Genomic DNA, 144,179 nt, shown 5'->3' with positions numbered 1-144,179 from the left:
TTGGCACCTTCATCATCATCATCATCATCATCAACCAATAGACGTCCACTGCTGGACATAGGTCTCTTGTAGGGACTTCCCCACGCCACGGTCTTGCGCCGCCTGGATCCAGCGGCTCCCTGCGACTCGTCTGATGTTGTCCGTCCACCTAGTGGGAGGTCTTCCAACGCTGCGTCTTCCGGTGCGAGGTCGCCATTCCAGCACCTTGGGACCCCAACGTCTATCGGTTGTACGAACTATGTGCCGTGCCCATTGCCACTTCAGCTTCGCAACCCGTTGAGCTATATGTCGGTTACTCTAGTTCTCCTACGGATCTCCTCATTGGCACCTTACGGGTACGGAAGTGCGGAACCCAAAAAAGCAGATCCTACATACCTCGAACACAATCGTCCCGGGATCCCTCAAGTAGTCGTAATTGGTTTACGAGCGCACTTCAAAACCGAGTGTTAATTCCGCCTCCCCCTCAGTAACTATCCAAACGGGAATTTGAATGACAGGGACGGATTTGCCATACAATTAATACACCCACATTCATTTTATCTGTTTACTAGCTGATGCCCGCAACTTCGTTCGCGTGGAATTAAGTTTTTAAAAATCCCGTGGGATCTCTTTAATTTTCCGGGATAAAAAGTAGCCTACGTCACTCTCCAGGTCTTTAACTATACCCATGCAAAAAACCACGTCAATCGGTTGCTCTGTTGCGATGTGATTGAAGGACAAACCAACAAACAATCACACTTTCGCACTTTCGTACTGATTTTTCGTAATATAAAACAACAATTATTTCTTAGAGTAGGTACCTACTAATAGGTATTTAAGGTATTAATAGGTAATTAAAGTCATTGGTTTTTCGGTAACACCTGCGATAAATATAATAGATCGGTCACATATTTTGGCATCAGAGCATTGAATTATTATTGTACTGACAGAGAGTTGCCCTTTATCCTGTGAATGTGAACCCAGTGTGAACCCCTCACCATCCATATCTGTGATCATTACCGAAGTTATGACACCCTAATCTGCAATTTTGAGTAACAACTAACAATTTTATTGTACTCAGTTCCATACGTACTTAATATTTAATTTGTTGAACAAATATGAAAACAATGGATGCACCGCTTGCAGGGAACTAGGCTACATAGTAATATAATATGTTATAAAGCAAATAAAACCAACCTAAATAAAATATAACTTCAATAATTTGTATGTCCTACTTATTTCATTTTATTTGACGTACCTTAAAAACGTGTTTTTACTAACCTAACATTTATAAAAAGTTTATTTTACTATCACAACAGCTGTTTTAACAATACAATAAAAATTAACATAAAAATTTTAATGAAGAACGACAAGTGTTTAACAAGTATTTGCGACTTTCACCACGAACTCGGCAATTTCACAAATCGTGTGAAAAGCGGTTGAAAACACAATAAGCAAGTGCATTTTTAAAGTAAAAACTTTAGAATAGAAAGTTGGGATAATTTTTATTACACCTCAATCAATCCATGGCACGTCAAAGCATCGGCCCTTTTTTGTTGAATATCTATGTTATTCCATAATATACAATAGGGTAACCTCATTCCCAGTCAGTTACTGGAGTAAAAACTCTTCTATCCTTTTGTGCATTAAAATGTTTTTACTGTTGATAATAAAGTTCCGTTGCGAAAAAACACTTTTTACAACAACAATTGCATAAGAGATACCTAAGTAACACTTTTTAGAAAAGTTGAAATAACTTTTATGCGTTTAATAATATTGTCGCAAAATAGTCCATTTTAATAAAGATTTAAATTTTTTAGGATCTTAAACACACTGATTAATTTAAAATGCAAAGTGTGCGAAAACCAGCGTAGTTAAAACAGAATGAGTCGCCTGGTGCCACCCGGCTGACTCTACCCTAGTGAACACTTGCAGGCAATTTATAATAAGACATACTCGCGACTTCGTCCGCGTGGACTTCATAAATTTCAAACTCCTATTTCACCCCCTTAGGGGTTGAATTTTCAAAAATCCTTTCTAAGCGGATGCCTAGTCTACATCATAATAGCTATCTGCATGCCAAATTTCAGACCGATCGGTCCAGTAGTTTGAACTGTGCGTTCATAGATCAGTCAGCTTTTCCTTTTATATATATAGATTACTTAAAAAAAAATGATTTTTGAATGCAGACTCCGACCCTGCACCCTCACGCATGTGTATGTAAATGCTCTGATAGAGTTTGTGCAGCTGTTCCGTACAAGTGGCTAAGGTGCATTCGATTACTGGTTCCTATTTGACGGTGCATCTTTTGTTCAGTCTTCTATATCTATAGTGGGTAAATTATCATTTTAATGAAAGTATAGGTACTTTAGTATACTTAGGTCAGATCCGTGATTTTAGGGGGTGATTATTAAATTATACTTTGCGCCGTTCTGGGTCCCGTACATTTAATTGTGCAATAGGGATGATGACTACTAGTCAAATCAGTGACTTTTCATGAAACGTCAAATCAGCGACTTTTATTAAACGTCAAATCGCTCGCTTAGGGAGCTTGTATGAAATACATAGATACGTGACGTCATAAACATTTGACGTACTTTTTAGCTAACATCGATAATTTAAAATGGTTACCAAAGTTAAAATTAACAGCGGACCACAGTGGACGTGGATTTTACGAATTTTGGAAAAACCTTCATTATTTAATAATTAGCTTATGTCTACGTCATAATAGCAATCTGCAATCTGCATGCCAAATAGCCCGATTCGTCCAGTAGTTTGAGCTGTGCGTCAGATCAGTCGGTCGGTCAGTCAGCTTTACATTCCTAGCAGCCGTACTCAGAGTAGCTTAATCGTTACTTAAGTTTAGTTAAAACGAGACAGAGCTATATCCCTCACATAAATCTGTCGCGTTTTGACTAAACTTAGTAACGATTAAGCGACTCTGAGTACGGCTGTTAGACTTCTTCCAACACACAAGTTACTTACCCTAATTGAGGTACTTATATTATTACCTTGCTATTTTCATTGAAAATTACTGTTCATGTTGGATTGTAAATTACTATTTTCATGTTGGATTGCATTATGATAGAATCGCTTTCAAACAACTGCGTAAACCCGAGCTAAAATAACTTTAACTAAGTAAATAACAAGTGAAAGCACCATTTAAATAATTCCAAGTGGTAGTTTATAACTCAATTTCCCGTCTCAATTAGCAACAAACTATAAACTAACTGAAATGTTTACGTTTGCAAATAAATACATTACGATTTACGACGCAGTAAGTTGGTACTTAGCACTTACTTACTAGGAATGTTATGTACCTAAGTTATCTATCATTATCAACCAATAGACGTCCACAGCTGGACATAGGTCTCTTGTAGGGGCTTCCACACGCCACGGCCTTGCGCGCGCCGCCTGCTCCCTGTGACTCGTCTGATGTCGTCCGTCCACCTAGGGGGAGGTCTTCCAACGCTGCGTCTTCCGGTGCGAGGTCGCCATTCCAGCACCTTGGGACCCCAACGTCTATTGATTGTACGAACTATGTGCCCGGCCCATTGCCACTTCAGCTTCACAACCCGTTGAGCTATGTCGGTTACTCTAGTTCTTCTACGGATCTCTTCATTTCTGATTTGATGATTGATCACGTAGAGAAACTAAGTTGTTCATACTAATATTATAAACTAGCTTATGCTCGCGACTTCGTCCGCGTGGACTACACAAATTTCAAACCCATATTTCACGCCCTTAGGGGTCGAATTTTCAAAAATCCTTTCTTAGCGGATGGCTACGCGATAATAGCTTTCTGCGTGCCTTTCAGCCCGATCCGTCCAGTAGCTTCACCTGTGCGTTGATAGATCAGTCAGTAAGTCACCTTTTCCTTTATATATTTACAGTAGCTTATTGCTCGCGACTTCATTCGCGTGGACTACACAAATTTCAAACCCCTATTTCACGCCCAGGGGTCGAATTTTCAAAAATCCTTTCTTAGCGGATGCCTACGCCATAATAGCTTTCTGCATGCCTTTCAGCCCGATCCGTCCTGTAGCTTCACCTGTGCGTTGATAGATCAGTCAGTAAGTCAGTAAGTCACCTTTTCCTTTATATATTTACACTAGCTTATTGCTCGCGACTTCGTTCGCGTGGACTACACAAATTTCAAACCCCTATTTCACGCGCTTAGGGGTTGAATTTTCAAAAATTATTTTTTAGCGGATGCCTACGTCATAATCGCTTTCTGCATGCCAAAGGCTAGTCTTTAGTCTTACCTAGCCCTTATACCAAAGTTATGGGGGAACATCAAAGCGCTGCCGCTCTTTTCAAGAACTAAAATTGCAGCTAATCTTCTGTTAAAAGGCCCCTATACTGCAATCAAGCCCTTAAGTTTTAAATGTTGTGTACTTTTTGACTCTTGAGTCCTATTTTTCCGATGTTTAAGAGCACCCCTACAGATTACTGGATAAGGTTAAAATCCCTTTGATGTTTAGAAGGACTATAGAGACTTGAAAGTCACAAATTAAGAGCAAGTTCTCGATATGTGATGATCGGAGCTTTATGAGTATTTAAAGAGGGTGGAAAGAGGTTAAGAATCCCCTTTGATGTTTAGAGGGGTTATAGTGGTACGCCGTAAATGTACGTCAGACGTCAGGCACTAGATTCAAGGGCCCTAGTAGAAGGATGGTAAGGGATCACTACTGATACTGATAGAGATCTCTTATTATGTGTTTTCGCATTGCAAGGCGCGGTGGAAGAGAGAAAATGGCCGCTGCATGTGTTGCAAGCTTAGCGTTGGGGATACCAGCGGGGCGATTGTCTAAAACCTGCATCAATCATTATTACAATCTCAATTGTTCTGATTGGCTGAATTTGTGCGATTCTTGTTGCAACAATGCATTGTGGCCAATAGTGAGCGAGCATTAACCAATCAGAGATGATTGCGATCGTGACATTGTAGCTGTCAAACAACCGCGGTAGGGCCACAGCTGCCCGATTGCGGGAGAATGACAGCTACAATGTCATGATCGCAATCATCTCTGATTGGTCACTATTGGCTACAATGCATTGTTGTAACAAGAATCGCACAAATTCAGCCAATCAGAACAATTGAGATTGTAATAATGATTGATGCAGGTTTTAGACAATTGCCCTACAGGGTACCTACAATATTTGTTTATGTTTTATGAACAGAATAAAATGTTATCTGTCCGTGTCCATGGATAAATAAAGATTCTATTACAGGTTCTGTACTTGAAGTCTGAACATATAATTAATACCTAATTAGTAATTCCCTATGTACAAAGAAGAATTAGCTAATATGCTAATAGCGCAACATTCATTTTAAGTTAGGTACATTTTTAGCTTTTATACCTACCTATTTTTCATTGTAACTAAGTAGGTCTTTTTATAAATATTTATGGCTAGCGACCCGCCCCAGCTTCGCACGGGTAGCTTATTACAATTTTCGTAGTGATCTCTAATTTTTTTAAATAATACATAGCCTATATCACTCAGGATTCAGGAATAATGTAGCTTTCTACTGGTGAAAGAATTTTCAAAATAGGTTAAGTACTTCCTACAAACAAACTTACAAACCTCTTTATAATATTAGTACCTATAGAAGTACATATAGATTGATTAATTCCCTGTTGAATAATTCACAATTTACTGAAAATTTCTTCACTAGCATAGCAGTAATTGGATACATGCATTTTCAAAACACAGTGCAAGAAACTTAGTTGGCGCCACGCGGCGTCTTTCTGCATTTACCAACTGATCCACTCATTCAAAACCTTCTCTATTCCATTCGAAATAGAGTATAAAATCCTTCAAACTAAATGCATTTCTAATGTTGTTATTCATGCATCGCTTACAGATTTAAATATGCAGTTTAAATATCTCTTAATGCATTTAAAATAAGACATAAAATTGCATATATCAATTGCTGCACTCGAATGGCCTAGCACACATTGCTCGTAGTAACGACCGAGCAGTAAAGTTTAGTACGCGTTGCTATGGCAACGGAGTTTATGGTCGAAGGCCCATGCATGTTCGTTTTTTAATTGGCTGCTATAAATTACCTACTGGCGATTTAGTGGTGGCGTATAAAAATGTACTGTGTGATACTATCGTTTTGTTTAACTTTTAACAACTCGTCTTTGTGAACTCCAAGAAATTGCTTTTTTATCGAACAAAACGGTGTAATTGCGTCGATATAAATGATAAGATATGGTCAAGCGAACAAAATTTTTCACGGTTTAGGAACCAAATAAATCAGCGCCACCTCTTAGGTACTAATGAACGACCCGTTTGAAATCCAGACGTCACTGAGGTTGCATTGGTGCATGCATCAATGAGTCGGTGCCATTTTGTTTCAAGTCAGTCAATGTGTAATTGTGATTAAAATACTTTTTTTCTTTTTAATCCGGACATGCTACGATCTATAGAGCATACTTTGACTTTGCTCAGAGTTGACTTAAGTTTCAGTTAAAACGAGACATTTATTCCAACAATTATGGTGCTGTCTCGTTTTAACATATTTTTTTTAAAGAATATTAGCCATGTCAAATGACTAATATTCCCAAGAATATTCCCCTTTCCTCTCCAACTAAGCGTCAGACTTGTGCTAGGAGTAGGTACGACAATAGTGCAACGGGCGGGGTTTGAACCGTCGACCTTTCGGTTTTCAGTCCACTCCTTTACCGGTTGAGCTATTGAGGCTTTAATAACAACAACAGTCTTAAATCTGAGCAAAGCTAAATTTTATTAACAAATTATCTCTGATCTGAGCAAAGTCATAGTGCGCTCTGTAGATCCCCAGCACATTCTCAAGTCTCAAAATTAATAACCTAGTGAGGCCAGACTCCAGAGTGAACTGAACTAACTAGGCTGTCATCTAGTAGGCTATAAATTATATAAAGCGGAAGAAATTGGGGATAAAAGCTAGTAACAAATCAAACAGAACAATGTTACCTTCATTAGTAAACTATAGATAAACACAAAACAACTAATTTAAGGTACAAATCACCACCTTGACTCGAATACCAAATACCAATGGAATTGAACCTGCCTACGCGGTAATGTGGTTTTGAATAGCCACGATCTGCCTCTACGGTTCAAGGAGAATGCACTGCATTAACTATCCCTTTTTCTTGCTTACCAATCGTTTTTAGGGTTCTGTACCTCAAAACGAAAAACGGAACCCTTATAGGATCACTTTGTTGTCTGTCTGTCTGTCTGTCAAGAAACCTACAAGGTACTTCCCGTTGACCTAGAATCATGAAATTTGGCAGGTAGGTAGATCTTATAGCTGACATTTGGGGAAAAATCTTAAAACCGTGAATTTAGGGTTAGATCACACAAAAAAATTAAATTGTGGTCATGAACTAATAATTAGTATTTTCTATTTTCGAAGTAGGTATTTTTTTTTTAATTTAAATGGAGTAAGTAGTACTTAATTTAACAAGTAATATAATGATTTTACTTAGAACAATTTAGTAATTAATTTTCGAAGTGAGTGACTATATCAAGTGGGGTATCATATGAAAGGTCATCACATATACATTCTAAAACCGATTTATTTATTTTTATGCATCATAGTTTTTGAATTATCGTGCAAAATGTCGAAAAAATACGACTGTAGTACGGAACCCTCATTGCGCGAGCCTGACTCGCACTTGGCCGGTTTTTTTTTTAAAGCATTTGACGCCTCCCAGTGTAGGCGAACCCGTGACGTTTTGTCACAAATCCTAACTGTCTTGAACTGTGTCCTAGTAACATTTAATGTCTTACAGACATGCCATCAAAGTGTGTGCAATTGCAGTCATAAAGTAATAACTAATAACAGTAATAACTAATAACATCGTACAGGTATGTGCGGTGCGCATTCATAGAATTCAGTTCGTCTTAATTATTATAATCGCCACGCCCTCGTTCGCGCTAATGCGTCCATGCATCGTTTGTAAAACTCCACACATGTGCGCCGACCTTTTTTTTACTTTTTAATAGATCTTTATTTATGATCTATAATTATCTTCTTCTTTGTGCTTTGTGTTGGTACAAAGCTTCTATAATACCCACTTACAACATAATAATATGAATCTTATCTTTACCTTGCCCTTCTTTTAGCTAGATGAAGCTTTTATCTATATTTATAAAATTCAAAGTCCTGACTGACTGACTGACATAGATATCAACGCACAGCCTAAACCGCTGGTCCTAAAGACATGAAATTTGGAGGGTCTATTCTTTGTAAAGAGTAAGTATCCTCTAAGAAAGGATTTTTCGAAATTCCTCCCCTAAGTGGGTTAAATGGGGGATGGAAGTTTGTATGAAAGTCCGTCATTTGTCAAGTTATTTGCATGAAAATTGGTATTTGGGTTTTCGGTCACAAATGAAGAAAAACGTGTTTCAGGATTTTTGGAAAATTCGCCCATAAGGGTGGTAAAATAGGGGATGTAAGTTTGTATGGGAAAGTTTTAATTATTGATATTATAATTGACTTAAAATTTGGAAAGTAGGTTTTTTCTTGAGGTTAGGTGTCAGCTAAGAAACGACTATGAGAAAATCCCCCCCCTAAAGGAGTGAAATGGGGGTTGGAAGGTTATATGTGTTATTCGGTGCTGTTCAGAGTGCGTGTCCTGATGTTATAATGTTTGTTTCTGAAAAAAAAATGCCATTTGTTTGCTGTAGGCCACGCGGGCGAAGCCGCGGGCAGAAGCTAGTATTCATATATAAAAGGTGAATCTTTTAATCACGAAATAACTTATAGGTATAAATAAAACTTTTTTAAAGTACATAAACTACTGCAGGAACATATAAAAACGGCACTCATCAGTTTTACGTTGTTTGACTTAAAAAATCAGCTATTGTAACTTCTTTAAATTTCTTATAATAATCTTATATTCTATATCTAAATATATAAAAGGAAAAGGTGACTGACTGACTGATCTGTCAACGCACAGCTCAAAGTACCTACTGGAAGGATCGGGCTGAAAATTGGCATGCAGCTGATAGCTATTATGACGATCCGCTAAGAAAGGATTTTTGAAAATTCGTCCCCTAAGGGGGTGAAATAGGGGTTTGAAATTTGTGTGGTCCACGCGGATGAAGTTGCGGGCATAATCATATTTTATTTACTATAATTAAATTATTTCTGAAAAATGAAAATGTAATAATATTATGATATCTAGTAGGTACCTAGTACGGTATTTCACTGTCTTACCTACGTCATGTTAAACAAAAGTTAATACTCAGAATTAGTACCGTTACCAGTAGGTACCAATGAATGGGTCTAAATCAGCTCCACTCCTCATTCCCTATCTACACCTGTCCTTGCATTATAGATTCAGTATAAACAACCTAAATAGTTACAATCTAAACGAGTTAGGCAAATCGGTTTCAGCAATAACTTGTAGAGGCTGCGACCTGCGTTTCCTTGATCTGTTATTTAGGCCCTTCGTAGACTAGTCAACACAATTATTAGTATACCCTATCCAAGTAAAGAACTTAGTTTAGCGCTCTCCCTATTACGGAATCCCATACAAATGTGTAATAGGTGTACTTGGAGGATTCTTGTAGCCAGTAAAACTTCAGCCTTCTATATTAAAGACACTTTAATTTCTGTTTCTATTAATAATTAGAACACACGACAAAAAACATGGTTGCACGTAGTGCAGACCACAGACAACGACTGACTGAGAAATTCTGAGTTGCCATAATACAGTTCAACACTCCTCAACTCTGTCTTAAGTCTAAGCAAAGTTTCGCTGAACACAAAATGCCCTTTCCCAAGATAAATGTACAATCAGCAAACATCAAATTGAAATCTTAATCTTACTGTGACTGTAAGTGCGTCTGGATAGTGTTATCGTCAAGGAAGTAATGCAATCGAACTTGCTTTGTCGGAGTCGGTTAAATCAGACTTTCGAGTTAAGATTGTACGACCCAATAGTGCTTAGATATGGCTTCGACTAGATTGATAAATTAAATAGACCTTTATATCGAGCTAGCTGATACCCGCGAGTTCGTTCGCGTAGATTTAGGTTTTTAAAATCCCGTGGGAACTCTTTAATTTTCCGGGATAAAAAGTTGCCTATGTCGCTCTCCTGGTCTTTGATTATACCCATGCAAAAAATCACGTCAATCCGTTGCTGCGTTGCGACGTAATTGAAGGACAAACCAGCAAACAAACACACTTTCATATATGTGTGATAAGTAAGTCAGATAAGCTGTACAATAGCGCTTAGGCACAGCGTGATATGGAGCGAGCTATGTAGGGTTGTCCCGTATTCATCCTATTAGGGTATACTCAAATTAATATTCCTTTTTTTTCCGTGGGGAAATCCTCATGGATGCCACCGCACCCGGGGAGGTACGGAGGTTATCTCGGACTCTTACCGACTAAAACCCCTATCTCAACCAATCAAAATAATTATCTTTATTTTCTTAACTCAACCGATATATTATATTATTCCTTACTCATCCTAGAGCAAAAACTGCGAGCATGAAGATGTACTTTTATACAGATAGCATAAACATTTGTATTTGAAATATTAAAAAAAAAACATTTTTTGCTCCTTATTAAATGAAACAATATTCATCAACAATTATTTCTAATGAGGAGATTTGCAGAAGAACAAAATTGACCGACCGAGATGAGAAAGTGGAGGACCGTGTTTTGTGGCGCGCTCCTGAAAAGGACAAAAAACTATGCAGTGTCTTACGAAATTGAAAATAAACATTTCATCAGTAGGCTATTAGGTGAGCTCGGGGAAATAAACAAGGGAAAAGAGGAACCGGGGGTAAAAATACACATCCGGCGCATTGTGTTGACACATACAATATTATGGCCTCCTCTCCGCATAACAAATTACGTGACAAACATTTTATTTCCTGAATCCACTCTTTTTAGGGTTCCGTACCTCAAAAGGAAAAACCGAACCCTTATAGGATCACTTTGTTGTCTGTCCGTCTGTCGGTCTGTCAAGAAACCTACAGGGTACTTCCCGTTGACCTAGAATCATGACATTTGGCAGGTAGGTAGATCTTATAGCTGACATTTGGGGAAAAATCTGAAAACCGTGAATTTAGGGTCACACAAAAAAATTAAATTGTGGCCATGAACTAATAATTAGTATTTTCAATTTTCTAAGTAAGATAACTATATCAAGTGGGGTATCATATGAAAGGTCTTCACCTGTGCATTCTAAAACAGATTTTTATTTATTTTTATGTATCATAATTTTTTGAATTATCCTGCAAAACGACGAAAAAATACGACTGTAGTACGGAACCCTCATTGCGCGAGCCTGACTCGCACTTTGCCGGTTTTATTATGATTGATAAACTATAAAATATTTCCTATTGCATATAAGGCTGCAGTAGTTAAGGTCGGTATAACTATAAAATGGTTTTCTAGTCTATCTTTTTAGGTCATTAAAAGCTTTTTATTACCGTAAAATGCTGCAACTTTGCCTGGATTTTGCCGTTTTTGGTTTGTGTCTCTGAACCTATTTATTTTTATTGCTATTAATGAGTTTTAGAAGAAAAATAGATCTTATACCTTGCCAGATAAGACCCAAATCTTTTTAAATTATGCAGTTTTTACAAATTACAAGCACTCAAAGTCATAGGCAAAGATGTAGGTTAAAGACTCAACTTTGCCTAGTAGGATATCTCAATAAATAAAATGTTGATCTTTTCAATACTTTTTTCCCATATGTATGAGATACCGCGCTTGTCCCCGGCAGTCAAATTATTGCTATTAAAGTGATATTTTTTTATTCACAGCGAATAGGCAAAGTTGTAGGTGGTACCATAAGCATTCCATACAAAAATATGGTTAACACCAGGGCTGGGCCAAAAAAAATACAGATTAAACAAATAAACTTTTATTGACTTTTCAAATAATGTTGTGTTCGAAAAATGTTTTAAGTACCTAGGTACTTGTTTCGAAGACAAAACAAAAATATCGTTAATTATAAAGGTAATATGTAATTCAACAACACAACATAGTAACTTAAAAAAACTTACAACTTGTAACGTCAAGAACTGTAGGAACAAAATACAAAATTTTGGTATTAAAAACATCAATATAAAAATAAATTATGTAACAAAAAATACTAATACTCGTTTATCCTAAATCATGTCCTCCGTTTCTAGAGACAATGTAAAAAAAAAGAAATACGTTTAAAACTACACATTTTTTTGTTACAAAAAATATGATTTGGTAGGTAGGTATACCTATTCATCCTGTTAGGTTTCATATAATTATGGCTTTAATCTACTGACCGACTGACTGATCTATCAACGCACGTTTTCTCCTGCTTCGTTTTTTAGTGTTTCCCATATTTTCAAATAGCTGCAATAGAATTAAGATTGCTTAAATACATTGACAAAATTACTAAGTTGGCTATGAAAATGCTTATGAACTGTCCTAACGTCTGGGAGGCAAATTAAATAAGAAGAAAACAGGCTCTATTCTATTAAATAATATTATTATATAGGTAATATAATATTAATATAATGTTTTGAATCTGGTCAAGTTCGCATTAGACTCGCGTATCAAGGTGCTGGAATGGCGACCTCGGACCAGAAGACGCTGTGTTGGAAGACCCCCACTAGGTGGACGGACGACATCAGACGAGTCGCAGGGAGCCACTGGATTCAGGCAGCGCAAGACCGTGGCGTGTGGAAGTCCCTACAAGAGACCTATGTCCAGCAGTGGTCGTCTATCGGTTGATGATGATGATGATGATGATTAAGGGTTTCACCACCAAAGCTGTTAGTTTATCTTCTTGAGCTGTTAAAGTTGATAGTTTGTGACCGACAGACAGGCAGCTAGACAGCATGTTGGAGACGTCTTTATTTAACCCTTTTTTAAATTAATAAAAATGCGACTAGTGACAACCCTAGACCCAGGCAAAGTTGTGTCACTCAAGTTTCCATAACACTGTGCAACATTGCCTACTAATTTATTTTAACGAAGTCGGCTCCTTTTCATAAAAATATCAAACCGTGCGGAAAATAAACAGTATTTTCTTACCCTGGGACGTTATCACTGCACGAAAACACCTTTTTTCTGGATAAAAATGTAAAAGTTGTAGGACACTAAAAATTAACGCACGCTCGCGCCGACTGTGTTTGCTCTACTGACGGAGCCACCATAGAGCTACCATTTTAAAAAATAAAAAATATGTTGCTATAATAATGTAAAATACTACCAAAGGGTAGAAAATAAGACAAAAACTAAACAAATGGGAGATATCGTAATTGAAAAGAAATAGGCAAACTTGAGCTTAGTTTGCAAAGTTGCAGCAGTTTACGGTACTTTGAAAAACTTGAAATTGAGAAGCTGGCAAGCAAAACGGCGTAACTACACGAAATAAAACTTTGAATTTTGCAGGAGGAGCAAAAAACAGAATGAGCTATTGAAACTTTACTGTAATTATACAGTTTTGATCAAAATCCCTATTTTAGAGATTCCATATTAGCACAGTTTTAGGCCGTTTTGCTTGGAAATGAGTTCAAGTTTGTTTCAGTGATCAAAATCATGAATTCTCATTTGGACTCGATTTCAGTAGCTTTAGGCCGTTTTGCTATGAAAGTAACTAAGATTTATAGTGGGGCCAAAAACGTCGTGTTGAAGAAATAAAGTATTTTGGTCAGAAGTGTAATTACACCGTTTTGTCCGTCAGCTCCGGCCGTCCATAGATATTAGATTTGACATACCTAACTATTTATTTTTAGCGAATTTTCCTAATCTTGTTTTGACGCCTCGTTAAAAACTATAGTATTTTAAATGTCCGTTTTTATTATATTTTTAAAATACATTAAAATATTATCACAGACAACGTTTTAAGGTTGACAGTTTAAATGGGGCATCCACAATCTATGGCGGCTTCTTAACACTTTATGATGTTTATTTATTGTAACAAATACTATAGTTTTAGTTTTGATTAAATTAACTCAGAATGAAATAAATAAATAAGAATAAAGTGGTCATAATTTTTGAAAGTTAAAAGTTTTGTAGTTTCTTTGTCTTACATTTTCCGGTATTTAATAATGTTAAGTTATTTCGTAAGCCACTTTTGAAGCCGAATTAAGAAATGAAATCTCAGGTATGTTATTGTAAGCAAATGGCAAAATGTAAAAGAATCGTCAAAATGAAAGGAAGAATTTAACAGTACCCTACAGTTACCTTCTTCATGACTTATTCAAGAGAATAAGCTTTTTATCTTATTGAGCATGGACAAAACACGTTTACCTACTTTCCAAAGAAAATACATATTGGTTATAGATATTTTTATTTTTACTTTGAGAGCCCGGGTTGCCTTTTTCGGTTGCAGATTGGATGAAGAATGTAATTTGGAAGTATACTTGTATACTTATTACTATTACTTCTACTAATAGGTACTTAAGTTTTTTTATTTTAGTTGACTTTCATTTTATTTTAACATTTGGTTTTTATGTTTTGTTTTTTTTGTTTTGTGAGCTGAATAAATTTTAAATTGATTACTTTATTATATTTTTAGACAATATGTCTTTCCTGGAAATCAAAAGAAATACTGGAAACAGTTGATGCTATTCACAGATTTCTTTAATTTAATTGGGTTTTAAATATTTTTGGTACTATATGACTGTCATTATCATTAGTAGGTATAGATTTCACAATAACTTTAAATAACTCGACACCAAGCTTGCATGCTGTTTATTTTACTTTGCGTTAATCCATTCATTTTTCCTTTGACCCAATTTACACATTGACAGGTTGCGCATATAGCCCTAGAGCTGGTGGTGGGAATATTTTAGGAGATCATAAAATATTAAATGTCTTTAAGAAGGAGATAAGTACTTTGTAAGCTGTAAATTGAAAGTTTTATAACTATAGCAGCTGTACAATATCTGAACCTAGGTTCCGATATTAATCCGAGGAAACGAATATTAATAAAAAAAAGAATGTCTGTCTCTAGAGAGTAGAGACAGACATTCTTTTTTTTATTAATATTCGGAAATCTCCCGATTTGTGTCAGAGTTCTTTTCTGTTATTTTTTTATTAATGTCTTTATTTATTTATTCACAATTAACCCTCTTCTTTTATCAAGTACCTACTAGATGATGCTCACAACTTGATTCGCGTGGGTTTAGGTTCTAAAAATCCCGTGAGAACTCTTTGGTTTTTCGGGATAAAAAGTAGCGTATGTCACTCTCAAGTTCTTTAATCCAACATTTGCAAAAAATCCAGGTCGATTACTTGATTGAAGGACAAACCAAGAAAAAACACACTTTCTCATTTACAATACTAGCTGATGCCCGTGACGGTTCTAAAAATCCTGTAGGTACTCTTTGATTTTCCGATATAAGAAGTAGTCTATGTCACTCTCCAGGTCTATCACTATACCCATTCAAAAAATCACGTCGATCCGTTGCTCCGGTGCGATGTGATTAAAGGACAAACCAACAAACAAACACACTTTCGCATTTATAATCTTTGTAGTGATAGTTAGGGCTCCATAAAATTTCCACCATCTCTTGGACCAATATTAGCTAAAGAGATTAGTAGCTTACACAAGCTACTGAAAATTTTGTACTATGTTTATGTTGAAATGTGTAGAACATTTTTATCCCACGGGAATCAGTTCGGTATTCGTTTCGGGTAACTTTTATAGCGTAGTCTGTGGTAGAGGATAAATTTTAAGCGTCGCAATAGGCGTTTTTATGAGGTCATTAGTACCTATTCTACTTTTATGTGACGCAAGTAGGGTTTACGGAACCGGTCCTTTTTTGAGAACCGGGAATTTCGGTACTTTTACCCAAAGGAACCGGGATTTCCCGGTTCTTTCGGGAATTTCGGTTTCTTCATAGTTTTTTTTATATAAAACAAGTTTTACGCTTTAGAACTCATAAAAGTAAACCGCAATACGCTTTAAAAGTATTTTTTATTGGAACTTATATTGTGTGAGTTTAAAAATAAAATAAAACTAGAATCAATCAAGTCTTTTCATATTTTGCTTCTATTTTCTATTCAGCATTTCACTCATCTTCTTTCGTCAAAGCAATGTTTTGTACTTCAAGTACTTCAGAGTCACGGTCACGGTCTCTCGTCGGTTCACCTTGTAAGGTTGGTACTGGTAAGGGTTGAGCTGGATATGCTGTGGTTGTTGAGGTTTTAGTGCGGCTTAGCAATGATACTATTCCGTTGCACATTTCATCACTGCTTGGGTGAGGAAATACTGTTAAATCTTCATCATTTTGTTGAAGGAAATAATTTTATGGATTTTGCAAGTAATTCAGCGTCGCAGCAGCAAAATTGAGACGCCTTTTTGTGTATCAACAAAGCGTTGTCCCCATGTTCCTCATGCTTATGTTCCTCATGGCACAGTCTTTCACCGCCTGAATCGAGCGGCTCCCTGTGACTCGTTTGATTCGTCTGTCCACCTAGAGGGGGTCTTCTAACGCTGCGCTTTCAGGTGCGAGGTCGCCATTCCAGTACCTTGGGAATTGGGATCGTATTTTGTAAATATATATTGGCTTTTCGAATTACGAGCGCTCATTGCCACTTGAAATGAAATGAAATTTAAATATGGATCTGACACATAGGTATAATACTTACTTAGAAAATATTACTGTCTGTCAACATAATCTATGACAACCTCACAACTAGTACGTAATACTACGATAATTTTAAAATAAATTTGAGTAGTGAGCAGGCTTCATTTTGAGATAAATAAATCCCTATTTTATTATTCAACCATTACCAGAACATATAAACACAAATTTCATTCAAAAATAATAAGTTTATAGCGTAATTTTACGAAGAAATGGCGGCGCGCAGCTCCGCCCGCCATGAAAGCCAAAAGGCTACTGGCCGCATTTAGCGCCTGCAAGAAAATGAATAATTTCCGTTCGTTTTAGATATGAATTCTATTTAAGAAATGAAAAACATTTAGTTTAAAACCAATAATTTAAAATGATAAGATAACCTAAACATATTGTTTTGTGATGGTTTGAATTTTACACGTTAAGCCGTTAAAGAAAAAAACAACAAAACAAGTTGATGATAGCAATGTTTTCAACATCAATTCTTCAAAAAACGGGATAATTTGAACAAATGTGATAGGTCATTATGATCTTCACAAATTTAAGTTTTTTATTACATGTATTTAATAGCTGTTAATGCTTTAGGAAAGAAAATCTTTTTCTTCAAATTTAAAGCATTTTCGCGATTTGACACTTGCTTTCCCCTTAAGATAAAATTCCCGAAAGTACCGAAAGAACCGGGAAATCAAATTGATTTCCCGGTTCTTTTTTACTGACAAAAGTACCGGGAATTCTCGGTACTTTCGAGACCGGGATTTCCCGGTTCTGAACCCTAGACGCAAGATATTCGTCTGCTCAAACCCCTAAGTTAAGCCTACAAAATGTAGCAACCTGATTTTGAAAGGAATAAAAAAACTCTAGCGAAAAAATTGAGCGATATTTTACACCATTTTCTTTTAGTAAAAATATTTTCCTACTTTTCACTAGCTTAATAATAAATATTTTACGACCTTGAAAGGTGATAGAGGGAAACCCTCTTAGGACCAAAGTTCGGTTAAGAAAATAAAGTGATCAAATAGTAACAAAACGGTGTAATTACAAGTATTCTGATCAAAATATGTACATACTTTTTCCGGATGTTTTTGGCTCACTGAATAAACAGCCAAAACTGTGCGAAAATTAAGTCGTGTTCGTGATTTCAATAAAAACGGCATAATTATAGCAAAGTTTCAACAGCTTTCTTTCAGTTTTCTCTTCTTGTAAACTTAAATTTCAAGTAGTTACACCGTTTTGTTCACTATTTTTTACTCTCGTACAAGTTAGCCCTTGACTGCAATCTCACCTGATGGTAAGTGATGATGCAGTCTAAGATGGAAGCGGGCTGACTTGGAAGTTGTATGGCACTTTCATTAAACCCATTATAGGTACCCATTATAGGCACCGGAAGACGCAGCGTTGGAAGACCCCCCCACTAGGGGGACGGACGACATCAGACGAGTCGCAGGGAGCCGCTGGATTCAGGCGGCGCAAGACCGTGACGTGTGGAAGTTCCTACAAGAGACCTATGTCTAGCTGTGGACGTCTATCGGTTGATGATGATGATCATGAGGTACCCATCGGTTTCTACGCGTCATTACTAGGCTCCACAATTCATTGTTTAGTACACGGAAACTCCTTATCAAATGAGCTAAAATAAAAACATTGACCTGTCCTTACATATGGTGTATGGACTAAAATAAACTGTACTAAAAATAGCCCCATATCGCACCTAATTGTATTAATAGGCCGCTGGCGCCTGCAAGGGCCAGGAAATGCCATATTAGACATTCAATCGTGGCTCTTTATAGAGTGAGACATGTGATGGCTGCCACCGTTTAGTTATAGGGTTGTCAACGAAGAAAGTTAAATAAAAAAATCTACTAAAAACACCATCACCTTCAAGGGCATAAAACCAGGGTTGCCAACATAAATTCGAAACATATTTCTAACAAATAAATGCATCATTGTCTTGTGGCTGCAGGAAATACCTAGTAGGTATTAGAGAACATACGATTGTGAGTTGTTAGTGTGAGCTCTTTTAGCGAATTTCATTATATATAGGGTTGTCAACAAAGAGGTTTGAATAAAAACTTCATAAATATCTTTATCTATTGTATACTTTATTAAAACTACTGCTGATTACTTTGCTCTACTTTGTGTATCCTTTAATGTTTTTTAAGAAAGATAAGTATTTCAACAAAAACGAAATAGGAAATATCACTACGTAGGGATTACATTATTGAACAGATTAATAATTGTTTTTTATAATTTTTACGAGACAGCCCTGAGTTAAGGCCAAGACTTTAATTAAAGGCAAGGTCAATTTCTTTCTCCATGTAAGGGACATTGTATAATGCATGTTTTCAATCATGATTATATATCTACGTATGTATATACCTATCTACCTTACATATTTCTGTGACGAAATATCTTGTGAGACAATATATGTATTTGTCAGAACGATGCCCTTTGGATTGTGTTTGATTAAGTGCTATTTCCTTCACCTCAATATAAAATTAATTTACATTAGTTTGTTTAGGTAGCTGTCGTGAGCATAGTGCCCTACGCGAAGGTATGCAACCGAGACATTGGTCAAAACAGGGCTGTCACACGTCCCGATTTTAGTGGAATGTCCCGATTTTTGAAAACAGATAAAATAAAATAAAAATTAGACAACAACAAAAGTTCTGACTATTCTTCTGATCTTTTATCAATACTAATATTGACGGATTGATAGCGTGTATCTGACAGACGGGCATAGTCGGGATATTTTACCGAAAATCTGAAGAGTTTTCACTATTTAAAAAAAACTAAATTCATTCGATTGAAGTCGCGAGCGTCAATTAGGGCCCCACTAACCAACCAAGGAAAATTAAACTTTTAAGAAATTAAAAAATGTCGCGTGTCAATATATTACTGTTTGTTTTAATTGTAAAATTATTATAGTTGTGTAAAATGATTCGACAGGCTAATAATGATTTCCAAAAATTCAAATACAAACTATTTTTCTAGATTTCCTCCTTTAGAAATATGCTTATTGTACATCACACTATATGTATATTTATTTTTATAATATTTCAAATAAAAGACGTCCCGATTTTACTGTCCCGAATTTGTTGCAGTCCCGATTTTTTAATGAAAAATCATTATTTTGTCATCGGCAAGCTGTTCATAAGCAAATAAATCGAAGGACGCCCTCATTTCACAACGGCACGTGTTGTAGGTCTGTATGTAAACCACTTTATATGAATAAAGCGTATAAATCTGATAACGTTGCTTTATGATTATGATTGTGACCCCTTTTTTAATGTCGGAAATTTATATATTGATTTCACGCACATACCGAAGCTTCGTGTTAAGTTTTAAAACGTACTCAATGCTCAAAAAACCGGCCAAGTGCGAGTCAGACTCACGCTCTGAGGGCTCCGTACCTACTACAATCGTATTTTATCGATATTTTGCACGATAAATCAAAAATTACGCCTAAAAATAAATAAAAATCTGTTTTAGAATTTACAAGTTCTTACTTTGAAATTTGAAAATAGCAATATTTGTTCATGAACACATTTTAATTTCTTCTTGTGATGTAACCGCAAATTCACGGTTTATTACTTTACCTGTGCTATAAGACCCACCTAATCTACCAAATTTCATGATTCTAGGGCAACGGGAAGTACCCTTTAGGTTTTCTTGACAGACACGACGGACAGACAGACAGAAAGACAACAAAGTGATCCTATAAGGGTTCCTTTTTTCCATTTGAGGTACGGAACCCTAAAAATAGAAAATTACTCCGACAAGGTTTACCTACTTAAAATAGCTTCATTATCATCATGATCAACTTATCGCCGGCTCACTACAGAGCAAGGGTCCCTTCTCAGAGTGAGAAGGGTTTTGGCCATAGTCCACCAGGCTGGCCATGTGCGGATTGGCAGACTTCACACACCTTTAAGAACATTATGGAAAACTCTCAGGCATGCAGGTTTCCTCACGATGTTTTCCTTCACCCTTAAACCAAGTGATATTTTATTAGGTACTTAAAAAGCACATAACTCCGAAAAGTTGCCCGGGATCGAACCCCCGACCTCGGATTAGAAGGCGAATGTCCTAACCACTAGGCTATCACAGCTTAATAGCTTAGTTTGCCAATAAATAACCTATATGTACAGACGGATCCTATATACACAGAAGTGATTAGTGTTTAGAAGTTTTCACCTCATACAGCGTGTAATAAACACTGACAAATGATGCGGCGCACAGGCACTACATCAAGGTTAATTTCCACTTTCCCATCCCATTACATGCCGTCTCAATACAGTGTAGGAACAGAATACCAACTATTACTACGTCTAGAGCAAACCTAGCGAAGTGGGGCTTCATCTCTGTGAGTCTGGACATGATATAGAGCGCATCTGCGGCCATCCGACACATACCATTGCGCACACGACTGGGTGTTCTGCGTGCACAACCTCGACAGACCTGCACGAACGAGAAGCTGCAACTGAGCTATCGCGGTTGCGGCTTTTTGGGCTGACCGTGTTTGCAGCAGCAGCAGTTTGGCAGCCCAGCGACTCGAAAAGAAGACTACGTACGTTAAGAAGCGACAGAAGCGACACTCAAATCAAATCAAATCATACATTTTATTGCCTTTAAGTTGCACACTCACACCCTCTCGCCAATTTATCGTCACCCGCAAGCGCAACGTAATAGTACGGCTATTGGCACTGCCACGCTGCTATAACACGGTTCTTACATTATAGCACTGTCCTTGTACCGCTCGATGGCTTCGCTTAGGGCTAAAGTCTACCTTTCCCTACATTTGTCAACTCGACGGTTACAGTTGGAGCCTTCCACTTCGTTTCAACGCGACATTGGCACGCGACGTCGCGTTATCACCAGAAATATCTGTTTCCATTCACGACCAACTTACTTTACGATCATACTAGCGATTCTTTCGACTTAATACTGAAACGCACGCTTAAGGTGTTGTCCTAATACAACACGATTACGCGATCATCGCAATTTCGCACGAATTTTACTTACTCGTACGAACGCGCAATCAAACATCAGTAGGGCGATTGTCTAAAACCTGCATCAATCATTATAACAATCTCAATTGTTCTGATTGGCTGAATTTGTGCGAATCTTGTTGCAACAATGCATTGTAGCCAATAGTGAGCGAGCGTCAACCAATCAGAGGTGATTACGATCGTGACTTTGTAGCTGTTATTCTCCCGTAATCGCGCAGCTGATCTCGAATAGGTGTCCTTATTGGCATTCGCACGATGATCGCGTAGGTATTCTCGTTCATTTGACGCAAGCACGCGATGGTCGCATCGCTCACTCGTGCGATGATCGCGTAATCGCGTTGTATTAGGATAACGCCTAAAGCACACTAGGCTATTGTTAAGTGTTTGTGATAATATTTGAGGTGTTGAGAGTTCTCCAAAATATTCTCAAAGGTATGTGACGTTTGCCAATCTGCACTTGGCCAGCAAGAAGCTAGAATAGCGACCTTGCGCCGGAAAGTGTAGCGTTGGAAGACTCTCCACATCTCTATACTCTATACTTACCTACATGTAGTTTTTATTACATCGCGATAGGATGCATCGTGAACGCTTTTATGCCATAAATCGGTCCATAACAACAGCTTTCCATGCCCACCTGTCAAAGCTGTATGGAGGGCATTTCTCAACTCGACGGTAACAGTTGGAGCGTTCCACTTCGTTTCAACACGACATTGGCACGCGACGTCGCGTTGTCGCCTGAGAGATTTGAGTCCATTCAAGGCAAAATTGCTATGACATTAACTAATGCGTGAAAGTGTCATTATTCTTAAGCCTTTATACTCTTATTTCACGTTACATTTTGTTGTCGGTTGCGTAATTTAGATTGAATGCATTTTAATAGGTATTTAGGTATTTAAAAATCAAAGATTTCCCACGGACTTTTTAAAAAACTAAATCCAGGCGATCGAATCCACGAAATCGATACAAAAGGAAAGGAAAGGGTGACTGACTGAATGATCTATCAACGCACAGCTCGAACTACTGGACGGATCGGGCTGAAATTTAGCATGCAGATAGCTATTATGACGTAGGCAGAGTTTTGGAAATTCAACCCCTAAGGGGGTGAAATAGGGGTTTGAAATTTGTGTAGTCCACGCGGACGATGTCGAAAGCATAAGCTAGTAAGTAGGTACATAAACATTGACTGCACCTGTAATCCATACTTCCATACTAATATTATAAATGCAAAAGTGTGTCTGTCTGTCTGTCTGTCTGCTAGCTTTTCGCGGCCCAACTGTTCAACCGATTTTGATGAAATTTTGTACATAGCTTATATCCCGGGGAAGGACATAGGCTACTTTTTATCCCGGAAAATTAAAAAGTTCCCACGGGATTTCAAAAAACCTAAATCCACGCGGACGAAGTCGCGGGCATCATCTAGTAAATTAATTAAAGGCAAATAAATTAAACCTCCCGCAATCAAAATTTGTACTGCATACCTCGAGTCCCTACGTAATGTCTATAAAGATATATTGGAGGGTCGATATTGAAAGAGTTCTTACTGTCTGTAGACTCCGTGAAAAGAAACGTATGAGCTTTATTCTACGGAAGGTAGCCATCTTTATTTTAGTTGTCAGAGTTGGACTTTGACACGCACGAATTTTGTTGTTGTTCACAATTTTCTCTCGCGTTAAATTAATTAAGTATCAGATTATAGCTTAGCTAATTATTATTCTTTGAGATAGGTAGGTAGTTTCTTAATCGTGATATTTAATTCGGTGATTGTGATATAGTTAGAACAGTAATTGTTCGATGCTAATGTACATTGTGTTAAATCGTAACATCTAGTGCCATCCGGTGACGTTGTCTGCAAAGCACTATTAATAATGTTCGCGTAGTTGTTTGACGAATATGGAATACTAATTATTGGTGAATATTAGAGTAATTCGTGAGTTAACGTTTGGCTCAGTGGATAGATTATTATAAGGACATCCGTTAAGGTTATTTCTGCAGACGCTAGTGATTTAGAGTGTAATTGGAGATATACCGGCAGTTGAGATAATGATTAGTTTGAAGTGATAGCTTAGTGTGATAGTAACTTGAAGTAAACTTTGATAGTACCCGCTTTAGAATCGTATAACCCGGTTGGTAAAGAATCATTGATGACTCTCGTGTAATGTTGAAATGGATTAGACAATGAGTTGCCCATGAGATCGAATAGCTTACATTCTACCTGGTTTCTGTTGTGATCGCTTATTTGGGTGGATAGTAGTCGTGGCGCGTGTGGCGCACGATGCTATGGTGTTCTGTATGCAGACGTGCACAGAGTGGAGAAGGTAGAGCTATTGCGATATTCTGAATTAGTAATGAGAAGTCAATTATAAGATCTGGTTTAGATCGTAAGAGAGTCAATGCAATGATCCTTTTAAGAGCGTTCATGAAGTTGTGATTGATTACCTTGAGATGATTAGATAACGGAATAGGTCGTGATTTGATTGAGAGGTTGCAATGGCAATTGCGCCCTAATCACACGATGTAGTGTTTAGCTCAGGCTAGCTAGTTTAGAGTGAGGTGAGGGGTCGCTGTGAGGGGTGGTTGGAGGCGACCATAGGTAGGGTTAGGTTAGGGTGATCTGGTTGTGTTACGTTGATGGTTTCCATGTGCGATACGTTACTGAGAACTATTTGTAAAGAACATGGATTAAAGTACCTACTTATTAATTACTACCTTCTGATGTCGGCTAAAGATGAATAATAATTATCGGCCATCCTCTTGTTCTCCGACAGATATAATAATTTACCAGACAAAATTTGTGACATAAACAATGAAAATAAATTCAACAAAATATTAAAAAACTTTTTTTTAGAAAAGGGCTACTATGCCATAAATGATTTACTAAACGACGAACTTAAAAATAAATAATAATATGGGTCTCCCTACTAAGGTCATTAGACCGTCTAAGGACCAAATTGCGACACCCAAACTGGGTATCCGCGGCCCAACTGTTCAACCGATTTTGATGAAATTTTGTACATAGCTTATATCCCGGGGAAGGACATAGGCTACTTTTTATCCCGGAAAATTAAAAAGTTCCCACGGGATTTCAAAAAACCTAAATCCACGCGGACGAAGTCGCGGGCATCATCTAGTAAATTAATTAAAGGCAAATAAATTAAACCTCCCGCAATCAAAATTTGTACTGCATACCTCGAGTCCCTACGTAATGTCTATAAAGATATAATAATTTACCAGACAAAATTTGTGACATAAACAATGAAAATAAATTCAACAAAATATTAAAAAACTTTTTTTTAGAAAAGGGCTACTATGCCATAAATGATTTACTAAACGACGAACTTAAAAATAAATAATAATATGGGTCTCCCTACTAAGGTCATTAGACCGTCTAAGGACCAAATTGCGACACCCAAACTGGGTATCCATAATACTTTGTACATAATATGATGTAGTTTATGGAAATGCAATAAATTGAAATTGAAATTGAAATTAGTATGAAATATTTATTTTGTTCATAACACGACTAAAAACTAAAAAGCTAGACAAATGGCATGTTAGAACAGCTAATAACAACAAGAGCCAAACAAATGTTATGTTAGAACTTAGAACAAGGTTTCGTCAAGGGCACATTTTCCGTGAGGGCAAGTGAGGGCAAAAATCTTTTTACAAGGCCGCTTGTTAGTAAATATATCGATGTAAGGTATAGTAAAATATAGTAACAAGTTACAGTAACATGCTCGCTTCAAGGCGGAAGGTACACTAATGAGGCGATGACTAAAATTGTAGTTTATTATCTACTAGCTGTTGCCCGCGACTTCGTACGCGTGGATTTAGATTTTTTTAAAAGAATATTAGCCATGTTAAATGACTAATATTCCCCTTTCCTCTACAACTAAGCGTCAGGCTTGTGCTAGGAGTAGGTACGACAATAGTGCAACGGGCGGGGTTTGAACCGTCGACCTTTCGGTTTTCAGTTCACTCCTTTACCGCTTGAGCTATTGAGGCTCTAAGAAGATCATTAAGAATCCCGTGGGAACTTTGATTTTCCGGGATAAAAATTAGGGATTATCATCATGATCAACCCATCGCTTGCTGACTAAAAACACGGGTCTCCTCTCAGAGTGAGAAGGGGTTTGGCCACGCCCTGGACAAGTGCGGATTGGCAGACTCCACACACCGTTGAGAACATTATGGAGAACTTTTAGGCATGCAGGTTTCCTCACGATGTTTTCGTTCAAAGCAAGTGATTATTGACAAGTGGTCGGGGGTCCGATCCCGGGCACGCACCTCTAACTTTTTTAATTAAATATCACTTGCTTTAACGGTGAAGGAAAACATCGTGAGGAAACCTGCATGCCTGATAGTTCTCCACAATGTTCTCAGAGGTGTGTGAAGTCTACCAATCCTCACATGGCCAGCGTGGTAGACTATGGCCAAAACCCTTCTCTCTGAGTTTCCCTACAAGAGACCTATGTCCAGCAGTGGACGTCTATCGGTTGATGGAGATGATGATGAAGTGATTATTTAATTACTTAAAACGCACATAACTTCGAAAATTAAAAGGTGCGTGCCCGGGATCGAACCCCCGACCTCCGATTAGGAGGTGGCCGTCCTAACACAGCCTAGTAGGGATAGATTATATTTTAGTAAGGTCAGTGTGCACCAGCCCAAACAAGAATCGTTCACCTCGTCGACCCTAATGTTATTTACGTTCGGGCCCAGATAAACGCCCTTTGAAGTCATCTGTGCGATACAATAATGTGACGGCTATTGCACATTATTGTCCAATTACTTACATTACATAAGCCATTGCGGCTTTTTACAAACGAGATTGATATTGTAACTATGTAGTATACAGCTGTTCTAATGACATTCTTGCACAATAAGTTAAAATTAGAAAAACTTTTCTAGGGCCTGTGCTAGGGCAAAAAACGGAACCCTTATAGATTCGTCATGTCTGTCTGTCCGTCTGTCCCCCCCCCCCCCCCCCCCCCCCCGTAACTTCTAAAATAAGAGAATAATAAACTAAAAAAAATATATGATGTAGGTACATTACCATACAAACTTCCACCGAAAATTGGTTTGAACGAGATCTGGTACTTAAGTAGTTTTTGATTTATCGTGCAAAATGTCGATAAAATACTATTGTACTTTGGAACCCTCAGTGCGCGAGTCTGATTCGCACTTGGCCGGTTTTTTTTGTAGGATGTCATCACCGTGCACGGATGCAACAAGGCATAAATCATCCCTGAGGTGGAAATTTTCGGAAATCCCACTCCTAAGAGATATGGGTACCTTCAAGTCAAGAGTGAATAGGCATCTTCTAGACAAGCGAGCTCCATCTTAGGCTGCATCATTACTTGCATCCCAAGTCTGATTGCAGACAAGCGCTAGTCTATAAATTAAAAAAAAAAACTTTCTTAGTGAGTACCTACTTTCGTTACAAAAGAAACCTAACTACTGCCCTTTATTAACTCGCTTTCTTGTCAGTCTGTTTATTTGTTTGTGTGTTTGGAATTAATCTCGAGTCATAGTTCACTCTAATCCATACTTAATCTACACTAATATTATAAAGAGGAAAACTTTGTTTGTTTGTTTGTACTGAATAGGCTCAAAAACTACTGGACCGATTTTAAAAATTCTTTCACCATTCGAAAGCTACATTATCCACGAGTAACATAGGCTATATTTTATTTTGGAAAAAAATAGGGTTCCGTAAGATATTTGGGTTTTTCGGACACAAGGTGTAAAAAATCAACCAGAAAAGTTACTTATTTTGCGTACGCTGCCTAAACTATAAAAGATAGAACCATAAAATGTTCTAATTAATTGTAGATCTTATAAATATCTACAAAAAAGTCCGCGACACACTATACCCATCTATGTCGAGTGAGGCACAGCAACCATTTTTTATTTAAAAATCTTGAATTTTTTTTGGACTACATTTAAACGCGTTTATTTTACTCATGGTATTAATCCTTATCAAAATAAATGATTTCATCACTAAGAACAGTTTATGGAGATAATATTTGGTCTTTGAATGATTAAAATTGGACGTTTGGTTTTGAAGTTATGGCGAAATTAAAATATTACGATTTCTGCTGCACGGCCCGTTGTATTATAAAAAGAGGTAATGTCGTTAAGTTTGTTTGTAGGGGGTAATCTTTAGAACTACTGAACCGATTTTAAAAATTCTTTCACCAGTAGAAAGCTACATTATTCCTGAGTGACATAGGCTATACGGGATCTTTAAAAACCTAAATCTACGCGGGCGAAGCCGCGGGGATCAGCTAGTAATATTATAAATGCGAAAGTGTGTCTGTTGTCTGTCTGTCTGTCTGCTAGCTTTTCACGGCCCATCCGTTCAACCGATTTTAATGAAATTTGGTACAGAGATAGCTTACATTCTGGGAAAGGACATAGGCTACATTTTATCCCGGAAAATCAAAGCATTCCCACGGGATTTTTAAAAACCTATTTCCACGCGAACGAAGTCTATATAATATTATATCTACCTATTTCAACCTTCGGGTTACAAGTATGAAATTGCTAGCTAATAGCTATCTACTACGTAACGTTAACTGATTCGAAATTTGCTTTCGTTAATAAAGAGAAAGTTATTGCATAACACAATAATAACATAAGGGCTAATAAATAATAAATGCTATATATAACTTTTGCAAAATTTAAGCTGTGGTAGCCTAGTGGTTAGGAGGTCGGCGGTTCGATCCCGGGCACGCACCTCTAACATTTCGCAGTTATGAGCGTTTTTAAGTAATTAAAATATCACTTGCTTTAACGGTGAAGGAAAACATTGTGAGGAAACCTGCATGCCGGAGAGTTCTCCATAATGTTCTCAAAGGTGTGTGAAGTCTGCCAATCCGCACTTGGCCAGCGTGGTAGACTATGGCCAAAGCTCACTCTGAGAGGAGACCCGTGCTCTGTAGTGAGCCGGTGATGGGTTGATCATGATGATGATGATGAACTTTTGCAAACCATCAAGATGATGAAAGTCGCATATTTGGGGCACGTGCTTAAGCACGAGAGGTACGAACTCCTACAACTCATCATGAGGGGAAAAGTTGCCGGTAGAAGAGGCGTCGGTCAAAGAAAAAAGTCCTGGCTGCGCAACATCCGGGAGTGGGCGGGAATCGCGAGTGCTGCAGAAATATTTCGCCTCGCGAAGAAAAGAAGTAGAATACGCTAAGCTGACTGCCAATCTTCGCTAGTCGGAGAGGCACGCAAAGAAGAAGAAAAAGATATAGGTATACCATGATAGCCTTCATAAATAGGTATGATGATCTATCAGCATACCTTGATTTTAGATTTCCGTACCTCAAAAGGAAAAAAGGACCCTTTAATAATTCACTTCGTTGTCTATCTGTCTGCATCTTTATCTGTCTGTCAAGAAACCTATAGACTACTTCCCGTAGACCTAGAATTATGAAATTTGGCAGGTAGGTAAGTCTTATAGCACACGTGAAAGGAAAAATCCACGAAAAATCTGAAAACCATGAATTTGTGGTTACATCACAAAATATAATTAAAATGTTTCCATGCGTGCACTTTAAAATCCGTAAATTTGAATTTAAATGTATGAAAATCCAGTGCAGATTTAATCCCTCAGTGCGCGCGCTTCTATGTAGGTCTATAGTTCACCGTTTTTGCGGGGAAAAAACGTACGGAAATATTCCGTGGTGCGCGCTATTTCTTAGAGCTACCTGCGTCAAATGTACTAACATTTGACGCCTGCCAGTGACGTCGAAGCCTCGACTTTCGTTTGTTGAAGTTCCCTCTGTCGTGAACTGTGGTGAAACGCTAAACCGATTGGCTAACTTATCAACAGCCGATAAGTATACCTGTCCTAATCAATCAATTTCTATAAGTCTTGCTTGACATTTCCATTGAGTGAAAGTGGAAATCTATACGGGAAATTACGTAGGTAGATCTAAAAAACGAGTAGTTTTGCTATTGCGTAGAAACGAGGGCCAAACAATCTTAATTCTTTTGGCCTGGTTGGTCTGTTGGATTTTGTAATACCTATCGCCGAAATTTGACTGCTCCTCTCACCTCTAGATATTTGACCATGGGCTTAGACAGATGCACTGCATTTGGAGTGCAAGTGCAGTTTGGATGCAGTTTATTGCAGTTGAGCTGACTGCAATCGCAATTGCCGACCGTGTTACACGCCACATTTGTAATGTCTACGGATTTCATAATTTCTAAAGCAGTTTACTCATTAGCCATGTAGCATGTAACGTATCTGATACTGTATCAACCTCCAAGTGGGTACGGCTCGGTCCACGGTGACCGCGTATCCAGCTACGAACTACGTGTTGCCACTTGCCACATGTCTACTCGTGTGGTGTTGCCGTCCACGCGCACACTGCGAGCCGCCTTTGTACTGCCAGTGATACCGCCGGGTCACTGCTAACTTCTGCGCTCGACGCGCGAGCGGCTCGCAGCGGGTACGGTTGATACAGTATCAGATACGTTACATGCTACACGGCAAGGTGAGTACCCTGCTTTATATGATCACATATAAACACTCTTATAAGCTCTCTCCATCGCTCGCTGAGCGACTCTGAACTTTCTTAGCGATCACGTTTTGGAACCGCCATATCTTGGCCCTTGTGTAATGGAATCAAAATCAACTTCACAGCTATGAATAAATGGCTGTCCGACTGCATTAAATTCAATCTCTTTATATTATAAAAGTGAGACATTCACACTTGTCCGTAAGTAATGGCATGACCAGTTTATGCGTCGGTGTCGTGTTTTTTGATAATGCTCTCATTAAGATACAATCCTAGGGCGCGTTCACAACGCACGTTCAAACGTTTAACTAAAGAACAGACATTTATCAAGATGTTTCACTTATCTTTCTTGCGAAGTATTTATTCAAGAATGTGTTGAGTTGAGTTTTGAAATTTGCCACGCGGACGAAATCGCGCAAGCATAATGCTAGTCTATTAAGTAGGCAATAAAATTAGAGAAAAACAGATTTTTTATTTGATTTTATTTGTAAATCTATGAGTGTTTATATTTTCTTAACTATCAATAATTCAATTTAAATAAACTTAGTACAAAGCGATACTGTGAACGCGCTCCTATGAATACTAATTAAATAATTTGAATAAATAGATGTAATCTCCTGTCATAAGCGTAAAATATTACGCCATTGAGTGAAGTGGTAATCAAGAATTATTTATTTTAGGTTTAAATGTAAATAAATATACAGATAGGAAGTTTTATTTAAAGTAGGTGATGTTTGTATTTATGTTATCCAACATCCTATTTAGGATTTTACATATTTTATCTCAATAATTATATTTGCTTTGTAAATAAGATAGGATTAGGTAAGTAAACTACTTTTAATGTTAGAGAACGTTTATTTTCTGGGTTAATTAGAATTATACTTAGGTAATTGTGGAAAAATTGCTCAATTATTGACGGACGTCGTAGCCCTGTGATTTTATAATGATTTTAGGCTAGTTCAACCGTTTCAGTTTTGGCTACAGCGTTTAACGGCCCATATGAAAATATTTGTGACTTTTGGAAGCTTTTCATTTGAAAACTATTTAAATACTACACAAATTTCAAACCCCTATTTTACCCCTTTCGGGGTTTAATTTTGAATAACTAATCTAAAAAAAGGTTTTGGGTCTTTTATCTAAATTATTCATTTGTGTCTAATCTAATAGAAACAAAATGTATACAATTTAGTCAAAATAAAAATCAAAAAGTGCTCCAAATATTTTCAGTTTACAACGGAAACGTCAATTAATTTTTCCTAATTTTTTCGAATGGTCGAAAGCACGCATCTCTGCCACACTGTTTGAATAGAAACACCCTAAAGGGTGCCTGTCCAATGAAGCGGAGCAGAGTGGAGATGTAGGTATGCAGTTGACCAATCAAATGGTTATCAGATAACGGATAATTTTTTTTTTGGGAAAAAAAACTGTCTTCAATAACCACAGCCACTAAAAAGTAAAAAAATAATTTATTACTTACCGAATATATTATGTATACAAGAGTTAAATGTAGTTCTATATACTATTTTTGGAGCCGGTACCAATTAGGTTATTAGTTGCGCGAATTGTCTAAATTAAAAACTAAATTTTGAACAGCCTCAATAGCTCAACCGGTAAAGGAGTGGACTGAAAACCGAAAGGTCGACGGTTCAAACCCCGCCCGTTGCACTATTGTCGTACCTACTCCTAGCACAAGCCTGACGCTTAGTTGGAGAGGAAAGGGGAATATTAGTCATTTAACATGGCTAATATCTTCTATATATATAAAAGGAAAAGGTGACTGACTGACTGACTGAATGACTGACTGACTGACTGACTGACTGATCTATCAACGCACAGCTCAAACTACTGGACGGATCGGGCTGAAATTTGGCATGCAGATAGCTATTATGACGTAGGCATCCGCTAAGAAAGGATTTTTGAAAATTCAACTCCTAAGGGGGTGAAATAGGGTTTTGAAATTTTGTAGTCCACGCGGACGAAGTCGCGAGCATAAGCTAGTTCTTTCTATAAAAATAAAAAACTGTAATCTAGAAGCGTACAAAAATGGAAATAGTTTCCAATATATAAGTTTATGTTAATTAATTAATTACCTATTATATTAATGTTTTTGTAAATATTTTCGAATTGATTTCGAAAAATTTGTGATTGGTTGGTGACTCAAAAATAATATAATAGGTACGTGTGCAAGACCACTTTTAATTATTAATTTATTAATCCGCAATCCAGCCGGCCGTGAGTCGAATTTCAAATCAATATTGCTAACGTTTTAATTTATTTACGAATGGTGGCGGACGCGCCATTTTAGGTTACTTGTCAAACTGTCATTGACTTGAAACGCCACTGGACGGACCATAGCTAATAATTACACCTACGCACTATCCATTTAATTTTACACCATTATAAAAAATAAAAATAAAATCTTTTTTATTCGAATAAACTTTTACAAGTAGCTACGAATAGTCGGATGCATCTACCACTGGTTCGGAATGCCTTTCCTACCGAGAAAAACCAGCAAGAAACTCGGCGGTTGCTCTTTTCAAATATTTGATATATCAATGCTTAATCAACTTTGGCTATAATCTACTACGCTGGCCAAGTGCGGATTGGCGGACTTCACACACCTTTAAAGGCATTATAGAGAACATGTAAGTATACTATGCGACAGGTCGAGATGGCAATCGGGAAGGGGACTGCCCCGCACACCCGCACAGCCCCCGTGCCAACCCGGTGCGGGCGAGCGCGTGTGAAGTTCGGGGTATCCCCCCGCCTCACACCCCGACTGTCATCTCGACCTGTCGCGGACTTATAGCTGTTGTCGAAAGTGAATTCTCAGTCCTTAAAAAAAAATAAAAAGTGTTACCTACTTCTTGTATGATCGTACGGAGCCCTTGTGTGCGAGTCCGGCTCGCACTTGACCGATTTTTAACAAACATTTGCGCTCATTTGGTAAGTAGGTATGAACATTATATAGGTACACTGACCTACATGTATGGATTTCAAACGTCAATAGTAATAGATTTTAAACAAATCGTCACACAAAGGCCTATCGTGTCCGCAGACATCTAGGTCATTGGCAAGACGCCTGTGTACTATCTAGCGTTTAACAGTTACTTTCGATGCCACCGCATAATAATAGAAAAATGCATCGGGCCCTTGACGTGTGCTGGAACTTGGAAGTGGGAGATGCATATACCAAAAGTTGCTCTCTGACTGGTCACACTGCCGGCGACGACTCGCTTTACTAGCTGAGCGACGAGCTTCCAGAAATAAACTCGCTCAGCGATATTCGTTCAGCGATGCTCGCTCGCTTGAACACGTGTAACGCGCGCGCAGGTTTGCACAGGTGACAGGACTGAGCGACCGCGGGCGAATGGCGCGAGTAATCGCTCGTCGCACTTGCACACTCGCTTATAGCCCGGCGACAAAACTATCGAAGCTACACACACTCGCTTTCCGATGATCGCCAACTCGTTTAAGTTTCTAGTTCTACTCGTTTCTCGTTCATCGTCGGCGGTCGGCTGCCTAAATGATGTCGATTTGCCCAGGCAATGCCAGTCCAATACATTCCACATAGATTAGGCTAATAGTATTCGATGCGGCGCTTGGTTTCTCTTATTTGCCTATCTTTTATAATGTGATAAAAGATATAGGTACCAAGCATTTGTAGGGACTGGTTTTTGTGATATCTTGAAAAGAAACGCTATATGCAGTATAGAAAATAGGATTGTAAGTATTTTGAATATAAATCTATTACTTAGTTATTATCAGTTCTCTTTACGTAGGTATATCTAATTCTTGATAAAGGTAACTAGCTTTCTTCTTTATATCTAACGTTTCGTAAATAAGACAAATTCGAGACGTTCGCGGCCATATTTTATCAATTTTTATTTTATTTTTTATACTACCTAGATACCTACTAGGGGTAGACAATGACTACATAGGAGTTTCGTGCAAAGTTTCATATTTACGTTCAACGTCTAGTACACTAATTACGAATTACGGTATTATTTTATGGTAACAGACCTTATTAGAATATCATTGTAACAGACAGTAGCGTGCAGGTCATAGAGGCATAAATGCACTGCTTACCCCAGTTGTAAGCTCAATGCATATTTTTCATTATGACCTGCCAGTAAACAGGTTCCTACCTAACGAATCCCTACCCTGGCTTCAAACCCTGTGCACGCCACTGGTAACAGAGCACATAGAATTTTAAATATAAATATTTACCTATAAAAAGCGTGCAAGAAATTTGCGCTCGGGCAGCCCAGACTTTTCCATAGATTTCACTTTTTGATCCCCTTTCTGCTGCACACAAACATTGTGCTGGCATCACCAATCAGCTATAAATTACATCGTTAAAGCGCATTTACGGCCAACTGCATAATCCTGAATAATTTGGCAGAATAAAGGCAACGTGGATGCCAGAATTGTCAGCCATTTACCTGCATTCTGAGGATTATAAATACGGTCTTAAATATTTAACAAAAATAACAATGTAACATCAAAATCAGCTTACTGTATATAAAACACAAAAAAGGTTTAGGTATAGGTGTCCGTTATAGACTTTGAAACTATGCAACTGATGTGCTCTAAACTGGTTTCATTAGAAAGGCAATAATGAGAACATGGTTTTAGGGTCTTTTATTTTAATTTTTAGCGCATGCGAATCCGCTAGTACTTTATAGATATCGTTATAGGTAGGTAGTTTGTATGTATTTTTTTTAAAAAAGAACATTAGCCAATGGTGACTATAATAATCTCGTTTCACTTCCAACTAAGCGTTAAGCTGGTGCTAGAAGCAGGTACGACAATAGTGCAACGGGTGGGGTTTGAACCGGCGACCATTCGGATTTCAGTCCACTCCTTTAACCGTTGAGCTATCGAGGCTCAAAGTTTAGGATACAAATGAAAGGAGCAATTAAAATATTGTGTAGGTAGTTACATAATATTTATTTTATGTTTGTAAATGCTGCAACTATGTAGAGTTGCAGCATTTACAAAAATATTTAATATGCTTCAAAATCATAATCATCATAATCATCATAATCATAATCATCAACGCCAACGTGGTAGGCCGAGGCGGTGTTGGCGTGATGAATTAGATAACTTTACAACTACGTGGCCTGAATAGGAAATTGTGGAAGGATCGGAGGGAGGCCCTTGCCCAGACGTGGGACAGCACAGGCTGATTTAGATTTAGATTAGACGCTTCAAAAGATGTTAGGTATAATTGTCTTCTGAATTGCCCAATTTCAACTGCATTTCCCTAAACATAAACATTCCGGTCCGAAAACTGGGAGCTATTACAACACTACACCGTATGTTGGTATCGTAGTCTAGCAACCATACAGTTCAGACACGAACGTGTATCACGAATGAGTAAGTACTACCGCCATAAAATGAGAAGCATCTTAATCACAGAATTCTATATTATAATAGTAATAACGTATCAGGTTTGCACTTTTTATAGACAGGACAGGTATGTCCATAGACAGGTTTTTAAAATTATTATCAGTACCTACATTCAGTGACGATTTTTTTTGCTGCGATAATCCATTTAAGCACCCCGGTCCCCACCCAAGATGTGGAAATCACTAACTTTGCAGAATGTCCAGTCGCCTCAGCTGCGCGATTGCGGTAGAATGACCTCTTCATTGGTTGACGGTCGCTCAGTATTGGCTACAATTCATTGTTGCAGCAAGAATACCATAAATTCAGCCAATCACAACAATTGCGATTGTAATAAAAATAATGATTGATACAGGTTTTACGGAATCGACCCGCAGTCAGCAGACCCGTCTCTAAGTTGGACTGGCGTTGGGCGTTGGGAACTTATTTTCTATGATGGTAGAATGTAAGCACAACGTCGCCTTCTTCTACCCTGTCTTTCTCTGCAGCGTCAGCGTCTAGCTCTCATTCCAGGTATTCAGCGACGCGGCGCCTTTTTTGGTGCTGAAAGTAAAAAAAATTATATCAATGTATACTAATTTTACACATATCTACTGCCGAATATTCGTACATCTGTGCCTAGTTCATGACATGAGATAGATTAACAATGTGAGGGCTGCGGCTAACGTTCCCTTACATGCGTGCACAAGTATAGCAACTGTCAGAAAAGAGTGGAGCTGGAGACGGATAGTCGTGTCACATCATTGCAATGACGACAATGACATGACCGCTCTGGCGCCTCTGCGCTCGCTTCGTGTTCTACTGTATGATAGCTAATCTGTGTATGTGTACTGGTACATCAGTAGTTTAACGATTAATGTTAACCGTGTTAACTATGAACTGACGTTAGACGTTACTGACTGTGACTAACCTTATTATCCACAGTTAGCCGTCCCTCGAATAAACTGTAGCATTCCTTGTTTTACTAACGTTTACTATAAACTAGTAGTAAGTACATAGTAGGCAAGGTTTAAGCCTCAATAGCTCAACCGGTATAGGAGTGGACTGAAAACCGAAAGGTCGACGGTTCAAATCCCGCCCGTTGCACTATTGTCGTACCTACTCCTAGCACAAGCCTGACGCTTAATTGGAGAGGAAAGGGGAATATTAGTCATTTAATATGGCTAATATTCTTTAAAAAAAAAAAGGTGTGGTAGTACAGTACGGCAGAAAGGAATTGTACATCGACCTTTAGAAGGAGATAGTGGTTTTTATAGATAGATAGAAATACTTTATTGCACAGAAACTAGATAAACATGACAAAAAACAAAGAAACTAAAAATGCTAAAAACTAAAGCGAGAAATTTTTGAAATTCTCAATCGGAAAAATTATTATAGTGTAAAAGAATATTTTAATGACAATTAACATACTAAAAATAACCAGTTAACCTAACTATTTTAATGTTACATCTATAATCTAGTAATCTATAATATTGTATAATTTGACTGCGTAATCTATAATCTATAATATTGTATAATTTGACTGAGTAATTTGAAATTGTACTGTTTGACATTATATACGAAGTTTTCGATTTCTATTATAATAAATAATAATAAATCTTTATTTTCAGATAAAAATCCAGCAATTATATTATAAATGTTAATATGTTAATATTAATTTCAAGCTAAATATTTGCACACTGTCGGTGACAGTCGATTGTGTAAGGGACTGTTGTGTTATTTTTAACTTGTTATGCCCACAATTTTGCAAATAAAACATTTATTTATTTATTATTATTTATTTATAAAAAAACCAATTAATATGCAAAAGCGGCGTAATTGCTCAGAGCAACTCTACCTCTCTCTCTCTCTCTCTACTCTACTCTCAACCCTTGGTGAAAGGAGAAACTAGGTGTGTTGGATAGTATTTACACGCAATACAGAGAAACTTATCTAGTAGTAGGTTTAAGATTTAGTGGTTGTGGTAAGGTTTGAAGTCGGTTTTAATTTTTTTTTATGTACCTACTTCAAAATTTTTAGTGGCCTCATATGTATTAAAATATGCTATGCCTGGTTAAAAGCCTACTGTTTACTGAGCTATTACACTGATCGCGAGCAATTTACTCTTATCCGTTGAGGAGTTGCATTATCTATCTTCGAAGATGTTTCATCAGATCTTTAACAAATTTATACGGGACCACTTCGGAAGTATACCCTTTAAAAAAAGACTTTTCCAAATCGGTCCAGGCGTTTTTGAGTAATCAGGGAACATTAAAAAAAAACAAAGATTCCGACGAATTTAGAACCACCTCCTTTTTTGAAGTCGGTTGAAAAGTAAGATATTGATAGGTATTTGTATTAGCTTAACGGCTTCTTATAGCTTAAGAAGACGTAGAAATGCCTCTAATGCTAGCTAAGGACATTCACTGAGCATTTAGTACTAAAGTTACCCTACAAGTTGTTAGTTGATGACACACTTTGTTACATTGTAGTACAGACTAAAGAAAGTAGGTAGAATAAAATTGCACACTGTGTCAGAAACTAACTAAGTTACTACAGTCAATATTCTGTGCTACAGTACGCCGAGATGGCGTTCGGGGAGGGAAAACCCCGCACATCCGCACAGCCCCCGCGCGAACGCGGGTGACGTGCGGGTTTGTGGACCGTCCCCCCCGCCTCTTACCCCGATTGCCAACCCCGCACACACGCACAGCCGGTGCAGGCGAACGCTGGTGACGTGCGGGTGTGCCTCACACCCCGATTGCCATCTCAACCTGTCGCACACTAAGTATTCCTACTGGCTACTTTGTTTATAAAACGCGATCGAGAGTTTTGTTTCCCATTTTATCCGTAGCCGTCAAAATCTAAGTTTTCAATCGCTAATAGAAGGAACTGTATGAGGTCTTTACTCTTGTGAGCTCGCGTAGCAGCAACTCTGATGCAGTCGCGCGTCATCGCTGTCGTACAAATCGTACAGTGTGCGGCAGAAACTAATTTACATCGGCCTTTAGAATGACATTTCGGCTTTGTAGAGCGTTGTCTCTGTCACTCAACTATATGACGTTTTGTCGGTCTCAACGACAGAGACAATACGCACTACAAATCTGTCTTAAGGGTAATGTGCATTATTTTCTGCCGCGTACTGTACACCTCTCCGGAACTTTAAACTTTCTGTAATACTTAGTCACTAAAGTTCTTTGTAATACTTATGTTCCTTTTCTTTTTCTGCAGACGGTATCGGAACAGCGTGCGCCTGCGCCAGCGGAGATGCAGGCCCGACACAGCCTCCTGTGGCATTTGCTCATCGACCTTCCCATACTGCTACTTGGTGAGTCTACAGTTTTCTGCAGACGGTACCGGAGCAGCGTGCGCCTGCGCCAGCGGAGATGCAGGCCCGACACGGCTTCCTGTGGCATTTGCTCATCGACCTTCCCATACTGCTACTTGGTGAGTCTACAGTTTTCTGCAGACGGTATCGGAGCAGCGTGCGCCTGCGCCAGCGGAGATGCAGGCCCGACACGGCTTCCTGTGGCATTTGCTCATCGACCTTCCCATACTGCTACTTGGTGAGTCTACAGTTTTCTGCAGACGGTATCGGAGCAGCGTGCGCCTGCGCCAGCGGAGATGCAGGCCCGACACAGCCTCCTGTGGCATTTGCTCATCGACCTTCCCATACTGCTACTTGGTGAGTCTACAGTTTTCTGCAGACGGTACCGGAGCAGCGTGCGCCTGCGCCAGCGGAGATGCAGGCCCGACACGGCTTCCTGTGGCATTTGCTCATCGACCTTCCCATACTGCTACTTGGTGAGTCTACAGTTTTCTGCAGACGGTATCGGAGCAGCGTGCGCCTGCGCCAGCGGAGATGCAGGCCCGACACGGCTTCCTGTGGCATTTGCTCATCGACCTTCCCATACTGCTACTTGGTGAGTCTACAGTTTTCTGCAGACGGTATCGGAGCAGCGTGCGCCTGCGCCAGCGGAGATGCAGGCCCGACACAGCCTCCTGTGGCATTTGCTCATCGACCTTCCCATACTGCTACTTGGTGAGTCTACAGTTTTCTGCAGACGGTACCGGAGCAGCGTGCGCCTGCGCCAGCGGAGATGCAGGCCCGACACGGCTTCCTGTGGCATTTGCTCATCGACCTTCCCATACTGCTACTTGGTGAGTCTACAGTTTTCTGCAGACGGTATCGGAGCAGCGTGCGCCTGCGCCAGCGGAGATGCAGGCCCGACACGGCTTCCTGTGGCATTTGCTCATCGACCTTCCCATACTGCTACTTGGTGAGTCTACAGTTTTCTGCAGACGGTATCGGAGCAGCGTGCGCCTGCGCCAGCGGAGATGCAGGCCCGACACGGCTTCCTGTGGCATTTGCTCATCGACCTTCCCATACTGCTACTTGGTGAGTCTACAGTTTTCTGCAGACGGTACCGGAGCAGCGTGCGCCTGCGCCAGCGGAGATGCAGGCCCGACACGGCTTCCTGTGGCATTTGCTCATCGACCTTCCCATACTGCTACTTGGTGAGTCTACAGTTTTCTGCAGACGGTATCGGAGCAGCGTGCGCCTGCGCCAGCGGAGATGCAGGCCCGACACGGCTTCCTGTGGCATTTGCTCATCGACCTTCCCATACTGCTACTTGGTGAGTCTACAGTTTTCTGCAGACGGTATCGGAGCAGCGTGCGCCTGCGCCAGCGGAGATGCAGGCCCGACACGGCTTCCTGTGGCATTTGCTCATCGACCTTCCCATACTGCTACTTGGTGAGTCTACAGTTTTCTGCAGACGGTACCGGAGCAGCGTGCGCCTGCGCCAGCGGAGATGCAGGCCCGACACGGCTTCCTGTGGCATTTGCTCATCGACCTTCCCATACTGCTACTTGGTGAGTCTACAGTTTTCTGCAGACGGTATCGGAGCAGCGTGCGCCTGCGCCAGCGGAGATGCAGGCCCGACACGGCTTCCTGTGGCATTTGCTCATCGACCTTCCCATACTGCTACTTGGTGAGTCTACAGTTTTCTGCAGACGGTATCGGAGCAGCGTGCGCCTGCGCCAGCGGAGATGCAGGCCCGACACAGCCTCCTGTGGCATTTGCTCATCGACCTTCCCATACTGCTACTTGGTGAGTCTACAGTTTTCTGCAGACGGTACCGGAGCAGCGTGCGCCTGCGCCAGCGGAGATGCAGGCCCGACACGGCTTCCTGTGGCATTTGCTCATCGACCTTCCCATACTGCTACTTGGTGAGTCTACAGTTTTCTGCAGACGGTATCGGAGCAGCGTGCGCCTGCGCCAGCGGAGATGCAGGCCCGACACGGCTTCCTGTGGCATTTGCTCATCGACCTTCCCATACTGCTACTTGGTGAGTCTACAGTTTTCTGCAGACGGTATCGGAGCAGCGTGCGCCTGCGCCAGCGGAGATGCAGGCCCGACACGGCTTCCTGTGGCATTTGCTCATCGACCTTCCCATACTGCTACTTGGTGAGTCTACAGTTTTCTGCAGACGGTATCGGAGCAGCGTGCGCTTGCGCCAGCGGAGATGCAGGCCCGATCTGCAGATTTCGAAATCTGAGTGAAACCTAGCATGTTCATCTGAAAATAATCTCGCTAAAGGACCTTAAGTACCGGTTTTCTCACCCGCTTTCAGGAGTTCTGCTGTGATTCCGTCATCACCTGGTGCCTTGTTGTTCTTGAGTTGTTTGAGAGCCATACTAATCTCGTATAGGCTGACGTCCGGGATATCTTCGGTATAGTGTCGGGTCAATTTGGCTCTAGGATCTCTAGCCAAATCTTCAACAGGCTTTTGTGTGGTGGTGTCCATAGAACTTCTCTAGCTCTCTCAAGATCTCGGGTTTAGACGAAAAGAGACTGCCGTTGTCAGTTTTCAGTCGCGACAACTGGCTCTGTCCAATAGACATGTCTTTTGCGAATACTTTTGAGCCTCTGTTTCGCTCGATGACATCTTTAATACGCTCGGTATTTATTTATACCACCGCGCATCGGTCAAAATTAACACTAGTAAAGCTTCGTTTTCACTAGAGCAAGGATGCGACATTGCGGCAAGCCACAGGTACACGAGTAGATATCACGATGTATTTTGTAGATCTGCCATTACGTAAGTACCTACTCGGAATATATTTTATGTCATAAATCTTTCACGAACCACACAGAAAGCATGCCGACCTGGATCGCAGATCTACACGATCCCATTTTGTTAGCACGAGTAGATAATAACAACTGTATTGCACAACAAAATAGTCGTAATAACATTAAATTACCAACGAATACACGATGTTTTAATGTTCGAATTGCTACATTGTAGCTATTTATCACTTTGAACTGTTTGTGTGTTCTACTAGTTTTACGAGATTGCGTTGACACATTGGCCCCGTGTCATATCAGGAAGACAGCATCAAGACCGGGAGCCGCAGCAGAAACAGCTGAAAACGGCAAGCGGCGCAAGTATGCCTCTCTTATAGAGAGTTACATTTTTGTGCCGTTTGCCGTGGAGACCCTGGGGCCATGGAGTCTTAGTGCTAAAAATTTTTTACGAGACATTTCACCGCGATTAATAGCCTCAACTGGTGACAGAAGGGCTGGCTCATTTTTTGCGCAGCGGATCAGCCTAGCTGTCCAGCGCGGAAATGCAGCCAGTATTCTTGGCACCATTCCACGCGGTCATGATTTATATAGTAATTAGATAAGGCTAGCTTTAAGTTTTATTGTATTAAAAAAAAAATCGTTTTACGAGTAAATTCCAATGTAATGAATCCCTACTATTCTATACTTCTATACTAAAATTATAAAGAGGTAAAATTTCTAAGTTTGTTTATAGGAAGTAATCACTGGAACTGATTTTGGAAATTCTTTCATCAGTAGAAAGTTACTATATTCCTGAGTGACATAGGCTATATATTTTTTTTTTAATTAGAAATCCCTGCGAAAATTGTAATAGGTAAGCTAACGCTAGTATCTATTATTAATGCATTAGTCTGTTAGTCTTTCAATCGCGCCACAACAGAGTAACATGTCGACGTGATTTTGTGCCTGAATATCATTATCCGTATTATAAATGCGAATGTGTGTTTGTTGGTTTGTCCTTCAATCACGTCGCAACGGATCGACGTGATTTCCTGATGGATATAGTTTAAGATCTGGAGAGTGAGATAGGCTACTTTTTTCCCGCAAAATCAAAACGTTCCCACGGGATTTTTTTTTTAATTTATTTAAAGACTAACAGAAACAAGAAATAAAAATGAAAGACGTAGAGACTTCTTCCTAAAGGGTTTTTAAAAAACTCAATCACAACGAACTCATGATTCCATTGACTTATATATTACATACTTCGTATGGACAGGGCTATTGAACAAACAAAATGGCACCGACTCAGTGGTGTTTTAGCATCGATGCAACCTCAGTAACGTCTGGATTTCAAACGGATCATTCATTGGTATCTAAGAGGTGGCGCTGCGCTGATTTATTTGGTTCCAAAAGCGTGAAAAATGGTCTTCGCTTGAATTCATCATGTCATGAGAATCATAGATCCTTTGTGCCTACGTCCATGACACTGAGTGTCAGGTGTCACTGTATACTCTAGATATCAAGCATTAGGTGGCTAAACGACCACCCAAGCAGAGGACAGCCAGACCGCGTCTCGTGGACATTTTAACACATATTTGTGGTGTAATGATGTCACGACACACCGTGACACCGCCGTGTCAGCGGTGTCAGGTGTCATGTCAAGTGGCTAATACGAATACGACCACCCAAGCAGAAAATAGGCCGTGACAACAGAGTGGCCTATCGTATTACTTTAGCTGACAGTTTTCAAAGCATTTTATGTAGTTTTTGAAACCTCCTTTTTAGTTTTACAACAATAGGGGTCCCGAGTCCCGACTCCCGAGTTATATGATCATTTCTAAGTTTCCTTGGATCGTTTAAAATTGAAATAGGGGTACCTATAAGTGGAATCATAGATTAGTAAAACCGCCATATATCTCTTTCAGTTAGTTAAGTTTAGAATGCAATCTTCTCTGAAACCATGGAACAACTAAAAACATAGTTAAATAATGTATTATCCATACTTATGGATAATATATTATTTAACTATTATCTATCTATTATAGATAAGTACTAATATGTGTCTTAAGTAAAGTGTGTCTTATGCACAGACATATATTGTACCTACGGGTACAATATTTATGTCTGTGGTCTTATGTTACCTTTTCACGGTCCAATCGTGACGAAATTTCGTACGGACATACCTACCTACTTTTTATCTCGGAATACATAGCATTCCCACGGGATATATATACATATATATACACATTACACACATACACTCACACATACACACACACATACATATGTTGTGAATCACCTACCAGGTATTTTTACTAGTTAATTGACTTTTATATTTTCATATTATTATATTATTGTAAAGCTTGTTTAAATTATCAAACATACTGTTATAAAATAATTAATATCTATTTAAGTAATCTGTAAAAAATTGTAATCCTATTTGGCCTTATTTTCAGTCTGTTATTATGTAAAATTATATTGTATATATCGCTGTTGATTGCAAAAAACGAATAAAATAAAATAAAAATATTGATATTCCAAAATCCATTCATCGTCTAGTTACTCTAGTAGCTAACTCAAAAAAAAAATAGATGCATCTTTTCAATAGCAAATTAAATAATTAAAAACTACCCAACGCGCATTCGTCTCAAGAACACTTTAGGTACATACGTATTATAGGTATAAGTCACGACCCCTAATGAAACCTAAGTTTGTTTATCGTATGGTATTAGTTTTCAATCGACGAACACGAAACCTTTCACACTACCCGCATTGTTGGCATAGCTGACACCTCCTAAACTGATGAAAGGTACAGTCAAGTACAACAGTGACTCAAAAAAAAATTGTGCATAGGAAGTATAATGTTATTAGCGACTATGCAACGGTTATTGAATTCATTGCTTTTATTAATAAGAAGCTGATGCCCGCGACTTCGTACGCGTGGATTTAGATTTTCAAAAATCCAATGGGAACTATGATTTTTCGGGATAAAAAGTAGCCTATGTCACTCTCCAGGTCTTCAACTATATGTTTGCAAAAAATCAGGTTGATCCGTTGCTCCGTTGTGGCGTGATTGAAGGACAAACCAACAAACCAATAAACAAAGAAACAAACACACTTTCGCATTTATAATATGAGTAGTGATGATTAAAATTAAGTGACAGCGATACTAGAGCGCTGCTAAATAAATCGCTATTTGATGAAGCATTGGAGAAATCTAAATTTCTATTTAAGCTACTTCTTATTGAAAAATGTTAGTTTAAATTACTTAGCAATATACAATAATTGAATGAAGGTTGAAGGAAGGGAAAACTATAATTAAGGAAAGTTTAATTAGAATTTTCTAATTAAACTTTCCTTAATTAGAGTTTTCCTTAATCAATTAATCTATTAATTAGTAAGGCGGAAAAGTCATAGTCATTATTTCATACAAAAGCAAAATTCACCAACGTCGAGTAACGTTTAACCGAGGAATAAATTGAGCGTGATAAGTTTTTTGTATTGAATACCGGGAAAAATTTCAAATTTACTCTCGGATAAAACTTGTTTTATGTTGGTGAAATCGGCCCTTATCTGTTGATTAGTAAGCAAAAAGTCATTTGCCTTAGTAATCAACAGTAATATGTTTGTTTCAATAAAAAAAATGTTTTGTGAAAGCAAAAATGTTAAAAAATATCGTGAACAGTTTCGTTCACGACATTACAACAGTTCAAGCGTTTTACATATTTTTATCTGGAACTAATCTACATACGTAATGGCTGACAGGTCCCCCCACAAGATCAATGTCAAAATGTCAAATTGATATTACTGTTAGTCGCAGACAGTCGGTTCCAATGATAAACATTCATGATTGATAAGTAGGTATAGTCATTGTTACGAGATAGGGGGGGTAGGGATTGAACTTTGAAGTAAATAGGCAGGGCGCTGATACTCATATACAGGGTGTAACCAGAACGCTGGCAAAAACGAAGACAGGTGATAGTACTAATGATTACTGATAGGATACCACGTAAAAGCGCGAAAAAAATATATAACAAATCCTATAATTTTTTAAAAGTTAAGTAAGTTATTGCAAATAAAACATTTGACTGACGCTAGAGGTCAACAAACGTTGCGTAAGTAGGCCACTCGTAGTCAATGCCGCGTCGTAGGCGGAACATTGACCCGAGTTTTGGACGCTATACATTGCGGGTTTAAAAAATATTAAATCACAAAAACTGCAAAATGAGGCAAATTAATTATTATTGGTATTGGATTGTGTTTAGGTTACTATAACAATGGGGCCGATTCTCTTGTACACAATCTCTAAACTAAACTAAATTAACAGGTCTGATTCTAGTGCTATCCTTTTCCGCAAGCAACATGATGAAAGGGATAGCAATAGATTTAGACGTGCCATTTTAGTTTAGTTTAGAGATTGTGTACAACGGAATTAGCCACAATAACGCTAAGTTTTGCTACCGTTCTGGTTACACCCTGTACAAAAGGAATAGGTGACTGACTGCCTGATCTATCAACACACAACTAAAACTACTGGATGGATCAGACTGTTAATATGATCTAAACATTGGCTAAGAAAGGATTTTTGGAAATTCAACCCCTAAAGGGCTAAAATAGTAGTTTGAAATTTGCTGCCCCGTTGGTTTGAATTAACGTGATCGAAAGACAAACTAACAAACCAATAAACCAACATACAAACACACTCACATTCATGATATGGGTAGTGATAACTTAATTATAAAACATTCTATTATAGTTTAATCTCGTCAAATCTGCCATAAAGCGAACAAGACTTGAAACTACACGATATATTCCCTATATTTACGACGTACAAGCTTATAAAGTCATAAACGCGCTATTAACGCGATTTCACGACTTTATATTATGTTGATGCTTCTAAAAGCATATGTTTATATCATGAGCAGCGTGTAAAATGATAATAAACTAATTTTGTGTACGAAAATACACTGATACCAATTTCCTTATTAGAAACGTGGACACGTGCTTTATTCTATAGCGTCCATTTTTGGCAGTAAAAATTCAGTTTTATAGACAACCTTCGTCCGCGTGGACTACACAAATTTCGAACCCCTATTTCACCCCCTTAGGGGTTGAATTTTCAAAAATCCTTTCTTAGCGGATGTCTACGTCATAATAGCTATCTGCCTGCCAACAGCCTGATCCGTCCAGTAGTTTGAGCTGTGCGTTGATAGATCAGTCAGTCAGTCACCTATAGTCAGTTTCCTTTTATATATTTAGATTTAGCTTTGGAGACAATAATATATGATTTGTATTATAATTTGTATTACTTACTTATAATATTGCGTACATTTTAGCATTTTAAAGTTATACAATGGGGCCGATTCTCTTGTACACAATCTCTAAACTAAACTAAATTAACAGGTCTAAATCAAATGCTATACTTTTTCGCAAGCAACATTATGAAAGGGATAGCATTAGAATTAGACGTGTAATTTAAGTTTAGTTTAGAGATTGTGTACAACGGAATTAGGCACAATATTGAGTTTGTTGTGGGCTCTTCTCAGACCTGGGCGCGTTCGAAACCCTCGTAGCTTTAGTTTTAAGTACGTATTAATTATCACCACTATATCATATCATCTTACAAATAAAAATTTATGACAATCAGGAAGCGTGAAATTTTACCCAATTCCGAAAAAATAATTTGAGTTTGAGTTTTTTAAAATATTTCTTGCCATTTTTTCTTATTACAAACACAATTATTATAGATTACAAACACAATTATTATAGACTAGTGTTGGTTAAAACGAACAGTTTTTAGTCCAGCGACCATATAAATAATTTGTCGAATTATAAAAATCTAAATTGGATACGAAAGATAACGAAAGAAGAGACAGAAGTAGAAGTTAAAAACATCATTAGAACTATAGATAGAAGAATATATCTATAGTTATAAAATAGTGTGCACTGTGCAAATAAAAGAGGTGGGTAAAAACCATGATTAGATTAATTTTATATTTTTTATTAGATCAAGAATATGTTAGGTCGAGGTTAAATTATATTATATGAAAAGGTGAAACAGAGGTCTAGGGACAGAATGATGGAAGGAGTTAAGCGACAGGAACTTTGCTTAAACTAAACAAAAAAACATAAAAAAGCCGCTTTTGGTTGCTAAACATTTCCCACGAACTTTTTTCGAAATCCCAAGTCAAGCTGTCTCATAAAAATAATAATTTTAGTGGAATCAATTTAATTTCATCACTATTTGTAGGTATGTAAGCTAATTCGGTATTCATCGGACATTGAATCCGATATGTTTACATTTGCGGTGTCGAAACTCCAAAACATTCATCGCAATCGGATCTTTATTGATAGAGCTGAATCGAAATGCGTCACGTATTTTTAACCGACTGCAAAATAACTAAAATATTGTTTATATTTTTATCAGTTACTAGCCATAACCCTCCCAAACTTCGGTCAGGTAGACTTTCGCAAAACTGTTTGTATTCTGCTTTATATTTGAAGTATTAGGAATCTGGCAGTCAATTGTTTTTTCTGCGGTGTTTCCACAAATCTATTAAAAATTTCATCAATATTCTCCATCTAGTTGTGCAAAATAGAAACGAGTTATTCATTTGTTTATAAAGGCAGCCTGTCACATTCTATTTTATATCTATCTAAACTATATAGTACGCGACAGGTCGAGATGGCAATCGGGGAGGTAACTCCCCGCACACCCGCATAGCCCCCACTTTAACACGGTGCAGTCGAGCGCGGGATGTTCGAGGCGTCGCGTCCCCCCGGCCTAATACCCGATTGTCTTCTCAACCTATCGCGGACTATACCTATTAGGTAGGTATATAAAAAAAACTTTATCAAAAACTAAATGCATTTTTTTACGACTGTACCAAATGTTAAGCTGACTACACACATGACACAAAGTGTAGCTGTTTATAAAACACTAGCTGATCCCCGCGGCTTCGCCCGCGTAGATTTAGGTTTTTAAAGATCCCGTATAGCCTATGTCACTCAGGAATAATGTAGCTTTCTACTGGTGAAAGAATTTTCAAAATCGGTTCAGTAGTTCCAGAGATTACCCCCTACAAACAAACTTAACGACATTACCTCGATAAACGTTTCGCTGTAATAAGAGCCTTTTGTAATCAAACGGCACCGTAAAAGGGCGACTGATTTTATTATCTTAATGTTATCACATCACACCTCACACCTGGCGTGATTAGGATAGAAAGTATACGCGGCCAAAAGTAATGTACATCGACCTTTAGAAACAGATAGATTTGTAGAGTACTGTCTCTGTCGTTGAGACAGATTAAACGGCATATAGGTATGAGTGACAGAGACGACGCTCTACAAAGCGTACAAAGCTCTACAAAGTGGTAAGTGATGATGAAATAAGTGGTAAGTGGTCTATGAAAGCGGACTAACTTGGAACAGGTAGGGTTTCATTACCCATACCCCTTCTGAATCACATTTTTTTTTCATTTTTAACCAAAAGTCCAAAAACGTACCAATTTTATAGGTACCTAACTTGAAAATGATCTACATTCATTCCCTTATTTTACCCCCTTTGGGGTAGAATTTTCAAAATTCATATCTTAGTAAAAAACCATGACAGGAACTTACTGACAAAATTCCAAGTTTCTAAGCCCAGTGGTTTAGGATGTCCGTTAATAAATCAGTCGGTTAGTCAGTGAAGCTGTCCTTTAATAGATCAGTCAGTCAGTAAGTCAGGACAAGTCTTTTTATATGTATTTTTAATAGAGATATCGAGCAAACGAGTCGACAGATCACCTGATGTTAAGTGATTACCGCCGCCCATGAACATTTGCAGCACCAGAGGAACTGCCGATGCGTTGCCGCCTGCCGGCTTTTCAGGAATTTGCTGGTCCGCCCCTTGAATAACCCCATGTTGTATTCTAGTAGGAACTGGGAACACCGCCGATGGGAGTTTATGTATTGATATAAATGTAGATCAGTGGTATACAATGAACCAAAAGCTTAATATGCTATAATCCGCTGAAACAGGTCGAATCTGTATGATGCAACATGCATCATACAGATTCGACATTGTATATCATCATTGTATATCATGGACTTGCAAAGTAACGACTGCTTCTTTACAACATGTACCTAGATCAGTGGGTTAAGCAAAGGTAATTTGAGTCAATAAAGGTTTGGTTCCAAACCTTAGCACAAAGGTGTAGGAAGAAACGCAAATCTGTCAGTGTTTGTCACAGCGTGTTTCGTGTTTATTATGAGAAACTTCACACTTTCCAACCTAACATCCGCCTGTTGGTCCAATCTCCAAACAATGTCATTATGGATTCACCTCATTACAACAACAGTATGATAACCCGTTTACATAGTAAGGTAGGGGATGCTCATGAATTGAATATACCGTATCTAGTATAGTAGGTACCTACTTCAATTAGTTTTCTAATGGACATACAGGGTGTAACCAGAACGCTAGCAAAAACTTTTAGAATTCCATAAAATTTTAGAATATAAAGTATCAAACTTGTATCAAATAAGTTTATTCCTTGATATACACAGGGATAGGTACAATACAATATTATGATCTAGGTTTTTTTTTTGCCGTCAATTCTCACTGTATAATTATATTGTCTATTATACCTAAGCCCTTTACAATTTACCGGCTTTTTAACACAATATGTTGTTCGCTAACAAAGTTGGCTGTTGGATGAAACCGTTTATGACACGAAAAAATTGTATACCTACTTAGAATGCTTCTGTAAATTATAAGTTATAACTTATACCTGCCAAGTTACCACATAGCATGTTAACAAGTTGTACCTATTATCTTTATTGTAAGGCTTATTTAAACATGCGACTTGACTTGCTCAAGTAATATACAAGGTGCTAGGTAGGCAAGCTAAGGTTAGGATTTATATGTAGATAATTATGTACCAAAAAAACCAGCCAAGTGCCAGACAGACTCGCGCAGCGAGGGTTCCGTACTTGGGTATTTTTTCGACATTTTCCATTATTTATACATTTTCCATATGATACCCCACTAGGAGTAGTTATCTAACTCTGAAAATTAAAAATACTACTTAATATTTGGTAATGAACACAATATTTTAATTTATTTCTGTGATGTAACCACAAATTCACAGTTTTCGAATTTAAATTTTCGGAAATTACTATATAGATAACTAACTCATTTTGGTATGATATGTGATATAATTTATCAAACATGCTGTATATATATATATATATAGTCAGTATATATTATAATTATATATTGAGTATTGACACAAAATTTTAACATAAATAATCAATATTGATTTCCATAACCACATAGATACATGTGTAATATCTAACGTCCCGTCTTGTATGCAACAACAGGTTTTTATTAAATTAGCGTATTGCATCCAGCGACCCCACTGACCCCATTCTACCCGACAAATATACATTTTCACACAAAATCTATTTTTATGAACCCTATTTCAATGAAAATAGAGGCGAAAATATGATTTGGTAGTAATATAAACAAGTTGGTTGGTTAGGCATTCCGTTCGAGTAATTAGCAAGAAATATGGTCATTGGTTATGAATAGGGTTATTGAATAGGAATATTGCTATGGTTTATGGTGGTTATGGTTGATTTAGAGCAGATGGACTTCGGATATTATGGTAATTTTAATGAAGTTCTGGTGTACTCATTTTTTTTAAAAATTTTGGTTAGTTTTTTCGCCAGGCTTTGCCTGTGTGTACCTATCTAAATAAGCTGTGGTAGCCTAGTGGGTAGGACGTCCGCCTTTTAATCAGAGGTCGGGGGTTCGATCCCGGGCAGTGTATCTCTAACTTTTCGGAGTTATGTGCGTTTTAATTAAATAAATATCACTTGCTTTAGCGGTGAAGGAAAACATTGTGAGGAAACCTGCATACCTGAGAGTTCTCCATAATTTTCTCAAAGGTGTGTGAAGTCTAGCAATTCGCACATGGCCAGCGTGGTAGACTATGGCCAAAACCCTTCTTACTCTGAGAGGAGATCCGTGCTCTGTAGTGAGCCGGTGATGGGTTGATCATGACGCGTTAAGCTTGTGGTAGGAATATGTACGATAACGGGTTTGAACCGCAGACCATTCATAATTCAGTCCGCTACTGTGACCGTTGAGCTATTGAGGCTTAAAGATTAGTTGATTACTCTGTAGTGCCGATAAGGTAAATTGGTAATTACGTACCTTGCAATTGCAACGGTTACAATGGCATGTAATCGAAGAGTCATTAATCAACGAGGTGCATTTCAATTGCACAATAGAGACCGAGACGGCCAACCATCAATTTCCTATCGAGGAAACATACGATTACCAATTCGGAGCGTGAACGCCGCGTTTTCAGAGCCAAACAGCGCTGCTGACTTGTGAGAAAGCTTACGTAAAGACAATTAAATAGTGCAACGGGTTGGGTTTTGGACCGGCCTTTCGTAATTCAGTCCGCTCCTCAACATTATCTTACAAATTCAACAAAATAAGATAATCAATAAGTGTACAATGGTACTTACTTTGAATGAATGCTTTGACTTTGACTTTTGTTAGTAATTCATACAATCAACGAGGTGCATTTCAATTTCACAATAGAGACCGAGACGGCCAACCATCAATTTCCTATCGAGGAAACATACAATTACCAATTTGGGGCGTCAACGCCGCGTTTCTAGAGCTAAATAGCACTGAGTGATGCTATTCAGGCTTTCGATTACGAATTAAAAAAAAAAAACTTTTGATTAAGAATAAAAAAATACGCATTTCACGATTTCGAAAATTCTACTGCCAACCCCCGTTAAACAGGGAATGAAAGTTTGTATGAAACTCCGTCATTTTTCAAGTAATTTCCATGAAAATTGATATTTGGGTTTTCGGTTACAAAAGAAAAAAATCATAGGTGCCCGTTTCAGGATTTTTGAAAATTCTACCCCCAAGCCAATTTCCTAAATTCCACCCGAGCGAATCCGGGGCGGGTAGGCTAGTACCAAATATGCACAGAAATGTAAGTAGGCTTTTAGGAATTATTGAGGCCAGTTATAAAACATTCCATAATCAATGTTAATGTCTCGTTATACTATCGAAATGTTAATAAATGCTTTTACTTTAAGTAACATCCTCAATAAAACTTTATGAAGCTAATTTAACCCTATTATGTAAAGAAGATATTTATAGCTTTACCTTTTAGTTTATTAATATGTTAATATGCCTTATCAATTATTATAATATGTCGGATTAGATATATTGGTGTAATTAAAGTTGTTAACCAGTTATTAATGTTATATAACTATATCGGTTATTTTATTATGTAAGGTTATAACCTCAAATCTTTTCTTATTGTTAACAAAATTCCACCCGATACTAGTATCATAGTGATAATGATAATATCATAAAGCAGGGAATTTTCTTCGTCGTTGTTGTCATCATCCACCGATAAACGTCCACTGCTGGACATAGGTAGTATACCTATTGTAGGGATCACGCCCCCTGTATTCAGCGGCTTTCTGAGACTTTTTTGATGTCTTGTGTCCACTGTCCAATGCTGCACTTTTCGGTGCGAGATCGCCATTCCCACAGATTTGTATTATTTATTGTATGATCCCAGCAGTTGAATAGTCGCGTTTGACCTACGATGCAAGTGCGAGCTCACGCAAGTATTGTTCCACGCGCTCGTATACTGTGTACGAGTGTAGAACTCACACTAATGCAGATGGTGGAACCGGATATCATGACAAAACTCGGCCACCGTTCATTATAAGCAACCATAACCTAAAAATGAAGCATCGAAAGAATTTTTCATTCACATAACTATCGCCATGTCATGAATGGCCCCAGCTTCTCAAAGGGCCCGTGCCGTACCGTGGTATAGTCCGCCATAAATTAGTGAATTTATCTGTCAATTGACATCTCCCACTCGGCTGTATCTTAGATGTTAATAAATATGGTAATTTATGCCTCTGTTCCGTATAATAGGGAGTTAGGTCGATGCGCCTTAGAGGATGCGAAGCTAAACAATGCTATGGATGATATTAAATTTTCATTCACGTAACTATTGCCATGTCATGAATGGCTTCAGCTTCTCAAATGGCCCGTGCCGTAGTGTAGTCCGCCATAAATTAGTGAATTTATCTGTATTTCAAAATTTAGTAGTAACTCCCACCGTCTGTTTGAAATTAATCCACATATGGCTCTCACAATATTGCGGTTTTGTTTATTCGTTCCAAAATTTACTTACTATCTAAGATGTTCTCCACTTTGGAAATTTAATTCTTTATTGGACAATTTGGATGCTTTTGTTAAAAATATTCTCACTAGTATTCTAAATTGTCCAATAAGTAATCAAGCATGGTCCCAGGCTTCTCTTCCAATCAGGTATGGAGGTCTGGGAATTCGCAAAATTTCTAGTGTTTCGCTGCCAGCATTTCTTTCCTCTGTTTACAGTACACACACTCTCTATGGCAAGATTATATCCAATTCTTTGGGTTCCATAGAGGTGTCTGGCTTAACAGAGGCAAGAAATGAATGGTCCATGCATAGTCCCAGCCAAGTGCCGGTTTCTCTTTCTTCCCAGAGACAGTGGGACGACATTATTTGCAAAACGACATTTGACACTTTACTAGCAAACGCAAATTCTAAAAAAGACCGTGCTCGTCTTCTCGCTGTCTCTGCAAAAGAGTCCGGCTACTGGCTACATGCTCTTCCCTCTGCCAACCTGGGCACTTTGTTAGACCATACGACACTTTCTGTTCTGATTGGTCTTAGGCTTGGCGCCACAATAAACCAGCCTCACCGTTGCCACTGCGGTGACTGCGTTGACCCCTTCGGCCACCATGAGCTCTCCTGTTCGAGAAGCGCTGGACGCTTCTCCCGCCATAGTACCCTTAACGACATCATCCGGAGGTCCCTTTTTTTTTTTTTTTTTTTTCCGTTTGGGGAGGAGGAAAATCCTCATGGATGCCCCCGGCATGCCCGACTCCAACACAATGGCCTACGGACTAAAAACCTCCTCCCCACCTCCGCTCTATCTTTCAGGTAAAACCTTTGCATTGCATCTGAAAGATGGCTGTCTTTACAGTTTAGGCTTTATCTTTTTTCTGCCTATCCCATTCATCCGAGATTCTTCTTTTAATAATAGCACGCAACATTTCAGTGCATGCATTCCACTGTGATTCGCTTGAGAGCACACGAGGGACAAGATTTGTAGGCGTTATTGATTCGCCTTCTCCCTGGGCTTCTTTTCTTTTGTGCTCGAACTCCACACACTGAAATATTGCGTGCTCTGGCGTGTCTTCTGCACCGCAATACGAGCATGAGTCACTGGGCGCTTTCCCAATAGCATGGAGGTAGGTATTAAACACACCATGGCCACAAAGTGCTTGAGTTATAAACTTATCCACTTCTCCGTGTTTCCTTCCTATCCAGAGCTTTACGTTGGGGATAAGTTTTCTCGTCCACTGTCCTTTTGGAGGTCCCTTGCCACCGCCCATGTGCCAGCTGTACTAGAACCTATTGGTTTGGCACGTAGCGATGGCAAGAGACCTGATGGTATGACGCTCGTACCTTGGAAGATGGGCAGGTCACTTGTTTGGGATGCAACTTGTGTAGACACTTTAGCTGCATCCCACATTCAGGCGACCTCCTCTATGGCGGGTGCAGCGGCCATCAGCGCCGAACAGGCCAAGAGGCGCAAATATGAAAACCTCGATGGAAGCTTCGTATTCGTGCCTGTTGGTGTGGAGACCTTGGGGCCGTGGGGCCCGGGGGCTCGAGCTCTTTTTGAAGAAATTGCAAAAAGAGTTATCGAGTCAACCGGGGACCCGAGAGCTGGCAGCTACCTTGGTCAAAGAATTAGTTTGGCCATCCAAAGAGGTAATGCTGCCAGCATCTTGGGTACAATGCCTCGCTGCGGTGGTCTCGACGAGGTTTTAGATTTAATTTAATTTATTTTAGTTTTAATTTAATGTTGTTTTTTTTTTTAGATTTAAGTTTATTAGTAGTTTAATTGTTAATTTTATAACTTAATAAATTCATCGATTCTTTGGGGGAATGGAATTATATCATAATAACAACACAAAATATTAATTTATCTGTCAATAGAATAGAATAGAATGTTTTTTTATTCATGTAAACTTTTTACAAGTAGGTACTTATGAATAGTCAGGTAGTTTTAATTTACCACTCCCTCAACTCAATTGACATCTCCCACTCGGCTGTATCTTAGATGTTAATAAATATGGTAATTTATGCCTCTGTTCAATATAATAGGGAGATAGATTGATGTTGCTCAGGGTCTTTTCACAATACTTACGGTGCGATGTCGCATCGTAAAGTTATACGACAACGCACAACGCAGCGAAGGAATCACATTACGGTGCGACATCGTTCTTGCGATGCGACACACGTCGCCATGACCTCGCACCGCAAGTATTACTCTACTTTGGAATCCATCGAAATGGTTTGCGGAAAATATGATTAGATAGTAGTTAGTAAAAGATAGTTATAGCTTCGCTTCCTACCAGTGGTACGACCTCTTCCAGTCGCCTACACTCCATTTTTTGTCCACCGAATGCTTTCTCTCTCCAATTTGGGTTCAGTCGGTGCCCGAGGTATCTGATTGAGTAGATTAATCCACGGTTGTATGCCGAGTTAATAACTGAACCATTATTTCCAACATGTGTCAAAATGAACGGCGACATTCAAAGATTTTTGAGAAAATTTTAATTAAGAATAAAATGGCAGTCAGTGAGTGGGGCTGCCGACAGAAGTGAAAACTTAAAATAAAATGTTAGTACATATATAATATACTACTTTTCCCATGCTCTGGAAGCTTTCCTTCGCGCGCAAGAAGAACTGAAAATTCAACTTTCGATTTTAATTTATTGATGACTAATTAAAATCTACCTAATACGTCTTTAATTGGCAACATACCACATTGCTTATCGTGTATTGATCTAAATTTATCATTAATATTCGATGATGGTCCACATATTGTAAGTATATAAAGGGTCCATTAACAGCACAGTGCTCGATTGCGGTAGAATGACAGCTACAATGTCACGATCGCAACCTCTGATTGGTTGACGCTTGCTCACTATTGGCTACAATGCATTGTTGCAATAAGAATCACACAAATTCAGCCAATCACAACAACTGAGATTGTAATAACGATTGATGCAGGTTTTACGAAATCGACCTACTGATTCCACGATCTTTTTAAAGAATGATGGGCAGACCGGCAGAACGCATGGACCTGGAAGAACCCGGAAAAAAAGCTGGTAGGTGAACCGGCGATCGTTAAGACTGAAGACAGACATCTGGCCATCAAAAAGAGTAATTTAGTACCTATTTTGAATAAATCATTTGACTTTCACTTGACTTTGACTTTGAAGATCTTATAGGACAGTAGATTGACGGATTAAAGAAAGAGCTCCATCTAAAGCCTGCATCATCCAGCCAGGTCTGATTGCAGCCAAGGGCTTGTCTATAAATTTAAAAAAGCCGGTTAAGTGAGAGTCTCCTAAGGATTCCTTACCGTCCTACAAAATATGTTAACATTTTTATGTGCCACACTGCAAGTTAATGATAACAGCGCCATCTATATGTGATTTGGTAGATTATTTTTTTATGAACACATATTTTTTATTTGTGATGTAACCACAAATTTAGGGGTTTCGGATTTATTCCTTTACTTGCGCTATAAGGCCTACCTATCAAATTTCATAATTCTAGGTCAACGGGAAGTACCCTATAGGTTTTCTTGACAGATACGACGGACAGATGGACAGACGGGCAGACAGACACCAAAGTTATCCTATAAGGGTTCCTTTTTCCTTTTGAAGTACGGCTCTAAAAATACTATTGTTCTGAAACTGCAACATATCAATTTTATTTACGGAAAAATCCGCGCTTCCAGCAATAATTCAGTCTATAGGTACGAACAGTATTGTAGGTAGATAGTAACAGATCAATGCATATTTTCATTATGACCTGCTAACTTAAACAGGTTCCTACCGAACTAATGCCTACCCTGGCTTCAAACCCTGTGCACGCCACTGCTATTGGTTATAGGCATGATGGATGCTCGTTCGTAACCAAACACATTATACTTAGTATTGTTAATTTACAATGAAAAGTTTCACGGAAAACTCTTTCCTTGTTTCGTAATTTGTTCATAGGTATCTGGTTCATAAGCGGAAAAAATTGACACTTTCGATATACTACAGAGAATTCGCGGATTTCGCGAAATGTTGGCGGGGCACAGGGGAGAATGCTTTGTTGTGATTGGTGGACTGAAAAGTCACGTAATCAAGACAATGTGCGGAATGAGGGTACTGAACGGGCGTGGGCTTTTATGCTAAGCAACTGCCTAAGCTTGGCGATCCCAACCCAATAGCTGAGTATCTAGTGGTTTACATTTTTTTAAGTTGTGTGACCTATATCGACAGGTCGAGATGGCAATCGAAAAGGGAATGCCCCGCACACCCGCACAACCCCCGCGCTAACTCGGGTGACGTGCGGGTGTGCGTGGCGTCCACCCCGCCTCATACCCCGATTGCCATCTCAATCTGTCGCGTACCTACTATAGTATGTATTTATATTTTATATGATACTTCAATGACTGTAACTTGAAGACTCTGATTGAGATTTATATTATTGTGGTCAGGAATTACCACAGACAACAAAGATTTGCTTACACTGTTATTAATTCTGCGTTATTGAAAACTATGTACCTGCAGTGTAAGTCCCGCAAATTGCTTATGCGCGTGGCCGCCATTTTAGTGACGTCAGCACTAGACTGAAGTTTCGAGCTGATGGTATATTTTTACTTAAATATACGTCAAATGACGTCAAAATGACGTCATTTCGATGTTAATGAGACATGGTTCTTGTATCTTCTTGGACTTATATCTACCAAAGTTTTCCGGAATAAAAAGTAGCCTATTTCACTTTTCAGTCTTTAACGAACATTAAAACAAAACTTAAAGTTAGCCTTATCAGTCAGTCACCTTTTCCTTTTATATATTTAGATTTGCAAAATACCTAGTTAATAGCTATTTAAAGAATATTTTTGCGGTCTATGTATTTAGATAGGTAATTATACTTTCCTCTTACGTTAGTTTCTATATTTCACCTAATCGAATTTTAACGACAAAATTAATTATTCGAGTCAACGGCCGGTCCAAAAGATTATACTCAATACCTACTAATATTCTCTTTAAAACCTTATTTCTTTGAACATTACCTTAATATGTAGTTGCATTTACCCAAATAAGTATTGTTATCTTAACATCCTGCGTTTAAACATATCATCATCATCATGATCAACCCATGTATTGTTATTGTATCTAACTAACTAATCAAGGGTATCCCAAAAATTATAAAATCTGATATAAAAAAAAATAATAACGCAAAAAGTCAGCAATAAAACAGGAAAGTTACAAGAATAATTTTATAAATATTAAAACAACAAACCTGGTGTCCAAGTTGTACAGGAGAGAATTAAAAATTACTATTATAACTACTATATTTATATTTTATTTATCTAAATTAAAAGAAACAACATTAAATTAAAACTAAAATAAATTTAATTAGGTATAATAAGATTGCCGAAGTAAATCAACTAGTTACAATAGTGTACATATACTTATTATAATAATATTATACACTTTGTCTATTGACTGTGTGCAGTGTTTGTACCTACACGGAGTTAATGTGACCTATTGCACTTTTTTAAGATAACCCTCATATTTTATTATTTCTGTTTTGCTTTTGTTAATTTGCCTAGCTACTTAATAAATTGAGATACAGACTCATAATATAATTATAACTTGTATTTACAATTATGTATCTACAAAAAATATGTATTTCTCATTGTAAGTGAACTATTTGTGTTCTTTAAGAGAAAATAAATGTCTTTAAACCGTACTTTGCAATGCTCTAACTGGGCTTCATGCAAGGCTTCATGTAACCATGAAAGCAAATGAATAAATAAATCTTAATCTGAATCGCCGGCTCACTACAAAGCACGTCTCTCCTCTCAGAGTGAGAAGGGTTTTGACCATAGTCTACCACGCTGGCCATGTGCGGATTGGTACTGTATTGATTTTTTTCTCCATCTAAGTAGGTGAAATATGAATCTAGGCGATTTTATAGTTATATTTTTAATATTTTTTGTGGAGCTCATCATCATCATCATCATCTAAGTACCTACCTTAGTCTGATATCAATTTTCTTTTGTCCCCAGTGGCGGCAGTATGCATCCTTCTAGAAGTAGGCGCGATACCGAGCAGACGCAGCGGGTTCCAATGCAACGACCCGGACCTCTCTTTCCCGCATACGGGAGACACTATGTCCATCTCCCTCATCGCGGCTATCACAGTCATCATACCGTATATCATTGTGAGTACAATAAACTGAGAAAAAACTCGTTAGATATAGGTAATTAATGTTTTCTAAGCAACTTATTGTTCATCTCAAACTTATCGCCAGAATGAGAAGTGTTTAGGATATTATTACTCTGAGGAAGTGTGGATTAGCAGACATCACACTCCTTTGAGAATATTATGGAGAACTCTCTGGCGCACAGGTTTTCTCAATTTTCTTTCACCGCTTAAAACGCACATAACTATGAAAAGTTACTTCCCGCTCGAATAGTCGGCAGATAACTACTAGATTATCAACACTACCAAATTACTAAACCTTAAACTGTCTATTCTCAACTAAAAAAAATATCCCAATTTCTAGTACCGCCAATTCGATTTATATAAAAATTGTCTCTTCAACCAAAGTGGCTCCATTATCCTTCAATCAAAGTCACGATAGGTATTACGCAACAACTACAATAGCATCACGCACTTACATAACCATCCTGTTACAGATCTGGACAATTGAGGCCATCCTCCATCGGGACGACGAGTATTCTATAAAGAAGAACAAACTGCTCGAGAGCGCGAAGACAGCCGGGTTGATATACAGGGACTATATATACGTTGCGGTGGTCAATCTAACAGTGCTTGAGGTGCTGAAGTGTGTGGTTGGATCTCCGAGGCCTACGTTCTTCGATTTGTGCGAGCCTGATAAAGCGAAGACTTGTAATGGGTGAGTACCTACCGAAGGAACTAGAACTAAATTCATTGCATTTTGATCATCATCATCATCATCAGCCTGTGGACGTCCACTGTTGGACATAGGCCTTCCCTAAAGAGCGCCACCACACCCGGTCCTCAGCCTTCCTCATCCAGCCACTTCCCGCCAGCCTCTTTATATCGTCGGTCCATCGTGCTGGAGGGCGTCCCACACTACGCTTTTTGATAATTTAAAAGAAAGTTAGCATAGCAGAGATTATTTTCGGAAGTACAATACAACTTAAAGATAGCCTAATCTAATTACTGTACAAATAATGCCCACATGAAATGGTGTCAAGACTACTGGCTGCATTTGCACTTGGCTGATCCTTTACGAAAAAATTGAGCCAGCCATTTTGTCACCAGATGAGGCTATTAACCGCGCAGAAATATCTCGTAAAAATATAGTTAGCACTAAGACTCCATGACCCCAGGGTCTCCACGGCAAACGAGACTCTCTCTCGATAAGAGAGGCATACTTGCGAGTTGCGTCACATACCGGTCCAGTCATTTCTGCTGCGGCTCCCAGTCAAGATACTGACTCTCTGATATGATATGACACATATCCCGAACATTTATTAAGTTTGCATAAAGATATTGCAACCTCCCCTAACTAAACTTTATTAGTTTTGATGATAATAATCTTAAATAGAATCTAACCCACTTTATTTATCCCTCAGGTCAGAGTACGTTCGGAGTTACACGTGCACGTCGACTCGCTTCTCGCGGTACCTGCAGATCGACTCCAGCAGAAGCTTCCCCTCTGCTCACACTTCTCTGTCCATTTACTGCGGACTCTTTTTAGCGGTAAGGAGCTATTAGGATATTAATTATAAATATATATAAACGTGGACACTGACAGTTGACCTTGTCCCCAAGTTCAAATTCGCTCAGCGTGCAAGCGGGCTATATTGGGTGTCTCACTGAGGGACAAAATCCGTCGGAGGATTCGGAGAATCAAAGTGACCGAAGCTCAACGAATTAGCAAGCTGAAGTGGCAGTGGGCACTAGCCAGGCCATGTCTGTCGCAGAACCGATGGCTGTTGGGGCAGATGTGTTCTGGAGTGGAAACTGCGTACCAGCAAGTGCAGTGTGGGATATTTCCCTTCCTTCCTTCTATCCTTATATCCATCAAGATATTTTAATTTTAGCCTTTTTCTGCTGAATACGACAGCCCTATTGTTACTTGAGCCGTTCAATGTACCCCAACGCGGAAGCACTGGCAGACTGTATGGCTAATTAACCCTGAAATACTGCAGGAACCAGACCAGGAACACAGATTATGTAACGCGATCAGGACGTGATGTCATGGCGAATCTCCGAGACGAACATGAGTTACCTAAGTACTTGTTTGTATTTTGGTAATAAATTTTGGTTTGATTTTGGTTTGGCTTTTGGATAAAGAAAATCGGTAATTATCTGAAAATATGTAGACCCAGTTTGATTTGTACTTTGATATTATGTAAGTCAGGTAGTTTCTCCTCTTGCATAAATATAGATGAGAAAAAATTAAAAACCGCCCAAGTGCGAGTCAGGCTCGCGTAATGAGGGTTCCGCACTACAGTCATATTTTTTCAACATTTTGCACGATAATTCAAAAACTATGCTGCATAAAAATAAATAAAAATCTGTTTTCGAATGTACAGGTGAAGACCTTTCATATGATACCCCACTTAATATAGTTATCTCACTTCGAAAGCTGAAAATACTAATTATTAGTTCATGACCACAATTTAATTTTTTTTGTGTGATCTAACCCTAAATTCACAGTTTTCAGATTTTTCCCCAAATGTCAGCTGTAAGATGTACCTCCATGCCAAATTTCATGATTCTAGGTAAACGGGAAGTACCCTGTAGGTTTCTTGACAGACAGACAGACAACAAAGTGATCCTATAAGGGTTCCGTTTTTCTTTTTGAGGTACGGAACCCTAAAAAGTATTTGAAGAATCATAAACTCCTGCTACATTACTGATTTTCTCATTAATTCCAGTGGTATCTCCAAAGACGAGCGTTCAGCTGGCACAACCGCTCCGTGCTGGTGGTGCCGCTCCTCCAGATCCTGTGCGTCATCTACGCGCTGACCTGTCCCCTCACCAGGATCATCGACCACCGACACCACTGGTGGGACGTGCTGTCTGGAGCTGTGATGGGAATCTGCAGTGTTGTATACACGGTATGTGAATTAACTTCCACCCTTTCTTCTCCTCCAAAACATTAGTAAAAACTAGACATCCTCAAAAAGGTATTTCTTCCGACTTGGGTTTGAATATAAGTGCATCATGACTTCCCTAGCACAGTGCTGAGCGCTGGAAGCTAAATGGGAGGTTCTAGGCCCAATTTCTGCCAGGGGATTTAGGAATTTATAATTTCTAAATTGTCTCTAATCTGGTTTAGTGGAAACCTTCAGCTGTGGCTAGTTACTACCCTACCGGCATAGCCTTGCCGTCAACCGATTTTGTATTCCGGTACGATGCCGCGTAGAAACCGATCAAGGGTTATGGTTTAATAAAACTACAAGTTAGCTTGCTTCCATGCTAGACTGCATCATTACTTACCACCAAGTGAAATGTATCAAAATTAAAATAAAATAAGGACATACTCAATGAATGTGACGTAAGGCCGCGATTACACCTGTTTGTTTTACTAACGCAAGTAACTTACGAAATTAATTTACAACTAGTTTACTAATGTAAATGTACTTATAAGAATGTTTACATTAGTGTCGTAAGTTAATCACGTAAGCTACTTACCTACGTGAGTAAAACTTACAGGTCTAATGGTGGCCTAAGAGAAGCATTGGGATGGTGAATCCGAAAAATGGATTGCCACTACAAAAGAATCATCGGTGACAAATCACTGACTCAAGCAAAATTATTCAGTTTACAAAACTGCGTTGTTTATATCAGTGTATTTATCTTTTACAGGACACTCTTTAGAGTTCCCGGAAAGAGTGAGCTCCCAGTACGTGCCCGGGATTGAACTCCTGTCCCCTAGAATAGTAGGCAGACGTTTTAACCACTAGGCTATTACCGTTTTACAACAGATACAGACACTTGAGTAAAGAACGTTTATAATGCGTACAAAATGAGTTCTCACGCGCTATTTTAACTTTACGTGTCAACTGTCATATCAAAAGTACGATTTTAGTCCTTATTTTAAAGGTTAACTGTACTTTTGATATGACAGTTGACACATATAGTTAAAATGGCACGCGAGAAATCATTTTGTACGGACTGTAGGTGTTTTGATCTTTTAAAATACAAGCTATGTATCTCTTTCTTCTGGCAAAGGCCTCTACCAATTCTCGCCAGTGTTTGCACTTTGCAGTCTTACACCACCTTTCTCAAGTACATATTTACAACTTAGCCAATAGCTAAACCTAATTCACCATTATTTCCTTGTAGGTGCTGGTTCTGTGCAAGAACTTCTCTCAGCCGGCCGTGGTCAGCACGAGTGACATATCCAGCAGCGATGGTAACAACAGCCAGTCAGTGCGGCGACTGCTGGCCAGTAGACCACGGGTCGTCGTTCCATAGCCACAAGCTGTGTAAGGCTAAGGCCTTGGACTTACAGTACTGTGAACACTTGATGTGACTATTGACTACATACGAGTCGTTTGGTGAAAGTGGTGTCTAAAAATGTGACTGACGAAAATAAATTTAAAGGTGAAAATAGAAAAATGCAAAACATAACGTTAAAATCTTTGTCATGTATAATGAATAAAAACTTAATGACTGACAAAAATAATAAAATGCAAAAAAACGAATATTATAACACGTATAAAATAATTCAAAATCAAATAGAATAATCTAAAAACAATTAATTAGTGTTAATTAAAAGACAAAAAAATTAAAAAAACCAGGAGAGCTAAACGAAGCAAACCAAAACAAAGCACTTGTTTTGATAATCTGCAAGATAAACAGAAAACTTTGGGGCAGAATTTTAAGCAGATGATTATTTTGTGAACACTAGTTAGTGAAGTTAAGGAATTTGATTAATTTAATATAAGTAATATGTAGTGTAGTGGTTGTCTTAAATTGTGAGCAATATCACATAATGTCGTTAATTTATTACATTTTCGTCAAAGTAGTAAATAGATACTAAAATTAAATAAATATGTACTAAGATATAAATCTCAATCAAAAATGTTTTTTATAAAAATGTTTTAGATATTGTGATTTCGCCTTCTAGTTTCTAAATTTTAAAACTTCAGAAAAATATTTAGTGTCAGAAAATAGCGATATCTCAAATTCGCAGATTCTACAAACTATGTTTCTAGCTAGCTATGTAACTATGTCTTAATAATTATTATTATCGCTATCAATAAATATATTGACGATATCAAAATTTGTATGTAATCTAAGTATTTTTAATAATAATTACCTACTTCTTATAATGTAAAATATTTTATAGAAAATAATATGTATTTATTACTATTTACCACGTCTCTATTCATTTATTACTAAATAGTTTTTGACTTGTAGTAGCGTTTATATTACTAATACTATTAGTCTATAATAAAAGTATTCAGGTAAATCACTCTAGGTACCTATTTACTCTTACTTAACTCGTATTTATTATTACTGACTGACTCTATCAAAAAAAGTATTTTCTACATCATTTGACATGATGTTATTTATGACAATAGTGTGGTATTTTACCAGTGAAGTGTGATTGTATTACGTAATATATGTCCCGCAAATTGCTATTGCGCTGGAACCATGTCTCATTAACATCGAAATGACGTCATTTTGACGTCAGCCGAAATAAAAATATACCTACCCTCAGCTCGAAACGTCAGTCTAGTGCTGTCACTAAAATGGCGGCCACGCGCATTAGTAATCTGGACTTATAATAAGACGAAATTAATCATAGCCCAGTGTAAATAAGTGTTTTTCAAAAAACATTAAGTAAAACTTCTTTGACGTTGTATCAGATATTACGAGTGAAACATGGAGCTTTTATAATGTCTGATATTTACTAGCTACTTAGTACTTTAAAATAGCCTGATAAAAAATTGCGGCCTCAAAACAGATAATCTGTTTAGCAGCTATTTAAAAAAAATCAGACCATATAACACAAACGTCACTTTCGTCCGAAAAAGATTTAGGTTACTCTCAAATCTCAAGTAAAGTAAAAAGTTTTATTTAAAAAGATTATTTTTTTATTTTTATATAAATGACAATCATTTTCTAGATTTGCCTCTATTTTTTATAAGATAGACACTAAGTTATTTATTAATTATTTACCAACGAAAGTATTTAATGTATAGTACCTGTCTAGTCGATAAGTAGTTAGAGTATTAATATTTGGCTACTAGAAAAATATTTTAGTAACTTAAATCATTACCCACCTTGACTTTAACCTAACAAAAATTCATAAAAAAATCTTTATTAGTCAACTGTTTCCACAAAAAACATTTAAAATGCAAAAATTATAATCTCATTCTGGTTGATTTAACTTTCAACTTTTTAAATCATTTATGTTATTACATAAGTAATTTTTAATAATATGAATGAAAAGAAAAAATATTTTTGAAATTATCATGTCGATAAATGTCCGTAATCATGACGTGAAGAGAATTAATGAATGTGCGTAGGCATTTATTCTTAGCCAATATTTTTCATACTTTCTGTTATAATAATCCCTGAACAAGACATTCCCTTGCATTTAGTGTAATTTAAGTTTGTAAATATTATTGTATAAGAAAAAGTGTGTCTCTTTCTGCATATTGATTTTCTTCAATAAATAAGTAGAAAAATAATTAATTGAACCTTTTGTTTCATTGTTACCTGATTCTCAACTCATAAGTAAAGTGCAACTCAACTCACCTACTTAGTTTTACCTCGACACTTTATCATGGCCGGCCACTGGCCACAGGTCTCCTCTCAGAATGAGAAGGGTTTAGGCCAATGTTCACCACGCTGACCAAGTGCGGATTGGCAGACTTCACACACCTTTGAGAACATTATTAAGTAAGAACCCACAGGCATGTATTCCTCACGATGTTTTCCTTCACCGTTAAAGAAAAACGTGATTTATTATGCCCAAATATGATGTCCTATTGCAAATATGATGACGTTGTCTTAGCCTTAAAAAGTTATTTTCATACTGAGAGCAGTATGGCTTTATCACCCTTTGACAGATTCTCAAAAGGACAAAGTCTTGCAGTGTGTAAACGCCTTTAACTTGCACAATCTTAGACACGCCCTAGGCGCAATGTTAGCAATCCTGTAATATGCAAGTAAAGTGCTAGCGTATGGAAGAAAACGAATGGGTATCATAAGCGAGAGGCGAGGCGCTCGTGACTCTACCCGCCTTCGAATTATAGAGGGCTCGATGTTTATCGCCATTGCTGCTTTGAAATAGGAGCAACTCCTATATGCCACAATTGCCACAATATGGCCACAGTTTTACGATTTATAGTACGCGACAGGATGAAATGGCAATCGGGGTATTCCTACCCCGCACGCCTACACAGCCTCCGCGCTAACCCGGTGCGGGCGAGCGTGGGTGCCCTGCAGGTGTGCGGGGCGTCCCCCCGCCTTATACCCCGACTGCAATCTCAACCTGTCGCGAAATATACGTAGGATATGTCGTTGAATTGCAAGAGCAATTCCATATTACGAGGATGATGGTAAGTGATGATGCTATTTGCTGGAACCAGCGATTTAAATGTTCTACTGGAACACGATACCTGGAAAAGGTGTGGTAGGATCATTGAAGTAATAAATCCTATCCTATTACTTCTACTAAAATCACAGAGGTTTGTTGGGCACGACCTAAGACGTGCCCAACAAAAAAAAGCTAAACTATGACAAAGACAAAAAAACAGTGTTTATATCTCTATCACTCTTCAGAGCTTTTCTATACACCCAGCTTGCTCTAACAAGGTATTATTATTTTTATGCCAAATCTACCTTGATTCTTAATCTAAGGTTCGATGTTTACCGCCATTGCTGCTTTGAAGTAAGAGCACTCGTGTGGTAAGAGTTGCTATTGCGTGAGATTGCGAGAGCCATTTCATATTACGAGGATGATGGTAAGTAATGATGCTGTTTACTGGATCACAATCTGGTAAAGGCATCACAATAATATTGTAAAGGCGAAATCTTAAACAGTACGCGGGCGAAAGTAGTGTTCATTAACCTTTAGACGGGGATAGTAGATTTGTAGAGCGTTGTCTCTTTCGTTGAGACCGACAAAACTTCATATAGGTATGAGTGACAACAAGCAATAGGTCTCTTGTAGGGACTTCCATCACGCCATGCTCTTGCGCCGTCTGAATCCAGCGGCTCCCTGCGACTCGCCTGATGTCGTCCGTCCACCACGTTGGAAGACCCCCCCACCGTCCAGTGGCGGGGTCTTCCAACGATGCGCTTTCCGTTGCGAAATCACCATGCACCTTGGGACCCCCAACGTCTGTCGGTTTTTCGAACTATGTGCCCTAGGCCCTTTGCCACTTCAGCTTCGCCACCCGCTGAGCTATGTCGGTTATTCTAGTTCTCCTACGGATCTCCTCATTTCTGATTTGATCATGTAGAGCAACTCCAAGCATAGCTCTCTCCATCGCCCGCTGAGTGACTCTGAGCTTCCTTAAATGAGGCACATAGTTAGCGACCATATGTCTCGGATCCATATGTTATCAATTGGCAACACGCACACACAGGAATTTCGGATTTTAGGTATATAGAGTCTTTAACACCTATGAAAATGAGTCTTTATGGATTTGATGTGCTAAATAAATACACCCAAAATAACTTTTATTCAAACATTCGGTCGCTAATTTCGCCTTACTCCCGTGAATAAGCAGTAAAGTAAAATACAAACAGAGTACGGGAAAGCGCAATTAATACCATTAGTCCAAACCCTTCACTATTACGGAATTTCACCTGCGTTGATTTGATTACGAACTTTTATAGTGCGTAATTTTATTACTATTAGTTTCGAAGAGCATAACGGTCAGCGTGGTGATTCGCTACCTGAGTGTCTAACACTGAGTGATAGCCACCGAGCTCATTTGACATTGGTTGGTTCTACATTGCTGCTTCACTGAGTGATATTAAAATAATGTTTCCTAGAAAACATTCAATGGATTAAAAGACGGTTAGTAGGAGGCAGGTTAAAATCAAACTTCACCCTTTGCATTTCTTTCTATAGGTACTTATTTTTTGCTTTTATTTAATAAATAAAATTGAACAGTGGGTACTGTTTTAGGCTGAGATCTATAGAGCGCACTTTGACTTTGCTCAGACTGAGTTAAAACAAGACAGATTTATGTGAGACATATAGCTTTGTCTCGTTTTAACTCTGTCTTAAGTCTAAGCTAAGTCAGAGTGCGCTCTATAGATATCTCTATAGATTCTAGAATCTAGATGCAACACACTCGCTACGCTCGGAAGTTACTCTAAAATCCCTCGTTACACTTGGGACTTATCCTGGCGCCCGTGACGTAAGACATTACATTACCCCCATGTAGGATAATCTACTATAGTACACCATCATGTAGAATGTAGATCATAATATAGGATATAATAACTTACATAGTGGAGGCAATAAAAACTAACGAGGCAATTTAGTTTCTCGCTATCGCTAAAATTGATTCTCCATGGCATCTAAACATCGCGGTGCATCGCCTCAGCATCTATGCGTAGGCGTTTATGCTTTGAGGTGGTTATAATATGAGATACGGTATTCCCTTTAAAGTACTTTATGTCCAAGGTATCTGGCAACAATATCGCAAATTTTTTTGGCCCAAATATACTATCATTTTATTTTTTTAATGTAAATATTACAATAAAACTTAAAGCTAGCCTTATCTAATTGCTATACAAATCATGCCCGCGTGGAATGGTGCCAAGAATACTGGCTGCATTTCCGCGCTGGACAGCCAGGTTGATCTGTTGCGCAAAAAATGAGCCAGCCCTTCTGTCACCAGATGAGGCTATTGATCGCGGTGAAATGTCTCGTAAAAAAATTTTAGCCCTAAGACTGAGATCTATAGAGCGCACTTTGACTTTGGTCAGACTTAAGATCGAGTTAAAACGAGACAGATTTATGTGAGGGAGATAGCTCTGTCTCGTTTTAACTCTATCTTAAGTCTAAGCTAAGTGATAAGTCAGAGTGCGCTCTATAGATCTCACCCTTAGACTCCATGGCCCCAGGGTCTCCACGGCAAACGGAACAAAAATATAAGTTTCGATAAGAGAGGCATACCTACTATCAAATTATTATATCTGATGGTTCTATAAGGGCCAAAAAAAACTTGGAAATAGTAATAAGTATTTATTGCTATATATTTTTGAAGACTCTACGGGCGTCTTAACCATTAGGCTATTACAAGGGCTATTAGGTACAGCGATTATTATACAAATCAATCTAAATTGACGTTGAGATTTAACCCTAGATCTTTATACTTCGGTTATAATTATAGATCGGCCTAATCATGAGTTTATAGCTTGGGACATTAGCATCATAATTTTGATTAATCTATTCAAACCCATGGTAACCCTAGCTGTGTTTACAAGCTATGCTCGTGCCGGTACATGGGCTGACAAACAAACAGTTTCACCGCTAATATACACATTTGTTTGGTTTGTTTTTACGATGACGCTGCAGTTGAAGTTAAATTCCCGGAAAAATAGCAATTTCCTAAACTTCCAGAAATCGACCAGAAGTATGGGCATTAATGAAACAGCTGCCACACATCCCTTCCAGGTTAGCCCTCTACCATTTTAGATTGCATCATACTCTAAAATCTACTGCACTTACCGGTGAGATCGCAGTCAAGGGCTAACTTGTATAGGAATAATAAAAAAACCTTTCTTCTTCTTCTTCTTCGCGTTGGGTTGGTTTCCGCACTTAAACGTTTCCATCTGTTGTGCGTGCATTGCCCCTCCCCGCTGAAGTCTTCACTCCAGCCATCCAAGCTCGCTCCAGAAGCCGAGTAGACCGCCCAGGTTGCCGAGGGCTTCATGGAGTGAGGTCGCGGTCGGGGAACCCAAATGGCGTTCCCGTTGTTCTGCCACACCCATGCACTTTACGAGCACTGCGTCGGTGTTTCATCGATCTCCATGCAGGCCCTGCACAGAGGACTGTCGGTGACACCTATAACGAATAGGTGTTTGTTTAATTGGCTATGCTCTGTTATGAGTCCCACCACCTTCCTGAGTTTACCTCTGTCCAGACGGAGTAGTTTGTTAGTTTGCCGTTTGTCTATGTTAGGAATAATAAAACCTTTATAAAAGAGAATAAAAAGTCGTCTACAGGAATTTTCCTAAATGACTACTCCTCAAACTGTAGCTGCAACATGCATTATAAAATTAGGCGTCCAAATAAAGCCTCCGGAAAAACAAACAAGGGCTTTTATTTCGTTATTCAACTTCGAAACCAGTCATAATCCATTGAGTTGATGTTTATGTAGATACCTACTAAACAGTGGGCAAATAGGTAGGTACTAGTAAGTAGGAAGTTTAGGCATCGATCCCAGAAAGAGAGAGCCAGAGGGCGCAGTTCGGTGCTTTCTTCATACAAACGTAGGAGAGTGATTACTACAATCTTAAATATATAAAAGGAAAAGGTGACTGACTGACTGATCTATCAACGCACAGCTCAAACTACTGGACAGATCGGGCTGAAATTTGGCATGCGGATTGCTATTATGACGTAGGCATCCGCTAAGAAAGGATTTTTGAAATTTCAAACCCTAAGGGGGTGAAATAGGGGGTTTGAAATTTGTGACCCTTTTTTCACACTGTTTCTAATTATGTGTACCTACCTAGAAATACCTAGGTACAGTGCGACAAGGCTCTAAGGGCTCTCTAGTCTCTTGGCACTTGAATGACAGTGACAGGGGGGTGCTGTCGGAGAACAAAGGCCATAGAGATAGTATTCATCTTGAATATTCGGAATATTCAAACAAGAACAAAGGGGACACTTGACGGCAACGTTAGTTCCGATTTTCGCCACGCGCCAAGATAGCCTTGTCGCACTGTACTTAGTTCAAGCCACTGCACCGCTTATATTTGACCGTGACGGTTCGACCAAGATGTCAGAACTCTGAATTGCCGCTCGTTGTGGGATTGGCACCTAAGCATGTTTGCGGAATTTATATGCATAATGTATGTCATAAGTGGGTGCTTAAACTATTATGACATTCTAATAAGTCACTAAGATTTTCTTACTAACTCATGTAAAACTTATATACCTATACCTATTCGGAAAAAACTTTTTGATGGATAGTACGCGACAGGTCTAGATGGCAATCGGGGAGGGAACGCCCCGAACACCCGATTACCCAGTGTGGGATATCTATATCCTACTTCTACTAGATGATGCCCGCGATTTCATCGCTTTTGAAAATCCCGGAGGAACTCTTTTCCGGAATAAAAAGTAATCTATGTCCGTTTCAGGAATCAGGATGCAAGCTACCTCTAGGTATAGGAAAGTAGAGGATGCCCGTAACTTCATCCGTGGTTTTAGAGTTTTTAAAATCCCGTGGTAGCTCTTTGATTTTCCGGGAACAAAAGTAGCCTAAACATGTCTTTGTCTGAGATGCAAGCTACAAAATATTTACTACGTCTAAATCGGTTTAACAGTCAGCGGATAGCAGATTGGGCCGTGAAAAGCTAGCAGACAGACACACTTTCGCATTAATATTAGTATGGATTTACAAAGAAAACTTAAAATTACGTAAATCTTGAAGCTCTTAGCACATATTATCTTTCTACAAATTGGTGGCATAGCCCGCATCTCACGTTTTTGTCTTGTAACTAGGTACTTCTTTTTATTGTCAACGATTTACCCACACACGAACTTTTAATACAAAACCACTTAGCATAGGACCCACAGGCGCTATCATAGAATAACAATAAAACAACAGATGGTGCAGTCAATAGGTAACATTAGATTTTAGCGTTAAAACTACCTATCGTGAGTGATATCCGTTATAGATAATATAATAATTAAGATGGGTTCCCAACGAGTCACATCCAATCGTGTAACACTGTGACTCGTTGGGAATTTATCGTTTTTTTTTCACATCGCGTCACACCCACAGTAAAGTGTGACTCGTTGGGAATTCTTAATGATAAAAAAGTTGCAACTAGTAACAGTGTGACTAGCTGTGACATTTTTCGGATGATGATGATGAAAATAGCAGCAAGATTATATTATGGCACAGGAAATTCGGATGCCGAAACGGCGTATCCACATCTTTACGGTTCGTATAGAAACTTTGAACAAAATAGGTACTGTACGCAGCAGAAAGTAATGTACATCGATATTTAGAAGGAGATAGCAAATTTGTAAAACGTTGTCCCTGTCATTGAGACCGACAACGCTCTACAAAGCCGAAATGTCATTCTAGAAATCTAGAGGCCGATGTACATTACTTTCTGCCACGTACTGTACGTACCGTGCGAGTTGATTGGATGTCAACCCAATAGGGATGCCACAAGGCTCAACTTCTCGCTTGAAAATTGACAGAAGTTTACCTACATTCTGTAGCAAGTCTACTCCTAATCTATGGCAACCCGCAGGCCACAAAATCTCAAAACGCATTTTTTCATACATCGTGTGTGGCCACATGTAGAGACGGTCCTAACTCCCAGAATGTTTACTGTATCGTTAATTTACAAGGGAGATAAAATTAATGCCTCATAGTTAAAAGAAGGATTATTTAAATCCTTTACAAGGCCTTGTCCATTAGACTTGCTCATCTTTCTTATCTTATTACTAGTTTATGCTCGCGACTTCGTCCGCGTGCACTACACAAATTTCAAACCCCTATTTCACCCCCTTATAGGGGTTGAATTTTCAAAAATACTTTCTTATCGGATGCCTTCGTCATAATAGCTATCTAGGTACATGCCAAATTTTAGCCCGATCCGTCCAGTAGTTTGAGCTGTGCGTTGATAGATCAGTCAGTCAGTCAGTCAGTCACCTTTTCGTTTTATATATTTAGATTATATTATGCGTAATTCTCTCTTACCGTGTCGAATTAATGTTTACTTAATAAATCGCTAAAGTACCGTGCAAATATTGTAATTTGAAACAATAGACGATTGTTCTTTGTGCTGCTGTTATAATAGGTATGTAATACCAGAAATTGTTATAAAAGACTAGCTGATACCCGCGACTTCATCCGCGTGGAATTTGGTTTTAACACACGAGGTAGGTATCAGGTTTTATAAATTGACTTACTAAGTATAATGAGCTAATTGACATTTTCCTACAGAAGTGTTTTGCGAGAATATCAGCTTTGTAATGTTGTGTTGTGAGCAAATAAGTAATGTGTGGTAATTTAGGTAAATACCTATACCTACCTGATTGCTGCATTACCTACCTACCCATAATTTGAGTAGGTATTGGTCAGTCTTGTATTATACCTACGTATTTCGCAATTAAACGTGGGTATCTAAGCATTATAATTTTTGAATTTTGTGCAAGATGTTTTTAATCATTTTTTTTTAAACTAAATATGCATGCGCTTGCTTGCAATCACACCAAAGTACTGTACGCGGCAGAAAGTAATGTACATCTTGCTTTAGAATGACTTTTCGGCTTTGTAGAGCGTTGTCACTGTCACGCATACCTATATGACGTTTTGTCGGTCTCAACGGTCTCCTTCTAAAGGTCGATGTAAATTACTTTTTGCCGCGTACTGTACCTATAGTCCGTGATAGGTTGAAATGGCAATCGCGGTATGTATGAGGCGGGATGATGCCCCGCACATCTGCACCCGCGCTTGCCCGCACCAGTTTAGCGCGGGGGGGGTATGCGGGGCGTTCCCTCCCCGATTGCCATTTCAACCTGTCGCGTACATGCGCGGCGATGATGCAGCCTAAGGTGGAGCGCGCTTGCCTAGTAGGTGCCTATTCACTCTTCTTTTGAAGGTCCCAACTACCAATATTGTAATTTCGGAATTCGGATGTAGGGGTACCTACCTAACTTTTTTTAAGGTTGCATTAGGTTAACCTACTCTTATAACTACTTATTTAACTATAAATCTTATAATAATATTACCCAGTATTAACTAGTTACCCATACAATATTACAATGCGACAAAAAATAGCAATTAGTAGGTAAATAAAATCTGGCAATAAAATAAGTCCAAGAACATTTTTTATGGTGGTATATATTTTTTAAGTTTTTCTCCGACCACTGACCTCTACTGATACAAGTACGCTGGACTTACGATTACCGACCTGCTTTTCAAGCACCTGCATTTTCGCTATTTTGGCGCTCATAGCTGCAGCAGTGAGCGTTATGTGAGCGTACCTACTTGGAACTAAAATTTTTATGATAAAGCATCTGTCAAAATAGTTTCAACACGAAGAGACACAAAGTAGGTAGGTATCAATCATTTTATTTTCCGGTACGCTCATGCACGATCATCATACACGTCGTACACGGTCAAGTTTACTCTCAAGTGGACTTGAAGCAGCGTCCAGTAAAGACAGTAGGTACGTAGGTACCTATATGGCTATGGCCTATGGCTATCACTTATCAGTGTGCATGACATCATGCTCTCGGGGTGTATGAGTCATGCATACTGGTTACTGGTAGCATAGTATGGCCAGCATCAGTGAGGCACGTCATATCGGTACAAAAAACTGTAATTACCATTCAATGGTACACCTTTTCCAGCGTACTTGTTACGTACATGTTATGTCTATTGCAGTGTCTCTGACAAATGTCATGTCAGTCGCTTGACAGTTGTCTAAAAAATAACCTTGCAAAAATTGATATTAAAAACAAAGAAATCCACAAAATTTTTATAATAATCTCACAATCTTATTAACTTATTCTTAGGTGACGTTCTTAAATATGATTGTTAGTTAAACTTTAGTCGATTAATTTTTGGAGTCAGTCAGTTTTATAGTTTCTGAGTCATTGCTACAAGTGTTTAATGTGTTAGCTGTTGCTAATAAATCCATATTTCCGTGCGTGCGGACGTGTTTTGTGCAAAAATCTAGTGAAAATGTTGAATAAAGTGAAATTGGTTTGGTCGAAAACTAATCGGTGGCATCGAGGTTCGTTTTGTTTACATTTTACATTTCTTATCTTCTGTTTTTTTTATATCTAAAACTGTGAGATTAGCAATCAGTTAAGTACTTAATATCTGATGACTATTAAATGCTCAAGGACATCTATATTTATAACTAAGTTAGTAGCTATTACTTAACTATAAATTTTCCATACAATTTCTCAGTAGTAGCGACATCCCTAGAATAGTGATAAGCGCTGTAAAAAAATAATCTTTTTTATTCAAATAAACTTTTACAAATACTTTCGAATAGTTGGATGCATCTACAAGTTAGTAGTTTTATAAATGGTAGGGCCCAGGCTCTCTCTGCAGAAGCAAATTGCTAAATAATTTCTAGTGTCTCTGGTCTGGTCTGGTGGAAGGTTTCAACTGTGGCAATTTATCACTTTTTAGGGTTCCGTACCTCAAAAGGAAAAACGGAACCCTTATACTTTGTTATCTGTCTGTCTGTCTGTCAAGAAACCTACAGGGTACTTCCTGTTGACTTAGACTCATGAATATTGGCAGGTAGGTAGGTCTTATACCAGACATGTGGGGTGGCAGGTAGGTAGGTCTTATACCAGACATATGGGGAAAAATCTAAAAACTGTGAATTCAGGGTTAGATCACACAAAAAAAAATTAATTTGTGGTCATGAACTAATACTTAGTATTTTCAATTTTCGAAGTTAGCTAACTATATCAAGTGGGGTATCATATGAAAAAGCTTTACCTGTGCATTCTAAAACAGATTTTTATTTATTTATTGCATCATAGTTTTTGAATTATCTTGCAAAATATCGAAAAAATACGACTGTAGGGAGCCTAACTCGCACTTGGCCAGTTTTTTTTTTCAGCATAGATATGCTGCCAAGCCATTTAGTGTTTCAATATGATAGCACATTAAAACAGAGAGTTTTAAGTTTTGCCAAAAAAGATGTGGTGCACAATTCAGCCTGTTTTTTTATTAAAACATTTTGTCGTTTGATTAAAAGTCACTGATTTGACTAGCAGTCATCATACCTATTCTTTAATTTCCTATTGCAGTTCTCTTCTTATTTGCCCTGGTGGAAGCAAAGCTGGTCCCCAGTGGCCGAGTTGGCTTCCAGTGCAATGATCCAGCACTGTCCTTTCCTTATACGGGGGACACCATCAATTGGAAGTGGCTCATGGCTGTCACGCTGCTAGTGCCGCTTGCTGTGGTAAGAAAGATAACTATTTCTCTCGATTTTATCCTAACATTGAAAATAAACATTAATTTAATAACTGCACCTACATATTCAGCGAATTTATTTGTACAATACATAAAACTGCTGGCATCTAGTTTACATGTGAAAATTTGTTATTGCCTTTACTTCTCTAAAGTAGGTACCTACTATTTTTAGTCTGCATTTCCTTTTCAAGCTGTTTGCCTGTTAAATGATAACTATAACACATCAAAAAAAGATAATATATTTCTATACCAAACTATAAATAAAGTTATTTTTTCCAGATGCTTATTGTAGAAAGGCAGCAAGACAAAATAGAAATAGCCAAGAAACATGCCCTAAGTTGGTACAAAGAGTATTTATTTGGGTTCCTCATTAACTTGACTCTTATTCAGTGTATAAAGATCTTGGTCGGCTCTCCAAGGCCTCACTTCTTTGATACCTGCAGACCTAAAGAAGCTCAGACTTGCGAAGCGTAGGTATTATCATAGTATCCTCTTCTGTATATTATTATGTACTATACATTATAGTATTTCTTTGTACTACATACTCGTATTATAAACTGTTTGTTAGTTTATTTGTTCATGCCAGTATCACTAGTATTACTGAATAAATATTTGACGAGAAATATGCAAGAATATAAAGCCGGCCAGTATTATTAATATGTCCAGTTGGCCGTTGGCGTCTGGGAAAAAGAACTCTTGAAGATCGTAAAGGGGTTGTATTTGCGCTTAGGTATATTATGTACCTACTTGTCTACTACGCGTAAGCGAAACTTTGACTGACGATGCAATCGTGCAGCTGTGCAAACACCCCTTATGAGGCGAAGAAAATTCGTATGTCACCGCTTGTCTATACCTACTATAATTATAAGTCAATGCGGGTATCACTTGTGCCACAAATAGATCAATAAATCAACCATTGTGCAATGGTCCAAGGTCAGAATTATTATTTCGCCAGGAAATTTTAAATATTTATCATAATGGGCTCTGAAAGCCGAAGCTATATTAGATATGTTACATATTATAGATAATTTTGTGATAAATTTTCAGATCGGAATATATCTCAAGCTATACTTGCACGAAAGCCCATTGGTTGAGCCAGTCGGACAAGAGCTTTCCATCCGGGCACACGTCTTTAGCTTTCCACATGGGGATATTCATTGCCGTAAGTGTATTATAAATACAAATTAAATAATAACTATTCGGCTAAATTTTATCAGACTATTCGACCAAACTTATTCATCGTACCACAAACGTGGATTATGAAGCGTGTAGCTTGATAATTCATGCGTAAACGGCGTAAAGTCATAAACGGCGTAGCAAGCATAAAAAAAGTGACGCATTTTATGAATAAAACAAGCGACAGATTTTCACGAAACGATGTTTGTGCCGTTTACAAAAAATATCGTAGCCATGCAGTGAGAATGTCGCCTTGAACGGACGATCTAACACCGGAATATTCGGCGAGTTGATGAGCGAACTATTCGGCAGCTTAATCAATAATAAGTAGGTCGAATAGGTACATGTCGAATCATTAGGTTCCAGTGCCAACTCTAATACTTAGTGCTGCATAGCATATCTTTCTATTATTTTAAAGTATTTTCCGTGCCTTTTTTTCAGTATTACCTCTACCAGCGAGCGGGGCATGTGAACTTCCGTTCCATATTAACACTGCAAGCGATATGCATGCTAAGCGCGATGTACTGTGCGGTGTCGCGTATGACGGACCACAGACACCACTGGTGGGATGTACTGGCGGGTGTCGTTATAGCTGCACCTATATTAGTTTATACTGTAAGTAGCGTTCTGCATTGTACTGTCACTAATAAAAAAAAGTCCAATTATAAGTCCAAATGTAAATATAGGTTGACTCAATAGTTGGCCGAATAGGTTGCCTAAATATAGTTGGTGGAATAGATCACACTAAATTCAATAGTTGATTAAATAAGGTACTTCACATACAATACTCGCAGTCAGTTGAATAGACGAATAATTAACTATTCGGCTGATGAATTCTGGTGCTTCATCAAAGTAATTTTTAAGGCTGCATGTATGAATGTGAATAGGTAGTTCTATGTATACTATGCATGTCTTTACGGTGCAGTATAGTAATAAAAAACTCCTATTAGCCGTAACAAGCTTCAGGCCGAGTAGATCGATACGACATTTAGCTGGCGTATCAGTCGCACGAAACTTTGGCCGAATAGGTCATGTTAAACTCGAATAGTTGGCCAGATACGCCTCATCAAACTAAATTCCACCGAATAGTTACAATGCATTTTCATTAGTGACGTACAACAATGCAAAGCGAGGAATGGATATAAAATCTAATAAAGTTCTAATAGTGGTTTTTTTTTTCAGATATTTAGCTCGTGCAAAAATTTTGAATGCAACATACCAAAAAGCGAAGCTAAAAACCAAAGTGAAGAAACCCCTGAGATTACGAATGAAAATGTTATAGAAAGTAAATAGTTTACTGTTTACTATATTATATAGTATACTAGTATTATAAACATAAGAAAAAAGCTATTTTTGTAGTTGTATGTTTGTAGGGTTTTAATGCAATAATAATTTATTTTCTATTACATAGTCATAACATTTTTTTTATAGTAGGTACTGTGTAGTACAATTTTCTTGCGTTTTTTATACTTATAATTTAAACCTTATCTGTTACAAAAAACCGCCAATCCGTCGCCTTTTTTAAATATAATTAGGGCGCTTGTCCACTAAAGCGGAGCGGATTGAAGTATTAAGCAGTCCAATCAGAATATTTATAGATGACGTGTGATTATTAATTAAATGTCACCTCTGGTCTGGTCTGCTGAACACATTTTCGCTCGGCTTCAGTAGACTGCCACCCTTATGCTAGTGGTCATCACGTCATCTTGTAATAATGTGATTGGTCTATTAAACACCACTCCGCTCCACTTTAGTGGACAGGTACCTTAAAGCCTGTACAAGCTGCTAGACGGATTCCCAGTGACGGTAGCTTTGGTGTGTGGAGCGCTTTATATCCATTTTCTATATTCAGTCTATCTATAATCTGTCGATAAGTTATTGCTCCAAGACTTTTTTGACTATGTCTTTTTTGAAACCTATGATTTAAAATACAGTAAAGTTAAATTGGAGACTGTCTATTATTGAAGACTATCCTTATATTTTTGGAATAGCAGACTAAAATCCAATGTACATGAATGAAATATAGACTTTATTGCTTGACGTTAAGATTTTAAATAAATATAATTTGCGCAAACAAAACATGGCGCGTAGGCGGACCAATAGCTGACGTCGACGCCCGATGTGATTGCGCGTTGTGATTGGCGGAGATATTTTCGCGCCATTTAAAAATAAAATTTCTGCGCAGGTACATCGGCGTACCTTAAAAAATAACGTGTAATCATTTTATTATGGGTAGATTGAATATAGTAAACTGACGTTAAGTTTCTGTGCTTTAAAAAAGGTGAACGTCAGGATGGCTGGACCACCACAGAATTTGGAAGTTTAAGCCATGCTAGGATTTAGTACCTATTTGGTATTTAGTACCTACCTCGATAAATAGGGAGAAATTTTATAATCAAAGTGGTCAGCCATTCTGACCGTCAGGATGGCTGGACCAAGTCGGTTTTACTAAGTTGGCGGCGTTAAAGTTAATATGTTTTATCGTAAGGATTTAGTACCTAGTTAGTACTTAAACATAAACACTTTTTTTATTTTATTTGATACACAAAAAACAAGTTATACCCAAAATCAGTTTTGTATGGGAATAGGACCAAGTCAGTTTTTCTCAGTTAAAGGCGTTATAATGAATTAATTTTTACGCAAAGATTTAGTACCTAATCAGTACCTAAATATGAATTCTTTTTTTTTCTTTTTTCGATACACAAAAAAAAAGTTATACCCAAAATCAGTTTTGTATGGGAATAGGACCATGTCAGTTTTTCGCAGTTAACGGCGTTATAATGAATTAATTTTTTCGCAGAGATTTAGGTCCTAATTAGTACCTAAACATAAATAGTTTTTTTAGATTTTTCCGATAAACCAAAAAAAATACTCCAAGCATTGTAAAGGAGTAGTAAGTACCTACTCTACTATAAATGGGGCCAAGTCAGTAGGATGGGTAACCGACTTTAGAGGTCCAATTTGGTCTTTACATATTTTAATCCGTGCCTCGGAGAGCACGTTAAGCCGTCGCCATCGGTCCCGGTTATTATCACTAACATTTGACAATAAGTAACTGTAAAACCCCTAGGTAAAACCTAATAATCGAAATTTCATTCTCGTAGTGAGTTGTATGCAGAAGAATAATGTTGTTGGATGCAAAAGAATTGTTGTATGGTGAGGTAACCCACCCAGTGGCGTGCACAGGGTTTGAAGCCAGGGTAGGCATTAAGTTAGGTAGGAACCTGTAGGGCGATTGTCTAAAACCTGCATCAATCATTATTACAATCTCAATTGTTCTGATTGGCTGAATTTGTGCGATTCTTGTTGCAACAATGCATTGTGGCCAATAGTGAGCGAGCATTAACCAATCATAGATGATGGCGATCGTGACATTGTAGCTGTCAAACAACCGCGGTAGAGCCACTGTTTACTGGCAGGTCATAATGAAAAATATACATTGAGCTATTACAACTGGGGTAAGCAGTGCATTTATGCCACCTGCACGCCAGTGAACCCACCGCATTAGTATCCCAAGAGAACTCCAGCCATTATGTGTTTTATGGAAAGGAGTCACGACCCTCAGCAATGAGAATTAACGACTATAAAGAAGAACCTTTATAAAAACAAAGAAACAGCAGAATAAGCCAGTACCAGCCAGAATAAGCAAGGCCAGTAACTCAGTAGTGGGTCGGCGGCGGTGTGTTGATGATGATTATCTACCTACCTGCGTCGCCGAGACCAATCCCTAATCTAAGACTACTTATATGAAAATAAATCATAAGGACAGACATATTTATTTTTAATCAGACCTACATACTAAATTAGATCTAAAATTAATAAGTACTTAACTTTTACCACATCTAGGTACCCTTTTGGCACGTAAATCAGGACTTTGATTGCTGGGCGACTAGTCGACCGTGCGTAATGGGTCTAAGCGAAAACTATCGTATAGATTAGGTGTTATCCTTTTCAAAAATTTAAAAATAAAACATGTCAGTACGTGGTAGAATTGGCGCGATTGGGTATTATATTTAAGTGTTTGCGTTTTCTTAAAACCGATCATGTGCGAGTCGGACTCGCACGCGACGGGTTCTGTACCATCGTACAAGATAATATAACACTTTTATGTGCAATACTGCAAGTTAATGACGGGTGGCGCCATCTAATTTAGTAAACTAATTATTTGTTCTTGAGTCTTGACACATTCTTCAACTTCCTTCCCCGCTCCACACCCGGGCAAGGAGGCCATGCCTCGAGGCCCGTACCCCCATATTTACCTAAGTCAAACGGAGAAGACCCCGCTGCTGTTAAAGGTCATCTAAATATATAAAAGGAAAAGGTCTGACTGATCTATCAACGCACAGCTCGAACTACTGGGGGGTCTGACTGATCTATCGACGGGACGGGCTGAAATTTGGCATGCAGATAGCCTATTATGACGTAGGCATCCGCTAAGAAAGGATTTTTGAAAATTCAACCCCTAAGGGAGTGAAATAGGGGTTTGAAATTTGTGTATATGTGAGTGAAATAGGGGTTTGAAATTTGTGTAAATTATAAATTTGTGTAAACCTTAGGAATTTTTCAAAACCGTTTCTTAACTGATACCTACGTCCTAGAAAGAACCAACCTTCCAAATTTCAAGTTTGTAGGCTTTATAGTTCCTGAGATTTCGTGATTAGTCAGTCAGTCAGTCAGCGAGTGATGATTTATCAATAGCGGCATCTAAGAACGCATAGCAAAAACTATTCTTCTTAGATTGTCATTTAGATGGCACTGCTTACGCGTTAACTGTTTGATCGACAGTCATGTGTGTGTCGGACGCCATTTTTGACAAGTGTGGTGAAAATAATTAAGCTCCACGGATTTTGTTTCGAAAATGAGTAAAATTTATCATTTTTATGGTTTTTATGGGTAAACGACGATTTAAGAAACGGAATTATTATGTGCTATTTAGTTTTACTATGCGCTTTGTTTTTACTGAGTTATTTGATGCGACATAATAACCCCTCAAATTCTAAGATGGGGGTTATTCCAACCAAAATCTTATGACGTAATAGCCCCACTATTTTAGTATGATAATTGAAAAAGTTAGTGATGTGCTAGGGTCGATAAAATAACGATGAATGTTTATATGGGGCTTTTACTATCTGATTTATAGTTAAGTAGTGTTCGAACAAACCCGACTTTGTTTTATATATTAAGATAATGTATTTTTTAGTTATTTCGTGGGCATTGTAATGTGTTAGCGACTTTTTTACTAGCAGAGTAGAGCGTTCATCACTGGCACTATGAATATTGCACAAAAATGATAAAAGTAACTGTGATCGTTACGTTTCACGCGATGGCCGCGCAGCCGCCGCGTACTTGTGTCCATAAATATCATTATAATATTGTTGTGGCTTAGTCAATAGATTGAATCCATACTAATATTATAAATGCGAAAGTGTGTCTGTCTGTCTGTCTGCTACCTTTTCACGGCCCAACAAATTAACCGATTCTGACAAAATTTGGTACAGAGATAGCTTATATCCCGGGGACGGACATAGGCTACTTTTTGTCCCGGAAAAATCAAAGAGTTCCCGTGGGATTCCTAAAGACCCATCCGCTTAACCGATTTTTATGAAATTTTGTACCTAGGCAGCTTGCATCCCTGTAATTGATATAGGCAACTTTTTATCCCGGAAAATCAAACAGTTTCTTCAAACGGGATCTTTAAAAATCTAAATCTACATTTAGGTTTTTAAAGATCCCGTGGGACACCTAATTTAGTTTTTTTTACTATCCTACAAACAATAATTACCTACTGGTAAATCTCATTTTTTATCCTTCGCAATCATAGATGGCGTCATATGCCTCAATTATAATTATTATGCATAACAGAGATAGCACCGTTGCTATGCTTGCATTTTTTATTCGCGTGAATGGGACATAAATAGGGTATATGTGCATTTCCTTCTTCCCTGTACGCAACCCCATATATATCCGTCCCTTCCTACATCCTAACTTACCTGCAAGAAGTACCAATCAGTGCAAAATTACCGCCGTGAAGACATGACCGCGCTGTGATACGGTATGCGCAGTGCCAACGTGTTTGTGCAAAATAAAATAACCTTAATTCGATTATCGTGCGTATAAAATAAGCCAAAAATAATCAAACCCAAGACCTGGCCAGGCAGAAGACGAAAAATAAGGACAAGTGTTTGGTGACGTCGGCAAACTGTGAGTCTATATTCTATGTTCACCTAGACGTCCCATTTCCTAGCTATCCTATCCCTAGTTTGGAATGCTACTTATTTTCGGGGAAAATTAATTAAAACGCTAAAAATCTACAGTCCACTTTTTAAAGATACATAAATATCGAAATAAGTCACTCCGCTACCAATATGGTGGATTTCGCCAGTTTCCCCATAATTTAATTTTGGAATTCACCATATTTTTTGGTCCTTCGAGCCGGATTTTGATTACAATTCGAAAGTATTCATATCCGATTTATGGTAAAATCGATTCGAATCGTTAACTTGGTTAAATTAACGTAATTACTATATTATTAATACCTACCTACATAGATTCGAAATCTCAAGTAAGTATTTCAAGTAGCATTCTTTGTGATTTATAAATGCCTAACATTGTATTGCGTCGTAATATTGCAGAATATACCTACGTAATTATATCGTTTTAATTTCTAAGCCGAAGTAATAAGGTATTCTTATTTTATTTTTATATGTTCCCGCACGCACTTTATTACTTCAATATAATATTTATAATAATATAATCCCGCAAACTTAGAAATAAAAACGTATATTATAGATAAGTTAACATTCTGTACAAGTAGGTAAGCAAGATATTTGTTAAGGCGCACCCGCAACCGCGACCGTCCACTGCGCTCGATTTGTTATAGGTATATTTCACAACACGGTGATTAATTTATGCACTCGATACGCGATCTGTAAATAATATTATCACGTTCGCAGCGTATTTACTTAACCGCCCGCCTAAATATAGGAGTTGTGTGTTTTCACAGTATAAATACCGCATTTTTTATATATTTACCGCTAAGATATATTGATTTGTGTTCGATTTTGTTACTTTTGAGTTTTAAAAATGCCTACAAAGGGTGATTCAGATTTACCTCGCACTAATGACGAATGTCAAGTGTTATTGCTTGGTTCAAAACGCGATACGATATTTTCTCGAATGCAACGAATCTATGATACTGCATTACAAGTTGAATCGGATACAAGTACATTGCCGAGTCTCTTAAGTCAGTGCGCTAATATAGACACTTTACGGAAGGAATTCGAGCAAACATTAGATTCGTATAACGCCGTGCAGTTAAGATTAAATCCTAAAAATCCTATAAATTACCAATCATGGGTAGCATTCGAGGAATTATTCTGCCACGTTAAACAAGTCTTAGCGAATAATAGCAGTAAGGAATCTGAACCTAATATGGCATCTTTGTCTAAGTTCCCTAAATTAAAATCGCACTTACCGCCTATAGATTTAATTTCGTTTAATGGAGATTTAACGAAGTGGCCTTTATTTTATCAGCAGTTTAAGAGCATGATTCATGATAACCCGAACCTAAATAATAGTGAAAGGGTATTCTATCTCGTCGGAAAATTAACTGATAGGGCTGCCGCAATTTGTTCAGGGTTGCCAGCGACTGCTGAAAATTACGGTATTATTTGGGATGCCTTAATACAGAAGTACGACGACCCCCGCTCGCTCGCTTCCGCTTACTTAAATCAAGTGTTGCAATTTAAGCCACTTGCTAATAATAATGATGCCGCGCTAGATAGTTTCATAAACACCTTTGATTCGTCGGTAGAAGCACTTAAGCAATTAAAAATAGACTTGACAGATTTTATATTCTTTCATTTGGCTACGCTTAAATTAGACGCAGATACAGTTAAGATGTTTGAGCTTATTAATCGTAAAAAACAACTTCCAACATATAAGAATCTTATAGATTTCGTGAAGGAACAGAGCAAGGTGTTGTCTAGAGGGAACAATGTTAATGTACAGTCACAAAATAAATCTCGCTCTAAACACATACCTACACCAGTCGCGAAGTCTACTAAGTCTACTAAGTCTTTTGTTAATACGGAAAGCGCTTGTAGGTCAAATGAAAGTGATAAGTGTGTCGTCTGTAATAAGGAAAAGCACGACCACTTATATAAGTGCTCTGACTTTATGAAACTAAATCCTAAGCAAAGGTTTGATATTGTTAAAAATAATGCTTACTGTACCAATTGCCTAAGCATTTCCCATAAAAATTCCGCTTGCTTGAGCAACAAAACCTGTACAAACTGCTTCCCGCTTAAAAGGCACCACTCAAGTTTATGTTTTTCTAAATCTAGCAAATCAAACTGTAGTGTCGTTGTCAATGCGCCATCGTCACATAATTGTCCGCACCTTAATAATTGTTCACTATCGCAACCCGCTCCTTCAGATTGTATGTCTCGCACTGTGCCGAGCAATCCTTCTGAAAATAATGTAACTCAACCCGCTTATTCACCCGCACAAACGTCAGCGCATACGTCTACTTATACGTCCGCTCATACGTTTAATAATCAACCCGCAAAATCTAATGTATCAGAATCGCCCAATGATTCGTCCGCTAATATTGCCGCATCTATATGTACTATATCTCGCGAACATCACGATCGCGCCGCTGTTACAACCTTATTAGGTACCGCAAAAATAAAAATATACGATAAGTATAACCGCACTCACCTGTTACGATGCCTTGTGGATCCAGGGTCTCAGCAGGACTATATTAGCATAGCCTGTTGTAAACGCTTGTCGCTACCTGTCAATTCGCAAAATCGCTTCTCTGAAGTCCAAGGAATAGGTGGATCTCCGCAAAGGATTTTAGGTGTGTCCGAGTTCAAATTTAAGTCTCGCTTCAATGAGGCAAAGGAATATTCAATACGCCCTCTTGTAGTCGAGCAGATTACCTCACAGCTGCCAGATGCGCGTGTAGACGTTGCAGCTATGAAATCGTTAATTCAGAATATACCCCTCGCCGACGATGAATTCTCAGAGCCAGGATCTATCGATGTATTATTGGGAGTAAATCGTTATTGCGAAATTTTACTTTTCAATAAGTTGACAGGTGGTGATAATTCGCCTTCCGCCGTTGAAACCACGCTAGGTTACATAATCTTTGGTGACGCGCTAGTCGTCACTCAACTCCCGCATACCGCCGCTTTTTGTGCATTTACTCACGAACCGCTTAATAATAATTTAGAAAACCTTGCGATCTCAGCAAAACCTGAAATAGGATTCATGAGCACTGCTGAACCAGAGTTTGAAAATATAAATACCGCGACAGATAAACCTAACGTTGAAGATAGTTTCGCTGTTAATATTCCTTTCAAGGAGAACTCTGCAGAGACAATCAATACTCGTATCGCAGACAAAGGGATTGATTTGATGCTTGAAAGTAATATTGCCAAATCTTCTGACTCGCGCAAAAATAACAGTGAAACTATTCAGAACGGTTCAGATGAGGTATTCATTTCGAAGGTCCTCCCCGAGAAATGTACCCCGCCTGGGTTTAATTTGTCACCTTACTCTGTCGTACCTAATGACATTATGTCAACTGCTCTCTTCAGAATTCTTCATTCGTGCTGTAACCCGCAGGCTGGGATCTTTAAAAAATTGTTAAATGTTAGGTTTTCTGAAGTTGATTTCTATGCCGACGTGAGGCAAATGTACTTATACATTAACATAAATCCACCGCACCGCAAATATCTAAGAATCTTATATAGATTCGACAGTGATGACCCGCTTGAGACGTATGAATCGACCGATCGTAACCGCGTCGCTTTCGAATTGCACTCCTCTCCCTCCTTAGCGCTTCGCGCACTGCAAGAGGTTGCTAAGCAGGAGAGAGAGAGATGGCCTGTTGCCGCTGCGATTCTCGAAAGAGACATTTATATGGATGACCTGGCTTCATCTGCTTCTTCCACTGAGGAAGCAGATGTGATAGCAAAAGGGTTAATCCATATGTTAAAGTCTGGAGGACTTGATCTCGTCAAATGGACTAGCAACTCCCCAGAATTAATACGATATATACCGCAGTCTCATCGACAGTCTGAAAGTGTATCCTTTGAAGATGAGCATACCTTCAAGATTCTAGGTCTACACTGGTTTCCCGCATTCGATAATTTTGTTTTCAAAGTTTCGCAACCGCCAGCAGCCTGTATTAAACGAGCTGTTCTCTCCGCTACCGCACGTCTTTATGACGTTTTGGGCCTTGTAGGTCCAGTAATTTTATTCGCTAAATTACTCATAAAGGAGTTATGGCTTCTGAACATGAGATGGGATGACCCTTCACCGCAACACATTGTTGACCAATGGCAAAATTATATTGTCGAATTGCCAATCATTTCCACTCTCCTATTTCCTCGTCATACGGGAACTGAAGAAAATTCTCAATTTTCACTTTTGCCATTTTTCGATGCTAGCGAGAAGCCATATTGTCGTGTCGTGTATTTACGCGTTGAAAACGAAGGTCAGTCGTCTATAGCCACGCTGGTCTGTTCGAAATCCCGTGTAGTACCATTGAAACCATCGGTCACACTCGCTAGACTCGAGTTGAACGGAATTGTTTTGCTTGCTCGTCTAGTAAGTTCGATCTACAATACATTATCCTCGCACATAAATACAAAGGAAGCGCTCACACTCTCATATTCAGAAGTCGCCCTCTGTTGGGCACTCTTGTCGCCGCACAAATTTAACATTTATGTAGCTAACCGCATTTCTCAAATTCATACTCATTTATCGCCACTCGAGGTGAATTCTTATCATATCGCAGGGGTTCAAACTTCTGCTGACTGTGTGTTTCGTGGCCTTATGCCCACACAGTTCTCTGAATACGCACTTTGGTTGGAAGGTCCCTCATGGATTTCTTTACCTTCTGAAGAATGGCCTATAACCAAGATTTCACCTCAGGACCATTTTTATTTACCCGACAATGAATTTCATATTCAAAGGTTTTCACCCGCAAATAGCTTTGCTTTGAGCAAAGCTTTAATTAACACCGCTCAAGATTTTAATAACACTTCAGTTACTGATTTGCGTATAGGATTTTTGACTCGGCTTGATTCTCAAGAGACCGCTACAGATGTGTTAGCTTTATTATATGGCTACCTAAATGCGACATTATATTCGCAATTAGTAAATAGGTTTTTATTATTGTACGCTATAATTCAGTCCTTCTGGAAACTTAAACACTTGTACTCATTGCGAGTTCACATACAGTTCAAAACCGCTTCGTATCCAGTTAAGGAAAGAGTTATAGCTTTCTTTACTGTTGAAAACTCACCACACCTGCAATGGCCAATTGGAATTATTACCAAGGTGATGCCGGCAGGGACGGAGTGGTTCGTGTCGCACAAGTCCGAACTAAGTCTGGCACTTATGACAGGCCTATAGTTAAGCTTTGTCCGTTACCAAATCAATAGTATTGTAATATAATATTTAAGTTGTAGTTTTACTTAGTTTTAAGTTTTCTGCAATATTACGCACCACTACAATGTGGATTTTTTCTTTTATTTATAAGTTTTCCTTTTATTTGGAAGTTTATTGGTACTTCATATCTTATAGTTAATTTAATAATTTGATGAAGCAGAGCCTTCATGCGGAGGGGCGTGGTAAATCTCATTTTTTATCCTTCGCAATCATAGATGGCGTCATATGCCTCAATTATAATTATTATGCATAACAGAGATAGCACCGTTGCTATGCTTGCATTTTTTATTCGCGTGAATGGGACATAAATAGGGTATATGTGCATTTCCTTCTTCCCTGTACGCAACCCCATATATATCCGTCCCTTCCTACATCCTAACTTACCTGCAAGAAGTACCAATCAGTGCAAAATTACCGCCGTGAAGACATGACCGCGCTGTGATACGGTATGCGCAGTGCCAACGTGTTTGTGCAAAATAAAATAACCTTAATTCGATTATCGTGCGTATAAAATAAGCCAAAAATAATCAAACCCAAGACCTGGCCAGGCAGAAGACGAAAAATAAGGACAAGTGTTTGGTGACGTCGGCAAACTGTGAGTCTATATTCTATGTTCACCTAGACGTCCCATTTCCTAGCTATCCTATCCCTAGTTTGGAATGCTACTTATTTTCGGGGAAAATTAATTAAAACGCTAAAAATCTACAGTCCACTTTTTAAAGATACATAAATATCGAAATAAGTCACTCCGCTACCAATATGGTGGATTTCGCCAGTTTCCCCATAATTTAATTTTGGAATTCACCACCTACCGTTTTTTTAATACACTGACTATTATTACAAGAGTACTTGGTATTAAAACTCTTACTATTCGCCGTTTAAGAAAGATAAAGCTTTTATTCAATAACTTAACGATAACAATTTGAAACCGATTAGAATTTATCGAGTTATTTGGCACATCACTAGCATGTATAGAGGCGCGTCGTAATTGCCCCATAATTTACAAAAAAAAAAGATTTTAAAGGAATTTTAATCCTCCTACCTTTTTGTAAAACTTAGAATAGTATGTTTTCCGTCGTGAATTGTATGAGCCACTAAGTATTAACTAAATCGAATGATAGATGGCAGAGACACAATCAAAAGTCGGAAAAGCCCCGCAGCGGGGTTACTCCACCGTTTTCCAGAATTCAAATACAAATTCTTGGTTGTTACAAAAATATTGATTTTCTACAGAAGTAATACAGTAACCATTAACAAATAAATTATTTTTATGATGCACTTACTCATTTGTTGTTATTGCTTGCTGTAGTGAAATAGCAAAGATTTGAATTTTACACGTCACTTTTTTTGGCCGAATAGCCCCGCATGACCTTATAAAATAAATAATATTTTATACATTGCCTGGATATTTTAGGTATTCCAAAAAATGCCTAAAATATTCATTTCCACAATAAACAAATATTGGCGATAACATCTTTAGGTTGGTAACTACTAGTATTATAAAGAGAAAAGATGTTTGTTTATAATCAATAAACTCTGGAACTACTAAACTGATTTTAATAATTCTTTCACCATTAGAAAGCTACCTGTTTTAACCAGATTTATTTTTGGTAAATCATTTTCCTTTGTACAATTTATATTCTTTCTTCTTTCAAATAAACATTACACTCATTTATACTAACCCACTACTCACATGCAAAACTTCTTCTAGGAGTATTTTAAAAAAAATTATCGAAAAAATTTAAAAACCTATTTATCTGCAGGTACCAATTAGTTAGCTAAATCTTTACAAAAAGATAAGTTAATTATTACGCCTTTGATTGAGAAAAATCGACGTGCTCCCGTTTATAGTAGAGTAGGTACCTACTACTCCTATACAATTCTACTCAATTCTAGGAGTATTTTTTGGTTTATCGGAAAAATCAAAAAAAAACTATTTATGTTTAGGTACTAATTAGGACCTAAATCTCTGCGAAACAATTAATTCATTATAACGCCTTTAACTGAGAAAAACTGACATGGTCCTATTCCCATACAAAACTGATTTTGGGTATAACTTTTTTTTTGTGTATCGAAAAAAGAAAAAAAAAGAATTCATATTTATGTACTGATTAGGTACTAAATCTTTGCGTAAAAATTAATTCATTATAACGCCTTTAACTGAGAAAAACTGACTTGGTCCTATTCCCATACAAAACTGATTTTGGGTATAACTTTTTTTTTGTGTATCAAATAAAATAAAAAAAGTGTTTATGTTTAAGTACTAACTAGGTACTAAATCCTTACGATAAAACATATTAACTTTAACGCCGCCAACTTAGTAAAACCGACTTGGTCCAGCCATCCTGACGGTCAGAATGGCTGACCACTTTGATTATAAAATTTCTCCCTATTTATCGAGGTACTAATTATTTGATGTCAGGTACCAAATAGTACCAAATAGGTACTAAATCCTAGCATGGCTTAAACTTCCAAATTCTGTGGTGGTCCAGCCATCCTGACGTTCACTTAAAAAAGCCTATCTACTGTAACAGCAATATTTTTAACGTCTTCTATTTATATATAAAATCCTAGTCGATTTGTGATGCAGTGATATGCAATTTAAATAATATACTTAGGTACCTTATTTGTTTTTATTTTATTTACTTGAGCTTTAAAATGGTTAGCATAATTTTCTACTTTTGTAAGAATAACTTTTCTTTACATTCCATATTTAATTCATAAAGCATTCGAAATGCTAAATGTCTATTTTTATAATCGTCTAAGAACTCGTGGAAAATTTTGGGCGAGTACTTTTGTTTTTTCATATAATATAGGAACTTTCTCCGAGTCAGGGCGTTTGTGCACTCATCCATATTCGGTTCGTATTCGTGTTTTTATGTAGGTAAAAACACGAATACGGATGAGTGCACAAACGCCCTTAGTCTTCTCTTTCATTAGAAAGAGATTTTACTATTAAGTGAAATCTTGGATAAAGTCAATACAGCTATTTTGTGGTATGTTACTCCTCAAAATTTTCCACTAGCTCTCTCTATACATAAGGTGGTGATAATAAAAACAAAAATATATTATTTCAGTAGTTTTATTCAATCTCCATACTTAAGTATTATTATAATGTTTGTCGCTTATAAACTAAACTGTATAAGCCATTATTAAAGATTTTTTTATACCGACTGAAAATAGATCGGGATGTTTTTGAAAATATGTAGCAATTTTGATCTTTTTCATGAAAAATATAAGACTAAAAATAAAAAAAATATCCTATAAGAGGTACTTACATGTACCTCTTATAGGATATTTTTTCGTTCTTTATCAGTCTAAATTAAAATCGATCTGTCGATAAGTAAGCAACATTGTTAAAAATGTACCAATGGTTATTTTGAACTAAAAAAATGTTATATTATAACTTATCTCCAGAGTTTTAAAGATAGATCGTTTATCGATTCCGGCCAATAGCCGATAAAATCTCGATAATTAGACTTATGCAGTGTTTCACAAGCAACAATAGTGTTAATTTGGTTGTACACTAAACTTTATTTTTTGACAAAAGTTTTGCTGTCCCTTTCACTATGTAAAAGGCAAAGAATTATTAAGTACTGGGAGGTACTTAAATATTAAAAGCTTAAGTTTTGTGTACCAACCAATAAGCACTAATATATAATATACAAAATAATAAATAAAAATGAAACCATCATATGGTTAGCAAATGCGCGACAAATAATAATTAATGATGAATTAAACAAATCAACACCTTTTTAATGAGGAAAAATGCAGCAGTAAATGGTATCCCTAGCAGAAGACATTTTTAAACGAAATATAATAAATAAAAGTAAAGACACTATTTAGAACTTAAAAAGTTAAAATCATTAATTCATTATTGAATCAGTCTCAATTTATTGGACATTTTGATTATTTTAAATCCTGATCAGAAAAATAAACTACCTTTTTTAACAGAAATAACTGGAACTTTTTATAAAGATTGCTCTACAATCGCGCCGTTATATAATCGCGGCTATGAATTTTTCGCGAAAAATGAGTACTTCAATCGTAAAATGATTCAAAGCTACACATTTCGTAGCCTTTTTGACGCGACCAACGAAACCGAAACGAGAGAACATCGCGAACTAAGACAACGACAAGAGCTGGCACGTATAGCTCAAAATTGATACTCATCATCATCATCATCATGATCAACCTATCACCGGCTCACTACAGAGCACAGGTCTCCTCTCAGAGTGAGAAGGGTTTTTGGCCATAGTCTACCACGCTGGCTAAGTGCGGATTGGCAGACTTCACACACCTTTGAGAACTCGCAGGCATGCAAGTTTCCTCACGATGTTTTCCTTCAACGTTAAAGCAAGTGATATTTTAATTACTTAAAAACGCACATAACTCCGAAAAGTTAGAGATGCGTGCCCGGGATCGAACCCCCGACCTCCGATTGGAAGGCTGACGTCCTAACCACTAGGCTACCACAGCTTATGTATGTATAAAATTGGTACTAAAGGTCTCAAAATAAAATTTTGAAAACATATTTTGAGTTTTAGTTTTTTTTTTATTCAACTACCAAATAAAATTGGATCAGTTCATCGATGGACATCTCCCCATGCACCTTGTTGTCGCGAGTACACACGTTCACTGTACGGGATGTCTTCTCTTTCTCGCGGACTACCCACATTACAAATTAGTACAGTATTGTTACATTGTGTTTGTTTGTTTATTGGTTTCTTCGTTTGTCCATCAATCACGTCGCAACGGAGAACGGATTGACGTGATTTTTTTGTTTAAAGACCTGGCGAGTGACATAGGCTACTTTTTATCTCGGAAAATTCATGAGTTCCCAGTCGAAGTCGCGGGCATCAGCTAGTCGACACAAAATAGCGGAAACTTTTCCCTTTCTTAGTTTGGATGCATTATAGTTTATTTTTTATTTGTCACTAACTGAAATACCAAAATAAGCTTAGTTTATAGTTAAAATTGAAGTAGATCACTGTCATCGGAGAGGGTCTTCTCCACTTGCAGCTTGTTCAGATGCTGGATCAGTTCATCGATGGACATCTCCCCGTGCACCTTGTTGTCGCGAGTACGAACGTTCACTGTACGAGACGAATTCTCTTTTTCGCTGACTACCCACATTATAAATGCGAAAGTGTGTTTATTTGTTTATTAGTTTGTCCTTCAATCACGTCGCAACGGATTGTCGTGATTTTTTTGTATGAGTACAGTTAAAGACCTGGAGAGTGACATAGGCTACTTTTTATCTCGGAAAATTAATGAGTTCCCACGGGATTTTCGGAACCTAAAGACGAAGTCGCGGGCTGATATCAGCTAGTCAAGATATACATCACAACATGGCGGAAACTTTTCCCTTTCTTATTTTGGATGCATTATAATTTATTTTTTATTTTTCACTAACTGAAATACCAAAGTAAGCTTAGTTATAATTAAAACTTAAGTAGATCGCTATCATCGGAGAGGGTCTTCTCCACTTGCAGCTTGTTCAGATGCTGGATCAGTTCATCGATGGACATCTCCCCGTGCACCTTGTTGTCGCGAGTACGCACGTTCACTGTACGAGATGTCTTCTCTTTTTCACCCACAACTGAAATCAAGTCGATTAAAATAATTCTAGTTGTTATAATATCACACAGTTATTCCAATATAGTCAATAACTGTAATTTCACAAAATTGTCATTTTAATGCCATCCAAGTTCGAAAATTCGGATCTCAGAATATCCGCTGACGGCGACCACTACCTTTTACCGGATATTCAGAGATCCACATTTCGCATTACATACACTCACCTAAAATATAGTTGAACTGCGCGAGCTGCGCGTTCCTCACTTTCTTGTTGAGTGTGTCTCCAGCATCAGTGTCCACTTCGCACATGAACCCACTGGAGTTTAGTATCTCGTTCACCTGTCCCAGGAAACAATGCCATAAGACCAAATACAAAAGTCGAAATGACAGTAAAACTCAAATTTCAATTTTTTCTTCTAATGTCAGCTACAAGACCTACCTACCTACCTGCCAAATTTCATGATTCTAGGTCAACGGGAATAACCCTGTAGGTTTCTTGACAGACAGACAGACGGACAGACAGACAAAGGGACAGACAGACAGAGAGACAGACAACAAAATGATCCTATAAGGGTTCTGTTTTTCCTTTTGAGGTACGGAACCCTAAAAATAGAAATAAAAGTACAAAGGAGATCGCCCGTGAACGGGCCGGGCCCTCTTTTGTGGGTCGTGTCAAAACTGAAATTAATTTTTTTTAAATGTGTTATTTTTTTACGATTATGTTTTATAACGACTTTTTTCACTCTATTATTGAAAATATCCACAATTACAGTTAGAATCGTAAACATGCATTTATTTTGAAGAAGTATTAATTAAATATAACCTCAATATCAGCAATATAAAAAATAAGATTTCTTTATAACCAGGGTGAATAAATAGAAATCGTTTGCAGAATATAAAGAGTTAATTATTTGTCTACAAAATAAAATTAAAACCATGGTGACATAACAATTATATTAGGGGGGGCCCAAAGCTCCTAAGAAAATGGGCAATCTCTTTTCAAATCGTTCGGCAAAATTCGCTGAGGATCGCTCGGCATGATTTGTTGAAGAACGCTCGACTGACTTGCTGAAGATCGTTCGGTACCTCTCGCTAAGGACCGCTCGGCACGACTTGTCGAAGAGCAATCGCTCGGCACCACTCGTTGAAGAAAGCTCGCTCGGCTCGCTAAGGATCGCTTGTCCCAACTTGGCATGATTTCCTAAGAATCGCTCAGCTGAAGATTACTCTGCAAGATTCGCTCTGTCGGGCACTGGGCGTGAAGTTAGACTCACTTGCACGGCGTAGTCATCGAAGGCGGGTCCCACGGGCACGACGCGCGCCTGTCGCGGACTGAGCCAGAAGGGCCACTTGCCGGCATACGACTCGCTGAGGATCGCGATCATTCGCTCAACTGACCCGAGGATTGCTCTGTGGATGATCACTGGTCGTTTCTTATCGCCAGTTTCACTGAAAAAAAAGAAAAAAATCGTGCGTGTGACTTTTACGCACGCAACGGAACGCACGCAGGAACGGCATTCCGAACCAGTGGTAAATTAAAACTACCTGACTATTCATAAGCACTGTTAAAAAGTTTACATGAATAAAAAAAACATTCTATTCTATTCTATTCTACGCGCGATTACAAATTAGCGTTTTTTTTTTGTAAAGTGTGACTGAATTTCTCATGCGTTCGGCTCGACCATACACTCTTGTCATCAACTTGTGTGGCATGGTGCATTTTAGCGTGGCGAGGTCCAACTCGTATGCAGAAATACTCAATTGTGTTAGTTTATCTTTTAGTGAAGTAGGTAGGTTTAAATTAGTATGTAGTACAGTTTTATTATAATAATAGATATAGGTATGTGAATAGCGTTAAGGAAATATAGTAGTAAGTTATGTACAGTGTTAAGAGCGCCACCTCGCCAACAAACTGGCCCACCAGTTTGGCGAGATAGATATGTAGGAAACTATGTAAAATTATTATGAATAAATAAATTTAAAAAAAAAAAAAAATGAAACTTGTTTACGCGTACATATTTTATTTTTTAAACTACCTACATTAGGTTCATAATATGCACATACCGACCTAGAATATTAGGGGGCATAAATTACGTGAGATGTTTAAGGGGGGGGAGGGGGTCGAGTCAAATCTCATCTAATCTTACGTTGGAGGGGGGGGGGGGGGGGGAATTTTCTGATTGAAACAAAAAAATATTATACTATTTTGGTCCATTTAATCCAGATTGTACATGCTTAAGATTTAATCTTAAGCGTAATCGTAATACGATTTAAGTATTCTATTGTTAAATTTTTATTACACTTATAACTCTCAGCAATTTTTTTTTTTAAAGAATATTAGCCAAGTTAATTGCTGACTAATATTCCCCTTTCCCCTCCAACTAAGCGTAAAGCTTGTGCTAGGAGTAGGTACGACAATAGTGCAACGGGTGGGATTCGAACCGGCCACCTTTCGGTTTTCAGTCTGCTCCTTTAACCGTTGAGCTATCGAGGCTATAACATAATATTGATTACTAGTCTTAACTAGTCATAAATAAAAGCATGAAACAACTTTTTTTTCCTTTTTACAATAACAATCTAACGCGTTTACGTAAGAAACCCACAATATTTTGAAAAATCTCACGTGAGATTGGGGGATGGGGGAGGGGGTTGAATAAAATCTCACGACATCTCACCAGGGGGGGAGGGAGGGACAGAAAATTCAAAAAACACCTCACGCAATTTATGTACGCCCCCTTAGACTACTAACGACAGAGGAATGTGCAGTGCTCAGACAAGCCGCCAAACGCTTACGAGCACGAAGAAACCAATATTGTAAGTGTTTTTGTTTGTGGAAATAAATAAATAAAATAAATAAATAAACTGGCTTACCTGACATAGCTGAGGTTGAATCTCTCAGGCAGCTGGAAGTCTAGTTGTATGGTGGCGCACTGATGAGACCGTTTGAGAGCATCCTGTATGGTGATGTCTATCTTGGGCCCGTAGAACGCACCATCGCCAGGGTTTAATTGCCATGGCTTGCCGAATTTGTTCAGGGATTCTTCTAGAGCCTAGAAAAATTCATAGTAATATTATAAATATGAAACTGTCTGTCTGTCAAAAATAGAAAAAAAACAATAAATTTTGGGGTTCCCCATACTTAGAACTGAAACTCAAAAAAAATTTTTTCATCAAATCCATACATGTGGGGTTATCTGTGGATAGGTCTTCAAAAATGAAAATGAGGTTACTAATAATAAAAAAAATCTAAACTGAATAGTTTGCGCCAGAGACACGTCCAAAGTGGTAAAATGTCCGCCCCCCCCCCCTGTAACTTCTAAAATAAGAAAATGATAAAACTAAAAAAAATATATAATGTACATTACCATGCAAACTTCCACCGAAAATTAGTTTGAACGAGATCTAGTAAGTAGTTTTTGATTTATCGTGCAAAATGTCGATAAAATACGATTGTACTACGGAACCCTCAGTGCGCGAGTCCGATTCGCACTTGGCCGGTTTTTTACTTTTTATCTGAACCCACCTACCTCACAATATTGACATTTTTTATGGTTATTATTTCTGAATAGAGAAATCATTAGAAAATAAGAAAGTGTGTTCTACAGTCTTTTTAGACGTAGCGCAAGCTTTCGATAAAGTGTGGCACGAAGGGCTTATCTATAAACTCAGAAATATGCTACCAAAGTCATTTGCAGATATTCTTGAATCATACATCTCAAATAGATGGTTTAGAGTTCGTCAAGAAGATGCGTATTCTGAACTCAAGGAAATTAAAGCTGGGGTACCACAAGGAAGTGTCTTAGGTCCGGTCCTGTACTTATTATACACCTGTGATATTCCAGCACTAGAAAATAACACTATTGCAACATTCGCTGATGATACTGCCATAATAGCAACTGGAGAAAGTCACGAAGAAGCAGTAGAAAAAGTTCAAGCTGCCATAAATAAAGTCAACGATTGGACTATAAAGTGGCGAATTAAGCTAAACGAGTCGAAATCTATGCATATAGATTTTACCAATAAGTTACCAAATTATCACCCAATTTATCTAAATCGGCAACTTATTCCCTACGTAAATACAGCGAAGTACTTGGGTATGACGCTTGACGCAAAGCTTCGATGGAAAGCTCATGTTAAAAAGAAACGTGAGGAGTTAGAATTACGCTACAAAAAAATGTATTGGCTGCTTGGAAGGCATTCCACGCTCTCATTACATAATAAACTTATGCTATACAAGCAAGTTCTGATGCCTGTATGGACGTATGGTATACAACTCTGGGGGTGTACTAAACCGACCAATGTTCAAGTAATACAGAGATTCCAGAACAAAGTACTCAGGGAAATAACAAATGCACCCTGGTATGTAAGAAATCACGATCTCCACAGGGACCTTAAGATAGAGTTCGTAAACAAAATCATCCAAAAGTACGCAGAAGCTCACCAACATCGACTTCGCCATCATGTTAATTTGGAGGCTGTGAAGCTTCTAGATAACATGGATATCAAAAGGAGGCTCAAAAGAACCAAGCCGTTCGAATTAGTGTTAAAAAGTACATAAGTGCAGCGTTTGTGTAATAGTGCTTGTGCTACTTTATTTTTCTAGGTCACAAGAACATAGTGAACTGTAAGTACGTGTTAGAATAAACTAAGGACAGTTATTGGACTGTAAATTAGATTTAAAAATTAATCATAAGTAGAAGTTTAAGCTAGAATAATATTACTTATTAGCCCATAGGCTAGATGGTAGTAGTAATAAAGCTGCCATTTTATAATGGTGCTTTATGGTAGGAAAAAAAAAAAAAAAAAAAAAAAATTATTTCTGAAATGCGGAAACCGTTTTCGTTAATTTTTTCTACAAATATTCTGATCATGTCATTGAAATGGAATTTGATTTGATGGTAATACAAAAATCTTGAAGACAGTACATTTGTTCATACTCGAATGGGCATTGGCACCGATTTCGTTGTCTTTCTCTAAACTAAATTTAGAGTATCTGCATCCTTTTCTTTTTAACAATGATAAGAAGGGACAGAACATGGACTTTACATTTAAAGACTCTAAATTTTAGTGCACGCTACAAATTTAAACAGTAGACTCGCGACAGTGCGCTAAAATCACGGGTTTTACTATCTAAAAATTAAATTTAAAACTGTCAAACTGCGTCAGTCCTTTTCATATTATATTAGCAAGAAGAGTATGCGAATACTCTAAAATTTGGTTGTGCTCAGAATCAGTACCAGTATGTGTGTAAGTGATCTAGGTGATCCACCCCAGCTTTGCTTGGATAGTAGGTACCTATTTAAGCATTGCATACATACCTTTTCAGCTTGGTTCCAACTGGCAAGGTCTCCGAGGTACTTCTCCGGTCTGGTGGACAGTTTCAATTGGAATGTGAACCCGAATGTTCCGTACACAAACTGTAGGAACTCTAGACAGCCGACCTGGAATAAAGATAAGTAACGATGTTGATATGTATGTCTGTATGTATGTATGTATGTGTGTGTGTGTGTGTGTGTGTGTGTGTGTGTGCGTGCATGCGTGCGTGCACCGTTGATTATTGTAAATAAATATACTTTTATCGTACACAACATAAATCAGAGTAAATCCCGACTAATATTGTAAAGGCGAAAAATTATATGTGTGTGTGTGTGTGTGTGTATGTTTGTTACTCCTTCACGCAAAAACTACTGGACGGATTTGGCTGAAATTTGGAATGAAGATAGATTATACCCTGGATTAACACATAGGCTACTTTTTATCCCGGAAAATCAAAGAGTTCCCGCGGGATTTTGAAAAACGTAAATCCACGCGGACTAAGTCGCGGGCATCAGCTAGTAACAAAATACATCAAGCCATCGCCGACTCACTACTGAGCACGGGTCTCCTTTTAGAATGAAAAGGGTTTGGCCATTGTCTACTACGCAAATGCGGATTGATAGACCGGTAAATATACAATAGGTAAGTTATTTTGCATGATTTAGTCAACGAAATTTCCTTACCATTTCCTGTTCAATATGTTGCGGCGCACAGAATATATGCGCGTCGTCCTGCTGGAAGCGTCTCACACGAGTCAGGCCGGTGAGAGCGCCGCTTAACTCGTTCCTGTAAAGAACTCCAAAGTCTGCCATACGGAGAGGCAGTTCCCTCCAAGACCTGATGCGGTATTCGTTAAAAGTAAGCTTACCATTTCCTGTTCAATATGTTGCGGCGCACAGAATATATGCGCGTCGTCCTGTTGGAAGCGTCTCACACGAGTCAGGCCGGTGAGAGCGCCGCTTAACTCGTTCCTGTGAAGCAATCCAAAGTCTGCCATACGGAGAGGCAGTTTCCTCCAAGACCTGATGCGGTATTCGTTAAAAGTAAGCTTACCATTTCCTGTTCAATATGTTGCGGCGCACAGAATATATGCGCGTCGTCCTGTTGGAAGCGTCTCACACGAGTCAGGCCGGTGAGAGCGCCGCTTAACTCGTTCCTGTGAAGAACTCCAAAGTCTGCCATACGGAGAGGCAGTTCCCTCCAAGACCTGGTACGGTTGTCGAACATCAGGCTGAGGAAGAGAAAACATTTATAAAAAAAAAAGATATTTTGACGATATTTGCAGAAAAATCATGAAAAATTGTAGTATTAGTCCCGCAAATTGCTATTGCGCTGGAACCACGGCTCATTACCATCGGCGTGATGTCAGCCGAAATAAAAATATTCCGTCGGCAAAATTTTTTTTTTAGAATAATTATAATATTATAAACCTAGCAGTAATAGTAAAATTTATTATTAATTACAATTTATTACTTATTTTTGATATGTATATTAGTTTTATTAATATTTTCCTTTTAAAACAGTTTATAATATTAAGTAGTAAATATTTGTGTACCTTTGTACTGTGAGTCTGTGGACCTTGGTTTTATTTAGTAGTTGTGACAGTTCGAAGGCCTACGTCCAGCAGTGGACGCAAACAGGCTGATTGATTGTATGATGGATTGATATCTCACCAATGTCCAGGACAGTTCATGGGTTTGAGCGCGAAGGTCTCCTTCTCGACTTCGAAGGAGAACATGTTCTCAGCGTAATGCGCCCAGTGGCCTGACGTCTGCCACAGCTTGGCGTTGTACATATTCGGCGTCACCACTTCGTGGAAACCGCGCTTTCTATAACAAAAGACAAATATATATTAAAAAAAAATATATTAGCCATGTTAAATGACTAATATTCCCCTTTCCTCTCCAACAAAGCGTCAAGCTTGTGCTAGGAGTAGGTACGACAATAGTGCAACGGGCGGGGATTGAACCGTCGACCTTTCGGTTTTCAGTCCACTCCTGCACACGTTGAGCTATTGAGACTCTAAATAGAAACACCCGCCAAGTGCGAGTCAGACTCCCGCGCCGAGGGTTCCGTACTACAGTCGTATTTTTTACGCATAACAATAAATAAAAATCTGTTTTAGAATGTACGGGTAAAGCCCTTTCATATGATACCCAACTTGGTATAGTAATATTAGTTTATTAGATCTACCTACCTACCAAATTTCATGATTTTAGGTCAATGGAAATACCTTCCCATTGACCCCTATTTATATATTAACCTATAGGGTACCCCCTATAGGTTTCTTGACAGACAGACAGACAGACAAACAGCAAAGTGATCCTATAAGGTTTCTATTTGATCGGGCTGAAATTTGGCATACAGATGGCTATTATGACGTAGACATCCGCCAAGAAAGGATTTTTGAAAATTTAACCCCTAAGGGGCTAAAATAGGGGATAAAAATTGTGTAGTCCACGCGGACGAAGTCGCGGGCATAAGCTAGTTAAATTATAAATTTAAAAATGTTATTTTTTATCACTTTATTGCACACAACACAAGTAAACATAAAAAAATTATTTATTTATTTATAGACTAGCGCATACAAGGATCTTAATCTAATAGCTGTAGCATGTAAAGGCGGCCTTATCGCCTTATCTTAAAAAACATATAATTACCTATACTCCTCCCTTATAAAGTTAACTAAAGTGTTGTATATGTGTGCGCCTCGCGGCTGGAAGAAACACGAGCCGGGTGACAGCTCGTGGAAGAAGTATAACTCTTGCTCCTGTAAATAAACAGTACCTATAATAAATCTGAATATATAAAAGGGAAAGGTGACTGACTGACTGACTGATCTATCAACGCACAGCTCAAACTACTGGACGGATCGGGCTGAAATTTGGCATGCAGATAGCTATTATTACGCAGGCATCCGCTAAGAAAGGATTTTTGAAAATTCAATTCCTAAGGGGGTGAAATAGGGGATTGAAATTTGTGTAGTTCACGCGGATGAAGTCGCGAGCATACGCTAGTCTTCTTCTTCTATATATATAAAAGGAAAAGGTGACTGACTGACTGACTGACTGACTGATCTATCAACGCACAGCTCAAACTACTGGACGGATCGGGCTGAAATTTGGCATGCAGATAGCTATTATGATGTAGACGTCCGCTAAGAAAGGATTTTTGAAAATTCAACCCCTAAGGGGATAAAATAGGGGTTTGAAGTTTTTGTAGTCCACGCGGACGAAGTCGCGAGCATAAGCTAGTCTTAAATAAATAAAATGGAAAGGTGACTGACTGACTGACTGATCTATCAACGCACAGCTCAAACTACTGGACGGATCGGGCTGAAATTTGGCATGCAGATAGCTATTATTACGTAGGCATCCGCTAAGAAAGGATTTTTGAAAATTCAATTCCTAAGGGGGTGAAATAGGGGTTTGAAATTTGTGTATTCCACGCGGACGAAGTCGCGAGCATACGCTAGTCTTCTTCTTCTAAATAAATAAAATGGAAAGGTGACTGACTGACAGACAGACTGATCTATCAACGCACAGCTCAAACTACTGGACGTATCGGGCTGAAATTTGGCATGCAGATAGCTATTATTACGTAGGCATCCGCTAAGAAAGGATTTTTGAAAATTCAATTCCTAAGGGGGTGAAATAGGGGTTTGAAATTTGTGTATTCCATGCGAACGAAGTCGCGAGCATAAGCTAGTCTATACTAATATTATATCTAAGAGGTAATGTCGTTAAGTTTGTTTGTAGGGGGTAATCTTTGGAACTACTGAACCGATTTTAAAAATTCTTTCACCAGTAGAAAACTACATTATTCTTGAGTGACATAGGCTATATTTTATTTTCAAAAAATATCGAGATCCTTACGAAAATTGCAATAATGTGAAAAAAACCGTCTAATTGTGGCGTGCGCTGCGTAAATAGTTAAAGTTACACGAAAACAATGTTCGGTGAAGTTGTACCTCTTAAGCAGCTCTAAAAAAAGTCCGCGATAGCATATATCTATCTTTTACGGTAGGCTCACAATAACCCTTTTTATGGTTTTGAAATGTGGTCTAAAACAAAGCTTTAATTTCGGAGGTGTTTTTACTATCATAGTATTAGTCCTTATCAAAATAAAAAATTTCGTCATCTCAAGTGTTTAATTTAGACCAAAATTGCCCTTTGCATCATTTCATTTAGAATAATATCTTAGGAGATATCACGAAATTAAAATAATGGCGACAGCAGTCCATGCATTTCGCCTTAAAACACTTAACTATTGCTTAAGAACCACTCACCCTGCCAATCTTCCTATGGTCCCTCTTAGCGGCCTCTTCCTGTATGACCTCCCACTGCTTCAACTGTTTGGGGTCAGGGAATGATACACCATACACTCTCTGCAGACTTTCCGCGTCTGCTTTACCTTCCCAGTATGTTGAAGAGTTCTACAACAATTAAAAAATAGTTAGAGCCTCAATAGCTCAACTGGTAAAGGAGTGGACTAAAAACCGAAAGGTCGACGGTTCAAACCCTGCCCGTTGCACTATTGTCGTACCTACTCCTAGCACAAGCTTCACGCTTAGTTGGAGAGGAAAAAGGGGAATATTAGTCATTTAACATGGCTAATGTTTTAAAAAAAAAAAAAAAATAGTATAAGACCGACCATGTTTTAGTATAAATCTTATAATTAAATATTAATGTCTATCCGTTTGCCTGTTCGTTCGTTACGTTACCTATGCGTTCGCGCATGCATCGAGTTGAAACATTGTACAGTTGTTGACAACACTTGAGTGACTGATAAAGTATAACAAATAGAACATATTATGTTTTGAGGCCGCCATCTTTTATCGAGGCCGCCAAACAGAACAGCTGCATTGAGGCTGCTTTTATCGAAGTATTTCAATGTACCAAGCAGCTACGGCCATAGATTGAAAACTCTATTTTTACAAGACTATTTTTAGTTTAATCGTAATATCTACCATAGCATCAAAGAAGTTTTATTTTAACTGCGCGTATAAGTTACATGCACCAATGGTTTTTTTAGCTAAGTGAATGACCTGGTTGGGAATGACCGCACTATTGAGAAGTACCAGTAAGAAACTCGGCTGCTGCCAGTTAGATATAAAAACCGAGTAGTACATACCTTAGTGACCTTGAAGGCTTTGACCTTCCCCGTATGCCTTACATGCGGACCCCTACATAGATCGATGAGGGGTCCACATCTATACACGGTGGTGGTGGGCGTATCCACCTTTTCCTTCAGGATCCTGACTTTGAAGGGATTGTAGTCAAACATTTCTAGTAATTGTTCCTTCGTCAGCTCTAGCCGTTCGAAGTTCTGCTTTTCCTTTGTTATTTTCTTCACTAGACCTTCTATTACATGGAAGTCTGTGGATGATATCTGTGAAAGGTGTAGACAGTTTTGAAAAGGAAGGGCTTTAGTTGCATATAGAATAGAATAGAATATATTTTTATTCAAGTAAACTTTTACAAGTGCTTTTGAATCGCCAACTAGTTTAATTTACCACTGGTTCGGATTAACAATGCCGTTCCAGCAAGAAACTCAGCAGTTGCTCTTTTCAAGTGATCAATTTACAATCAGTACCCTTATTATAAGTGTGAAAGTGTGTTTGTTTGTTGGTTTGTTAGTTTGTCCTTCAATCACGTCGCAACGGTGCAACGGATTGGCGTGATTTTTGCATGGGTATAGATCTTTATCTACCTGGAGAGTGACATAGGCTACTTTTTATCCCGGAAAATCAGAGTTCCCACGGGATTTTTAAAAACCGAAGTTGCGGGCATCAGCTAGTATTTTTATAAAAAAGCATAAAATTCAGATTAATGGATATCTTGGGGTTTTTTTCAACTGATTTTCAGAGTTTCAGCTTCATACCCTCAAGGTGCCAACAGGACCTTATTACTAAGCCTCCGTTGTCCGTCAGTCTGTCTGTCAGCGGGCTGTATCTCATGAACAGTTATAGGTAGAGAGTCAAAATTTTCACAGAGTGATAATAATGAAATTAAAATGGCCGCCATGAAAATAAAAAAATAGTATTTCTTGTACGATGGTATGGAATTTTGTGCGAGTACGACTCGCACTTGACCGGTTTTTTGTTTTTACGTCACACTTCTACACCTCATCATACACTACAAGAACCTGGGCAGAGCAGATAGTTTCCTTACCCCTTTCTCTGGATAAAACATGTCATAGTAGAAGCCTTCTTCTATCGGCGGGCCGTAGCATAAGCATCCACCGTAAACCTTGAAAACAAAAAACATAATCAGTAAACTAAACTTCAAAAACTAAATCCAGACTATTTGGCTAAGTAAACTCACATAGTTGCCTAAAACTATACCTGACAGAGAGGGTAGTCAGTTTTTTGAGGTACCTACAAGGGTTATAGGTATCTAAATTCTTAGGAAAGTTCACTCAGAAAAGACGTTTAAATAAATAGCGACTCTTTTTACGACACAATAAAGCAAAAAAAAAACAAATACCTCTCCCTAACTCGTATCTCTCTCCCTCTCTCTTATAAGAGATAAGAGTTACCGTCAGTGCTTTTGAAAAGGCGCGGTGTAATAGCCATAACTTTGGGGTCAAGTGCGCCCGGCCTACTACAATTATTATACATACATTGCGACAGGTCGATATGGCGATCGGGGTGGGGACGCCCCGCACATTCGCACAGCGCCCGGTCTAACCCGGTGCGGGATAGCGCGGGAGACGTGCGGTGTGCGGGGTGTCCCCTGCATACCCCGAATGCCATATCGACCTGTCGCGAACTATATTTGTAATATTTTCCCATTGTCACATAACATCATTATGAAATGGATAATGTCGCGATAGTCTCATCGCGTTTGATACCCATCTATTTTTTAGGTCAACTCACCCTTTCCATGGCTTCTCCAAGCATATGTGCCGAGGAATGCCAGAACACTGCCTGTGCATCTGTGTTGTCCCATCGTAGGAGCTCCAACTTACAGTCCGCTTCCAAAGGCCTGTCCAGGTCCCAGAGTACATTGTTCACGCGAGCTATGATCGTTGAATCGGCTAGGCCTTGGCTGCAAACAATTAAAAATACTAATGATAGTTGTAGTTTTTTATTAACAATGGTAGGAATATTTAGTTATAAGTCCCGCAAATTGCTATTGCACTGGAACCATGTCTCATTAACATCGAAATGACGTCAGCCGAAATAAAAATATACCATCAGTTCGAAACTTCAGTCTAGCCGTCACTAAAATGGCGGCCAGGCGAATTAGCAATTAGCGGGACTTATATTACAAACACTGGTATTAGTCAAAAATTTTAGTAAGTTTTTAAAGAATTTTTATCATTTTCATGCCAGGAAAAAAAAAGGAGTTTTCAAGAACAATTTTTAATATTTATTTATTTATAGCCTGTCTGAAAATCCGGTGGCTATTAAATTGAATAACCAATGCAAATATTTCTTTTAAATTGACACAGATTTCACAGAAGTTTTGAGTAGAGCAAAATTTCCAGACTCTACAATCTATAATATAAAAATGAATCACCAAATGTGTTGGTCATCGCAAATCTCAAGAACAGCTGAACCGATTTCGCTAATTCTTTTTTTATATTTCTTGAAGTACGAGGATGGTTCTTTCGGAGAGAAAAATTTAAAAAACTCCACTGTTAGGCGGAACGAAGTTCGTCAGGGCAGCTAGTAAATTATAAAAATAAATAAGAAAGAACTTACTATTCACTCCAAAACTCGCTTGAGAGCAAATAAATAAGGTGTCATATTTATTGAAAATTGCCAATTAATAAATGAATGATTAATTTAAGTGTATGAGCTATTATAAGCTGCATGCATAATCTACATAGCAAAACATATATTTATTTGATGGTTGATTGCAACTAAATAGAATACTCAAATATTTCAATAATACATGGCAATTGGCATGCAAAAATAAAATCTTTTTTATATTAATAGTACCTACAAATGTGAAAGTATGTATGTGTCTTTTATGGTCCATCAGCTTAACTGATTTTGACGAAATTTCATACAGAGATAACCTGATATACCTTATTTATTGACCCAGCGATGAGTGGCTCATGATGATGATGATGATGATGATGAGTTCATAATAAAAGTGTCCACTAAAACATGCTTGAACAGTGAAAAATCCATCTTTTATGGAATGTAATTTCATCTCGTTTTTAGCAAGATTTAGCTACACAGAATAACAGCACTAATTGTGTAAAGCGATTGATTTTATAAAGGTATTTTTTGTGTGACAGCCTATCTTTATACAATACTAGGAGATGCCCGCGACTTCGTTTACGTAAGTTTCGGTTTTTATAAATCCTGTGGGAACTCTTCGATTTTCCGGGATAAAAAGTAGCCTATGTCCTTCCCCGGGATGCAAGATATCTCTCTACCAAATTGCGTCACAAAATCGGTTACACGGATAGGCCGTGAAAACCTAGCAGATAGACAGACAGACACACTTTCGCATTTATAATATTAGTATGGATTATGATTCATATAGGTATTTATTTTGAAATCTTTATTGCACACACATATATACAGGAAAACGATGAACTTAATTTATTTATAAAATAAATACTTTTAACTAACTTCCAAAGTGGTGAAAATACATAATATACTCCTGGATTAGCAATTACAATAAAAGTATACCATAAAAATCATACCTAATACCCTTGGCAACATCATACGGTGTAGTCCTCCATGCTTTTGCCTCTACCGTCTTCCCATCGGGTAACGTAACAACAATACTTAATTCTGGCTTCAAAGCTAACTGTTCTTCGTATTGAGCCTTGTACTTATCCCATAGGTCTAATCGTTTCTGGATGTACTCCGGCCAAGGGTTCAGTTCAGCAGCACCACCACCAGACGGTTCATCTTTTTTCTTCTTTTCTTTCATTGCTTTTTTTTGGGACTGTAAAGAAAGAAAATGTTACATTGAAATGAGATATTAGTTATCTCTGATGTACACTTTTAAAATCAGTACCCTTGTTATAAATGCGAAAGTGTGTTTGTCCTTCAATCACGTCGCAACGGTGCAACGGATTGACGTGATTTTCTACATGGGTATAGATAAAGACGAGAGTGAAATAAGCAACTTTTTAACCCAGAAATTCAAACAGTTCCCACGGGATTTTTAAAAACCTAACGCGAACGAAAACGCGGGCTAGTATCTAAATAATTACAATTTCAGCACAATAACACTAATTTAACCATAAACCCTATTAGATCTAAATCAAATACCGAATGGTTACTAATAGAGACGTTTGAGTAAACTAGCACACTGCTTGAATTGTACTAGTAAGTAGTGATCTTTTAGATGACCAAGCAGGCACAAGACTAGAAGTATGTATTAGATAAGAGCAGTACAAGCATATACTCATATGCAGCCAGGTCCAGAGGCCTTTGTTATGTGGTTGTTACTCAGATAAATCTATCGAGAAAATCTACTTCAAATCTATCTTTTGTACTGATTTCACTATCGCTGCCTATAACAGAAAGATTTAGGAGTGCTTTCTTATTGTGAATATGCTGTAAATTGATCGCGAAAGTCATGTTCAGGTTATCGAATGCAGTGAAAGTATAGGATGATGAAATACTGCAATAAGGGGTTCTAACAATAAAACTAATGTTGTAATTTCTATACTACTAAAGTAAACATGTAGAATTATGAATAAAAAGTAGTTTTTTAATGTATTTTTTCGCATTTCTTGTAAATCCTACAAACCCATGTGGCATATGCAGCGTAGTCCACTTTGAGGCGGACCACGCAGAGTCTATGTAATTTTAACAATTTCAACATCACTGATGTAGCTAACTAGGTGTGAAAGTTTAATATAATGCACAAAATCCTGCCTTTTCGTTTATATTTAAATTCTGAACTTTTTCCGCAGCCGAGTCGCCCATGTTGTCGATTTCACGTTTGACAGCACTTTGACAGATTGAATGACGTTGTCATTGTAATGTCAATTCTGCCCACAGAATAATAAAATCACAGACTAAATAATTTCTGATTAATAATGGGCATTGTGGGCGTAATTTTTTCTGTACACGATGCTAGTAGATAATGCAAGTTACTGTAAACCTTAGGATTTTCCGGTAAAACCTCTAAGATAGAAAACTTTACTGCATACAATACATGAAATAACCAAGACAAAAAACAAAGAAATTAAAAACATTTGTATGCAAAGGCGGCCTTGTAATGTAAGGCTTTATATATTATCATCATAAATCAGCAATATATTGCTCAGAGTTCTATACTTAGCAAGTCTGGTAAAAGTCCAAATTGTTCTATGATAATCGTTAATTTTGGACTTACCAAACATAATTAATATGAGTAAACTTAGGATTTACCAGCACTCACTTCACTTGGTAAATCCTAGTGCTAGTATCATAACTCTATGGGTAAATACTAGGTTCCTTCACTCAGATCTATGACTATGCTCAGAGCATTAAGCAGATTTAAGCTACATGGTAGTTTGCTGGTTTTCTTTTTAATGCGAAAAATAGAAAAAATAAAAAATGACAATCAAATCCTGAATTTGTCTATTTGTCAATAATATCACCATAGAGATAGAATATCACAATCTTTAAAATTAAAATGAAGTATAAAAAATACCTAATAAAACTATAGGTAACAAAAAACTAAAAAAACTATTCAAAATTGTGTCGAGTTAGAAACCATATGTCCTTTCAAAAATCTCGTGCAATGGACACGTTACATAACATTTTATCCTCGTTCAAGCAATTCGAGAAAAAGCTTGACAAACTCCAAGATGAAGTCAGCTACCACGGTCAGACTCTCACCGACCTTCGCGTAATGATCGCTAATCTTTCAGGCAGTACATGGTACGACACGAAGGCCAACTACGAAAAGTGTGTGAGTAAAACCACAGCAATGGATAGCTTCCACTTCGATGAATCCGCAAAGACCAAACGGAAGTGTTTACAGCCTTTGCATCTACCTTCTAAAGTGGTACCAAAAAGCTTTCAAGGCACGAAGTATGGTATGAAACCCTCTAAAGAACCAGACCATTGTAACGTAAAGAAAATGGCGTCTGCTCCTAAAACCTCTATTGGATCTAAACGCGTTCAAAGACCGAAAAAAGGTGAAGCGCCTCGAAAAGCGAATCCTTTGAGACCTAAGAAAGCTTCCGCAAAGAAATCAAAAAGCCCAACACGGAATTTCGAATATCAATTTAAAAGTCCATTATTTTGATCACGAATTTAATAATTACTTAAATACTAACCTGGTACTACCTACCCACATAATATACCTATTCCAAATAAAAATTCTAAATCTGAGGATAGCTTTATAATTTTATCCTAAAACATTTTTGAGCATCTAAGTATCCTCGACCGTAATATCCATCAGATGAGATTGTGTGCAAGCGTTTTATGACTCTTCATAATAAAAAGAGAAGTAAGCTCTAACTCCTAAAGTGACCATAAAATAACTTGTCGAGAGACAGGACGAGTCTACAATAATTCGCGCAATATAAGTTGGCTCTTTTTTTTATTGCATAGGTCATCTTGGATTTCAATATCTATTTAAAGAAGAAAAGATTTGTCCCTCGCTGAGCTAATACTAGTCGCCACGCTGCATGCTGCACATAACACGCCTCACTAAAGCCAAACCCTGAGATCTAGAAATTCGATATTATGGGAGAGGTTCAGAAAATAATAGGCACCTACTTAATAATAATTACAAATGAAAGCAAAACTTTTATTACGACAGTGTTTGAGGAAAGTACAATTTACGTTTACAAAGTTACATTTTACGTTTCACGAATTTATCCTTCAATACAGCTGCAGTTCGTCGAGTACTTCTGAAAAAATACGTTATCAATTTTATTACTATTCCAAGAAATGTCTAGAAATGAATGCTCGAGTGACTCAATCCGGGAATCGAAGCAGCTAAAAATTCAAAAAAAAATAGCACTCGCTATTTTACTCTTCCAGTCGATGTCAATGTTAAAGATAAATTTTCTCCAAGAAACATTAGGTCTTACACTCGTCTGACTCGTCGGACCTACTCTACGCCTGCCGTCTCGGCTAAAAATCCTATATTGATTCAAATTCCAAATCAGGCTGAAAATATTATGTGAAGAAAGTAATAGCCATGAGAAGCCAGCCCACAAAAAATTAAAGAGTGATAAACTTAAGTATTCTGGGCTAGTTTCTTAAAAATAAAAAAAATTGTGCTCTTTTAAGTCATTTAGGCCCAGGACATCAAAATGTATTATAATATTATCTCTTCTATCAATATCTCAGGACTCGGGCTCAGAAGTGGACCGCGGTGCCGCGATAATCTGGTGAGAATAATTGTAACTTTTTGACACAAAGTAGGTATTTTCTCACATTTTGTGCGTCAAAATCTCAGTCAAAAGTATCAACACAGCAACTCCGATTCCGTAAATGATGAAGAGCAGAACTGGTTGAAGGTGCTCAAGGCTGACGCTGCTGAAGGCGGCTACGTTGCCGGTGCAGCGAGGTTTGGGCACCTGAATACGGTTGTGCAGTGCCATTTGGATGCCGGATTCTTGGATACGCTTGAAACTGGTAACAGCGATAAAGAAAAAGACATTACTTAGCTTCATCAGATAAGATAACTTTATTCCTTCATTAACTGATGAAGAGATAACTTGCATCCTGGATACGGACAATTTAAAAAAAAACCTATCTGAATCCATGCGCGCGAAGTCGCAGACATCACAGTAGGGAAATAAAATATACAGGATGCAACCAGAAAGCTAGCAAAGACTAAGGATTATAATATTATGTGCCTACTACCTTATCAGTAGTAATCACAATCCAAAACCAATATAATATAGTATTTTGCAAACTTGCAATGTATAGTGTGCAAAAATCGAGGTCAATGCCCCACTTACAACGTGGCATTGACCTCGAGTAGTCTATCTACGCAACGTTCGTTGACCCGCAGCGTCAGTCAGGTGTTTTATTGAAGTATATTGTAAACTTTTAAAAAATATAGCATTTCTTTTATAATTTTTTTCCCCTTTTTTGTGGTAACTTATCAGTAATCACCAGTACTATCACCATTCATTATTGCTAGCGTTCTGGTTACACCCTGTATAAGTACTCACGCAACTTTCAGCAGCTCTATATAAGGTGAATGCTTATAAACGGGCACGTATGGGTTCATCCCTTCCATATAGTCCACCTCCATGAGATCACATTTCTCTGTCTCCAGGAACGTCTGTTCGATACGACGGTAGATTGACTCCATGGTGGAGTACAAGGCAAAGTGACCCTGGCGACATACAAAACTATGATGGTAACTCTTTTATTCCTCTACTAATTACTACCATTGTTAGGGTTCCGTACCGAAAGGATAAAACGTTATATTATATTGACTATTTTATAATTTTATTATTTCTTGGTTAATATATTACAGGTAGATAATTATTATGTGACATGTGATATTATATTATATTATGTGATATGTGACTGTTGAACATTATAATTCTAAAAAAAAAGTTAAAAAAATAGCTTATTAATAATAGATAATAAGAAAATAAATTTTGCATGCCCACTGTATGGCGGATTGTAGCTGTAAATAAACCACTGTAACACCATCATTGTACCTGCAATCGTGCAAATAAATGATTTGATTTGATTTGATTTGAAAAAACGGGACCCTATATGGTCTAAATGCATAGTTGTAGAAAAATACCATAAACTCAGCTAATCACAACAATCGCTTGGAGTTTCTCTACGTGATCAAATCAGAAATGAGGAGATCCGTAGGAGAACTAGAGTAAGCTGAAGTGGCAATGGGCAGGGCACATAGTTTGTAAAACCGATAGACGTTGGGGTCCCAAGATGCTGAATGGCGACCTCGCACCGGAAGACGCAGTGTTGGAAGACGGACGGACGACATCAGTTGAGTCGCAGGGAGCCGCTGGATTCAGGAGGCGCAAGACCGTGGCGTGTGGAAGTCCCTGCAAGAGACCTATGTCCAGCAGTGGACGTTTATCGGTTGATGATGATGATGATGACAACTGGAACGGTAGCATACTATCACGACGTGTTAAGGGGGCAGTTCGTTCGCACCTGTCGTAAGAGTTCCACGCCTTCATCCAAGCTATAAAATTGAGCTTTTCCTTTTGCTGGCTCCACCTTACTGTAAATAATGCGTCTTACTGCGTCTTTATGGCGCTATAAAATAAGTAAATACATTAAAAATAACATTTTTGCGGTCAGTGCTTAGCAATAGCAGAAAGCAAGAACCTCGAAGACGACCTTGCGTAGTGGTGAGCGCTGTGTTATTACTGGTTGGAGGACCAGGGTTCGTTTCCCGGCAGGGGAAATTTGAGATTCTATAATTTCTAAGTTTTCTCTGGTCTGGTCTGGTGGAAGGCTTCGATCTACTATTAACTATCCTACCGGCAATATTAAGCGTTCCGGTACGATGCCGTGTAAAAGCCAAAGGTGTATGGATTTAATAAAAACTGCCGTACCCCTCCTGGTTAGTTGGCTTCCAAGGTTAGTTCGTTTCATCACTTATCACCAGGTGAGATTGCGGTCAAGGGCTAACTTGTATCTGAATTTAAAAAAAAATGCAATACCCTCAAAACAAAATGATTGGCATCGACGTCCACAGCTGCAAGTGTCAATTTCGAATGAGCAAGTTGTTCCAGGGTCTTTATAGACTTCGAAGAAGCTTGAAGTAGTACAATTATGTTTGCGGAATAGGCGGCGTAAAGTGCCATCAATGCAGTGAACACTACTATTAGGATAATGCGTCCTAAAAAAGAAAGACTTAGGTCATTGTATAGAAGCAGGCGTTACTTTGCGGAAATCCATGATATACAACGAACCAAAAGCTTAATTTGCTATAATCCGCTGAAACAGATCAAATCTGTATGGTGCAACGTGCAGTATGCGACATGCACCGCCCGCTCTCCTACTTCTAAACATGCAGGGAAAACCAGCCACCAGGCAAGCAATACACACAATCACCACGCAGCACTGCACAACGTGCGTCGAGTGTGTTTTGGTGGTGCGTGGTGGTGGTGCGTATTGCTTGCCTGGTGGCTGGTTTTCCCTGCATGTTTAGCAGTGGGAGGGCGGGTGGTGGCGAATTATAGCAAATTAAGCTTTTGGTTCATTGTATACTTAGGTCATTGCTTGGAAATAGATGATATCCAATTTTTTGGATGAAAAAAGTGTTTAGCAGGATTTGTTTCCACTTAAACTCCAATAGGTAGTTCATTCTTAGCGAAGGCCATTCTTAAAAAGTTCCATAAGTTTGGCGATGGCAGGCAATCTACACGTCAAAACGTTTTTGCTTAACGTTTTTGATACAAACCGCTAAGGTGTGCGAGCCGCTGGATTCAGGGGATGCAAGACCACGGCGTGTGAAAGTCCCTGCAGGAGACCTATGTCCTGCAGTGGACGCAGAAGCGCGAGGTTACGAAGGGGCGCGCGCGATCATGTAGAGTTCAATTACCCTGGCCTACCTAATTATCCCTACTAATATTTTGCTTGGAGTAAACGAAACTGCCTCGTCTTTAATATTGCAAAACGTCAGGACGTGATATTCTTCACTAATTCGCATAAATAGTATAAACACCAACTACCAGCTATACAATAAGACGATTCCTTGTTCTTTAGAAGTTAGTAAAATTTTAATATGGCTGTTAGAGGGACGCCTATGAGGTGCTTGCCCAGTCCATGTCAACCAGTGGTTGACAGGGGCATTTAAGATACGTAACCCGTGTCAACTGCTAGTTGACACGGGCAAATCAATCTCGACATATAATCCGCCTCTGAGTGGACGTCTATCGGTTGATGACATAATGATGATGATGGCTTACCAGAAAGCTGTTTGGGTTCTTTAGAACAACCTTGTTGACTGACAGCGCACATTGTTAAAAGTGTGGCGTCTCCAATGCTACCATCAAGTTGAGTCTGATCCTATAAACATCGGCAATTTTATCATCATGTACCGTCTTAAATGAATTGTGGTTGTCAAAAGTAGTAGTTAGAACTTTAAAATCTTCAAAGCAGCTGTTCTGTTCGGCGGCCATTTTAAATAGGGAAGGAGTAACGTTGACACTACTTCTGAACGAAAAAAGCTAAGTAACTTATTCGAAAAATTTATAGAAAATTCGATGTGTATTAGTTTTATCACTATCCATATTATTATAAATGCGAAAGTGTGTTGGTTTGCAGGTTTGTCCTTCAATCACATCGCAACGGAGCAACGGATCGACTTGATTTTTGCATGGGTAAAGTTTAAGTTGCGTGTTCTGGAGTGGAGACCGCGTATCAGCAAGCGCAGTGTGGGACGGCCTCCAACCCGCTGGACTGACGACCTTAAGAAGATAGCGGGAAGTGGGTGGATGAGGAAGGCGGAGGATCGTGTGTGGTGGCGTGCTCTTGGGAAGGCCTATGTCCAGCAGTGGACGCAAATAGGCTGATTGATTGATTGATTGATTGAAAGTTTAAGACCTGGAGAGTGACATAGGCTACTTTTTATCCCGGGAAATTAAGGAGTTCCCACAGGATTTTTAAAAACCCAAATCCACGCGTACGAAGTCGCAGGCATCAGCTAGTTTTACAATAAAAAATAAAATTCTTACCGCGCCCATCAGAAAGGCCTCCCATTTAGTAGCAATACAAATAGTGATACAAGAAACAATAATGCAGACGATGATCGCAATCCAAACGTTGAGCGAGAATGTGAGGGTGAAAACGTTGGAGACGAAGGAAAGAGGCGGCTGGCGAAAGATGAACTTGGTTTTGAATTTGGAAACGGAACTGGTGAATACGACAACGCTCAGTCGATCGACAAATGGAATGCAATTTGTACCTGCAAACGGAAATTTAAAAGTTAATGAAGTTAATAAAAATATGGGTTTGGTCGCTTCAAACAGATTCAGATTGTGTTTTGTTTTAGGTTTCAACGTTTTGCGAATTCGACTTTTTGGGATTCAACATTTTGCAAAATTAACGTTTTAGGAATACAAAATTCTGAGCCGGAACGATCATGAAAATAAAAAATAAAAAATGTTTTCTAGAAAAATCGCAGGTATTTTAAAAATTTAAAAGTTAGTGAACGTCGTGTGATCTAAGCGAGGCGTTCTGACGTTCTGATTTTACCTAAATCAGCTCTTCCTGTGTTCAGATCGTCTATCATGCCGGACCATTGGCCGTTCCTCTTGTACCCCCACCTGTGGCTGAAGATGTACCGTGGTGTAGCGTTGAGCATTTCTAAAGCGATGCGAACATTCATCCAACATAGCTTCGGTATAGAGTCATATTGAAGTTCTCTAGAATTAAAGTGGAATGGCAATACCTAATTACCTACTCAATTATTATTATAATAATAAGTTATCTAAACGTAAAAAGGAAAAGATGAGTGACTGACTGACTGATCTATCAACGCACAGCTCAAACTACTGAAAGGATCGGGCTGAAATTTGGCATGCAGATTAGCTATCTTATTATATTACATCGAAGTTAAAGCAGTACCTATTTAAGTATGACTATTGACTAACAAATTATTACAGCAAACAAATAATTCAAATTGCTGGTTCCTAGTTCGGAAAGTGATGAATATAATTTTCTACGTTTGCACCGAATTTAGGTGATTGTAGGCGACAAGAATACAATGTGTTGAATTGGGGTGTATAATAGGATGCAACGGCAAGATATGATAATTTAGGAAGTCTACCTTCGTGACATATTCTTTTTAGAAGCTTTATAGAGTAAACTAGCTTATGCTCGCCACTTCATCCGCGTGGACTACCAAACTCGTATTTCACCCCCTTAGGGGTTGAATTTTCAAAAATCCTTTCTTATTGGATACCTACGATCCGTCCAGTAGTTTGAGCTGTGCGTTGATAGATCAGTCAGTCAGTCACTTCTTCCTTTTATACATTTCAAGGAAATTTAATTTCCTTTGAGTGCAGAAGTATGGTAAATTGAATTTGTACTATCTTACAGTCTATCTTCTCTAGGTAGATGGTACTGTGTGGAGTTGCTTTCCTGTATAACGTTTGACATGGTGAGCGGATGCCCCATTGTATCTTGTCTTCGTCTGAACAGCTCCCTGCGAGGTCTGGTATCTACTAACTTATCATCTTTACCACTGTATCGACCTCTCGGATTAGAGTACGTTGGACCAAAGGTAGATGGTTTGTGTACTACAACAGAGATGTTTTTGGTTTTTTTTTAATTACCAACATAAAGAATGAAATGAAATGAAATGAAATGAAATGAAATGAAATGAAAATGAAATGAAAATCTTTTTTATTTGTATAAACTTTTACAAGTGCTTACGAATAGTCGGATGCATCTACCACTGGTTCGGAATGCCTTTCCTGCCGAGAAGAACCAGCAAGAAACTCGGCGGTTGCTCTTTTCAAATATTTGATATAGGTACAAAATTATGCCATGTATAAAATAGTATTTGCAGTCTTGTGCGTTGCTGGAACGAGCTGCAGGTCAAATCCACGCTCTTTTATCATTTAGATAATCTTCAATTGTGTAATATGCTTTTTTCAGGAGCATATTTTTAATAGATTTTTTAAACTTGTGCAAAGGTAAGTCCAAAATAGTTTGCGGGATTTTATTATAAAAGGTAATACCAATACCCACAAATGACTTTTGGACTTTCCTGAGGCGGAAGGCAGGAGCTGCAAGTTTGTTTCTGTTTCTAGTTAGCCTATTGTGTAGATCACCAATTTTCTTGTAACTAAGAATATTTTGTCTTACAAAAATTATGTTATTATAAATATATTGAGAGGCTACAGTAAGGATATCTATTTCCTTAAATTTCTCTCGAAGGGAATCGCGTGGTCTTAAGTTATAAATTGCGCGTATTGCCCTTTTTTGTAATACAAAAATTCTCCCAATATCTGCCGCTTTACCCCATATTAAGATTCCATAAGACATAATACTATGGAAGTAAGCAAAATATACTATCTTTGCGGTTTCCACGTCAGTTAACTGCCGAATCTTTCTAACAGCGTAAGCGGCAGAGCTTAATTTGCTAGCAAGAGTTGATATATGGGTGCCCCATTGAAGCTTTGCATCTAAGGTTATCCCCGAAAATGTTGTAGTCTCTTCTATTTTTAATGTATCGTTATTTATCATTAAATTAATGTTACTTGTGTTCTTGGTATTGGGCAGTGCGAATTCAACACACTTAGTTTTTTTTGAATTTAAAAGTAAATTATTTACGGTAAACCAGTGAGTTACCTGAGATATGGCACTACTCACATCGTCAAAATTGTCTTTATTTCTATCAACTTTAAAAATCAAAGACGTATCATCAGCAAATAGTACAATATCGCAAGTATTTTGGACAAAATATGGTAAATCGTTTATGTATACCAAGAACATGAAAGGACCTGAAGAATGATTAACAAATCCAATTTAGACACAGCAAAAAACCACAAAGGTTTAAAAAGTGTCATTCCGTCTACTTATTAATACATAATAATAGTGCTTCTATAAACAATGTAAATTGTTTATAGAAGAAGCACTATAGAAGCACATGAAACTTATAATAGGTCGTACAGGTCTATAGATGCGTTTTTAGCGACACCAGTACATATATATTTCTCTTGAACTGAACCGAATGTAAAAATCCTTTTTTTTTTCAGCGAAAAATTTAACAAATTTTCATTTTCGTTGATGTAGGACAGTAGTACCTACTTAAGGGTAATTTATGTGGTAAATATTTTGAGATCTTACGTTCAGTTAAAGTTAAATTATTTTCATTCCGTTCTGCTAATACAAAATCACAGTCAGCTAATAAAGGGAGATCCAAAAGTTGCTGAATTTTTGACTGGTTCTGATTTTGACGATCATTAAGAACTAGCCAACGATACGGAAAACGTAGAAGTCTTGAATCCTAGAATGTTAAAAGAGTTGGTGTTGTTGTTGGATAACAAAAGAAATGGTAAAATTAAGCATAAAAATGTCTAAGTATTAAAACTAGAACTTATACAGGTTACATACGTTAAAAACTGTTTTTGAATGCACACAGTCTAAATCTGCAAGAAATAAGATCGTATGATCTTGAAGATAATCATTCTCTCTATAATTTGACGATATTCTAGTATTTAAAGCATTAGATAACTCTTTAGTCACGTTTAGTGTTTCACCTGAAACAAAGCATTAGGTAGGTACTAAGTTACCTTAGTAATAAAATCTATATCTTCTCAAAATCAACATGATCGACGATCAATCTTTTGATTTGAGAGCAATAGAAAATGAAAATGAAATGAAATGAAAAAACACTGAAATGAAATGAAATACACTTTATTGTATTTACATCAATAAAATTATAATACACAAAAATTTAATTTAAGTGTTAGTGGAGGGGTTCAGGGAAGGCTAAACAATTGAGTGACGTTAGTTATTAGTATGACCCGGTGTCCCGAATAGCATTAAGACTGTTAGGCGGTACGAAGTTCGCCAGGTCAGCTAGTAAATAATAATTATTATGTGTTACACACACCTAGGTACCTATTACAATAGACATTTCGAAAATAATACTCACTTTTCTTCCAACATAAGTTCCTGTAGATTAGACTCGTAGGTTTATACTCGTTTCGGATGAAGCTTTTTATAAAATTAATTGTGATAGTGTCTTTAGCGTGTACATTAAAATTAAAATTGAATAAAATCAAAAGCCAAATTATCGTTAGTCTCATTTCGTTTGTTTTTATGAGGTCGTTTTTTAAAAGGTAAGTAGTAGGTACCTATTGTGATGAAGACCTCATATTTCTGACTTCATAAAATGAACCACTTTAAGTATATTTGTAGCCAAACGGGCTTTTTAATAATTTATGCAGCCACTTCCTCGGTTAAATGTAACACAGTGCACTAGGTAGACTATCTGATTTTAGGTAAAAACGTAATAACATAATATTTAAGTCTGTATGTATGGCCGTATTGTTATGTCTTTGTTTTTTTTAAAATAAGTGATCCAAAGTCATTATCATCTAAATATACAAAAGGAAAAGCTGAGTGACTTGACTGGCTGATTGATTTATCAACGCACTGCTCAAGCTACTAGACGGATCAAGCTGGAATTTGGCATGCATATAGCTATTATGTCGTATGCCTTACGACATAATAGCTATATGCTACGAAAGGATTTTTGAAAATTCTACCAAATATAGGGGTTTTTAATTTGTGTAGTCCATGCGGACGAAGTCGCGATCATAAGCTAGTTTTTCCTATAAATTATAGAACAAATTGACATTCCGCTAACTTATATAACTGTGTTACCGTCTCTTAAACTTAGTGGATTCCACAATTATTAGTGTGTTTAAACTTTCAAATTAAGTTTTAAAATTCGTGCAAAATTAATACGAATCATCATGGAATAAATTTTGCTATATTGATAGGAACAGTCGAAAGAAATTCATGTCAAGATAATAATTATACATTTCAAATCGAAATTGCCTACTTGGTAGGCTTTGGCTGCATTAGCTATGAAATTAAAGATAGGTAATTATCCTTTTCGTTGCTGCTACATTTATTCACTAAAAGCCTAAGCTACAATTAGTGCTATACTGTGGATAATAAATTATTCTTCTACTTGTGCCTACGTGGTTCCAAGATTATCTACTTGTTTTAATATTGCAAATTTTTCTTGGTTCTTCTTTTGTTTCTCAGCGTCATTCTGAAAAAATACCGCATCGTTATTTTTTTTAAGTCTGCTATTAAGGAATCTGTTAAAACTTACATATAACTACAGTATATTATGTTTAACATTTAATGAAAATTGCTAGTAGATATTTCCTAAAGTTTTAAGATCTCAATGCATTCATTAAAATATGAATTTTCCCCATTCTCATTCTACAGATGATTAATTGATTTGTAAAACGATGGGACCTCCACCTCCCATGGCCGCACCTACCTCTCGGTTATATAGACCGAATCGCGGGAGGGCGCCCGTTCGATACTTGCTCTTGGCATTTTTGGCGTTTCTCTTGGCGTTCAGACCGGGACCACATGAACTGTTATGTGGTGTTCGACGACGCAAATCTTCAAATGGCCACCAGTGGTACATCGCCCCCCATCAACCAACAGTCCTGCCGGGTGGGGTGCGCCATCGGTGGAGCACGGAGTTGAGACGAGCGTGTTAAGAGAACTACAAGTTTAGGGCAATTTAAGGAAGAAAATAGGAAAAAGCAACTTACAGCCTCTTATACATGATCTCCAGTATGAGGACGGCGACGGAGATGAACGCGCCGTATAGAGTGGCGATCAGAGCCGGGTACATGTCAGTGATGCCGACACTGCTGAATGTAGAAATGCTACCCGAACAGTGCGGCTTGGGGACCTGGAGACGGCGATGGATGTTCGCTTGGATGCCAGTCTCACGGATTTTGGCGAAGCTGTAATGAAATTGATTGTTTTTTCTTGTTACATGATTATAACAGTGTTTCTAGCTTTTGTATCCTAGACTTCAACTCTAAGAATTTTGGTTGTCTATAAGTCATCAGATCCCTAGCCAAATATTTTCGTGTCTTGATAAAATATTACCTAATACATTTTTATAGAGCGATTACATAATCATCGTCATTATCAACCAATAGACGTGCACTGCCGGATATAGGTTTATCGGAAGGACTTGTAGGGACCACACCGTCACACGCCACCTGAATCCTGCGACACGTTTGATGTCGTCTATCCACCTAGTAGGAGGTCTTCCGAAGCTGTGCTTTCCAGTGCCAGGTCGCCTTTCTAGCACCATGGAACTCCAATGAACTGAATAGGTATGCAATGACCATTAGCACTTCAGCTTCGCAACCCGTTGAGCTATGTCAGTTACTCTGGTTCTCCTACGAGAATTAAATACATGATGTCTTAGACATTTTTTGCATAAGTAGATAAAATTAGGCTAAAAAATGTTCACGAACTTCTAACTGATATGCTGTAAGTATGCCATGAAAATTATGCTCAAACTTACGATCTCTATATTTAATTCAATGAATTTAAGTAAGGTTTTGTTATTCAATTGAATACTTGATACCTTGGATACGTGAATACCTGATTTTGAACAAATCCTTGTAAGGAGATCGTTTCTGGCCGGGCAGCCAAGGATCGATTTCGTTAAGGTAATCCATCTCTACCAGATCACATTTCTCCTCTTCCAGAAACGTTTCTTGGATTAGCCTGTACCCTGGGTTCAGTTCCATGTGGAAAGCGAACAGACCCTGAGGAAGAAAAACAGCAATTTAGGTATAGGTATAAAGCTAGCTAAGCTAAGTGCTAGCCCAGTGGTTAGACATATGCCTTCTTTTCGGGGTATCGGGGGTATAAGTTATATGCGTTTTAAGCAATTAAATATCACTTGCTTTAACGGTGAAGGAAAACATCGCGAGGAAACCTGCATGCCTGAGAGCTCTCCGTATTCTCAAAGGTGTGTGAAGTCTGCACGTCTGCCAATTCACATTGGGCCAGCGTGGCAGACTATGTCCTAAACCAGTCTCATTCTGAGAGGAGACCCGTGCTCTGCAGTAAGTAATGGACCGGCATCGGGTTGATCATGATGATAATGATGATGAATAGCTAGCTTTGTTATTTTCATGAAACATGAAATAAGTTGTGAAAGGTATGTTTTTTGGTTTATTGGTTTGTCCTTCAATCACGCTGCAGCGGGGCAGCGGATCCGCGTGATTTTTGCATGCATGGAGAGTAGGAATATACTTAGGCTAATTTAATACGAGGAATTCAAATATTTCCCACGGGAATTCAAAAATAAATCTTAATCATCTAGTACTAAGTAGCTTATGAATGCAACGCTGCCATGATTTTTATCTAAATAACTACGCGGCCGAAAGTAATGTACATCGACCTTTAGAAGGAGATAGCAGATTTGTAGAGCATTGTCTCAGTCGCTGAGACCGACAAAACGTCATATAGGTATGAGTGACAGAGACAACGCCCTACAAAGCCGAAATGACATTCTAAAGGCCGATGTACATTACTTTCAGACGCGTACTGTTAATATTATCAAAGTGAACTGTGGTACTCAGTATTTTAATATCAATAAAAAGTGCAGTGATATAGTTTAAAGGCATCTTTTTTCGAAAATCCAATTAATCTAAATATATAAAAGGAAAAGGTGACTGACTGACTGACTGACTGACTGATCTTTCAACGCACAATTCAAACTACTGGACGGATCGGGCTGAAATTTGACATGCAGATAGCTATTATGACGTAGGCATCCGCTAAGAAAGGATTTTTGAAAATTCCACCCCTAACGGGGTAAAATAGGGGTTTGAATTTTGTGTAGTCCACGCGAATGAAGTCGCGAGCATAAGCTTGTCTAAATACACTCGGCGTCAAAAAAATCGCACCTTTCAAAAAATCTACTTCAAACAATTTTAAACCTTATTTGACATCAATAATGAGGGTCATGTTGGGTATCATTTGAAAGGGGATGAAATGGAGAGCACAAAAACAATTCAATTAATTATTTTTCTTTTATTGGAACAGCACAAAAAAAGAAGTTTATGAAACAGTAAAAATCCTTAATTAAGCCTTAATTTAAAACAGATTAATTATACAAAAAAGAATACAAAAAATGATCTTAAAAATAATCTAAAATCTAGTGTTACCCCCCCTTGCCCTGATGACGGCTTCCATACGATCCCTCATGGATCTTATCAATTTTAAAATGTCTTCTTGAGGGATAGTGTTCCATTCCTCAATAACAGTATCTTTGAGTTCCTGGAGAGTCGTAGGAGCGGGATCACGAGACCGAACCTTGCGTTTTAAATGGTCCCATAGGTGCTCAATCGGGTTCAGGTCTGGACTTCTTGCTGGCCAGTGCATGACAGAGATCCCAACCTCTTGAAGGTACTCGCGCACAATAATTGCAGTGTGAGCGCGAGCGTTGTCGTGCATCAACATGAACCCCTCGCCAACAAAACTGGCATAGGGGACCACATGTTCTTCCAGGATCTCTGTGATGTACCGGTGAGCAGTCAGTGACCCTTGCCCGCGAGCACCTCGAGCCCGGGAGACGCAAACAAGGTCGGTTTTGCCGTCGGCAGACATGCCGCCCCAGAACATACAAGAACCGCCTCCATATTCCACCGTCTCCTGGATGCAGGCTTGGGCGAATCGTTCACCCTGTCTTCTGTACACTCTTTTGCGTCTGTCGTTGCAGAAAAGGCACACTCTCGTCTCGTCTGAGAAGAGAACAGCTTTCCATTGTTCGAGGGTCCAATTGACGTGTTCGCGAGCGAATTGCAAGCGGGCTCGCCGATGCTCTGCGGTCAATTTGGGACCCGTAGCAGCTTTTCGCGCCGCTATTTTCTTCTCCCTCAGTCTTCGTCTAACCGTAGACACACTCACAGTTCTTCTGTTAGTTGTCTGGAGCTGCTGTCGCAACTCAACAGCATTTAAGAACCGATTTCTCAAAGACGTCACTACGATGAATCGGTCGTCTCTCTCCGAGGTGCAGCGACGTCTACCAGACCCATGTCTTCGGACGAAGCCACCGGTCTCCAGGAAACGCTGGTACACTCTTCGAACCGAAAAACGGCTCAAGTTGAGTTGCCGAGCGACATCACACTGCCGCATGCCTGATTGCAGTAGTGCAATCACTTGGGCGGCCTCATCAATAGTGGTATCCATCTTCAAAGGTATTTTTCTTGGGAATGAGCTGCTCGTGTGTCCACTTCAACGGTTAGATAGCGAATGACCCCGATTGTACCTGTATTGACCATTTTATACCTACAAAAGGTAGCGCAACTAGCGGCTGTCTTAAGAAGCAAAATTGTAAGTGTTTTCTTCTTCTTTTTTTGTGCTCTTCCAGTAAAAGAAAAATAATCAATTGAATTGTTTTTGTGCTCTCCATTTCATCCCCTTTCAAATGATACCCAACATGACCCTCATTATTGATGTCAACTAAGGTTTAAAATTGTTTGAAGTAGATTTTTTGAAAGGTGCGATTTTTTTGACGCCGAGTGTATATAGAATGAAAAGGTGACTGACTGACTGAATGATCTATCAACGCACAATTATTCGAACTACTGCGGACGGATCGGGCTGAAATTTGGCATGCAGATTGCAGATAGCTATTATGATGTAGGCATTCGCTAAGATAGGATTTTTGAACCACCCCTAAGGGGGTAAAATAGGGGTTTGAATTTTGTGTAGTCCACGCGGACGAAGTCGCGATCATAAGCTAGTATCAATAAAAAGTGCAGTGATATATATAGTTTAGGGGGCATCTTTTTTCGAAAATCTTAATGTTTAATTATTTAAAATAACTAGATTATGCTCGCGACTTCGTCCGCGTGCACTACTCAAATTTCAAACCCCCATTTCACCCCCTTAGGGGTTGAATTTTCAAAAATCCTTTCTTAGCGGATGTCTACGTCATAATAGCTATCTGCATGTCATATTTCAGCCCGATCCGTCCAGTAGTTTGAGCTGTGCGTTGATAGATCAGTCAGTCAGTCAGTCAGTCAGTCAGTAGGTCAGTCACCGTTTCGTTTTATATATTTAAGATTAAGTTGGTAGGTATTTATCTCTTTATTTCTTACCTTTCTTACTTTTTCGATGCCTTCTTCCATGCTGTAAAAGTTGGGCTTTTTCCCTTTCGGTGCGATTTTCTTATCGTAAATAGCTTTTCTGATTGGGTCATTCATTTTCTGGAATAAAAAGTATAGCCTTGGGTAAAAGATCTGAAATATTCTCAGAGGCGCCTCTAGCCCTTGTGGCGCCCGTGTGCAACCAGTGCCCTGGCGCCCTCTAGTCTAGTAAGAGCAGGGTCAAAATGGAATACTAACAGTTATATTTTCAAACGGAAATTCGGATGCAAATGGTGCAATTTTAAATGAGGACGGCGTCGGCCATAACACGAGCGCAGGGTCTTTGAGAGCGCCGGCATCGACGCATCTTTGGAGGTGTCGCATTAGAGGGCGCTCGGCGCCCCCGTAGACCCGGCGCCCGTGTGCGCTGCACACCCTGCACCATAGATAAAGACGCCTCTGAATATTGTCCTACCACTGTAAAGACTGGTAGAGACTGGAGTGGAATGGCGACCTCGCACCGGAAGACGCAGCGTTGGAAGACCCCCCACTAGTTGCACGGACGACATCAGATCCGCTGGATCCAGGCGGCGCAAGACCGTGGCGTGTGGAAGTCCCTACAAGAGACCTACGTCCAGCAGTGGACGTCTATTGGTTAATGATAATGATGATGATGATGATGATGACTGCAAAGACCACTGACTTCCCATTTAGCCTTACTAAGTTTAAATTGCCTCAAGCCTTAAATTGGAGAGGAAAGGGGAATATTAGTCATTTAACATGGCTAATATTCTTTGTAAGTGTAGCATACAGGCAAATAATACATACAAACTTACATACATACCAACACATATAATACATTCAAGACACTATTGTCATCTCGTGTCTACACCCCACGCGGTGTGCATGGAAAGGGAAAACGACTGACTACTGAGGCAGGCAGTCGAGCTCAGACCACCGCACAGTGAAGACGTGGCAAGTGAGATTATCGAGCCCATATTTAGTATTTACACACCATAATCAGATACTCATACATGAGTTACCACAGTAAGAAAAAAAAACTGTGGTATGGTATCATTGAACTCACAGTAAAGAAATACCGGTTGTATTCAAAATCACTAGCCCCTAGTTTCAAAGGAGAGTTCAGCAGGTCTGGCAGGGTCTTCACCGAGGAGCTGGGTGCCCGCAGCAGCACCACTATATTCGCTGAGTAGGCCGCGTACAAGATGGTTAGTGCCACGAACAACAACAATGTTACACATCGACCTGGAATTTTAGAACAGTTATTAAAGATTAAGCTGATGCCCGCGATTTCGTCCGCGGTGGATTTAGGTTTTTGAAAATTCCGTGGTAACTCTTTAATTATCCGGGATAAAAAGTAGCCCATGTCACTTCCTGAAGAAGCTGTGATAGCCTAGTGGTTAGGACGTCCGCCTTCTAATCGGAGGTCGGGGGTTCGATCCTGGGCACGCACCTCTAACTTTTCGGCGTTATGTGTGTTTTAAGTAATTGAATATCACTTGCTTTAACGGTGAAGGAAAACATCGTGAGGAAACCTGCATGCCTGAGAGTTCTCTATAATGTTCTCAAAGGTGTGTGAAGTCTACCAATCCGCACTTGGGCAGCGTGGTAGACTATGGCCAAACCCTTCTGACTCTGAGAGGAGACCCGTGCTCTGCAGTGAGCCGCTGATGGGTTGATCATGATCATGATGATGTCACTTTCCTGGTCTTTGACTATACCGATGCAAAAAATCACGTCAGTTCATTGGTCCGTTGTAACGTGATTGAAGGACAAACCAACAAATCAACAAACAAACACACTTTCCAATTTATAATAAGGGAACTGATATTAGCCATGTCAATCATGACTAACACTCTCCTTTCTCCCTCCAACTAAGCGTAAAGCTTGTGCTAGGAGTACATACGACAATAGTGCAACGTGTGTTGTTTACAAACTTTACAAGGAATTTTAGGAAGTATAATGTCTTTTAATCTCAAAAAAAAGAACAACAAAATGGTGGAGTTTGGGTACGCAGGATTTGAATTTGATTTTTTTTTTAAAGAATATTAGCCAAGTTAAATAACTAATATTCCCCTTTCCTCTCCAACTAAGCACCAGGCTTGTGCTAGGAGTAGGTACGACAATAGTGCAACGGGCGGGGTTTGAACCGTCGACCTTTCGGTTTTCAGTCCCCTTCTTTACCGGTTGAGCTATTGAGGCTCTTTGGAAAGCAGGTATCTGAAAATTGCTAAACAAAAGTTTACTCCTTTCTATGTTGGTACCTGCAGCATATCTCGGCTCCAAGGTACACCCTTGCTGCAACACTGCACCAATAATCAAGATAAGCACATCTGCCCAAGTCCCATTCAGCTGCAGTGGATGCTGTAACATATACCCATCAATGATTACACATGTAACAACCCAGTAGGAGCATTTCGTAGAAACATCTGAACGAATAAGGAAAAAGTGCCGTGACCTGATTAGGTTTGAATGTTGGTGAATGAGCATATACCTATAGTTGTTACGTAAAAATGGTATCATTTTTAAGAAATACGAATTAGTTAATAAAGTATAATGGATGGCAGATTTGCACTTAGCGTGAGTGCAAATCCTACATAGCGCAGCGGGTTGCGAAGCTGAAGTGGCAATAGGCAGGGCAAATTGTTTGAAAAACCGATAGACGTTGGGATCCCAAGGTGCAAGAGTGGCGACTTCACGCTGGAAAGAGCAGCATTGGGCGACCTCCTACTAGGTGGATAGACAAAATACGCAGAAAGTGATTTGATGATGCGATAGACTGCATCATCACATCACGTATGCTTAAATGAGTGCAATTGCGATTAATGATGGGATCAATTATTATGGGAATTAATGAGTATCTGTGCTCGTAGGCTCGTATTTCTGATTGCTAAAGGTAGTGACTACTGACCCCTTCCAGTAATCCCAATGATACCCCTATCATTGGGATTATTTCATCAAACAGAAAATCAAGATATAAACCTAGAGCTGTGTACCTGAGCTCCGCGACCTACAGCGGACTATATTATGCTGCTGGATTAGATATAGGTACTTGGTCTGCAAACGTAATCTTGGTCTGCCTGGCCTCTTACTTTAACATGACGTACAGGAATACGGCACAGCCTAGCATGCAGGTAAAGATTTCGGGCCACACTGTACCAATGAAGGGAAACGCGAAGATATTTTCTATCACAGCTAGAGGAGGTATTTCCTAGCTAGGTTAAGCATTCCAGAGCTAGAAGAGGTATTTCAGAGCTAGGGAAGGCATTTGATACATTACCATGCTGACGCTGGCCTCCCACTTAGACGTGATGTAGAGAAACACGGCGCATCCCAGCACGCAAATGAAGATCGCGAACCATACCGCAACTGTGAAGGGTAGTGCGAAGATATTCTCCATCAGAGCTAAAGGAGGCTCCCTGAACGAAAACCTGACTGCCGTCGAGCCTATCATGGCTATGTAGTCTATCGTTTTCATGCGATCCTCCGTGAAAATCATTATCGTACCTGAAAACTAAAGCTTGTACAATATGGCGTTAATCAAAAATATTCCTCGATAACAGTGGAGGGGTAGGGTCTGTGCATATTCCTATCAGCTCAGTAGTGGGCCGACGATGGGTTGATCATGAATGACGCTGAACTATATCTTTGAGATGGCAAATTTGCACTAAGGCAAGCGTGATGCCATGATGTGATGGACTGTATTATCGCATGACACATGTCTATGTGAGTGCTAATGGGATCATGATGGGAATCTGTCACACTGCATGAGTGAAGCGGAGCGCGAATATCGGGGCTAGAGGAAGTATTTCAGAGCTAGGCGAAGCATTGCAGAGCTAGATGAGGCATTTGAGAGCTAGTTGAAGCATTCCAGAGCTAGACGATTCATTGCAAAGCTGGGGGAGGCAGGCATTTGGTTAACTCCTGGCCGTCTCACTTTGACGTGATGTAAAGAAACACGGCACAGCCCAGCACGCAAATGAGCATCGAGAACCATATCGCAGAAGTGAAAGGCAATGCAAAAATGTTCTCTATCAGGGCTAAAGGTGGTATTTCAGAGCTAGGTGAGGTATTATAGAGCTTATAGGTGAGGCATTGCAGCCTTAGGTGAAGCATTTGGTAAGTTACCATGGTAACGCCTAGCCTCTTACTTTGACGGGATGTAGAGGAACACGGCACAGCCTAGCACGCAGGTAAAGGTCGCAAACCACACCGCTCCAGTCAAAGGCAATGCAAAGATGTTCTTCATCAGGGATAGAGGTGGTATTTCAGAGCTAGGTGAACATTGCGGAGCTAAGTGAGGCATTGCAGAGCTAGGGGAAGCATTTGGTACATTACCACGCCAAAACTAGCTTCCCACTTGGACGTGATGTAAAGGAACACGGCACAACCCAGTACACTGATGAAGATTGCGAACCATACCGCGCTAGTGAAAGGCAATAGAAAAATGTTTTCGACAACAGGTAGGGGAGGCACCCTGAACACGAACCGGATTCCCGTCGGGCCTATCATGGCTATGTAGTCTATCGCCTTCATGCGATCCTCCGTGAAGAGCGCTATGGTTCCTGAAAACCAGAGCTTGTACAATATGGCGTTAATTAAAAACAGAATAAAGACCGCACCGCTCACCACCTGGGTGCCTGGTGCACTTCGACCGCCCATTGTGCCAGATCCTTTTTTCCACGCATTATGCAAACTGTGAAACTCCCATCGGCGGTGTTCTCACTAGATAAAACATGGGGTTATTCAAGGGGCGGAGCAATAAATTCCTGAAAGGCGGGCAATACATTGGCAGTTCCTCTGGTGCTGCAAATCTCCATGGGCGACGGTAATCACTAAACATTAGGTGACCCACTTACGTTTGCTCACTATTTTTTATTTAAAAAAAGATTTCTCGATGAAAGTCGAGGGGTAGGGTCGCGCATAGGTACTGTTCATACTATACGGGAAAGGTTAACTGAACCAATCGCGTGGCAGATCTAGCACTCTCCGCATCCTGCCTGACTTCGTATCCCAAAATCGATCGATAAATCATCCAGACACAGTTTGAAAGTCAGGCCTATGAACTTACCAAGGTCCCCTTCCTTCTTCAGTAGATGATCGATCAAGCCCTGCCATTTGCCATGCTTATCCTTATACCCCCATGTATGAGTGAACAACCTTTTTTCGCTCGCGTTGAGCATATCGAAGCAGACCCTTACCACCATATGCGACATTTTCGATATGGAATCTTGCTGAAGATTTCTAGAAAATAAAGTTGGTTTTATTTTCATAGTAACCCCCCTTTCACACGGCAGTCCAGTTTTTTTGTTTCAGTTTGTATGCTAGCGTTCACACGAGCATCCCGCATGCGGGATGCTCGCTAGCATATAAACACATTCGCCATCAAACGGGATCCTGCAGAAAATGGGATTCTGCTAAAAACTGGATGCCGTGTAAAAGGGCTGTAAGATATGTCAGTATTCCATTGCAGGATTAGCAAGCTGAAGTGGCAGTGGGCAGGTTATGACTGTCGCATAACCGATGACCCTTGGGGCAAACTTATTTTAGAGTGCAGACCGGCAAGTCCAGTGTGGGATGACTTACAATCCGCTGGATGTGGATGAGGAAGGCAGAGAACCAAGTGCAGTGGTGCGCTCTTGGCATGGTCTATAGATATAGATCATCCCGCAGCAGTGGACATAAACAGTCAGATGATACCATTGCTGCATATAGGAGTATTTCGGAAGTAGGATCATAGCAAGCAAAAGACACATGGAACAGAGATGCGGGGTAAGGAACTGCTGTACTCACAGTCTGTCATCCAAATGATCTCTAGTCTCGTTGCTATCCACTATAACCATCACCATAGTAAGAGGGTGTCCTCGTATATCCATCCTTCTTAGTGACATTATTTTGACTTCCCTGTAATCCTCCACTGTGCCATATTTTGTTGACTGAGAAATTAAAAATGCTAATTAGTATTTTATCTTTTATCTAAATATATAAAAGGAAAAGGTGACTGACTGAATGACTGACTGACTGACTGACTGATCTATCAACGCACAGCTCAAACTACTGGACGGATCGGGCTAAAATTTGGCGTGCAAATAGCTATTATGACGTAGGCATCCGCTAAGAAAGGATTTTTGAAAATTCAACTCCTAAGGGGGTGAAATAGGGTTTTGAAATTTTGTAGTCCACGCGGACGAAGTCGCGAGCATAAGCTAGTCTAAATATATAAAAGGAAAAGGTGACTGACTGACTGATCTATCAACGCACAGCTCAAACTACTGGACGGATCGGGCTGAAATTTTGCATGCAGATAGCTATTATGACGTAGGCGTCCGCTAAGAAAGGATTTTTGAAAATTCAACTCCAAAGGGGGTGAAATAGGGGTTTGAAATTTATGTAGTCCACGCGGACGAAGTCGCGAGCATAATCTAGTCTAAATATATAAAAGGAAAAGGTGACTGACTGACTGATCTATCAACGCACAGCCCAAACTACTACACGGATCGGGCTGAAATTTGGAATGCAGTTAGCTATTATGACGTAGACATTCGCTAAGAAAGGATTTTTGAAAATTCAACCACTAAGGGGGTGAAATAGGGGTTTGAAATTTGTGTAGTCCGTTTCTTTCTTTCTTACTTTTTGTACCGTAAAAATCCATGGTTCTTGAATCCCGCAAGATTTTTGAAACACGTATCCACGCGGACGAAGTCGCGGGCATTATCTAGTTAGGTACTTATTATAATTGGTACAAATACCTACAGGTTTTACAGATAAGACACTAACCTTAATTTCAATCGACATTGATTGCAATTGCAGTGATTACACATAACAGTATTTTTAATTAATCAGCTTTATACATGTTAGACTAGATTTTAATTAAACTAGATCATGACCGCGCGTTCTCAGAATGTATCAGTTTGGCAACTTTCAACCAAGGACTTAGTGCTAAGCTTTCAAGAAATACCTAATTTTGGGTGTTTATCGAGTATACTAGACTATTAAAGTATTTTATAACCATAGTAATTAATAGTAATTAAACTATGAATTCGGGGGTTCGATCCCGAGCACGCACCTCTAACTTTTCGGAGTTATGTGCGTTACATCGTGAGGAATCCTGCATGCCGGAGAGTTCTCCATAATGTTCTCAAAGGTGTGTGAAGTCTACCAATCCGCACATGGCCAGCGGGGTAGACCATGGCCAAAAGACTTTTCACTCTGAGAGGAGACCCGTGCTCTGTAGTGAGCCGGCGATGGGTTGATCATGATGAAACTATGAATTGTTAAGTCCTGTACCTACCTATACTCGCGCTGAGAGAAATTTCCTGACATACCTTACCTACCTTTCTAATTTTCTCCTTCCAAAACGTATCCCTTAGAATAAGGCATATCCTTTCAAAAGGGAGAACTTTTCCTTCCCCAATTTTGGTAGGAATTTCGCAGCTTTTCGTTTCAGAAGGTACCTACTTAATTGGCAAAGCAAAATTTTTCCCTTTTGAAAGAAAACGGTTATGAAAGAAGTTTTTTTTTAATAATGATAGAAAAGTTTTGCTTCTTTTCAGGGTTTCATAACCGAAGAGTCTTATTCCGACGCTATTACTAAGCCTCCGCTGTCCATCCGTCCGTCAGTCCGTCCGTCTGTCCGCGGGCTTTATTTCATAAACCGTATACAGAGAGTTGAAATTTTCACAGAATGTGCATTTCTATTGCCACTAGGACTTAAAAATAAGAAAAAATTCGAAAATGGCCACTAAGAAAATTTAAGAAAATTAAAAAATCAACTATTATTTATTTCAATTAAATTAAATTAAGTGTTATTTACTGTACAGTACGCGGCAGAAAGTAATGTACATCGGCCTTTAGAATGATATTTGGCTTTGTAGAGCGTTGTCTCTGTCACTCATACCTATATGACGTTTTGTCGGTCTCAAAGACAATCTACAAAATCTGCTATCTCCTTCTAAAGGTCGATGTATTTTATGCCGCGTACTGTACGATGGTACGGAACCCTTGGCGATTTTTTTATTTATTTTATATGCAAAGGACGCATCCTCGGCTTCACTCCAGTCTGCGTGTATGCGTTGCACTTTCTCCTATCTTCGTAAAATTAAATTGGAATTAAAAACCTTGCGGTCTCCGTCTGTTTACCTTGACACATCTATTTTCTCCGTCGTTAGCGCCACTTGTTCTATAAATCTCGTTTCTTTCTGTTAGAGAGTTGTTGGAGTTATATAAATCTAGAGATATTAGATTTCTAGAGCTGGCTGCCCGCCAAGCGCCTCTTGTGGTGTAAATAACATCCGAGCCTTCAGCGATTTTATATGCTGCAATAAAAATATCAATCTATACTTCTACACTTATATTATTATAAAGAAGTAAAGTTCGTAAGTTTGTTTGTAGGAAGTAATCTCTGGAAATACCGAACCGATTTAGAAAATTTTTCACCAGTAGAAAGCTATAATACAATATTCCTGAGTGACATAGGCTACATGTTTTATTTTTAAAAAAAATTGAGATCTCTACGAATGTTATAACAAGTCATCCTTGCGAAGCTACCTACTACGTACCTAAATACATAAAACACGGGGCTCACAGAATGAGAAGGGTATGGCCATAGTCTACCACGTTGGCCAAATGTGGATTGACAGACTTCACACACCTTTTATAACATTCTGGAGACCTCTTAGGCATGCAGGTTTCCTCACGATGTTTTCCTTCACCGTTAAAGCAAGTGATATTTTAAGCACATAAATTCGAAAAGTTATGGTACGATTACACCTAACGAGTACAGTGGCGAGTCAGTGTCCTCGGCCGAGTACTCGGTTGGTTAGAAACACTTAACGAGTGCAATTTCGCCACAATTTCTCAGCCTCAGCACTGTCTCGGCCTAGTGACATTTTACTGTCTCGCTTCACTACTCGGTAGGTGTAATCGTACCATTAGAGATGGAACCCTGGATCCCCTGACTAAGAGGCCAACGTCCTAACCACTAGACTATCATACTGCATTAATGTCCATAATCACTGCAACAAACCGTGCAAATCAGATTTACATAAATCATAGCAGATTATAGAGAGAGAGCCAGCGCGTTCCAGACCCCCGTTATTTTTTAAAAGCTGAAAGTTTTTTTAGTATTGTCCCCAACACAGGAAGAAATGATCTGCGACTATAAAGTTTGGATCATGGTGATACCTTTAAAATTTAAAAGTTTAAGGCTGTCTGGTAGGGAGTATATGTGACTGATAATGCATGTCGTGATTTCTAATACAAGTAAGTAGTATTTTATTCCGAAGAAATATGAAAAAAATGACGCTTTAAATATGCTTTTTTTTTTACACCTTTTTAAGCTGTTCCCATCTCAAAGCCACCATGATCCAAACTTCATCCGCAAAGTCGCTGATGGGTCTTCCTTGTGTTGGGAACAATACGCAGATAAACTTTCAGCTTTTATAAAATGACGAAGGTCTGGCTCTCGCTGGCTCTTAGTCCATTAGTAGTTCAACCACTTTATCACATGTCAAGTAGGACGTGTGTGGCATATTAGTGATTTTAGTCATTTTTAGTAGGTAATTGCACGTCGCATCCGGCTAAACATATAGATTTAGGTTTATAGCCCAGTTTAGGTTATACGCTATTTGAATCTAAAATTCGATGTGTCACTAAGGCTGGGCGCACATTGTATGCTGGGTTCACCAGTAACTCAGTGTCTAACACTGAATGATAGCCATCGAGCTTATTTGACATTGGTTTCGGATGAAGTAGGAATGTAAGAACACATTGCTACTTCATTGAATGACACTAAAATATTTTTTCGTAGAAAATCTGCAATGGGTCAAAAATGTCAAATGAGTTCGGTGGTTATCATTCAATGTTAGACACTGAGTTAGCGACCGTGCTGGACAGCCAGGCTGATCCGTTGCGCAAAAAATGAGCCAGCCATTCTGTCACCAGATGAGGCTATTAATCGCTGTGAAATATCTCGTAATTTTTTCATAGTATTTAAATTGCCCCTGTTGGAAATCGACCCCAGGACCTCCCACTTATAAGATCACAGAGCTCACTGTGACTGTTTGTCAGTCAGTCACGGTTATGGCAGATAAATGTACATCGATCTTTAGAAGGAGATAGCGGATTTGTAGAGCCTTGTCTCTGGCGTTCAGACCGACAAAACGTCATATAGGTATGAGTGACAGAGACAACGCTCTACAAAACCGGAAGGCGAAATGTCATTCTTACCATTATTATACTATACGATCTTACGTAGTATATTTTCCTACCTTCAATAAAATGGTAATGGTCGGGGCCGATTCTCTTAGCGATGACAACGTTGCTGTTGAGAGGCATATCCAGCTTGTCGAACAAGTCGAACTTGTATGCGCCCACGTCTGAGTCTAGTACCAACCAGCGGTAGGGAGACTTGAAGTACCCTTCTTCACTTGCCTGCGTACAATAAAATAAATGTTCATTATATATGACCCAGTTACAAATTAGAAGCCTAAGCCTCCGTAAAAAAATAAAAAGTGAATGAATTATGAATAGTAAAGTAAAGTACAGAAATAATTTCACGCTTGCTTCGCTCGCGCTTATGCATGATTGTATCATAAAATGTTAGGTATTTTATATTCATTTTAAATTAGTAAGTGAGCATTATCAAATACAAAACCTTTAAGAAACCATGCGTGTAGAATTTTCGCGTTAATTTTCCATTATAAAATATCTCTTTCATTATTTTGATTTATGTAAAAGAAAACGTGCTTCTTGATCACTTCGCTCGCAATATTATTGTTATTCAATACTTGCTTACTTACTGGTTTCCTATCCGCTTTCATGAATAATGTTATGTTTCAAGAAAAAAAAATCGCGCTGACTTCGCTCGTGCTAAGAAAAGGAAAGGAAAGGAAGGAGCTATATGCCCGATGACGGTCCAAAATATTTCAGACTTTTTAAGTAAGAAGCTGTGCCTCTTCAATGCTATTAGTACAATGTTATTGTATTAATAGCATTTATACGTAGCCATACTTACGTTACCTAATTAAAATCTGAGTTTTAGCACTTTGTAATAATTTATGCAAACGCCAATCAGTTTTAATTTATGCATAGGTATATCTACAAATAGATAACCCGAAGGTAATGGCATATAAGTAGGACAGGTTTGTTTATTTTAAGACTTTAACCGTATAAATAAAATAATAGTGCCTATTTAGTTAGTTAAAAAAAATATGATTAGGACTATTTGGATCCTCAAAGTTTAAGTTCGCGTTAAAATTATCACCACTATAATATAGCACATCATAGTATCTTACAAATGCAACAACCGACTTTCAAAAAGTATAATTTATTACTTACTAGAGGATGCCCGCGACTTCGTCCGCGTGGATTTAGGTTTTTTAGAATCCCGTAGGAACTCTTTGATTTTCCAGGATAAAAAGTAGCCTATGTCCTTCCCATGGACGTAAGCTAACTCTGTACCAAATTTCATCAAAATCGGTTAAACTGTTTGGCCGTGAAAAGCTAGCAGACAGACAGACAGATAGACAGACAGACACACTTTCGCATTTATAATATTAGTATGGATTTTGATTAAACCATTTGATTTGATTTGATTTTAAAAGTCACAGATTCGTGTGATCTGTAATAATAAAATTTATTTCAGAGCTTGTAACCGGTGTGCTGAAATCTTGAACAACAAATTGCCTTGTAATAATCTTCTAAATAATATATAAAAGGAAAAGGTGATGACTGACTGACTGATCTATCAACGCACAGCTCAAACTACTGGACGGATTGGGCTGAAATTTGGCATGCAGATAGCTATTATGATGTAGTAGACATCCGCTAAGAAAGGATTTTTCAAAATTCAACCCCTATGGGGGTAAAATAGGGGTTTCTTTATGTAGTCCACGCGGACGAAGTCGCGGGCGTAAGCTTGTTTACAAATAAGTACTTAGGTACAGTAACCGGCAAGAAATATTGCATTGTCTCTGTCACTCTTACGGTATACCTATGTGACGTTCTGTCGGTCTCAATGACAGAGACAACGCTTTACGAAACCGTTATCTATTTCTAAAGATCGATGTACAATATTTTCTGCCGAGTACTGTAGTTATTTTGGTTATTATCTACCTAGGTACCTAACCTACCTACAATAATTGTCGAATTGTCTGGTTTTACAAAACTATAACACTTACAAATAATATTAAGTTGTTATTTTCAGTATAGAACAAATTTTGTAATTATTATTAAGTAACTATTTAGCTTTGTCATTACTCACCACAAAACGGTTTAGTAAATAATAATTTTTGATGGTGGGTTTTTCTTTTCTTTTAGAAATAGGTAATTTCACGTGCAGATAGATATTATACAGAATTTAATATTTTGTAAGTGTCCAAAACATCAAAGGCGTCGGTCTACTGTCTCTCTTTATACGGTCGGGCGCCGCCATAGAATAGGCACTGCTGTGGCGCAGTGCACAACTCAAAAAAATATTTTGAATACAATAGATAATATTAATACAATATCCAGTCTAGAATAAATATCCCTCATTATTACCAATTAACATCTAAATCTATTCTAATTGTGTATTCAATTTCAGCACCAAGATATTCAAAAATATAAATGGCTTATAAATATTAAGTAGTTACCTACAAGGGCGGTCGCATACCGCCGCAAAAAGCTCAGAAACCGGAAGAGGCACAATTTTCAGAAATGAAAATTAAGCGTAACGTTAGTAGAATTGGACACGCCATAAAAGGAGGAAAGTGCAACGCACACCTGCAGAGTGAAGTGGAGCCGAGGCGTAGTGTATTTTATAATAACTCAAACTAAGCTTTATTTACTTTGGCCTCGGCGGGACCTTTAGTTTTCTCCGCGTTTTGTTTTCGTTTCAACCGTAGGTATTTCAAAAAAATAAAGCTGAGTTTAAGTTATTATCAAAAACTCAGCCTCATTCCATTCGGTGGATATGCGTTGCCACTGAGAAATGGTTATTTCAGCACCAGCCGTCCTCTGCGTTTAATGCTTCCAATACGGTAGAATATTGCTGCTGACTTCATACGCATTATAAGTATTGAATTAAATAGGCGCGAAAGCGGCTCTGGTGGCTCTTGCGCGTCTCTCGGGTGGTATGCGATCACCTTTAGTATGTAGATGAGTACACAGCCTTTGTCTAGGTAATGTGATGAATACAGGATGAAATAGTACGTATAATAAACGGTTTGTTTAAATGTCATAACTCATACATCACTTTATGTTACTTATTTGTTTAACTAAGTATAGTCTGTGGTTACGAGTTACACCCTAGGTCTTGCCTAAGTACTTATTAGGTACGTTGCAAAATTACCTAGTCATACTTGATTACGTAAGATTATGATTAGATATGCAAAATAAACAGCTACTTTTCCAAAATATTAGCTCATATTAAATGATGCATGAAATCACGGGAAATCCAAAAAGTCTGAATCACTGACTAAAAATCCTTGGATTTAGGAGACCTCGAAGAGACCATTCGTCGGTATTGTACCTAGTTTTGTGGACTAGATATCTGTAAATATAAAATTCAAAGTCCTGACTGACTGACTGACTTATATATCAACGCACAGCCTAAACCGTTGGTCCTAGAGATATTAAATTTGAAGGGTGTGTTCTTTGTAAAGAGTAGGTAGGTACCTATCCAATAAGAAATAATTTTTCGAAACTCCACCACTGTAGGTTTATGTAGGTATGTGGGGTTTGAAATTTATATAGGTAGTCCACGAGGACGAAGTCGCGAGCATAAGCTAGTTGTAGATAAATAGGTAATAGATACTTAACATTAGTAACCAGCTTATGCTCGCGACTTTGTCCGGGTGGACTAGACACATTTAAAACCCTATTTTACCGTTTTAGGGTTTCTTTTTTTTACATAATATTGTGTCTTCTATTCTCTCTCTTCCAATATGATGATCGGAGTCTTGTGTTAGCTGACATGACTTGATTTTTAGGGTTCCGTACCTCAAAAGGAAAAGCGGAACCCTTATAGGATCACTTTGTTGTCTGTCTCTCTGCCTGTCTGTCTGTCGGTCTGTCAAGAAACCTACAGGGTACTTACTGCCCGTTGACCTAGAATCATGAAATTTGGCAGGTAGGTAGATCTTATAGCTGACATTTGGGGAACAATCTGAAAACCGTTAATTTAGGGTTAGATCGCACAAAAAAAATTAAATTGTGGTCATGAACTAATAATTAGTATTTTCAACTTTCGAAGTGAGTGACTATATCAAGTGGGGTATCATATGAAAGGTCTTCACTTGTGCATTCTAAAACAGATTTTTATTTATTTTTATGCATCATAGTTTTTGAATTATCGTGCAAAATGTCGAAAAAATACGACTGTATTACGGAACCCTCGTTGCGCGAGCCTGACTCGCACTTGGCCGGTTTTTCTCATTGCCTTGCTCTATTGGATGAGAATGAACAGTTGACCCCGTGTGTTAAATATTACCTGCATCAAAAACGATTCAGTCCCTGGGCATGACAGGTCCGCCAAAATAACCACTTGGTGCAGAAAGTACTCAGTGGTATTCGGCTGGAGCGCTGGCGCCAAAAAAACGTTCACTTCGAAAAGATTTCGGGCCAACAAGTTCTTATCATCTGTCAAATAAACTTTTTATAAATTACTTCACAATTATTTATTAACTAGCTAATGCTCGCGACTTCGTCCGCGTGGACTACACAAATTTCAAACCCCTGTTTCACCCCTTTAGGGGTTGAATTTTCAAAAATCCTTTCTTAGCGGATGCCTACGTCATAATAGCTATCTGCATGCCAAATTTCAGCCCAGTAGTTTGAGCTGTGCGTTGATAGATCAGTCAGTCAGTCAGTCATTCAGTCAGTCAGTCAGTCACCTTTTCCTTTTATATATTTAGATTACCCCTACTGTAAATGCGAAGGTGTGTTTGGTTGCTGCTTTGTCCTTCAATCACGTCGCAACGGAGCAACGGATTGACGTGAATTTTCGCATGGGTATAGTCAAAGACTGGAAAGTGACATAGGCTACTTATTATCCCGGAAAATATAGGAGTTCCCACCGGATTTTGAAAACCTAAGTCGCGCCTTTATGCCAAACTAATAGCTTACTTTGATTTATTAAGTCAACAATCTTCGCGCCTTGCCTCTTCCAGTGTGCCTTGCGCCTTATGGTATTTTGACGACTTGCATGCAACCATCCACCAAGGAAAGGTAAAATGAGTAAAAAAGAATTTACTTATTATTTACTTACACCCAGACCAGCATAATTTCGGTGTTAAAACTGCAGAAGTCAGCGTATATTCCGAAATTACAAAAGACGTTACTAAACCTTTAAGATTTGCTTTTACACATCCAGTGCAAATGTAACAATAAAAGAAAAGAAGGAAAAGTATAATTTTAAAACGCATCTTAAAGCTAAAACAACTTTACGCTGAAAGGCACTGTTTAGGATTAAAGAAAGTAGGTACCTACCTATTTATTTAGAAAAATTACAAATAATACTTACAAGTAAAATGATTTGTCATTTACATAAAATATTATGTGTTATGTTGAAAAAGAAACTGTATTTTTTTGTACAGTCATAAAGAAAATGTCCATGTAAAAATGTAAAGCTTAAATACTAAGTTACATTTTTTTTTTATTAATTTATTATTAACTAGATGACGCCCGCGACTCCGTCCGCGTGAATTTAGGTTTTCAAAAATCCCATGGGAACTCTTTAATTTTCCGGGATCAAAAGTAGCCTATGTCCTCCCCCGGGATGTAAGCTATCTCTGTACCAAATTTCATCGAAATCGTTTAAACGGATGAGCCGTGAAAAGCCAGCAGACAGACAGACAGACAAACGGACAGACAGACAGGCAGACACACTTTCGCATTTATAATATTAGTATGGATAATAATCATTTTTATTATAATCAACCTAAGCTACGATTACATACCCTATTATTATCTGAGCTGAGATGAAGCTGACGGTGCAAAAAAATTACCGTCAAATCACAATGTTTTCCAGTCTATACCTAAATATATAATAATAAAATATATATAATAATAAAAGTTCAGTTAACTTAAAAAGTTACGCTCAAGTCTCCAAGATATTTGATCGAGCGAAGCGAGGTATCTGAGCCTCGCTTCGCTCGATCAAATATCAAATATCTCGGTCACTTGAGATGAGATGATGATGATGATGAGAGACTTCGATGAAGCGTGCAGCGCAAACCCTGAAGCAGCAAAAGTCAAAACCATCCACGCTATCGTTTCACAGCATTCCACGGTCGCAGCCTGATGTCGCGGTGCGAGTTTAGAGCTGGCTGAGATAATTCCTGAATATAAGTACCTACTCTAGAAATCGCCAGTCTTAATATAGAAACGTTGTATTACCATATTATGAAATTGATCGATCAGGTTATATAGACGTATTCATCAATATTAATTGCGATAATTTGTGTTAATTATGCGTTTGAAACGCATTTTTTCGCGACTGTACCAAAAGGGTATTGGACATCACATATTCCGTTTGGATTTAACGACACGCCCGTAAAAGACGGTACCCTACTTATGGGCGGTTAGCATGTTATTACGATATTAGGTAAATACTTAAAGATTTACGTCTTTACTTGGGGTGAGATCTAAATTTGAACAGCCACGTCTTTTCTTATTCCTAACTAAATAACTGTCTGACACTGCGAAGTACGAAATATCATAAAGTGAAATTGTGATAAATACGCAATCTTGTAAAATCGCGAATTTGGAAAACGAATTATTTGGTGAAATAATAAAATAAATGATATTTTCACTTTCAGCACATTTGCTAAGTAAATACAATATTCGTCGATGATGTTTTGTAAAATTATATGTTTGCGGAATAGGTACGACGTTTGTGATATTAGTTTTTGAATCAATTCTGAGCGCACTTTGATTTTGCTCAGACTTAAGATTGAGTTAAAACGAGACAGATTTATGTGAGAGATATAGCTCTGTCTCGTTTTAATTCTGTCTTAAGTCTGAGGTAAGTCAGAGTGCGCTCTATAGATCTCACCCTTAGTTACCTACTTCTACAAGTAGGTATATTCATATTTTCAAGAAACAACAATCAGCTGTGCCATAATAAATAAATAAACGT

At 38.4% G+C, this 144,179-nt stretch overlaps 5 protein-coding genes across 7 annotated transcripts; 3 read left to right on the top strand and 2 right to left on the bottom strand.

The window, feature by feature from the left end:
• The first annotated feature begins 40,542 nt into the window (after nucleotides 1-40,542).
• Nucleotides 40,543-66,481, top strand: LOC117991696 (phospholipid phosphatase 2-like). Of its 2 annotated transcripts, none has more exons than XM_034979295.2 (6): nucleotides 40,543-40,619; nucleotides 59,828-59,982; nucleotides 60,461-60,681; nucleotides 61,388-61,514; nucleotides 62,699-62,881; nucleotides 64,113-66,481. In XM_034979295.2, the coding sequence occupies exons 1-6, from the start codon at nucleotides 40,559-40,561 to the stop codon at nucleotides 64,242-64,244; spliced, it is 879 nt and encodes a 292-aa protein (XP_034835186.1). In that variant the 5' UTR covers nucleotides 40,543-40,558; the 3' UTR covers nucleotides 64,245-66,481. The 2 variants fall into 2 exon arrangements, with proteins under 2 accessions (XP_034835186.1, XP_034835185.1); XM_034979294.2 differs by lacking the exon at nucleotides 40,543-40,619 and adding an exon at nucleotides 40,885-40,976.
• Nucleotides 66,482-75,455: 8,974 nt separating this feature from the next.
• Nucleotides 75,456-79,914, top strand: LOC117991547 (phospholipid phosphatase homolog 1.2 homolog). The gene is made up of 6 exons (XM_034979141.2): nucleotides 75,456-75,743; nucleotides 76,783-76,937; nucleotides 77,228-77,418; nucleotides 77,996-78,110; nucleotides 78,566-78,739; nucleotides 79,307-79,914. The coding sequence occupies exons 1-6, from the start codon at nucleotides 75,692-75,694 to the stop codon at nucleotides 79,415-79,417; spliced, it is 798 nt and encodes a 265-aa protein (XP_034835032.1). The 5' UTR covers nucleotides 75,456-75,691; the 3' UTR covers nucleotides 79,418-79,914.
• A 12,742-nt stretch (nucleotides 79,915-92,656) lies between these two features.
• ThrRS (threonine--tRNA ligase) lies at nucleotides 92,657-110,422 on the bottom strand. 2 transcript variants are annotated; one of them, XM_034979138.2, is made up of 14 exons: nucleotides 110,218-110,422; nucleotides 109,157-109,404; nucleotides 107,367-107,538; nucleotides 106,660-106,737; nucleotides 105,620-105,877; nucleotides 104,775-104,921; nucleotides 103,147-103,256; nucleotides 102,160-102,315; nucleotides 101,540-101,717; nucleotides 100,489-100,611; nucleotides 98,042-98,220; nucleotides 96,445-96,619; nucleotides 95,395-95,509; nucleotides 92,657-95,192 (listed from the first exon to the last, which is right to left on the bottom strand). In XM_034979138.2, the coding sequence occupies exons 1-14, from the start codon at nucleotides 110,290-110,292 to the stop codon at nucleotides 95,035-95,037; spliced, it is 2,172 nt and encodes a 723-aa protein (XP_034835029.1). In that variant the 5' UTR covers nucleotides 110,293-110,422; the 3' UTR covers nucleotides 92,657-95,034. The 2 variants fall into 2 exon arrangements, with proteins under 2 accessions (XP_034835029.1, XP_034835030.1); XM_034979139.2 differs by having other exon boundaries at nucleotides 110,346-110,419.
• Nucleotides 110,423-111,174: 752 nt separating this feature from the next.
• LOC117991548 (uncharacterized) lies at nucleotides 111,175-111,708 on the top strand. The gene has a single exon (XM_034979142.2). The coding sequence runs from the start codon at nucleotides 111,175-111,177 to the stop codon at nucleotides 111,706-111,708; it is 534 nt and encodes a 177-aa protein (XP_034835033.1).
• Nucleotides 111,709-112,206: 498 nt separating this feature from the next.
• On the bottom strand, nucleotides 112,207-142,487 carry LOC117992017 (uncharacterized). Its single transcript, XM_034979665.2, has 26 exons — nucleotides 142,308-142,487; nucleotides 141,531-141,679; nucleotides 137,329-137,491; nucleotides 135,200-135,375; nucleotides 132,854-132,996; nucleotides 132,132-132,304; nucleotides 130,341-130,567; nucleotides 129,325-129,424; nucleotides 128,127-128,305; nucleotides 127,052-127,159; nucleotides 123,537-123,703; nucleotides 122,684-122,881; nucleotides 122,125-122,163; nucleotides 121,549-121,561; nucleotides 121,033-121,234; nucleotides 120,489-120,634; nucleotides 120,222-120,381; nucleotides 118,465-118,666; nucleotides 117,621-117,790; nucleotides 117,101-117,330; nucleotides 116,333-116,432; nucleotides 115,082-115,260; nucleotides 114,567-114,671; nucleotides 113,597-113,763; nucleotides 112,851-113,048; nucleotides 112,207-112,318 (listed from the first exon to the last, which is right to left on the bottom strand). The coding sequence occupies exons 1-26, from the start codon at nucleotides 142,462-142,464 to the stop codon at nucleotides 112,261-112,263; spliced, it is 3,909 nt and encodes a 1,302-aa protein (XP_034835556.2). The 5' UTR covers nucleotides 142,465-142,487; the 3' UTR covers nucleotides 112,207-112,260.
• Nucleotides 142,488-144,179: the final 1,692 nt, after the last annotated feature.

The sequence above is a fragment of the Maniola hyperantus genome, chromosome 20 (assembly GCF_902806685.2).
Source record: "Maniola hyperantus chromosome 20, iAphHyp1.2, whole genome shotgun sequence".
NCBI classification, from domain to species: Eukaryota; Metazoa; Arthropoda; class Insecta; order Lepidoptera; family Nymphalidae; genus Maniola; species Maniola hyperantus.
Note: the sequence above shows the minus strand (reverse complement) of the source record. Positions and strands in the feature narration are given on the sequence as shown.

Coding starts and splice junctions, on each gene's coding strand:
- LOC117991696 (XM_034979295.2), top strand. CDS start 40,559: ATGCAGGCCCGACACAGCCTCCTGTGGCATTTGCTCATCGACCTTCCC. Junction 60,682..61,387: donor AAAGCGAAGACTTGTAATGG/GTGAGTACCTAC, acceptor TTTATCCCTCAG/GTCAGAGTACGTTCGGAGTT. Junction 61,515..62,698: donor ACTGCGGACTCTTTTTAGCG/GTAAGGAGCTAT, acceptor CATTAATTCCAG/TGGTATCTCCAAAGACGAGC.
- LOC117991547 (XM_034979141.2), top strand. CDS start 75,692: ATGTTGAATAAAGTGAAATTGGTTTGGTCGAAAACTAATCGGTGGCAT. Junction 76,938..77,227: donor TGCTAGTGCCGCTTGCTGTG/GTAAGAAAGATA, acceptor TATTTTTTCCAG/ATGCTTATTGTAGAAAGGCA. Junction 77,419..77,995: donor GAAGCTCAGACTTGCGAAGC/GTAGGTATTATC, acceptor ATAAATTTTCAG/ATCGGAATATATCTCAAGCT.
- ThrRS (XM_034979138.2), bottom strand. CDS start 110,292: ATGTTGAAATTGTTAAAATTACATAGACTCTGCGTGGTCCGCCTCAAA. Junction 104,922..105,619: donor AAGCCTTCAAGGTCACTAAG/GTATGTACTACT, acceptor TAATTGTTGTAG/AACTCTTCAACATACTGGGA. Junction 100,612..101,539: donor AACATATTGAACAGGAAATG/GTAAGCTTACTT, acceptor TCTTTATTCCAG/GTCGGCTGTCTAGAGTTCCT.
- LOC117991548 (XM_034979142.2), top strand. CDS start 111,175: ATGTCCTTTCAAAAATCTCGTGCAATGGACACGTTACATAACATTTTA.
- LOC117992017 (XM_034979665.2), bottom strand. CDS start 142,464: ATGCGTTTTAAAATTATACTTTTCCTTCTTTTCTTTTATTGTTACATT. Junction 135,376..137,328: donor CCATTACCATTTTATTGAAG/GTAGGAAAATAT, acceptor TTTTTATTGCAG/CATATAAAATCGCTGAAGGC. Junction 129,425..130,340: donor GGGAGGCCAGCGTCAGCATG/GTAATGTATCAA, acceptor TATATGTTACAG/CATCCACTGCAGCTGAATGG.